At 44.5% G+C, this 105029-nt stretch overlaps 1 protein-coding gene across 8 annotated transcripts; it reads right to left on the reverse strand.

Moving 5' to 3' along the window:
• Nucleotides 1-22271: 22271 nt before the first annotated feature.
• TBC1D30 (TBC1 domain family member 30) lies at nucleotides 22272-101778 on the reverse strand. Of its 8 annotated transcripts, XM_036299963.1 has the most exons (16): nucleotides 101089-101778; nucleotides 95043-95207; nucleotides 55798-55859; nucleotides 55233-55298; nucleotides 53028-53153; nucleotides 51143-51328; nucleotides 46913-47081; nucleotides 46358-46414; nucleotides 44831-44999; nucleotides 41034-41139; nucleotides 32704-32816; nucleotides 31733-31801; nucleotides 30491-30630; nucleotides 26320-26526; nucleotides 26099-26158; nucleotides 22272-23285 (listed from the first exon to the last, which is right to left on the reverse strand). In XM_036299963.1, exons 1-16 carry the CDS (start codon nucleotides 101537-101539, stop codon nucleotides 22519-22521), a joined length of 2913 nt encoding a protein of 970 aa, XP_036155856.1. In that variant the 5' UTR covers nucleotides 101540-101778; the 3' UTR covers nucleotides 22272-22518. The 8 variants fall into 8 exon arrangements, with proteins under 8 accessions (XP_036155856.1, XP_036155857.1, XP_036155858.1 ...); XM_036299964.1 differs by lacking the exon at nucleotides 46358-46414 and having other exon boundaries at nucleotides 101089-101767; XM_036299965.1 differs by lacking the exon at nucleotides 26099-26158 and having other exon boundaries at nucleotides 101089-101767.
• Between the last annotated feature and the right edge of the window lie 3251 nt (nucleotides 101779-105029).

The following is a 105029-nucleotide window of genomic DNA, read 5'->3' on the forward strand; positions in this document are numbered from 1 at the left end:
CCTTCTGTGCATGTGCTATGCTATAGGAGACGAGTCCAGGTCTACAGGTGGGCAGGACAAGAAATTTCCCATAAATGATTTTCTAATTCTCTCGTATCTGGGATGACCTCTAGGCTCCAGGTCACAGCCTGACTCTCACCTCCCACGTAACTGCAGTTAGGAAATGAAATGCAAATATGAGCACTAAATTTTGGATCATAGATATGACCCAAAGTCAGATTAGATGGTTCTTTTAAATACTGAAACGTTAAATACATTAAATATTAGAATGCTAACAGCCAATAACATCTCAATGATTTTGTACAGTGACAGATGGTGAGTTACTAGACTCTTGTGATGATCACTCTGAAAGGTATACAAATGCCAAATTATTATGTCGAACACTTGAAACTAATATAATAGTGTGTGCCAACTATACTTTAAGAAGAGCTGTACATTCCAGAAATAAATTAATTTAATATTAACATAAAAATAAAAATTTAAAACTTCTCACTGAACTCGTGGAATTCCTGGGAATTCGTGGCCGGCAGCTTAAGAAACACCTTCAGAGGTGGAGCTCCCTTTGCCTGTCTCACAGGGGGGCTTTGAGACAGGAGTTGCTGTGTGTGTGCACAGAAAGAGCGAGGGGCCATTATAGCTCACGTTTATTGAGTGCTTACTTTGTACAAGGCTGGTTAAGCATGTTGTCTGTTTCATTTATTTAACCTCTCCAAATCCTATGAGCTAGATACTGTTGTTATCTCTGCTTTTACTAATGAAGCCATTGAGATTTAGAGAGGGGAAATCATTGGCCCAGGATCACATAGTTGTTTATGGCCAAAGCTACAAAGACTGGCTCCTGGGCTGCTTCCCCTCCCCTCCCCTCCCTTCCCCTCTCCTCCCCCATCACCCCTCTAATAAGAGATGGCAGTACTGTCTGCCTTTGTCCTCCCACCTTCTGTCGCCACCTCCCCTGCCTCTCACTGACTCTGGGCATCACACAGAAGCTGTCTTCAGCATTACTCAAGTGCCAGTGCCAGCGTCGAGCACATGATAACTGCTTATTAGATACTTGTTGCCATGTCGTGGAGGGCAAAACCCACTTTAAACAATGGGTGTGTGTGGGGTGTGTGTGTGTGTGTGTGTGTGTGTTAGTTTCAGTGATTTTAGTGTTCTGTTCCCCATTTTATGATAATTGAGTACTGGCTGGAAAAAATCCAAACAAATTAACTCTCTATTACTGACAGCGGAACAAGGAGACCCAAATCAGGACCATATGCCCCCCAAAGGCTCTCACATGCTTTCCCACCTCTCCTGGGACCTGCTCGTCTGTGTGATTCTTGGAGAGACAACGCCCCACGTTTCTGTGATTGGGGTAAATGCTGGAACAAAATTGGGTGGGCTCTGAGCCTGTCTGCTCCGGCTCTTCTCCACCCCGCCCCTTCCTCCTTCACGACTTCAGACAGGCACGGAGGACACCCAGGATATTCCCATTGTCTTCCCTAACAATAGCTTAAGACACGGGGCAGCCGGGATTGAAGTAGCACGGTTCAGTCACAATTAACTTGCTAACGTACGGCTGCACGAAAGGCAGGAATGAGAAAGAGATGAGCCGGGTTTCTTTACCTTCGGGATCCCAGAGAGTATATGTATCCGGCCACCCGGAGCGACAACAGGAAGAGTTGGGCATGGTCTAATCTGCGGGTGTATTTTCTTGTTTTCTGGTCTAGAATCTTCTGCTTGGGGGAGGGGAGGGAGAGGGCTGGGTGCTGCCTGGTGCTAAATGCTTCCAGAGAACATCGAACCTCTCGCTAGAGACACTCCTGAAAAAGTGATTGGGTACGATTCTTCTCTTTCGTTTCACCTCACTGCCATCGCTCATGTTTTTGGTCCCAAGCTAAATACGCCCTTATGTTGGTCGGTTCCACCTTTCAAATTCTTGCTGTCTGTTATCATGTTCCCTGAAGTCATTTCTGGGCCCTGGCTCTGTGTTTTTTTGGTTTCTTTAATCTCTCCTCATAAATCAGTCCCTCTGTTCCCTTCATCATTTTTATTGCTTTTCTCTGAACTCTCTCCAATTTGTCTACATATTTCTACTGCCGAGTGTCTAAATATAATTTGTGGGACTAAAAGCCATCTTTGGAGGGACCCCACCAATGAATCTCCTGTCCTGAATCCTTTCAGAGGGTCTCAGTATAGCTCCAAGCTCACTGACCTGTTTACCCCATTATTGCATAACTAGAGGCCCGTTGCACAAAGAGATTAGTGCAATAGGCCTTCCCTTCCCCTAGCTGCCAGCACCTGGGACCCAGGCCTTCCCTCTGGCTGGAGCCTTCGGTCTTCGCTGCTCCACCGCTTCACGCCTACGTATGCAAATTAACCACCATCTTTGTTAGGTTAATTTGCATACTGTCCTGATTGGCTGGTTGGCATAGTGGAGGGACAGTCAATTTACATGTTTGTCTATTATTAGGTCAGATAGATGCCCCCCGCACAGCGTGCCACTGTGGTCAGGAGGCCGCACGCCGCACGCCTGCTTTCAAGGAGAAGTTACTCTTCTTTGAGGTCCTTTGCTGCACAAACTTTAAGCCAACTTGGAGGGACCCATCTCCTGCAGCAATACCTTTTGTAATGAATGGTGTCAAAGGCAGATTGGGGGTGTTTTCACAGGTCACCCCCCTTGTGGAGGAAGGCTGTCTCTAAGTTGGCCATTTAGGTAGGATGCACTTCCCTGAGAAACTGCTGTCTGTGGTTCAGGCCTGACCCTGGTCCTCAGAGTCCACCCCACCAAGTTTTAAAATATCCATAAACCCCATTGTGGGCAAGATGGGGGAGCAAGGGGAACCCTCCCTCACTGGTAATGTTTATGCAAACTGACGACATTCCTGGAGGGTAATTGGGCAGGATGTATCCAAAATCTTTACACAGCACATGCCCTTTGACCAGTGGGTAACCAGTGAGGCCACTTCCAGGAAGTTATCCTAAGAAAAGAATTGAAAAACAAAGATGTGTGTACAAAGATATTTATCCAAATATTATTTAAGGAAGTAAGAAAATATTGGAAATGACCTGAACATTTTTTAAAGTGATTGGATAAATATAACTGGAAAAGGGCACATAGATGTATTTGCAAGGATATTTAGCCCAGTACTATTTACTGTAGCAGGGAACATTGGGAATAGCCTAAGACCCAAATGTGGAGTGACTGTTTAAACAGGTAACACCAGCCTCATGTTTATTCACACAGAGAGAGGCCTATGGCACACGTTGCTAAAAGACCAAGAAGGAGTCACAGTGTGAGCCCATTTTTATTTAGAAAAATCTCTGCCTCCATGTCCATATATACCTAGCAAAAGGTCGGGATATAAATATCCTAAAATATTCATAGTGGTCGTCTCCATGTGGAGGGCTGAGAGGTGACTTGACTCTTGACTTTACTGTCTGATTCCATCCCAAGGAGCCTGGTTAGCTCTAAACTTGGCAAAACAATAAAGTTTCTTCCTTTACCTTTCTAGATTTAGAAACCTAGTCAGGGTTTATGGAGTGTCTGCTGTGTGCCAGGCACCAAAACGAAGGAGGGGTCTTTCCCTGCCTCCGGTCACGGTGCAGCTCATGCAGGGCCAGCAGGGCCAGGAAAGCCTGGCCACATGCGGAAGGAAACACCATGGGACCTGGAGGACTGGGAGTGGCTCGAGGGAGGAGCTGATATTCTACTCAGACCATGAAAGATGCTCAGACAAAGAAAGGAGAAGAAGTCCAAATCCAGGCGACAGAATGAGCCAAAACACCCAGGGACACACAGAGGGCAGCAAATGCTCTCGATGGCTGGAGTGGCCGGCACAGGAAAGAGGCCAGAGGAAAATAAGGCTGCACATGCAGGCAGAGGCCACATCTACAGGACCTTGCGTGCCACACTCAGGATTGTCCTCTTTATCCTGTGAGCGAATGGAAGCCTTCAGTTTCTAAGTTGGGGTGTAGAAAGACACCTCTGGGGCAGAGAGGAGGACTGGTGGAGTAAGGCAAAGGCTGCAAGCGAGGTCAGTCTGAAGAACATGACGATAACCTAAGTTCGAGAATTGAATGGACATTTTTACCAGAGCAAACATCAGAATACTTTGGTAGTTGACCACAGACTTTGAAGTCCGACTGACCAAGGATTAAATCCTGGTCCTCTCACGTACTGGCTGTGTGACCTTGGGTAACTTACTAAACTTCTCTCTGCCTCAGTTTCCTCGTCTGAAATAGATATGGGGGCAATAATGTTGTTATAAAAATTAAATATGTGTAAAGTGCTCGTAGAATGGAGGCCAGCAGCCAGGAAGAGCTAGTGTGTAGCTATTATGAAGCTTTAGCTCCTATTTGGTAATAGCTAACATGTATCAAGGACCTGTCTGTGGCTGGTGTTGAGCTCTGTGCTTTACATACACTATCTCCACCTCGGTGGCAAGTGGTTTTAACCCTGTTTTCTTCTACAGATAAGGAAACAGACTTGGAAGCGTATGTGTTGTGACCAAGACCATGGAGCTCCCCATGTGTGTGGGAAGGCCAGACAGGGGTCCGAACCTGGTTCTTTCCTCTACACCTGCTTTTTTTTTTTTTTTTCGTACCATTTGATTATCATTGTTTTTATTATTATTTTTTCCTAAATGTATATTGTTTTTCTGTTTTTGTTCATTTTATACATATTTTTGGTTGATTTTTCTTTGTTAAATGGCATCCTATCTAATAATAGACAAACAGGGTAATTGACCGTACCTTTGCTACACCTCCCATTGGCTAATCAGCATGATATGCAAATTAACCGCCAACAAAGATGGCAAAGTGGCTGAGCGAAGACAGAAGGCGGCTCTGGCCCGGAGCAGCAGCGAAGACGGAAGGCGGCTCCAGCCGGAGCAGCAGCGAAGACAGAAGGCGGCTCTGGCCTGGAGCAGCAGCGAAGACCAAAGGCGGCTCCAGACAGAGGGAAGGCCTAGGTCCTGGGTGCCAGAGGAAAACCGGTGCTGGCAGCCAGGGGAAGGGAAAGCTTTGCCTCTTCGTGCAACAGGCCTCTAGTTTAAATATATAAAATAAATATCAAAAATATAAATCTTTTTTTACTATGGTTGCAAATATAAAAAAAAATTATGACTATTTCTATATGTGACGCTGCACCTCTGCGCACTCCTCTCCTGATGGCACTCTTCAGCCTTTACTGACTGTGGACCCAGATCTACAATCCCCTGCGAGGGGGAAAGGGTGCGCCTCTGCGCATTCTTCTGCCGGCACTCCTCAGTACACCTGCTTTTGATTCATGGGAGGTGAGGAAGGGAGACGACTCAAAAACGATTCCCACACTTTCTAGTTGGGGAACTGGAGGGATGGTGATTCCGCCACCCAAACAAGGAAAAGAAAAGGCTTTCGAAATTTTAGAGAAAGCAGGGCTTCTCCAACTTATCTAATTCAACCCACATTTACCATTTTTAAGATGTCCAGATCTGGGGCTTCAGCCATCTCTTACAACACGATGCCCCCTGAGTATCAAATTTACTTTTTAATTTAAAAAAATATTTCCTTCCCAACATTTTGTTGGTCTTGAACTATCTCCTTAGTGTGAATGTTGTTACAATAACTGATTATCTCTGGAGCACACAAGTATTTAATGTTTGTGTTTTATTATCACTGAAGCAGTTAGTCAAGGTATATGACTAGCATTTCATTGATTTTGCTAATAACTTATTAAAACCAAGAAAATTAGGAAAACAAAACAGTTCATTTTAAATCAGGTTCAATCAGACTCCCCTCACCCATAAGGAAATGTCCAGCTTAAAGTTAGCACCACGTGCCCAGCACTGAGTGAGGCACTGAAATAGTCTCCAAAATTCCCCAAGCTCAGCCCTTGTCCTCACTCACACCCTCACACATGTCCCGCCTTCATCATCGTCCCCATTAAGCGGCTGCCTGTTCACTGAGTGTTGATAAGCTCTCTCCAGTGCCGTTGTGAAAGAGTGAACCACATCTGTTGTCCCCACCCACTTCCCAGATTCCTGGCTCCCAGACAGAACAGTCCATTGCATTCCAGATGCCAAGATGCACGAATCATCAAACAGAAACAATTCTCCCTTGAGAGCCCACATGTCCCCCTCCGCAGGTGACCTGGGGAAGCAGGGACATTCCTGCTCACAGGCAGGCACTCACGCCGCGTGCAGCTCCGGTTCTGCATCCTTGGTTTATCTGCACAGCACGTCGATGGCCTGTCTCCAAGACAAAGGTCTTCATCCCCATCAAAGCTAACACCTAAGTCCTGAAGCAGCCCAAGAGGGTAAGACTAGAGAAGCCCCTCAAACCCTTCTTGTGCTCTCCTCCAAATGCAGACTCAAAGTCTGATGTGTTGGTTAAAGCGTGCACACACACACACACACACACACACACACACACACACACCAAATGGAACCAAAGAAATCATCAAGAAATGCTAGGCCTTAGCTGGTTTGGCTCAGTGGATAGAGTGTCGGCCTGTGGACTGAAGGGTCCCAGGTTGATTCCGGTCAAGGGCACGTACCTTGGTTCAGGCTCCATCCCTGGCCCCACTCTGGGCATGTGCGGGAGGCAACTAATCGATGTGTCTCTCTCACATCAATGTTTCTCTCTCTGTCTCTCCCTCTCCTTTCCACTCTGTCTAAAAAAATCAATGGGGAAAATATCCTCAGGGGGAGGATTAACAACAACAAAAGAAATGCTAGAAAAGAATTTTCTTGAATGAAGGAAGGACCAGTGTTTCCAGGAAGAATGTGCCCAAGAACCAAGAGTCACAATGTGAATGTACTAATGTCACAGAACTGTTCCCTTTAAAATAGTTAAAATGATAAATTGTATGTAATGTGTATTTTACCACAATAATAAAAAAGAAGTACCAGGAAAAAATTGTACATAAAGCTGTATCCCAGCGATATAAAATAGATACCATATGTAATTCATCTGAATATACATTGAAAATATACTGGAAAAATATTCCACACTAGGAACAGGTCTTATACTTGATGTTGAAGTTTCTGGTAATTTTTTTTCTAATTTCCTGTATTATTTAAATTTTGTATGAGTATGTATTTCTTTTACAATCACTTCCACTCTGTAGGATTTAAATGCTATGTATATGCCAATGATTCCCAAATTGATATGTCCAGTTCAGACCCCATGAATTCCAGATTAGACTATTCAATTTCCCATTCAAATATTTCACTTCTATATCGAATATCCCAAACTCAACATGTAGTCTTCCACATCTCACTGAAGGTAACTCCTTCCTTCCAGTTACTCAAAATAAAAGTCTTGGAGTCACCCTTGACTTCTCTATTTTTTTTAAAGCACTGCATTTTGCTAAGAAATCCTATTAACTCTACCTTCAAAATACATCCAGCATCTAAGGACTTACCTCACCTCCACTACTCACCATGATCTCACACCTGGGTCATGGCAATGGCCTCCTAACTGGTCTCCCCCGTGATAGCCTTGTGCCCCTACTGTCTGTTCTCAGAAAAACAGCCAGAATAAGCCCTTCAAAATATAAGTCTGATCATTGCATTCCTTGTTCAAAACCCTCCAATGACTTCTCATCTTATTCAGAGGAAACACAAGGCCCCTACAAGTCCTTCTGTGATCGGCCCCTGTTACCTCTCTGAGCTTACAAACTGCTACTCTCAGTTCTCATCGACTGAGAGGAGAAAGCCGAGGGGAGCGGGTCTGGAAGGGATAACGAAGGTCATGTCTGGAGGTTCTTACAACAAGATGTTGTGTGGGGGTTGGGTGTGTACGTCTGGAACTCAGAGGGATTCCGGACTGGAGGTATGCATTTGGGAGTTGTTGGCACACAGTATTTAAAGACACAAGCCTGGAATAGGTCCCCAAGGGAGTAGAAATAGCTAAAGACGACCAAGAGTGGAGGCCCATGGAACCCCAAAATTCAATGAGTGGAAAGAAAAGGAAGAACCAGAAAGCGAGACTGAAAAGTAGCCATCAGCAAGGCGGGAGGGAAACCAACGGGGGGAGGGGAAGGAACCTGCAAGCTAAGTGAAGTAATCTTCCAGTAAACTGAAATCTGTGCATCAAAGGTTTCTCTCTAAACCTAGATTCATCGTAGGGACTGCTCTGGGAAATGTATGTTCTATTGCATAACAAAATGCAGCACACAGTATACGTATTTCTTTCACCGCTGTGCTTAATCGCCCATTAATTTATCACATACAGTTCTTGGTTTTCAGAGTCTTGTCTCCATTTCATTTCCATCTGCCTTCCTATTTATGATGGCATCACCGTTTAAATAATGTAAAAGCTTAGGCATTATATGAATAGGGCATATGTATGTAGAAATACCAAATCAACACATGTGACTAATGCAAGAATTAATTATCTAATTATTAATTTTGTCATTTACCTAAATGAGTAGTGAAGGACCAAGGTGGAGAAAAAGAGCTGCTCCTGACTCTAAACTTCATCATAGCAAAACCCAGGACACAATCTATATATACATAAAAGCCTAAGCAACCTGATGACTGGCCAGTAGCTATGACGCGCACTGACCTCTAGGGGGAAGACACTCAACACAGGAGCTGCCCCCTGGTGGTCAGTGCACTCCCACAGCAGGAGTGCTGATCAGCTGACAGGGGCTCCAGACACTGGGCTTACAGCTGGCAGCGCAACTGCTGTGCAAGCCTCTCCCACGGACACTCCCCCTGCATGCCAGAGCAAGGCCGCAGGCGCAGTGGGGCCGGGATGAGCGGGAACACGGCGCACAGCCCAGGCTCGGGCTCCTCCCCGGCAGCCTGCCGCTTTGCTCACTACTTTGTGCTGCACTGGATCCACCCGGACAGTGGGACGGAGCCCGACGAGCCGGCCAGTGTCTTATCAGAACCGAAACTCAGGGCAATGTCTTTGCTTGGTGTATTTCTAGTCCACACAGATGGTTTCTTAGAAGCAGTTGCTCCCCATGAAGCTAAGGCTGCTGGGTCTTTGCTTCTGGTCACCCTTCTCAATAAAAGCTTGTAGGGCCCTAACCGGTTTGGCTCAGTGGATAGAGCATTGGACTGTGGACTCAAGGGTCCCAGGTTCGATTCCGGTCAAGGGCGTGTGCCTTTGTTGCAGGCACATCCCCAGTAGGGAGTGTGCAGGAAGCAGCTGATCTCCCATTCTCTCTGTAAAAAAAATCAATAAAATATATTTTTTTTAAAAAAAAAAAAAAAAAAAAAAAAGCTCGTAGGGATTGGACTGAAAAAGGCCTTCAAGGTCGTATTTCACCCAAACAATAACCGAGCTCAGACACCATCTGCAGAGCTTCACATGTGTATGGCAGCATATGCTTCCATCGCGTCTGCTCCTGATTTCCCTCATACGCATTATTCTGCGAGCTCCTTGAACGTAATCACACATCTGTATGTAACCCGTGAATGCCACACAGCCAGGCCAATACTCACCTGCAGCACTGCAACAATAGCCACGTCAAAGTAAAAGTCCTGTAAGTGCTGGGCTAAGCTCCTGAAGTGAATTAATTGGCCTATTGTTGGAATAAACACTAGATTGGTTATTAAATACTAGGGTCCCTCGGCCTGGCCTGTGGGGATCAGTGGACCTCTGAGCCCCAGCAGCCTAGCCTTACTGGCCAGCTTGTGGAGCTCCTGGCCATTATTTCTCTAGAGCCCAGCAATAAAGAATCAATAAGGAAAAAGATTTGCCGTTTCCAGACTGTTCTATTGTATCTTCTTCCCACTAATGGAAACTGGTACACCATGGATGATTGGAGCCTGCAGGCCAGGGGAGAGGGACTGAGAGGTGGGCCATTCCCGCCCACTCGCTGGCCCCACCTCCACTGCGAGCCGCCCTCTGTGAGTGGGGTGACTGGGGTCAAGGGGAGCCTTGGCCTGGCATCACCCTCGTCCCCCGCCACCCATCCCCAGTTCCCCTTTTGCCATCAGGCGATCAGAGCCTGATGGCCAGGGGAAGGTACTAAGAGGGGGTCAGTGCACCTCATAGTGACTAGTCGAGTGGTCCTTCTGGTCATTCTGCCATTAGGGTCAATTTGCATATTACCCTTTTATTATATAGGATGATTAAGGGAGATCGAGGGGAGCTGGGTTTTAGCTTAACATGTGCTTTCTAACAGAGCTGCCCCACAACAAAAGGGGTACCCGACAAAGGAACCAGCACCAAGAAATGAGTGACCCTGAGGGCTCTTCTCACTGAGGCGTCTCGTGGATCACCTAGAACTCAGTCTGCTTACTCCTTCTCCTCCCCAGAGTGAGCCCTACTGTGCATCCTAGTCTTCAAAGGAGGATGCTGCTGGGCTACAGGCTGCAACTTTACCCTGTGCACAGCCAAGAGCAATGCCTCTGCCCTAAAGTAGCCTAGCATTTGCTTTCCATTACTATGCTTTACACTCTACTGCTTCTCAAAGAAACTGTTGTTGAAGCCCTTCAAGAAATAATGATCTTTGCCGTAACCGGTTTGGCTCGATGAATAGAGCATCAGCCTGCAGACTGAAAGGTCCCAGGTTCGATTCCGGTCAGGGGCATGTACCTTGGTTGCGGGCACATCCCCAGTGGGGGGTTTGTAGGAGGCAGCTGATTGATGTTTCTCTCTCATCGATGTTTCTGACTCTCTACCCCTCTCCCTTCCATCTCTGTAAAAAATCAGTAAGATCTATTAAAAAAAAAAAAAAAAGGAATAATGATATTTGACTGGGAAATCCGTTCCCTTGGGAAATCTGTATACTTTGAAAAATGTATAAGATGGGAGTATTGGGGGGGGGGGGGAGGGGGCAACAATGGGAGCCTTCCTGCTCCTGTCCCCACAACAAACACCCTGAACACTTAGAGTAAAAGTCCTAGCATATCGCTAGAACCCAGGCAGCTGGTGAGGTTTGCATGAAGCAACAGTGACACCTAGTGGTTACATAAGTTGATCACAACCATGCTCAGGTTCAATGAGAAAAAACAATTTAACCCAACCCTTTCCCCATCCCTTTGTACCTTTTACCTACCCATACCTGATGGGAAGTTGATGAGAAATAGAAAAATCAGTAAAACAGTGAATCATTAAATGAATCATGCACGTATATCTGAACTATGCCTTTATATAACCGTTGATGCACAGTCAGGGTTTCTTTCCCGAATGCGGATCTGCTGAGCTACTGCTAGGGCATGTTGCATAAGTCAAACCATTTACACCATTCACAATGCCCCGTTTTTGTTTATTGAAATGGGTGAGAACCTTAAGACATCTGTGAAACAAGCTTTCCTCCACTAATATTTATGGTGTTTTTTTCTCATAGTTGTCCCACTTTTTAATAATCATGGCCCTTGTGTTCCAAGACTAACTTAAAAGGGGAAAGACCCAGGGAGGGTTTCAGTATTGGGGGATCTAGTGGCCAGACGGTGTCCACCACACCATGGGAGTCCAGCAGCTGGTTCGGGCCAACCCTGACTTGGCAAGGAGAGTTGAGTGTCTTCTAAGTGTCCGTAGTAAGTTTCCAGTTGCCTCCCAGTTCTGCCTCATTCGTCCTAAGATTTTTAACTGGGGGCGGCGGGCCACACAAAAGCAGGTGGAGGCACAGGCTTCTAGAAGGGCCACCACCAAGCAGGTTAGGGTGTAAGGGCTGGAGCCACACTTCCTGAGTTCAATTCCACACTCTGCCACTTTCAAAGTCTATGACCTTGAGAAAGTTATGCATCCCTCGCAGCCTGGTTCCTCACTTGTAACATAAGAAGGAACACTAGTACCACAACTAGGGTGGTTATGAGAACTAAACGAGGTCCGTGTAAGGCCCTTAGCACAGTGCCTGGCAAACAGGAAGCACTCAGTAAATAACTATTATTACCTTGTGTTTATCTTCTTTCATTATCCCATAGCCTGCCGTTCTCAAACCTTTGGGTCTTAGGACCCCTTTACATAAATTTTTAAAAATCATAAGGACCGAGAGAGAAACCAAGATGGCGGCATAGGTAAACACCGGAGTTAGCGGCCTCGAACAACCACTTCAAAAATACAACTAAAAGATGGAACAGACATCGCCCAGAACCACAGGAAGACTGGCTGAGGGGAAATTCTTCAACTAGAAGGAAAGAGAACAGCATACGAGACTCAGAGGAGGCGCAGTGTGGAAAATACAAAGGTGCGGAGGTACGCGCAGAGCGGGCTGGTGGCTGAGGGCGTGGTTGTCCTTTTCAATCGGGAGGGAGTCTCAGATTCTGAGCTCCAGTTCTGGGAGAGTCTCTAGGGACCCAGACTCAAACGGGAGAAGCTGGACTGTCTGGCATCGGTCGGAACGCTTTCTCTCCGAGGTTTGCAGCGGTTGCTGGGACTCTGAGAGGCAGAGCCTCTGGGGATGGAACTGAGAGCAGCCATAACTGCTCCCTCCACTCTCTCTATTGATCCCGTGCGACCCGCCCCGCCCAAGCCCTGCACAGAGCCATTTGCCAGATAGCCTCAGGCAAAGGCTAGATTAGCACCTCCCTAGAGGACAGAAGTTTTCCCACTGCAGACACAGCTGATTCTCACAGCCAGTTGGCCTGGAGGTCAAATCCCCCTAGTATTAACTACAATAATCAAGGCTTAACTACAACAAGACTGCGCACAAAGACCACTAGGGGGTGCACCAAGAAAGCATAAAAAAATGCTGAGACAAAGAAACAGGACAAAACTGTCAATGGAGGATATTGAGTTCAGAACCACACTTTTAAGGTCTCTCAAGAACTGTCTAGAAGCTGCCAATAAAGTTATTGAGATCTACAAGAAATCTAATGAGACCCTCGATGTTATGATAAAGAACCAACTAGAAATTAAGCATACACAGACTGAAATAACGAATATTATACAGACTCCCAACAGCAGACCAGAGGAGCGCAAGAATCAAGGCAAAGATTTGAAATGCGAAGAAGCAAAAAATACCCAACCAGAAAAGCAAAATGAAAAAAGAATCCGAAAATACGAAGATATTGTAAGGAGCCTCTGGGACAGCTTCAAGCGTACCAACATCAGAATTATAGGGGTGCCAGAAGATGAGAGAGACCAAGATATTGAAAACCTATTTGAAGAAATAATGACAGAAAACTTCCCCTACCTGGTGAAAGAAATAGACTTACAAGTCCAGGAAGCGCAGAGAACCCGAAACAAAAGAAATCCAAAGAGGACCACACCAAGACACATCAGAATTAAAATGCCAAGAGCAAAAGACAAAGAGAGAATCTTAAAAGCAGCAAGAGAAAGAAATTCAGTTACCTACAAGGGAATACCCATACGACTGTCAGCTGATTTCTCAACAGAAACTTTGCAGGCCAGAAGGGAGTGGCAAGAAATATTCAAAGTGATGAATACCAAGAACCTACAACCAAGATTACTTTATCCAGCAAAGCTATCATTCAGAATTGAAGATCAGATAAAGAGCTTCACAGATAAGGAAAAGCTAAAGGAGTTCATCACCACCAAACCAGGATTATATGAAATGCTGAAAGGTATCCTTTCAGAAGAGGAAGAAGAAAAAGGTAAAGATACTAATTATGAACAACAAATATGCATCTATCAACAAGTGAATCTAAGAATCAAGTGAATAAATAATCTGATGAACAGAATGAACTGGTGATTATAATAGAATCAGAGACATAGAAAGGGAATGGACTCACTATTCTTGGGGGGGGGGGGGTAAAGGGGTGTGGGAGATGCGGGAAGAGACTGGACAAAAATTGTGCACCTATGGATGAGGACAATGGGGGGGTAAGGGCAGAGGGTGGGGTGGGAACTGGGTGGAGGGGAGCTATGGGGGGAAAAAAAGAGGAACAAATGTAATAATCTGAACAATAAAGATTTAATAAAATAAAAAAAAATCATAAGGACCCTAATGAGCCTTAGCTGATATGTTATATCTTTTGATAGTTACTGTTTTATAAATAAAAAATATTTGAATTTTTTTCTAAATGACAATGAGTCCATTAAAAGGAATAACATTTTATGAAAAATAACTCCACTTTCCAAAACAAAGATATCTGGTAAGAGAGTGGCACTGTCTTCCACCTTTGCAAACCTCTTTCAGGCCTGGCGGTGATGAAGACGGCTGGTTTCTCTCGTCTGCTCTGCACTCACCTGTTCTGCTACCGCACATCAGGTAGCTTCTGAGAAACGCCTTGTGCATCAGGAGAGTGGAAATGGCAAATTAACGCTTTTATCAAAATAGTTTTGACCTCATGGTCTCATGAAAGGACCCCCAGGCATCCACAGGGGTCCCCATTTCAAGGTGGCAGCTCGGCCCACAGCACTAGCCAGATCTTCTGGTATCAAAATCAGTGTGGCAGTCAGCTCACTGTCAGCATCTGGGAGGATGCCCACAGACCACAGGCCAATGGAACTGGACATAAAATACAGCTGCTGGTGAAAGGAGGCAGGAAAACCCTGCATCCCAAGTCTACACAGACCCTCTGAGGCAGAAACTCAGGCCTGGGCCACACAGGCCAGACCCTCCTTCTCTGCTGCATGGGCTGGAGCTCAGTTGTGACCACCATCGTTCCTGGAGTCCACCCATTTCTCTGGGTCGATAGTAGACAATTGTTTTTTCTTATTGTTTTTCTTGTTTTCCCTTTTTATTTGTTTTGGAAGAGAGCAAATTTCAAGGGAGATAAAAGGTTCACTTGATAGAATTCCTTTTCTGAAATTCTTTTTAAAATCTGAAAATCCAATGGTTGTGTGTGATGTAATCATTATTTGCTATTTTTATACTAGAGGCTCGATGCACAAAATCATGCATTGGGGTGTTGGGGGGTCCCTCAGCCTGGCCTGTGCCCTCTCGCTATCTGGAACCCCTCGCTCCTAACCGCCCGCCTGCTCGCTCCTTACTGCTTGGCTTGCCACTCCTTAGCACTGCCGCGGAGGCAGGAGAGGCTCCCGTCACCGCCACTGCGCTCGCCAGCTGTGAGCCCAGCTTCTGGCTGAGCAGCAATCCCGCTGTGGGAGAGCGCTGACCACCAGGGGGCAGCTCCTGCATTGAGCGTCTGCCCCCTAATGGTCAGTGGGCGTCATAGCAACTGGTTCTGGTCATTTCACCATAATGGTTGCTGGGCTTTTAATATATACGTATATAGATCGTTAAAGGTCGGATGGTAGTTGTTTCCTGGCAAGCTTTTATACAAATGTTGTTGCAGATTGAGACTCTCTCAAACTTGTTTCATTTATTCTTTACTTTAGTGACCATTTAAGCTACTTAAGTGTAATCTGTCAGTGACATCATAGTCCCTCCAGGACACTCACACCCATGCACAAGGCAAACTCAAGCGATGGTCCGATTCCTGTATGAGAGATTCCACAGATGGTCTCTGAAAGTTTTCAAAACGAGGCCAGAATTGGCTGCCTGGGACCGACTGCATTGGGTGCAGAGCTATGTTCTTGCCATGGACATCGACCACACAGGCTATCTCCCTCCACCCCACAAGTTCTAGAAACCTGAGAAGTTTCTGTGTCTGTCCAAACCCGAAGTGGCTGGCACCGAAACCTAGATCAAGAGGCTGCAGGGACTTGGGAGGAAATGCTCACTTATTGGAAATGAGCACCTAACGATGATTCGGTTAGCACAGGAGTGCTGTGAAAGCGCACGCAGTATGACGTGTAGGTTACTGACTGTGACAATCATAACATAGGAACTTATTTTTATTAATAAAAACAGGATGCTGAGTGAAAATTTCCCCTCTTAAGTGAAGCTCATGCTAATCTCTAGCCCTCTCTGTGTCTTTATTTTACCTAGACCCGTGGTCGGCAAACTGCGGCCCGCGAGCCACATGCGCTCTTTGGCCCTTGAGTGTGGCTCTTCCACAAAATACCACGTGCGGGCGCGCATATACAGTGCGATTGAAACTTCATGGCCCATGCGCAGAAGTCGGTATTTTGTGGAAGAGCCACACTGAAGGGGCCAAAGAGCCGCATGTGGCTCGCGAGCCACAGCTTGCCAACCACTGACCTAGACCCGTGGTCGGCAAACTGCGGCTCGTGAGCCACATGCAGCTCTTTGGCCCCTTCAGTGTGGCCACGAAGTTTCAATCACACTGTACATGGTATTTTGTGGAAGAGCCACACTCAAGGGGCCACAGTTTGCCAACCACTGACCTAGACTATCCTAGTCCCATTTCCATACCTACACCAATGTCTCTATCTGTACATGTGGGTCCCAGTAACTTCATACTGATGGTTCCCTCTGCTTGGAATATCTTTCCCCCAAAGACCTTCGCGCGGAGCTGAGGCACCATAGTGGTCCCTGACTCGGGCTCTCTGCTCTCTACCCGGCTCCCTGTGACTTTCTCTCAGGTCCCATGTCGGTGGTACATGCTATGCACGCTATGCACGTGGGGCGGGAAGGAAGCCAACCCAACTGGCATGGCTCAGTGGTTGAGCGTCAACTTATGAACCAGGAAGTTGAGGTTTGATTTCCTGTTGGGGCACATGCCCAGGTTGCAGGCTCAATCCTCAGTGGGGGGTGTGCAGGAGGCAGCCGATCAGTGTTTCTCTCTCATCACTGATGTTTCTATTTCTCTCCCCGTCTCCCTTCTTCCCTAAAATAAATTTTTAAAAAAGCTTAAAGTAAAAACAAAACAAACTTGTTGAATTATAAAAAATAAAAATCTTAGCGAGCAAAGAATAAAAAGTTCATCTCCTTAACCTGATAAGATACCTACTAGAAATCTCAGCGAACATCTTAGTGAATGGTTCCTTTAAGAGTCCGGAGTGAGATAGGAATGCCTATTATCACTGCTTCTATCAACACTGCAGGTCTAGAACTAAAGAAAGAAACGTGCTCCCCTCCCAGAGGCATAGAGAAGCAGGCATGCTCGCTCATTGCTTGTGTAAGTCCTATCTTTAAGGATGGCAATGTGGCAATGTATGTAAGTCTTAAAAGACGCACACTCTCTGACCCTGCAATCCTACGTCTATGAGCAAGCCCAGTACTGGGGGATGTAGTGTTAGGGTGCTGTAGGTTGTCTCCACAATCAGAGGAGCCCATGCATGCACAAGGCAGATGGTGGCGCAGATACTGGGCCCTCCCTGGAATTCCTAACAGGCCAGCGGACCTGGTAGATGGTGGCGCAGATACTGGGCCCTCCCTGGAATTCCTAACAGGACAGCGGACCTGGTAGATGGTGGCGCAGATACTGGGCCCTCCCTGGAATTCCTAACAGGACAGCGGACCTGGTAGATGGTGGCGCAGATACTGGGCCCTCCCTGGAATTCCTAACAGGCCAGCGGACCTGGTAGATGGTGGCGCAGATACTGGGCCCTCCCTGGAATTCCTAACAGGACAGCGGACCTGGTAGATGGTGGCGCAGATACTGGGCCCTCCCTGGAATTCCTAACAGGCCAGCGGACCTGGTAGATGGTGGCGCAGATACTGGGCCCTCCCTGGAATTCCTAACAGGCCAGCGGACCTGGTAGATGGTGGCGCAGATACTGGGCCCTCCCTGGAATTCCTAACAGGCCAGCGGACCTGGTAGATGGTGGCGCAGATACTGGGCCCTCCCTGGAATTCCTAACAGGCCAGCGGACCTGGTAGATGGTGGCGCAGATACTGGGCCCTCCCTGGAATTCCTAACAGGCCAGTGGACCTGGCAGATGGTGGCGCAGATACTGGGCCCTCCCTGGAATTCCTAACAGGACAGCGGACCTGGTAGATGGTGGCGCAGATACTGGGCCCTCCCTGGAATTCCTAACAGGCCAGCGGACCTGGTAGATGGTGGCGCAGATACTGGGCCCTCCCTGGAATTCCTAACAGGCCAGCGGACCTGGCAGATGGTGGCGCAGATACTGGGCCCTCCCTGGAATTCCTAACAGGACAGCGGACCTGGTAGATGGTGGCGCAGATACTGGGCCCTCCCTGGAATTCCTACCAGGTCCGCTGACCTGTTAGATGGTGGCGCAGATACTGGGCCCTCCCTGGAATTCCTAACAGGACAGCGGACCTGGTAGATGGTGGCGCAGATACTGGGCCCTCCCTGGAATTCCTAACAGGCCAGCGGACCTGGTAGATGGTGGCGCAGATACTGGGCCCTCCCTGGAATTCCTAACAGGCCAGCGGACCTGGTAGATGGTGGCGCAGATACTGGGCCCTCCCTGGAATTCCTAACAGGTCAGCGGACCTGGTAGATGGTGGCGCAGATACTGGGCCCTCCCTGGAATTCCTAACAGGTCAGCGGACCTGGTAGATGGTGGCGCAGATACTGGGCCCTCCCTGGAATTCCTAACAGGTCAGCGGACCTGGTAGATGGTGGCGCAGATACTGGGCCCTCCCTGGAATTCCTAACAGGTCAGCGGACCTGGTAGATGGTGGCGCAGATACTGGGCCCTCCCTGGAATTCCTAACAGGTCAGCGGACCTGGTAGATGGTGGCGCAGATACTGGGCCCTCCCTGGAATTCCTAACAGGACAGCGGACCTGGTAGATGGTGGCGCAGATACTGGGCCCTTCCTGGAATTCCTAACAGGTCAGCGGACCTGGTAGATGGTGGCGCAGATACTGGGCCCTCCCTGGAATTCCTAACAGGACAGCGGACCTGGTAGATGGTGGCGCAGATACTGGGCCCTCCCTGGAATTCCTAACAGGTCAGCGGACCTGGTAGATGGTGGCGCAGATACTGGGCCCTCCCTGGAATTCCTAACAGGTCAGCGGACCTGGTAGATGGTGGCGCAGATACTGGGCCCTCCCTGGAATTCCTAACAAGACAGCGGACCTGGTAGATGGTGGCGCAGATACTGGGCCCTCCCTGGAATTCCTAACAGGACAGCGGACCTGGTAGATGGTGGCGCAGATACTGGGCCCTCCCTGGAATTCCTAACAGGACAGCGGACCTGGTAGATGGTGGCGCAGATACTGGGCCCTCCCTGGAATTCCTAACAGGACAGCGGACCTGGTAGATGGTGGCGCAGATACTGGGCCCTCCCTGGAATTCCTAACAGGTCAGCGGACCTGGTAGATGGTGGCGCAGATACTGGGCCCTTCCTGGAATTCCTAACAGGTCAGCGGACCTGGTAGATGGTGGCGCAGATACTGGGCCCTTCCTGGAATTCCTAACAGGACAGCGGACCTGGTAGATGGTGGCGCAGATACTGGGCCCTTCCTGGAATTCCTAACAGGTCAGCGTGCCAGACAGATGGCAACAGAGACTCCTTCCTGGAACCCATGATGGGCCTGCCCACGGTGGGAACTCCCACAGCTCATGCCCCCTGCCCTCACTGAACAGCTGTATAAAAAAATGCCTCTACTCCCTCTCGGCGAGATTTCACTGGCCCCGCTCTTTGGGGCCCGTGTAGCTCGCCCGGGAGTGCAGATTAAAGTACCACCTTTGATTTGCCTGACTTTTTAACTCTGACTTTGTCTCCTGTGCCGCGAACCCCTACACTCTCCATTCTGCCAGGGTCTCAGCAGGCCGCGGCCACCATGCAGCCCCACAGATTAGACTGGGGGGACGGAGCTTATTGGGCTGTTCCCCTGGTTCACGTGACCAATGTGGGGGACCTCACAGCAGCGCTCTGTGCACTCGCAGACAGAAAACAGCACCCCAGCCACAACACGGAACATCTTTATGCACAAATCTTCGTAATCGACAGTCTTTAGAACAGCGAGAGAGACCAAAAAGGAACAGAATATTCCAAACCGTTATCGCCCATAGGTCGACATTACAAACCAGGTTTGTTTGGATCCTCTGGGAGGACAGGTGTGGAGGGCCAGGAGGAGCGGCTCCCGGTGCACGTGCGGACGGGTGCAGGCATCTCTGAGGACCAAGGAGCCACTGCCTGGTGAGTGCTTGTGGTGCTTGCAGAGTGTCCAATACCTCGGGAAGAGAACAAGTCCATGGAGGTCTTTGTCCATGCTGTGCAATTGAGGCTACTGCAGATTCTTTATATTCTAAAGTAGGCAAGGCTTAGAAGTTCACCAATTCATAATTGAAAGTGAGTACACGGTACAATGCATGCACAGTATCAGAACAGAGAAAGCTTCCACGGAAATCTGTTGGTTTTAAATCCTGACAAGGTCATTTTTTTTTTTTTTTTTTTTTTTTTTTTTTTTACCTCAGAAGACTATTACGCTTTCAGTTATTCATTCACTCAACAAATACTCATCCCACACCATGTGCTCTCTCATCCATCCCTTTCTCAGACCAGCCCTGGGAAGCAGGCGTGTGCTGGGAACAGAGACAGCTGGGCCACAGCAAGGCGAGATGCTCAGGGCCACAGCCAGGGGCTCCACACCATCACTGCCTTCCTGGGCCCCCACCGCAGGTTGCTGGGAGCTGACTCACAGAGGGAAGAACGATTCTGTGCTGTCAGACATCCCTCAAGGGGAACGAGGTGGCTCTGACTCATTGGGGGCGGGGGAGGAGAAAAGAATCCGAGGTGGAATCATTCTTTTCTGTAAAGTTTAGCAGGTGGAAGAAAATCGTGTCATTTGCTTCACTCTGGGAAACACAGTGGGCCTCCATTCCCGGATGGGTTGCAAAGTCGGCCCCACTCTCCACCTACCCCCTCCCCAAGACACAGGCTGTGGGCTTGGCTGCTTTTTAAGAAGCTACCTGCTAACTTCAGGCGGCACAGGATTCAAGCAAAACTGCAGTATCTTATCAGTCATGTTTTCCATCTTGCATTCATCTGGGAGTCAAAATACCGCAAAGGGGATAAAATGGCTTTTTCTCGCTATATATGTCATTCTTGTGTTTCCTGTTTAAAGAAGCCCACACAACTACATTTTCTATTTTATTATAAAAATGTATACCTCTCCTAGTAAAAGCCTTGTCTAAAACTATAGCTTTGGTTTCAGAATTAGCGACCCAACTAGCCCAGATTACTAGTGGCTGCTTCAGCACTATGCCTGCAAGCACGGCCATGGTCTTCCAGCAATGAGGGTAAGAGGCTGAGTCTATTCTTCTCGTGATGCTGAGAGGACACTGAGGAGTGAGCCTTCGGTTTAGCCAAATGACAGCTGCACGTAGCATGTTTTAAAATGTACTATCTGCCCTGACTGGTGTGGCTCAGTGGATAGAGCGTCGGCCTGTGGACTGAGGAGTCCCAGGTTCGATTCCGGTCAAGGGCAGGTACCATGGTTGCAGGCACATTCCCAGTAGGGGGTGTGCAGGAGGCAGCTGATCGATGTTTCTCTCTCATCGATGTTTCTAACTCTCTATCCCTCTCCTTTCCTCTCTGTAAAAAATCAATAAAATATATAGTTTTTAAAAACTAAAACGTACTATCTGTTTGGGTGAAAAGGGTCGAGCTGGTTTTGTGAAACCACGCAGGACTGTAAAGACCTGGAGGAAGGCCCTTGGAGTCAGGAGGGAGTGCAGTGTATGGCTTCCCAGTCGTGGTCTGTGGAACCTTTGTGGCCGGTGCATCTGCGTACAAAGAGCATGAAACCCGCCTCCTGCACTGGAGGAAATGTGGCTAAGTCACGCTGAAGAGGGGCCGTATTTACCTGCAGTAGCTGAGGGGCTTCACCCCTCTGTGGCTGAGTTCCCATCTGCATAGTGGCATTAGCAGGTCTGTGTCTGACCTGCTGGGACCAGGGGTGAGCGAGAGCTGGAAAGCACTGGGCCTTCTCCAGAGAAAGGCAGTGTTCAAGTAACAAAATATTCAAAGTTCCAATCAAAAGAAGCACAAAATTCAAGTAACAGAGTTGCAGGTGCTATGTTCTGGCTTTTGAGCAGAGCCTCACTGCACCTGCCGTGGAGAGCCGGTAGGTAAGTGAGCTGCAGAGCGGAGGACGTGGGCAAGCTGCCCAGACAGCCCATCATGTCATCCCACCACCGAGGATGGAGGAGCAAATGAGCCTTGGGGAAGGCTCAGGGGAATTCGCAAGCTGTTCTGAGCAGCTGCTGAGTGCCTATCCATTTGTGTTCTCTGCATAAGATCTTCAAGTTAGTGATCGACCTAAATTTCAACAGGTAAGTTTCCTTCACTTTGCAGCTAGAAATAGAAAGGGAGGGAAAGGCTATCTGGAGTTTTCTCCTGCAATTTAACGTAAGAATCAAAAGCAATTTGAGACTGGCTGAAAGAAACGACTGAAGGAAAACTCACACATACAAACATGCCCCCCAGTAGGGCATGAAGCGGGGAATCGGGAAGTTTTTTGCAACTAAGAAACTTCGTTTCTATTTACAGTTCCTGTTCTTGCCAAGCTAGTGGAGCATGCGTGCGCATTAATAACACCCAAAGGACCCTGAAGGCCCCACAGCACAGGAAGAAGGAAGAGGGACTAAGAGTCTAGGGTACATCGTCTTTCCGAAACAGCTGACAATTAAAAATTGGGAAGACTTTACATTTTAAAACCACAATATTTATTTCGCCACCAAGAATCCATGGTACCGGTTATCAGTGGGTGGACAAACACCCCTAATCTAGCTCCCACCGTGAAACCTCCAATCCTTGTGTTTACAGATGCGGCCCACCTCTGGACCCATCCATACGCTTTCCCGGGGCAGCTGCAATTCCTCTGGAGCCATGTGGCTGGAACCCCTGCTCCACCACAAAAAGGTGACTCTCGGGGTGCAGTTTCTGGGAGTCACCGCTTCTTCGTGCTACTGTTTCCACCGGCGGCTTTGCTGAAGCCCCGGCTCATGTGAGGAAAGTGCACGGTCGGGGTCCGCTCCGTGGGGCCGTACAGCCCCAGGTTCCTGGCGGCCGCTGACTTGCGCAGCGGCTTGACGCTGGGAAAGGGGCTGAAGATGGGGGTCTTGGGGCGGCTCCCGTGGGGAGGTCTGCCGGTGGCTCTGTCCTCCCCAGGCGCCTCGGGCAGCTCCGGGAGGTGCCGCTGGCGGGGCGGGTGCCACCTGGGCTCAGGGTCGGCAGCGGCATCCCTTTGGTTCAGTTCCAAGGCTTCTAACTTCACCTGGACCATCGACACATCGGCATCTCCGAAGGCCGGCTCCGGAGACTGGCCCTCGATGGTGCGCCCTGCGCTGCCTTGCGCGCTGCCGCCTCCAGGCGAAGGGCACGCCTCCGCCTCCGCGGGCCCCGGGCGCGCGGCCCTGCAGCCCTCGCCCGGCTCTTCGATGAGCCCCACGGTGTCCCCGCAGCCCGGCTGGCTCCTGGCCCTCGGCATGGTCTTTTTGTGGACTCGGATGTGAGTTCGCCACGGAGAGTTGAGCTTCGACCTGAGGTCTTCGTAGGGGACGGGGGATGCTTTGCCTCCGGAGTGGCCGGGGATGTGAATGACAGCGTTCCTGGCGGCTCGGTTGGACATTTTCATCTTCTTTCCTAAGAGCAAGTGGTTTATAACTGGAGGGTTGTTCACCTGAGACGGGAGGAGGCTGGTCACTGGCCCTTTGTCTGAAAGAAACATCGGAAGGGGGCGTGAGACATACCCTCAAGGCACCAGGTCTGCAGAGAAGTCTCCAGCCCTTCCCACGCACTTCCCAGGCGCTGGGAGTCATGTGACTGCAGGTGCAGAAACTGAATTCCAACCCAGCGGGGGGGGGGGGGGGGGGGGGTAGGTTATTCCCTCCTCTTTAAAAAGGGGGAGAGAAGGGGCCGAGGTCGCAGAAAGGAACAGAGACTGATCCCTCGTGACTAAATAGAGGCCTAATGATTTGGGGGTGGGGGAGCTTTTCTCTGAGACTCAACCTCAGAGGTCTTCTATCCAGAAAATGTTCCATCCTAAACCTTGTCACCTACATCGACCTGACATGGAACACACTCAACTCTAATAGTCTTCTCTTGGGTTCTCTTCCAGCTCTCAGGCTGCCACTGTAACTCTACCTGGTGACAGACACTTCGGTTCCTTGACTCCTCAATCCTCTCCTAACTTCTTGTCTATCTTTGGCCCACGGACACCCCTACTCTGAGAGCTGCACGGCTCATTATCTGGACCGCTGCCTCCCCAGTAACCACACATCCCAGGCATCCCTCTCCCTCTGCCACATGCCTGCAAAACCCCGACCTCAGATCCACAATCCACACTCTCTCTTGTTAGGTCCTCAGTGCCACTGACCAATCTTTTTCTTTTACTCTCCCACTCCTTTCAATAACCTATCCAAGACTTCCTTATTCCCTAAGCTCCCACCCAGGCCCCAACTTACTCCCAGAAAAACTTTTCCCCCAATTCTCCATGAAAACAGAAGCTCTCAGGTCTGAGAGACCTCAACTTCTTGCCCTCTGTAACCTAGGAGGCTGGTACCCCAACCAACTTCCTTCCCTCCTTCCTTTAAGTCTCAGAATCTATGGTCTTTGGTTTCTAGCTCAAGTTCAGTCTCCACCGGTGCTGCTAATCCTGTCCTCCACCACCTCCTCTAAAACCTTCCACTCCATGTGTGAGCCCCACCCAGCAGCACTGGCACCAAAAGCTTGTTGGAAATGCATAACCTGAGCCCCACCCAAACCTACTGAAACACCCTCTTCCTTTTAACAGATCCCCAGGTGATCCCTATGCACAGGAGAGTTTGAGGAGCAATGCTCTAGAACAGTGGTTCTCAACCTTCCTAATGCCGCGACCCTTTCATACAGTTCCTCATGTTGTGGTGACCCCCAACCATAAAATTATTTTCGTTGCTACTTCATAACTGTAATTTTGCTACTGTTATGAATCGTAACGTAAATATCTGATATGCAGGATGTATTTTCATTGTTACAATTAAAGCATAGTGATTAATCACAAAAACAATATGTAATTTATATATTCAATATGCGTTTTCCGATGGTCTTAGGCGACCCCTATGAAAGGGTTGTTCGACCCCCAAAGGGGTCGCGACCCACAGGTTGAGAACTGCTGCTCTAGAACAATCTCTCCCTAAAATAAGCCAAATAAACCATGATCCAGAGTAAGGGTTGGCAAACTTTTACTGTAAAGGGCCAGATTATAAATATTTTAGTCATGGCAGTGTAAAATCAGTCATAGACAGTATGCAAACAATGGTCATGCCTGTATTCCAGTAAAACTTTATTTACACAAACAGGCGGCAAGCAGGGTTTGGCCGGCAGACCATAGTTTGCTGACCCCTGACTAGAGAACGAGGCGCTGGGCTGAGTCAGCACACAATGGTGATGGTTCACTATATCACCCAATGATTTACTAGTATACAGTAGTTGTAGGACTATACACAGAATTAGAACAAATGGATTCCAGCCCTGTCCGGACCACTCACGATCACTATATAATCTCATACGATTGCTAAATCCTCATGAATCACCACTTCCTCATCTTCTAAAAGTATATGAGAATATCTGTTCCTTGCCTTCCTCATAGACCAGTGGTTCTCAACCTTGGCTGCACATTAGAATCACCTGGGAATCTTTTAAAATTCTGATTTCTGGGCCTCATCCTCCGGAAATTCTGTTTCTTTGTTATGGGGTGAGGCCACAACATTAGCAACAAAGAAACAGAATTTCCGGAGGATGAGGCCCAGAAATCAGAATTTTAAAAAGATTCCCAGGTGATTCTAATGTGCAGCCAAGGTTAGAACCACTGTATTAGACTATCCTTAAAGACAACATGAGGATGCATATGTACCAATGCTTTGAAAACTGCAGAGCTGCAGCTGTTCATTTCTTCTGTGATTGATTTATGATTCAGGATAAAGTACGAATCTTCAAGAAATCGCCTACCCTTCCTAAGAAGTAGAAGGTAAATTCAGTTTTTGGGCAAGATCAGTCACATGCTCACAAGCCTCTTAAAAACATGTCAAATCATGGACAGGAATCATTTTCATTCAAATTTCACCGAGAACAAAGCAAACCAATCCCAAAATCAGCATATGTTAAACAACCAAGCAGATTATTGCTCCCTGGGATTTGTGGAACTAAACAGAAAAAGAACAGAAGCCTGACAATCCTTGGGAAAGAGCATTTCCAACTGCATTACACCTGTGTTCTCTGCAGAGGCAGGACACAGTCACCCATGGGCAAGGCGTAGGGACAGCCTTTTCCTTTTTCTCAGGTTACAGGGCCCTTTATGTCACCCCCTAAGTGACCAATGGATAGCTAGATTTATTCGTGCACAGATCGCTAAGTTCTGTGTTCCAGTGCCTGGAATTTCAGAGGCAACAGCTCCAGAATGTCTCAAGTCCAAGGACTGCGCGGCTTTGCAACATGGTGATCGTTTGTAAACCCCTCTCCAGAAGCACACACAGCGAAGATGTGTTCAGTACCATCAACTGCCCGGTCCTTGGGACCTAAGGAGAACCCATGGTCTTTGTCTCCTGGAGAGCCTGATAAAATAAAATTTTAAAAAATGAGATGCTAAGCGTGCTATCACTCGTGCCAGCTGAGTTTCTGGGTGCTGAGCTACATACAGTGAGAGTACAGGAACATGTGCTCTTCCTCTCACAGGCTGACACAGAGTTGAAATGGATTCGAAGAATCCCATTACCTGCTCTGATGTACACCTGGTGAACCTGCTGCTGCTGCTTCCTTTTAATCCGAGAATACTGCCGCTTTAGCGCGTTGATGTCCGTGGTCATGCGCTCCATCATCATGCTGTTGAAAGCGGCGTGGTACTCACTTCGGCAGGAATTGATGGCTCCTGGACTCAGCTCCGCAATGTTATTAGATCTCAGACTCTGCTCTTCGCGGGGCTCTGTACTCACGGCGGCAGAGACAAGGAGAGGTGTCAGTGGAGGAGAACAGGACAAACGGGCAATTGATTCCACTGTAACCCAAAGTGATAGCACAACCTCCAGAAAATTCTAAACCACACACAAAAAAATGTACACTAGGATTTGTCTAGAGCTTGTTTTAATCAGTCCTGAAAATACTTCTGCATTTTCTTATTAGCCTAATTGTGGGTCTGAAATGAGCTGTGTGGATTCATAGTTTTATTTTATTACCACTTTGTTTATTATACAGACATAAGATCAATTTTTCGAGATAAAAATCACTGTTATTTTTGAAAATGCCCTTAGAAAAATATAATTCCAGATGTCAAGTCATTGTACAGAAGTCCACATAAATGAGTGAGAATTTATAAGGGATCGATAGTTTGTAGTGTTTAATCAGCCACTAAAAGTGAGATTTTAGCCCTGGCTGGTGTGGCTCAGTTGGTTGGAACATCATCCCATATACTGAAAGGTTGTGGGTTCGACTCCTGAATAGGACACATACCCAGACTGTGAGTTTGATCCCTGTTTGGGGCGATTGTGAGAGGCCGCTAATCGATGCTTCTCTCTCACATCGATGTTTCTCTCCCTTTTCCCCTCTCTCTCAAATCTATTAGACATATCCGTGGGTAAGGATTTTTTTTTAAGTGAGTTTTTAAATTAAAAATAGATTCTATGAAATTATCAAGACTTCGAATCACTCTACCACTAGAAATGCATGTTTTTATTTGTTTAACAACCATTTCCTGACCATACACTATGTGTGTTATAGTTCCCAGGACACCTACACCCAGCAGGGTTGTCCCTTAAATAAAACTGAGATTACATCCAAGAGAGAGAAACAAGCACTGTGCGAAAGCACGCTTCCAGGCTGCACGGCCGAGGCGGGCAGACCCGGGCTCCTCAGCACCATATGCAAAGCTGGCCGGGGAACCAGCTGAAAGAGAACCCTCAGTAGGGATCCTGACTAACCCAACAGCCACTGAAAGTGTTAGAGGGCTAAACGTCTGGCAAGTTTACTTCCTTTTTTCCCTGAAGACACTTGTGCGAGGAAAAGGAAATTAAAAGGGGACCTGCACACCTGAACTTAAGTAAGCCCAACAAACAGGAATAATAAAACAGGAGAACATGATCAGGTCATCCTGGGCACAGACCTGCACAGAAAGAAAAATGGGGGGGGGAAGGGGAGTACGGGAGGGCAGGGGGAGGGAACACAGACCCAGACTTCAGAAATGCAGATTCAAAAATGTTAGAATTAAAATCCACATTGATCCCATGGCTAGAAGCCAAAAGCTGATATCCAGGCAACAAGAGGGAGGGTGGAAGGCATTACAAAATCAATGGGGATCTTGTTGGGTTCACATTATTAAAAACCTTTTAAAAAGATGAGAGGAAAATGCATACCAAAGACATCACACACACAAAAAGTATGAACCCAAACCACGAAACAGGTCAAAACTCAAAACAAGCCAAGGCTTAGGGAAAATACTCAAAACTAGAACTATGAAAAAGACGAAGAAGATGAAGATGGCGAAGAAAAGACAGCAATGATGAGATGATGATGAAGAAGAGGAGGAAAATAAAAAAAAAGATAAATACTATTAAAAGTTCTGAAAATCATATCTTATGAGAAATGCTTAAAGAAATTCTGAACTTGAGCCAAGGAGAAAACTGTTGGGGACATGATGGCTGTCCTCAAAAAACCGAAGAGCCGTCCAGTCAAAGGGGGGGTGGACTCATTCTGTTTTGTTCCAAAGAAATGAACTATTAATAGAACTTGTAGGCAGAGATTATCTCTCTGCAACTAGAAACCATGGGCTAAGTGGAGGAACTCAAAGAATGCCTTATGAGATAATGAGTTTCTTATCTCTCAAATTCAAGGAGAGGACACCATAATGTTTTAGATTCAGAGGGTACTTCTCTATAAAAGAGAAGCCAGTCTAGAATGAATTCAATTAAACTCAAACACAAGGTAGCAAGCATCTATTACATTCCAGGCTCTATGCTAAGGAACTGAGCATACAAAGTTGAATCGGGCGAGTATGGCGCAAAGTCACCATAAAAAAAGAAGAAATATATATTATGCATGCAACCCATAACACAGAGAAATCCTACTAAATAAGAAAGTAACACAGAAGATACTTTTTCGAATATATATATTTACTAGAGGCCCGGTGCACAAAAATTTGTGCACTCGGGGGGGAGGGGGAGTCCCTCAGCCTGGCCTGTGGCCTCTCGAAGTCTGGGACCCCTCGGGAGATAACGACCTGCTGGCTTAGGCCTGCTCCCGGGTGGCAGGGGGCAGGCCCAATCCCTAGGTGCAGCCCCTGGTCGGGCTCAGAGCAGGGCCAATTGGGGAGTTGGGGCGCCACCCCCAGTCATGCACAGAGCAGGGAGATTGGGAGGTTGTGATGCCACCCTCAGTCACGATCAGGGTAGGGCCGATTGGGGGGTTGGGGCACCGTCCCCTGTCACACTCAAGGCAGGGTTGATGGGGAGGTTGCGGCGCCACCCTCGGTCACGCACAGAGCAGGGCCAATCGGGGGGTTGGGGCTCTGTACCCTGTCATGCACAGAGCAGGGCCAATAAGGGGGTTGGGGTACTGCCCCCATCACACACAGAGCAGGGCCCATCAGGGGGTTGGGGCGCCACCTCTCTCACACTCAGGGCAGGGCCAATGGGGAGGTTATGGCTCTACCCCGTCACACACAGAGCAGGGCCCGTGGGGGGTGGGGGGGCGGTTGGGGAGGTCCCCCCTATCAGGCACAGAGCAGGGCTGATCAGGGGGTTGGGGCGCCTTCCCCTGTCACGAACAGAGCAGGGTGGATAGGGAGGTTGTGACCCTACCCCCTGTCACACACAGAGCCGCAGGGCGATTAGGGGGTTTGGGCGCTGCCCCCTGTCATGCTGATCCCGGTGCCGGGAGGCCTCATGGCTCCGCTGATCCTGGTGCTGGGAGGCATATTACCCTTTTACTATATAGGGTAGAGGCCTGGTGCATGGGTGGGGGCCGGCTGGTTTACCCTGAAGGGTGTCCCGGATCAGGGTGGGGGTCCCCACTGGGGTGCCTGGACAGCCTGGGTGAGGGGATGATGGCTGTTTGCAGCTGGTCACACACCCTTCAGGGTGGGGGTCCCCACTGGGGTGCCTGGCCAGTCTGGGTGAGGGGCTGAGGGCTGTTTTCAGGCTGGCGGGTGACTGAAGCTCCCAACTGCTCCTTTTTTCCTTTTTTTTTTTTTATTCTGGGCCAGCTTTAGCTTTGAGGCTTGGCTCCAGCTCTTAGGCCTCGGCTGAAAGTAGGTTTCTGGCCTTTGCTTACAATGTTGCGAATCTGCTGGCTGGAGTCTGCGGTATTTGTTACAGAGTTTCTTAAACTGCCCGCTCAGAGGCCTGCAGCCGCAGGCGGGGAACGTTGGTTTCCTCCGTCACTGAGGCAAGCAAGCCTCATGTTAGTTTCAAGCTGCCTGGCTGCCGGCCGCCATCTTGGCTGACAGTTAATTTGCATATCGCCCTGATTAGCCAATGGGAAGGGTAGCGGTCGTACGCCAATTACCATGTTTCTCTTTTATTAGTGTAGATATATATATGTATATATATATTTTTTTTTTTTAAATTATTTTTTAATTTCAGGGAGGTCCCTTCAGGGAGGGAGAGAGAGAGAAAACATTGATAGGCTTCTTCCTGCACACCCCACACTGGGGATTGAACCAGCAAAACTGGGCATATGCCCTGACCGGGAATTGAACCTAGACCTCCTGGTTCATAGGTCAACACTCAACCACTGAGCCACGACAGCTGGTCCAGAGAAGATACTTTTAATAAAGACCTTCAATAAGGGTAACCAGTTCAGAAAATAAATAGGCATTTATAGGTTACAATAACAGTACCCCTGCTATAGTGAACCAACACATTGTGATAATCTAAATAGAGAGCCACCTTTTTTACCTTTAATTTGTTTTTGGTACTTCTGTAGTTCAGGTGCCAGGAGCCCACTGAAAGGTCCAAGACACCCCACGGCATTAGCAATAGCATCTTCATCATCTGGGTCATTCTCTTCATCACTGTCTCTGATCTTACCATGTCGTCTTGGAAAACATAACAGAAAAAAAATATTCAAAGAAAATAGTGTCATTTTTAATAAAAATAATTCAGTCACATGGTTTAAATGATATATAATGTATATATATATATAAAAAGTCTCCCATCCCTACCCAACTTCTGCCCAGCTGTTCCACCTAATTCCTACAGGTGATGCAGTGACTAGCTTCTTATTTAGCCTTTAGTTTCTTTATGCATGGATAAGCAGATATGACTATACTAGAGGCTCGATGCACAAAATTCATGCATGGGGTGGGGGAGGGGAGAGGTATCCCTTAGCCCAGCCTGCACCCTCTTGCAATCCAGGACCTTTCGGGGGATGTCTGAGTGCCGGTTTAGGCCTGATCCCACAGGGATCCCTGCGGGTCATGCTTAAACTGGCAGTCGGACATCCCACTGGCAATCTGGGACTGCTGGCTCCTAACTGCTCGCCTGCTTGCCTGATTGCCCCTAACCACTCTCCCTGCCTGCCTGATCACCCCTAACTGCTCACCTGCCTGCCTAATCACCCCTAACCACTCGCCTGCCTGCCTCATTGCCCCTAAGCACCTCTGCCTGCCTGCCTCATCGCCCCTAACAATTTGCCTGCTTTCCTGATTGCCCCTAACCACTCCCTGGGGTGTGGGGCCAGCCAGGGCAAGGGGCCTTGTCCTTCTGGTCTCTGGTCGTTCCACCATTTCTGTTGCTGGGCTTTTATTATATAGGATAGTCTTATTTTTCTCCTCTTTTTACATAAATATTAGCATACTATATACATTCTTCTGCGCCTTGCTTTTATTCACTTAAGAAACCTCACGATATTCTTACAAAGAGCTTCCTCATCGCTTTTTACAGCTGCACTGTATTGTATGCATGTGGTGCACGTTAGGGAACCCTGCGCTAATGAAGCACACTTGAGTGGTTTCAATATTATGCCATTATGAACAATGCTGCAATAAGTAACCTTTATACATCCTGTGTTTTGCATGTGTATAAATATATTTGTGGGATAATTCATAGAGGTAGAATTGCTGGGTCAAAATCCATTACAAATTTTGGACAGTACTTCCCAATGGCCTGCCACAAGTCCTGTAGTAAGCAACCTCTCACCTGCAATGTGCCTGTGTCCCCATGGCCTTGTCAAGAGCGTGCACATCAGCCTTTTGAATTCTTGTTAATCTGATAGGCAAAGTAACAGACTCTCAATCTAGTTACAGGCTACATTTCTCTTGATGCTGCCTTCTATGTAAACTACCTACTCCCATCCTTCCATCATTTTTCAGTTGGGTGGTCATTCCATATTAATTTCTAGGAACTTTATGAGAGCTATCAATTACAAATACTTTTCCATGAATATTTTTGTGTCTGCTTATGAGGGTTCTATTTTGTTCTGTTTTGGTTTTAGTCATACAGAATATTATTTGTAAATACTTAGTGTTTTTTTTTTCCTTTATTGTTTTTTATTTTTTATTTTGAGGCTGTTATTAAGGCCTTCCCAATTCCAAAGAACTAAAGACATTTTTCCACATTTTCTTCTGCTAATGTTATTACTTCATTTTTTCCCATTTAAGTCTCTCATCTATATGAAATGTATCCTACTGTATGATGTAAAGAAAAACTTTAACTTTATTTCCTTCCAGAGTAGGTCTCATTGGCCCAGCACCATTTACTAAATAATACCTCTTTTCACTACTGTTTGATATGCCAAGTTTTCATATACTGTATTCCTGTGTATTTGTCAATGTCTGGTCTTTATAGCATTTTAAATAAGCTCATCTGTTTTTTCATGCTTCAGTTCTACACTATTTTAATTATTGAGATTTTTTTTAATATTTGATATTTTTAAATAAGTTGTGGGGTTGCTACAGGTCCCTTCAGTTTATATTCTAGTCTTCCTTGGAAAGAACAGTTTTAAAAATCACTCTTTTGAATTTACATCAAAACCTTAAAAAACATCCAGATTTTAAGAACCAAACTACTTTGAATATCTTTCTAGGGCTTAACAATCATTAAGTTACAATAACCAGTTAAAGTATCTAGTCTTCTAACACGAAAACAAGAAGGGAAAAAAGAGACCTTACCCAGACACGGAGGTGGGTTTCACTGTAGCGGGGAACGGTGTAATGTTGTAGGTGTACTTCTCCCTCAACTCTGCCAGTTGTGGGAAAGGGAACGGAGCCATGGAGTAAACCGTCTGAAAACCAGAAGCAAAAATGCCGTGCCTGAAACGGAGCCCTTAAGTAACTCTATCAGTCCTGGAAAGGCATTATGATTTGAGTGTGAAAAGGTAAAAACTGCCTCTTACAGAGAGAGTGGAAAGATCCTACTTCAATATCCGCTTTAGAGAAAGACAAAAGAACACTGATAAACACAACGGTGAGTTTTCAAATCAACCTGACTGCAACCAGGCATTCCAACTGGTGAGCAAGGGTGAGCCATGGGGGCGCCCCGTCTGACTTCCTTCTGCTCAGTTCGAGGGTGGGTGAATTCAGCAAGCCACAGCTCCCTTACCTTTTTATCCTCACTTGAGAATATGTTTATGGTTTTAGAGAGAGAGAGAGAAAGGGGGGGGAGGGGAAGGGAGAGGGGGAGGGGGGAGGGGAGGGGGAGGGGGAGGGGGGAGGGGAAGGGGAGGGGGAGGGGGGGGGGAGGGGGAGGGGGAGGGAGAGGGAGAGGAAGAGGGAGAGGGAGAGGAAGAGGGAGAGGGAGAGGGAGAAAGACATGATCGGTTACCTCCCGTACACACCCCGACCGAGGACTGAATCTACAACCTAGGTATGTGCCCTGATGGGGAATCGAACCTGCAACCTTTCGGTGCACAGGACAATGCTCCAACCAACTGAGCTACCCAACCAGGGCAGCTCCCTTACTTCTTTAATAAAGAACCCATCGATGCGCTTCATATCTAGTACTTGTTTTTTAAGCTCTGTTTAATGATTTTTATAGACATTACGCCAGCCTGGATAAAAATAAGTGGACAATCTTGTGATGGACTGAGTGCTTTCTCCAAACACACCTTTTCAAATACCTGTGAATAAAGTCCAAGTGAAAATTGCTGGTTTCGGGGTTTTTTTTAACTGACAGTGTAAAAGCCCAGACTGTTAAAAAATCTAAAAATAAAAATGAGAAAAACACCTGTGCTTCCTCCAGAATTTCAAAATTATATGCCATTCTATTAGCAGGAGGGAAATAATCTTATTTGCTTTCCTAATTTTATCAAAATTTAATTGCTCCAAAATTTTAATTATATCATTTATTCAATCCTTAAGGTTCTTATTCACCAGAAAATGTATCTTTTTCTTTTTTAATCCTCACCCAAGGATATTTTTCCATTGGTTTTTAGAGAGCGTGGAAACATCGATGTGAGAAAGACACATTGATTGGTTGCTTCCCACATGCCCCCAACCAGAGCCAGAAGCCTGCAACCAAGGTGCGTGCCGTTGACCGGAATAGAACCTGGGACCCTTCCGTCCTCGAGCCGACGCTCTATCCACTGAGCCAAACTGGCTAGGGCAGAAAATGTATCTTAATCACACTAGCTTTCTCCCAGGAAGCTTTTTAAATATCCTGATATTTTCTGGGGAAATTTTAAAGTGGTATTTTTCATTTCAGCAGGAGAGTTGTTCTGAAGGCTGAGCGGAGACGTGCACTATCTGCATGGGCAGGAAAGGAGGGCTCTGAAAGGGGCCTGACTGTGCTGCTGTCTGACTTTGTAGCTCAGAGCCACCACTGGGATAGCCCACCGCCATTTGATTCTAAACAGATTGTCCATCAGACCTTTCCCAAACAGATATAAGGTATCCACTTACATCTTACTGTACCACCCAAAGATTCTACACAAGTAAGTGTTGGCTAAAATCCCTTCCCCTCTATTCTCCGTTGCCTATTGTCCAAAGCTACACAGATCATAGGGACCAAAGAGTCATCTCTGAGCCATTCTATATACTACACATTTGATTATACCCACAAGGCTGAGACGCCGTACAAATTTACTAACAGTGAGCTGCTCCCCATGGAGAGAAGCAGGAGGTACCTTGTGGTTCCCATTAGTCTCAGATTGGCCAGTTCCAAACCTCTCTGGGCCTCGTTTCCCTCCTCTGAAAAATGAAGGGTGTGAAAGCTGGGATTGTGATTACCTTTAAAAGGAAAGGGGAGAAGTGGGGTGAGGAGGGGAGGGGAAATCAGAGAGAAGCATATGAGGGTGTCCAAATGTGTTGCTAATGCTTATTTCTTAAGTTGGGTGATGGGTGTGAGTTTTGTAATACTATTTGTAATACGTTTCTGTATGCCAGAAATACTTCCTATCATTTCATTCATAACATGGTCACAGTGACCTCGCACATTCTGTGCTCCCACCAAGGCTGCCAACAGCTCATCCCTCAAGAAGCTGCCTTATTGCCAACACAGAATCCTTTCTTCCTTGCTCTAGGTCCTGTCTTAGCTCCATAAACCCTTTGAGGGAAATGGAGAGAAGGGACATCCTCTCCTCAGCACCCCAACTTTAGGTCCAGGACAGGGCACCTCCATGGGGGCCTCAGTCAAGCAGCACCAGCCTCTGACCACCACACACCAAGTGTGGTCCTACCGCTGCACCAAGAGTCAGCCTGCCCCTCACTCACGGGGCCTTTCTTCCTTAACAATTTAGAAACTTGGTTCAGGTATTTAAGAAACCCATGATGTTTCGATTCAAGCTTAAAAGATGAACTCATTAATGCTATAAATTTCAAATTTTCTTCCAAATGAGGTAAAATGTCTCACTGAAGACAATTAGTGGGGTAAATTAGCTGAAGGTTCACTGTGTTTTATTGTTGCCAGTTTTAGAAAAAGTTATCAGAATTCTTTATCCAGCCTCATGAAGGAAATTTATAAGAAAGGAATGGAGCCCGGCTGGTGTGGCTCAGTGGTTGAGGATCGGCCTATGAACCAGGAGGTCATGGTTTGATTCCCGGTCAGGGCACATGCCCAGGTTGTGGGCTCGATTCCTAGTGTGGGCATGCAGGAGGCAGCTGATCAATGACTCTCTCTCATCATTGATGTTTCTATCTCTTTCTCCCTTTCCCTTCCTCTCTGAAATCAATAAAAATATATTTAAAAAAAAAAAAAGAAAAAGAAATCGACAATACATTTTGCCCCTACTTCGTCCTGTCCTGTCTCGGGGTAGATGGCCTGGGTTCTGAGCCAGCTCCTTCCAAGACCGCGCAACCAAAGACATTCGACCAAAAGAAAACTGGCTCCACTGAGCTTTCATTTTCTATTTTTGCTCTTCCTTTCTCTATCATCTGCTTTTAGTTAATCCTTCAAAGACGAAACCAGCGTGCCTGAAAAACAGTGTATCGTCCTTCTTCGCACACATGCACTCAGTCCTTTGAGGGTCTCATGTGTGGGGGTGCATGTTGATCCCACGAACATAAGCTTCCCTGGCACAGCCCCCCAGTGCTCAGGGTACCTGCGTAGCTCCAGGTTTCTAACGTTGTAAGTCACGGATTTACAACCGACTCCAAGAAAGAAATTTTACTCATCGTCTCAGAGCCCAAGTAAGGGAGACGCATAGAATCCGAGGGTCAGGAGAAACAAACATAATTTCGTTCCACCTCCCTCCCAGGCAGGAGCTGCCTCCCTCCCAGGAGCTCCACAGGTGGCCACAAAGGCGCTGCCGAACTGCCCAGCCCGCACTGTTTTGCACGGCAGACGGTTTCCATTTCTGACAGCACTAATTCATCAACATCATCTTTCTATTGAACAAGCATCCGCATTCTTGTCATTTCCACCCCTTCACTGAGGGAAAACAGCCAACAATCCCACGGCAGATCCCGCCTGTGGCACATGAGAGCTGCCGCAGGAAGCAGTAAATTATTATCCACAAGAACTTTGGCTTCTGTTTTTCCAAGCACCTACGAACCCTTCTAATAGTGACATTTGACTCACTTTTCTTTACATTGCCCTAAAAGAATTCATGAGAGACTCTGTCAAAAGTCATTCTGAAATTTATCTATGCTTTGTCATTGGCATTCCCCCAATCTCTCTCTTCTCTCTCTCTCTCTTCTCTCTCTCTCTCTCTCTCCTCTCTCTCTCTCTCTCTCTCTCATCTTTACCCCAGGATATTTTTCCATTAATTTTTAGAGAGAGTGGAAGAGAGGGGGAAAGACAGAGAGAAACATCAATGTGATAGAAACACATCGATTGGTTGCCTACTGCACTAGCCCTGACCAGGGCCCGGGCAGGGGAGGAGCCGGCAACCAAGGTATGCGCCCTTGACTAGAATTGAACCTGGGACCCTTTGGTCCTCAGGCCGATGCTCTATCTATCCACTGAGCCAAACCGGCTAGGGCTCCCAATCTCCTTTTCTAACACTCTCAATTTTTTTAAATAGCCATTGCTAATAAAAGAAAGTGATGTGATTTACAGGGGAGAAAAACAGTACTTTGTGTCAGGCACTTAGAGCTGGAAGAAATGGAGAAGACCAAGCAGGGAGAACCCTTTCGTCTCCTCTCTGACCTCACACACGGTCCACGTTTCACCCGGAGCCATCTCAGGTTTGCGGACAGACTGAAGGTGCACCATAATTGGGTCCCAGCCATTGACCTAACTGTTTTTAACGAGTAAACACTGAAAAAGAGTGGCTTGAAATGATAGTCAGCATTTCTCTCCTTAATACTCTACGATGCCAAGGAAAACCACCTACCAACACACACTCCCATAGACATTTATATTTAGGCACTGCTGAAAAGAAATTCTTATTTCTTTTTCATTATTGACATGTTTTTATAAGAAACATGAAAACATAAGTTGTATAAAATTAAGCTCAGTTTATCATCACCCAGATGTTTTCTTTGGCAGGAAAAAAAATAATGCTACTAAAAGGGGAACTAATCTATCAAGCCCCAGCCCACATTTTCCCCTCTAGGATTCCCTTTAAGAGGTAATGAAGGGTCCTCTTTCCTAATCCCTCAGGTTGGGAATTCCTAGAGGACAATGACGACAGGTGTAGATCTCAACATATCTCATTCATTCTGGCAATGTTTGGGCTTTAAGTAAAATAAAATGCTGTCTTATTCTTCTAAGGAGGATTTCAGTTTTAGAAAGACATTTTTAAAATAAGGTATAAGCATGTAGGATGCCCAGGGGTCAGGGCCTTGGGTTCCAGTCCTGGGTCTGCCACTAGACAACCTAAGAAACTGGCAGATGCTGGCTCTCCAAGTCTTAGCTTCTTCTCTGTAAAGTGGCAGAATTAGGTTAATCTTTAAGCTTCTCTAAAGCCAGAGTTTCTCTAAGTATTTTTTTTAAGCCATCTGCCTCAGAACCACCCATGGAGCAAACACCTGAGTTTTAATGCATTAAACACAGTCAACTTTCTTATACACAGTCAACTTTGAAAACCACTGCCTCGAGTTCTAATGTTCTGTGATTCTGTGTATTCACTGAGCAACCAGGTGTATTCTCAGAACTCGATAGATGTCATGGAGATACAGAGCAATCTGACGCCCCTAGCATTAAGGAGCTTGCTACCTCATTAGAGAAATAAGATGAACACATACCAAACAGTAGCAAATAATCTGTAATAGCAATTAATCAATTGTTGGAAATGTTAAATACTGAAGGAGTACGGAGGAGGCATAATTAATGAGGGCCGAGGTACAGAGGCTGTGTGGGGGTGGGGAGGAAGGAGACTGGATAGGATCTAGATGGGTGTTTAATATTTTCACAGATAGTGTGAGAGGGCAGCACAAGCCCTCAACTGGCATGAGCATGGACTAAGAGAGCTATGACCAGTGTGATAGGTTCTGGTTGTGAAGGGGTGGGGAATACCTTTGGACAGGTGAGTAACGGGACAGCCAAAGTGCACCTCCATGCAGCCTCTCGGAGAGCTAACTCATCTTCCTGCCCTCCTCTTTCTAAGCCAGAAATGTGTGATTGCCCTTGTCCCCTCCATTTCTTTCTTCACCAGACCACATCGTTTCTGTGGCCAAGTCCTATCAACTTCACCTTCTAAGTATTGTCTCTATTCCATTTTTGTTTCTACCCTTTACTGCTCCTCACAGGCCTCATGTTATCAAACATGACCCGTCAAGTCCACCCTTCACAGAGCCACCCATGTAGTCGACCTAAGAAATAACTCAGACCCTTCCCCTCCTCTCCTTAAAACCTTTCAGCTCCACAGTTGTGCTTCCCTTTCTGAAGGCTCCATAGAAGTCCTAGAACTCCAGCAAGCTCAAGAACTCCATTTCACAACCATCGAACTAAAAGATCAAGGCCAAGCTCCTCAACAAGGGTTGAGGTCTTCTATAACCCTTCCCTGAATACCACACCCCTGGTAGTTTCCTTCACACACAATAGAGGTTTCCTCTCACCCTGCCCCCCTCCACCAGGAACAGCCTCTCTGCTCTGCACCACTGCCTCCAACACATACACACATATACACACTTGCATGTGTGTGCACCCATGTGCACAGGCACACGCATGCACACACATACACATGCACACACAGAGTCTGACCAACTGCTATTAGTATTCAAGGAAGTTTTTTTTTTAATCCTCACCTAAGGATAAATTTTTACTGGTTTTAGAGAGAGAGGAAGAGAGAGGGAAACAGAGAAACATCCATATGAGAAAGATACATCAGTTGCCTCCTGCACACACCCCAATGCAGGTTTGAACCCATAACCTGAGTATGTCCCCTCCCTGGGAATCCAACCCCAGACCTTTTGGTGTATGGAACAATGCTCCAACCAACTGAGCCACACTGGTCAGGGCCAAGGAAGACTTCTGACATGTACAGATGTTCAATAAATCTTTGCAGAGGTTAACTTAGAACCTTGGAAACAAGGCTGGAGCATTTTATTTCCTATAGTTAATAACACGGAAGCACTGAAGGTTTTGTGAATAACAGTGAAATGGCCAAAGCAGTAAGTTTAGACTATTACTCTGGCAGCAAAATGCTGATTGTATTAGAGCAGAGGGAATCTGGGAGGAGGGACATCATCTAAGAATGTCTTAAAAGAAAATGATGTAGCCTAGCCAGCATGGCTCAGTGACTGAGTGTTGACCTATGAATCAGGAGGTACAGTTTGATTCCCAGTCAGGGCACATGCCCGGGTTGTGGGCTCGACCCCAGTGTGGGGCATGCAGAAGGCAACCGATCAATGATTCTCTTTCCTCATTGATGTTTCTATCTCTATCTCTCTCTCTTTCTCTCTCCCTACCTCTCTGAAATCAATAAAAAAAATATTATGTAAAAGAAAATGTCAGGCATGGACCTGGCACACAAAGGGAAGCGCAGTAAAAGGTACTTCCCTCCGAGAGAGTGAGTGAGGAAGCAACGGCAATGTGAGAAGAGTTGGAATCAAGCAAAGATGTCAGTATCAGAACACTTCCTCCTCTGAGACAGACAGGAAGGAAGAAAAGAGATGAGAATGGAAAGAAAAACTGAACTAAAAAATATCAATGTTCAGGGAAGTTATATTAAGTGGTCAATATTCTCAACAAATCAGTAACTGTCTGCTAAACATTAGGAATTCCAAAAAGGAGCTGCAGTACCGGGACAGGAACAAAGGAATGGAAGCTCCATGAGTCTTATGTCCTAAATCAGGGCTTGAGTATTTGTTTTCTAACCTGTTGGCTGGGCCCCAAAATTGACCTCAGGCATGGAACCCAACATAAAAGTAAACGCTGAAAACAAGAAAAAGAGGAGAGGGGGGGAAGTAGCCAAGGCCCGAGGACAACCTTGGAAAGACCTACAGTTGGTCAGTGGGCAAGAGGAAGAACCGGGAGGAAAGAGGTCAGAAGCATCGGAGAATGGAGATCAAGTTATGTTACAGAACCTAGTGGAAGAGAGAGTGTCAACAATTCTGCTCCTTCCGACACTCACTCTTTTCTGTCTGAGTGACTCGGTAAATATGATACTGGGATAGAGCAACATGCCACAAAATAACAAAACCCTTCAAGTCTTTCATGTTGAAATTTATGACCCACATATAACATCAGTTGAAAATGTGGGCAAAACAAACCAAAGTGCTGATTACAACGATCTCCCTCCTATCCTCAGTAATGCCTCCCCCCAAATAATTACCTCACCCCCACAAGTCTCCCCTTAAAAGGCTAAGAATCAGATTGAGAATAAGCATCTGATGATTTGGGGTTTTATTCTTCAGTTTTTTAAATTTATTTTTGTATTGCACCTTGTGATTTTTAAGCAACAAGTTTGAATGAAAGCCACAATAAACATCATTCATTTCTTTTTTCCTCTTGTGACATGGCTAAGATTCTTATCAAATTATATATATAGTATCTTGGTCAATTGAAAAATTAAATCTGAAGGCTGGCCAAATACTTTTCCCAAGACCACTGCTCTGGACCGCCTGTTCCCACGGTGCCCGAGTCCCCGGGCCACGGCGGGGCGGAGCTGCCCACTCACCTGCATGAGTTCGTGGCTTTCTAGAAGATCACACTCTAGCATCTCCTGGGTGAGGCGCCCCATGGTGCTGTAGAATTCATCTGCCGTTTCACAGTTTTCTATCTGCCTAGAAGCAGAAGGACAGGACAAGGAATTGTGTTGGACCCCCATGCTGTCTATCAGGTCCCACAGGGTATGTGGCCTCTGACCATCAAATCAATCACATCAGCAATCAACAAAACTCAAAATACTGGGACACACTCCCTATACAGCCTGCCATACACAGAGAAAAGATAAAAAATACCCACGGCAACTTGGAGGTACTTATTATGGGATGAGTTCCCATCTTTCTTACATGGCTCCCCAGCCTCCCAGCCCTACCGGTGGCACTTTTACTGCTTCCATGTGACACATTTTACACATCAGAATACCCACCACTGATGAGAAATCATAACCATGAAATTAGATCTGAAGAACAATTATCCCCAGGAGGAAATCTGTTGCTGTTAATCTACAAACCGTGATATCACTGATAGACTGAAAACCAAACCACAGTAGAAATAAAAGATGAGAAATACTAGAACTTTATCTGTATATGTCATCAGTCCACAGGATGCTTTCACAGGCAGAATTTTTTCAGTTCTTCTCAGGGCACTGCTGCTAGCTGGAGATCGCACCCTGCTTCTTACATTTGTTTCTACATATAAAGAAGCTGTTACCTGGCAACCTGTGAGGCAGGGTACATGTTAATCCTTCTTCTCGAGGGAAAAAAAGGAGTGGTCCGAAACAAAGAGCACGGTGCATCTGTTTTATCCACCATGACATCCTCTGTGTAGGAGGATGACTCTATTGGCCACCAACCACAAGACACAGTATGATGTACCCTGATGTTGGGGGATTTTCATACAGCCATCCCCCCAAAAATAAGATGCTGGGAAAACTTCAGGCTCTGGAGTGCTGTTCAAATCTCACTGCCACAATCAGGTAAATAAATAAATGAGATGAACTGTTGAGGTGTTATTACAAAAATACAAAGTAGCATGTGGGCATCAATAAAAAAAAGTGGTTACCTTTACCCTGGAGGATGAGGAAGAGAAATAATGCTGAGGATGAATTTTGAAAAATATTCTCCCGGTTGACAAGGAAGAGTAAGTATATTTTTGGCACGGAGGCAGGAGACAGCTGCAGGCCCTACCCAAGAATCTGCAAGTGGCTCCCCAGGGCCAGAACGGAGCCAGGGAGCTGCAGCGGGAGAGCTGCAGGCAAAGGACACCGAAGGCCTCACCCGCCAGCTGAGCCCCTTCAGGCAACGATCACTGGAAGGCTCTGAACAGGGAGTGTGGGAACAGACATGCCCTTGGCAAGGTCAGCCTGGAGGTGGCATGGCAAGTGTGGGTGTGATGGGGAAACCAGGGAAGACACACCAAGACAGGCCAGGCATGAGGGAACGAGGGAGCGAGCCAGAGCAGCAGGGTCAGAGGAGAAAGGACACGGGAAAGAGATGCCAGGGAAGGTGAGCTGATGCTCTACAGCTTGCATATTCTAAAAGTACCCTTGGTGTGAGTGAGAGGGAGGCATTCAAGTTGCAGAAGCAAGGGGAGAGGTCCCATGGATAACCATACACGAGGCACATATGTTACTCAGGCGCACATAGCTGGAGACTACCTATCTGCTATTTAGGATTTTTCCAACGGACAGTTTGTGGGGAACAGCACAGGCACTGGAGTCAGAAAGATCCAGGTTTAAGTCCCACCGACTTCACAGGGCTACGGGCAGGATGAATGAGATCATGTGTTTACACGGTCTAACATAATGATGGCACTATAGGCACTTGATGTATGCTGGTTGCCTTTCCTTCTGCTTAACAAGTTGCACACTCAAAACATGTAGAATTATAATGAACAAAGGCTCTGAAAAATTTAAAATTCTACCAGTCTGATTCATATATCCTCTGAACTGCATCAAAAGGAACCATAGCCCTAACTGGTTTGGCTCAGTGGATAGAGCATCAGCCTGCGGAATGAAGGGTTCTGGGTTCGATTCTGGTCAAGGGCATGTACCTTGGTTGCAGGCACATCCCCAGTAGAGGGTGTGCAGGAGGCAGCTGATTGATGTTTCTCTCTCATCTATGTTTCTAACTCTCTAGCCCTCTCCCTTCCTCTCTGTAAAAAAATCAATAAAATATATTTTTAAAAAAATAGGAGCCATATATTATCAGTATATTCACATTGTTAAAAATCACAGACTCCAGAGCCAAGGGAGCTGGGTTCAAAAACAGGCCCTTCCACTTCTAACTGGGTGACCTTGGGCAATTAACTTCTCTGTGCCTCAGTTCTCACATCTGTAAAATGGGGATAATAAGAGGACCTAACTCATAGGATGATGGTGAGTACCAAAGGAGTTAGTTTTACATGTAGAGTGCTCAGAGCAATGCCTGTCCATTGCAAGCACTCAATGAATATTGGATTTAAAAGTGTAGCCATTACCTTTTCAACAATGTGACATCCTTGGAGTGACAATATGACTAAATTCTAATCCTACAGATAATGAATAGATGGCCTGGGGACTGAAGGGTCCCGGGTTCCATTCCGGTCAAGGGCATGTACCACAGTTGCAGGCTCAGCGCATGCAGGGGACAACCAATAGGTGTGTTTCTCTCACATCGATGCTTCTGCCTTTCCCTCTCTCTTCTACTCTTTCTAAACATCAATGGAAAAATATCCTCAGGTGATGATTTAAAAAAACACACCAAACTTCTGACAGAAAAAAACTACCTCTGTATCTTAGGTTAACTATAACAATTTCATTCTAATACAGGGATTGGCAAAAGTAGGTTTACTGTTGTTCATACGGAAAATAATATAATAATTAATGATAATACAAAAATAAACTATTTCATGTACTTACAACTGTAAACCTACTTTTGCCCACACCTGTATTTCTTCCATTACCAAAAAGGGAGAATTTTAATGTAATAGTCATAATATAGTCAAGATGGGTGAAAACACCCTAGTTTTTTCAGCCCAGCTGCTAGTAAAGAATGTAAGTAAAATCTCTTTAGTGATGTGTTTGGTAGTAATAGATTCCCACACACAGTGTTAATTCTTGATGAAAGGAAAGAAGTTCCCTATATTCTACTGACTATGTACCAAGCACCTTGCTAGACACCTTATATTTATTATCTCATTTAATTTCATCACAGCCCTAAAAGGCTGGACACAATAAGTAATAAAGATTCAACATAATCTAAATTGTGGTATTAACCAACAAATCCACCTACTTCTTTCCAGACCTCATAGTTCCTCATGCACCTAAGTCTCCCTCTTCAAAACTAGTGTCCAGAGAGATGCTGACAAAGAGCAAACCAGCTGGACACACACACTAGGAGGAGGGGGAGAATTCCAGGCCTGAACAAGCCTGCCCCCTTCTCTAAAGCAGATGCCATCTGTCCCCAACAACCAAGAATGTGTCAGCAGGGGAGGGTGAGTGGGAAGCCATCAACCAAAGAATTTGTGTGCATATATGCATAACTCGGACACAGGCAATGGGGTGGTGAGGGCCTGGGGTGGGGAAGGACGGGAGTGGGCGGGAAGAGGTTAATGGGGGAAAAGGAGGGCCTATGTAATACTTTCAACAGTAAAGATTAAAAGAAAAAAAAAATGTGTCAGCTGAGATCCCAGAAGGCTAAAGCCGCTGCACAAAGTTCACAACTTCCTCTTTTCCTCACACTTAATTATCGACACTTTACATGTTAGAGCACAAAAGCTGCTCAAGGCCCCCAACACCACAGAACAGAAGAGAAGGGGGAAGTCACTTACTCTCCCAACTTTGCCCAGATAGCCAGCGACACCCTTAGGATGATTTCCGAACCTTCAAAAAAGACAGAATCCCAAATCTTTAAAACGGTGTGGTTAGGGAGGCACGTGGCGAAGAGAGTCAGGAACCACTGCATCGTGAAGACATTCGTGAGCGGGGGCTCGTATCCACCTGAAATAAAGCAAACACTCCATTTCTTCAGAATTGACAGTTTGCAAGATATAAAGGCACCCTCTTCCAGTCCCCCAAGTCCACCCAACTATGTTACTTTTCCTGACTGATTTGTTTACGGGGCTAAATTATGGTTCTTTCCTCTTTTTTCCTTCCATTTTCTAGACGGACACAGGTGTGTTTAATAAAAATCTCAATAATATGAACTTCACAAATTCTTTATGGTACTTCAGAAATCTTAACCTAACATTTAATTTGGTTCTGCCTATTATGGGATGCTGAAAATGTTTTCCTCACCAAAAATGAAATTAAAAAAAAAAAAAGGATTTTAGTCCCTCAAAAGCAAATGCCGATTTCCAAAATATCCTAAAGCCCACTTTTATTCAAATGCTGCTCAGAAAAGTAAAATTGCTCCTTAGGAATTGCTTGTCTACTTCTTAGAGCATGCATAGTTCTCAGACCACAATGGTATTAAACTACAAACCAATTAGAGAAAGATAGCTGGAAACCTCCCCCCCCCCCCCTCCAAATATCTAGAGATTAAACAACATGAAATTTTAAAATATGTTGAACTAAACTACACAGTTTTAAATATCTGAGATCCGGCTCACTTTGAAGTTTCTAAATTCACTAAAAAACACAGAGCTCCCTCTCATTTCCTGTGATGGCATAAGTATGCATTTTAATGAAGTAAAATTTAGATATGTGGACTGCTTCTCCGTCCTAATTACAGTCAGAATATGCATTTACCCAAGTATAAGCAAAAAGAGATCTGCTCTCCTGCCCTCATTTTCTTCCTTCTTACCTAGGAACAAAGGGAGCATCTCTTCCCAGAGACTAGAATCTGAGGTCACTCACCCCTTGCAGGCCAATGCAGAGCACTAGGGGGAAAACATGGACCCCAGTACAGCGTGTCTGACTATGGGACAGCTTAAGGTTGTTCGACCCAGGAGTCTTATGAAATCCACACAGGTGCATAATTATACTGCACGGCCAAATTAAATGTGAAGATTATTCAAATGATTTAGAAGGAAATGCTTAGAGACACCCAGGTGTCACTAAAATTTCCAGTGTATTTTAATTGAGGACAGATTAGGTCTTCTAAATCATTTAATATTTTCCTAGGTTTAAATGTGTGTCCAGTAACTGGCAACCATTTACAGGAAACACAATACACTCTGACTCTTCTTTCTGGTCTCCTGAGCACAGCCAGGCAAGTGCATGCAGGGGTGTAACCACAGCGCTAGCTTAGGTCATCCGGGTGCCTGCTGGACGGTGGTGACTCTCAGAGCTGTAACAGAGCGGTCTCCATCGCCACCTTACTCAGCCAGCGCCTTCCGTCAGGGTTCAAGTTCTACCTGCAGCTCCTTCTCCAGCAAGAACTGGCCCATTCATCTCAAGTGAATCTGCATGCCCTTAGCATGAATCAAGAAAAGTAACATTAAGCATTTCAACTCAAATTCTCTCCTACAACTTTATGAAAATACGTAGTCCACTCTTCCATAACCTCAGTGCTTCAGGAAAAAAATCACAGCGTGTGCTAAATGGTACCTGCAGCTCATCTTTAAAGATGCCTATAGATTTGGTGCCAGCTTAGAGAAGTTTAACTAGATGGCGAGACATGTACCCCATTCTTCATCTAAAAGACAAGAATGTCTGGTACTGGTGATATATGAGGTTCCTGACCAACTTCTTAACTATGACCATTCAAAGGTTCAGTATGTGGCCCTCTGTTGGTTTTTTGTTTGTTTTGTTTTGTTCCTATTCTCTAAAAATCTATTTCATTGCCTCAAACTCTCACCAAGAGAAATACCTGAAAAGATGTATTTCCATTCAAGGTGTAGGCTCCTACGTATGGTGGGGTCAGAAAAGTAAAAAATTTCGAAGGTACAATAGCATTGAATCATCACTACCTCCACTCTCCTTGTTTGCAGTTCTCTGAAGAGTGTCCAGGTGCTCAGATAATTCAGGGAGCTTCAGTCTTAGGAGGTCTCTGAAGACAGCCATATCCACAGACAACGCCCGGAGATTATTGACAAAATAGCTCTCGGGAAGTACCTTGTCAATAAGGTAAATCATAATCTGAAGAAAAAAAGATTTAAAAAAACCATATTCAAATGGATCAAATGTAGTTAGCCAAAGCACACTGTCATTTAAATGTGTCAGTACCAAATGTTCTGGATCTTCGAGGCTCAACTCCACCCTGGGTGAAGAGCATGTGCCATAATTATCTGGATAATTCATCATTATCTAAGTAAGTTCTCAAAGCAGCTCAGACCCGCAGACTGCTATGGTCTACAGTTTCTACATGGGCTGCTAGACCTGAGGCTACCCATGGGTGGCTCTGAGAAGTACGAGATGGAGCACGTGCTTCCGCAGCAGCCAGCAGGAATCCCAACACTGGCTCCTTGAAGTCAGCAGCTTTCCAACCTTCCTACGAAAACCAAGACTGGCCCATCACAAAACACCCCCTTGAAGCCCATCTCAGGATTCACCTACCATCAACCTCGGTTATCAGAATAACTGATGTGGGCTCTTTGTCCACTTTCCTTTCCTGGGAGAATGCAACAAGGTTTTGTTTGAACAAATGAGACTTTTAAAATCTGGATTCCTTCCATAAGGGTGTCTCATACATACGTTCTTCAAATTACTACTTTCATTCTGACTTTTTTTTATTTGCATTACCTTTTATAAGAAGTCAAGAACCACTAGAACGGCCCAGCAAAACACACACGTTCTAATCTCTGATCCCTTCCCTGTCAGCACACATGCTCTTCATATGCCCTCCCTGCTAGAAGACCTGCTCATTCCCCAGACCACAAGAAAATCAAAATTGAGAACAAAATCATAGCTGGCCCTATATGTTGGTGGAAGGTAGCTGTCTCACATTTTGATTTTCATCATTTTGCAAAACCTAATTTCCCCAAAAAATTATCTCCCAGACCTGCCAATGGCCCATTTTTCCCTCATCCCTGGCTTATAATTTCTACTTTTAAGGTTAGAGTTTTAACTAAGTCAATAGGGGTAGAGACATATTCTCAAGAATAACTGCCCCTCTCCCCAGATCTTTATTCCAGGATTAGGAAGGCCCAGGGAGCTGCTAGAGCCGTCCTATACGTATAGGGACAGAATTTACCAGGTAAATGTACCATCACTCTGAAAATAGGAACTTAGCAATAAAAAGAGTATATTCAATCCGTGTGGAGGGAGGTGGTCCCAGAGTGCCAGGCCAGGTGAGGGGGGCGTGAGTTTCCCCGCAGAGCACAGTGGCCGGTCAGACTTCGCATACCATGGTAAGGGAGGGGGGCGCACAGGATCACTTTTCCTCTAGGATAAGTTATATAAGACTGAGAAAAATATTTAAGTTTTTATGAAGAAATTATGAGCCTCAAGATTACACAAAAACAAGAAAACAACAAAAAAATTACCAATTCTCATAATAATTCTGTGACACAATGAAATTCTCTATCCCATAGCATCTCAAAGTCTGATGTCTTATGTCAGCAATGTCACTCTACCCACTACTGTATTTCAAGGACCAAACATTGCATCAAGAAGAAGAAGAAGGGGGAGGGGGAGAGGGAGAGACGAAGGAAGGAAGGAAGGAAGGAAGGAAGGAAGGAAGGAAGGAAGGAAGGAAGGAAGGAAGGAAGGAAGGGAGGAAGGAAAGATAGTCTCTTCAACAAATGGTGCTGGGACCATCCAAATGCAAAACAAACTGAATCTAGACACAAACCTTACACCCTTCACAAAACCTGTTGTTTCATAGACCTAAATGTAAAATGCAATCCTATAAAATCCCTAGAAGATAGCATAGCCTAGATGACCTTGGGTATGGGAATGACTTTTTAGATATAACACAACACCAAATGCATAATCTATGCAGAAATACTAATAAGCTAGACTACATTAAAATTTAAAACTTCTGCTCTGTGAAAGTGAATTAGAAGACAAGCCACAGTCTGGGAGAAAATACTTTCAAGAGATCCATCTGATAAAGGACTGTGGTCCAAAATACACAACGAACTCTTAAAACTCAATAATAAGAAAACAAGCTTTAAAAACAAACAAAAAAACTCGATTAAAAAATGTCCCAAAAACCTTAACAGACACCTCACCAAAAATAAAAGTTACTAAGTGCAAAAAAGCAAGGAAAATGGTTTGCCTCCATTTAATAAATTATATATTTCCCTACTAATTACAACTCGCAGAGGCCAAAATAGCTGTTGGAAAAACACCAACACCCAATATTTTCCTTTGCATCAGAAGTATTTCTTCATAAACCCAACATTCCTCTGCACATTAAATGCCTAACCAGATTCCTAAATGATGATAATGTCATTTCATCCCACAAAGTTCATTTTCTTAAATATTCAGTTTCTGAGCTTTATTTAATCCCATCTTCTTATGTGACTTTTTACTTTCTCAAGTACCATCACTGAGTCCTTTCATGATTTGATTGGCATTATAACCCTTTCCCAAACCTTCCCACCCCACCCCCAACCTGAATTGTTTATTTCAGCTTTTAAATAGAGCAGTTCCCATACAAGTAAAAGCTGGGGGGAAAAATAACTAAAGCTGATGGACTACTTAAACAAAATTGCTTCTTAATAAAAAATGATTTAAAGTCATGTATTCGATTTGTCACTGCCTCCCCCGTCCACCCCTGCCTATTTGATGAACAAGTAGCTTCAAAGCTGTTTCCTTAAACACATGAATGGAAAAAGTGAGAGGGTGAACACAGAATGAGATCGTGTCAGGCTGGCTTTATAATTAATTCCATGATGTGTATAAAACCAGGAGGAAATTTGCTTATCTTTCCATATCAGAATTAGTCCCTGGTTGAGAATATCACAACGGTGTTTGCCACCGTCAAACAAAGAATGGGAGTGGGGGGAGGTGCTCTTGAATACAAAGACGAAGTAACCATCACAAAGCACTGCAATCAACAGCAGCCTGAGGATTCAGATAAGAAGAAGCAACCCCATATAGCCCCAAGCAAGTAAGGCAGTGGTCATCTTCCAAGTGTAAAATGCTTTCTTCCTCCTGAAGACTTATTTCTGGTGATTCACTGAATCACATTCAGACCGACATGCTTAAACTGCTAGTGTCCCATCTCAAAGTGTTTTCAGAATTTATTTATTTTTACTAATAAAGGCCCTGGGCATCAAAGATTAAAAGATAATTCGCTTCTATAACCTTTCTCCAAGCAATCTGCTTCCATCACAGACATTCACTCTCAGCCTACCTCCTCCATACCTCATCCCAGATATGCAAGAATAAAGCAATCTAATAAGATCCAACCAGAATTTAGGATAACTGGTGGAGTAGGCGGTTTCTACCATGACCCTAAGGATTCCCCATCTCCTGAGAGTCACACTCTTATATAAGCCCTTTCCCTGGAGTATGGGCTGGACCTAGTGCCTGGCTCCTAATGAACAGAATGTGGGGAAAATGATGAAATGTGACTTCTGATATACTGGCTTCAAATCTGTAACCTAATCTCTTCTGTGTTGCTCACTCTCTTTCACTCTCTTGCTCATTGAGGGATACCAACCAGAATGTTGCACAATGGTGAGCCCCACAAAGCGGAACTAAAAAAGGGCTCTGACCAATAAATAGCTAGCAAGGAACTGAGGCCCTCAGTCCAAGACCTGTGAGGAATTATAGCTTTCCAACAACCACCTAAATGAACTTGGAAGTGCATGCTCCCACCTAGTCAGGCCTTCAGATGAGACCACACCCCAGCCAACAGTTTGAATGCCACAATCATGTGACTCTGAGCCAGTTAAGCCACGCCCAGATTCCTAACTCAAAGAAACAGTGAGGTAATACCAAGTTTGCTGTTTTAAGCAGCTCCTTTGTTATGCAACAGTAAGTACTAATATAATTAATAACTTACTTGCTTTAAAAATAGATGTCTTCTAAGTGAATCTAAACACCTAATCATCCTCTTCACATCTGGTAGCTACATGAGTCTGTCACTTGACCTGGCTTTCACCTGGGGGAAACGGTATCACGGGTAATTACGAAGGCATGGCAAACACCTCCGAAGGAAGTGGGCATCAGGGAAGAAAAATTATAGTTCCAATATTTAACTCTCTGAAGAATTTCAGTTGCCTTCTTCAGAGCCTGATACTCACTTTCAGAGCATCCCCTTCATTGCCTTCCACCACTTCCAGAATTAGTGCAGCCAGGATGTTAAAGCCTTGGCAGTACCCAACATTCTTGTTCCATCGGGCATAGGCCAACAGGACCCGCTTCAACACAACCCTGTCTTGCTCAGCCTCCTGGCCACAGTAAGAACTGCAGCCTGTGCGGTGAAGATCCTAAAATAAGAGGAAAACAGTAATTTTTTAAAGTGACTTACTATACTCTCTCTCAAAAACAAAAAAACAAAAACAAAAACGGTAGTTATTTCTTTGCCTCAGCATTAAGTAGATTATCAACATGGACTGTAGTTTTTTAAAATTGTATACGCGACATGGGTCAAAAGAAATTCCTTTCCTTTTTTTCCTAATGTTTTCTAATATGCCTAGACATTTTAAGAGGAATTGCAGTCAGGCAAATTTTCTACTTAAAGTGTTTCCAGAATTAACACAAAGAGGGACTTAGAATTAACAAAATTTCATATAAGTTGACAGTTTATTTAATAATATATCTCAGATAAAACAAGTCATTTCAACATATGTATGATACATGCCAACATTACTTCTTACAGAAAAGGATATAAAGTTTATTTAGCTATCAAAACTCCAAATAGTATTAAGGAGCAAAACCAAAATAGCAAAAAATGCGACCTGGATTGTAGAGGGACAGAAAAATCATTCTGTCTAAAACAGAAAAATTATTCTGTCCACACTGTTTTATAAATTTGTGTAAAACAGACAAAAATTTAACATTTGATCAGGGCAATATCCATAATTGTATTACCAGGCAGAGACTATGATTTTCAGGAGCTGAAGTCATTTTACTGACATAGTATTCACTTCAAAAATAAAATAAAAGACCTTCTTAATAATGTGATCATTATAAAATGTGCATTGCCTTAATTTGCAATTTAAACAGAAAGAAAATATTTAAAATATACAATACTTCATCTGTGAGAAACACATTCTGAAATTCCAAATAAACAGCTGAAATGTTAAAATGTAAAAGCTTTTCAAGCATACCATATAAAATTCCATAATATATTTTTAGGATTTGTCTGAAACAGACCAAATTAGATCAGAAAGGGGCTCCTTTTAGTTAGTACTTTCTCAGGAAAAAAAAAAAAAAAATCTTCAAATCTGCCGAAACATTAGCCATCTTGTGGTGACCAAAATTTAGATGAAACAAGTTTCCTTTTAAAACCTCAGCCTAGTGTCACACTGTGATGTACTCATATAAAATTAAAAGCGACGTTCTACAGGCTTATGTAAGAGAATAATAGTGAGATCAAATCGAATCAGCAGCGTTTGCTTTTGGCACCAGGTTCTAACCAACTGTAATGATCCAGGTAGGCAAACCAGTGCTGACTTCAGGGCTGGCCTGGACCCTTGACCAGCTAGTTTAATTAGACTGACCCACCAGTCATTAGATTGACCCACCAGTCAATCTAATTATATTCATGAATTGTCAGTTAAGAAATTATCAAAGACCCTAATAAGAGCCCAATTATTATAACAGGATTATCCTTAACTTTAAATTTCTTAGTTACTTTTATGTGAAAATCCAGTTAACAGCACTGACCAATGCTAAAAAAAAAAAAAAAAAAAAAAAAAAGAAAGAAAAGAAAAAGAATTCATCTCTTATGTGAACAAATAAGCTGAATATGAATGGAAACATTTTATTCTTACTGGCAACACACAAACTTTTGAAGACAATGTATACAGTCAAAATTCTTCATTAAAAAAGCTATTAACTAAAGAAGAAACAGAAAATATACAGACTTTCAGACCATAAGGCTTGATGCTCGATCCAGGAAAGGTCTGGCTCTTGGAATCTTCCTTCTAAGTTAGGACAACAGGCCACACTCAGGGGCATTACCTTGACTATCTGAATTCCCATTGAGTCATCATCCGGATTACTCCTTTCATTGAAAGTGAAGCGCAAGGTTTTGTCCCAGTCAATGGCTATGCTGTGCAAATAATGATCTGCCAAGGTCAACCAAACCTAAAATATGAATAAAGAAGAATGCTAAAGTCAAATGCATAATTTCACCTTTACTAGGACTAGTGATTGCATCCAACAAGAGAATGGGAACTTCCTAGACCAGAAACAGCCCACATGCAGAAATCCAAAAGAGCCTCCCTGAGATGTGAATTTTACTGAACTGCATCAATTAGGACCTTTCATGTGTTCGAAATTTCAATTAATATTTGTTGAGTTCCACTATGTATCAAGCAATGGTCCTAACATTAGGAATACTGTTAAAACATTTTTTTTCAAGTTTTACTTCAGTTCATTGAATTAGCTATATTATGTTACAAGCTTGTTATACTTGGCTCTGAACTGCTGTCTATGCTTGAGCAATATCCACCTGGTCCTTCATGGAGAATGGGCCTTTTCTCACCATGAGGTGGTCTCTGCTTTTAAATCCTCTCTCTCTCTCTCTCTCTCTCTCTCTCTCTCTCTCTCTTTCTTCCCACACACATACACACACACACACTCACACACACACACATACGACAGATGAGCTCCCATAATGAATAACTTCTAACTGTTTTTAGAGTCAATGGATATTTTTACACATTATCCTGAAAAGCTGTTTCTGAAAGATGTATTTCTTTTTTTTAAATATATTTTATTGATTTTTTACAGAGAGGAAGGGAGAGGGACAGAGAGTTAGAAGCATCAACGAGAGAGAAACATCAATCAGCTGCCTCCTGCACACTCCCCACTGGGTATGTGCCCACAACCAAGGTACATGCCCTTGACCGGAATCGAACCTGGGACCCTTGAGTCCCAGGACTTGGCTCTATCCACTGAGCCAAACCGGCTAGGGCTGAAAGATGTATTTCTTAAGGTCATTTTTAATGTATATTTTGAGGAACCCCTGATATTCAAATTCTAGCAGAATTAGACTAGGTCTATAAACTGATATAGTAAGAGAGCATTTCAAGTTTTGGTATCTGAACATAGTTAGCAGGAATATCACTGATTAATATCTCCACTCAGACTTCTCTCCTAAGCATCAGAATCATATGTCCAAATGCCCACTTGACACCTTCAACATAGATATCTAATAGGCATCTTAACCTTAATAGATACTAAGCCGATCATCTAACCCATCACCACCTCAACTACACATGCACACATATGAACACACACATCTGCTCCTCCCATCTAAGTAAATAGTAAGTCTCCCCTTTCAGTAGCTCAGGTCAAAATCGTGAAGTCATCGTTGACATCCTATTACCTCATATTCAATCTAATAGGAATTCATGTCAACTCAGCCTTGAAAATATATCTAGAATCAGACCCCTTCTCCATCTCTTGCCTAAATTATTACAAGCCTCTACTAGTCTCCCACTTCTGTCCTTGTCCCTCATATTCTCAAGTTAGTAGCCAAAGTGGTCCATTTAAAATATAAGTTGTATCATGTAATTCCCCTGCTCAAAACTACCCAATGCTTCCCATCTCACACCCAGCAAAGTCCTACTATGGCCTATAAGGTCTTACATGATCTGCCATCCTCCTAACCCCATCACACTACCTCTATGACCCTCTCTCCTAGTGCTTTCCCCCTTTTCACCGTGCTTCAGCCACTCCATCCTCTTGCTTTTGCTTGTATATTCCTGAAATGCTCCCACTTGAGTGTTTTCTGGCATACTCTTCCCCCAGGGTAGCTGCATGGCCCACTGCTCACCTCCTGCAAGGCCCCATTTAACTGTCACTTTGCTGTTTAGAATTCCAACTCCTTATCGCCATTTCCCACAGTTTCGCTTATTTTTCTGCTTTATTTTTATCCATGGCACTTATCACCATCTGATATACTTTATATATTTTATTCACTGTAAGCTCCATAAGTACAAACGTTTTGGTCTGGTTTTTCTTTCCACTGCTGTATCCCCAGTACCTAGGACAGTACCTGGTGCAGAATAGATAATCAATAAATATTGAATGAATAAATAATGAAAGGGGACATGTTTCAAATTACTAAACTTAGAATATCCTTTTTTACATTCCAGAGATTTAAAGAGGGACAGAGTGATGGCCCTTTTGTATTTCAGCCCTACAAATCCTCCTTACCTTTCTCCTCCATTCTTTCGGTATTCCTGTGGATAGTCTGGCAACTGCCTTGAGAGCATCATACCACTAGGAACAAAGAAGAAATATTGGCAAAATGCTACTACTGACCTGGGTAAGCACTTTTCAATCTTTTTTTCATCCTGACATCTGTAGAGCATAAACTCTGCACAGTACACTGGGTAACAGTCAACTTCTTTCAGCCAGATATGACTGGTGTGAGGACTATGCCTGCCCCAAGCCCCACCTTGGCACCCTAACACACCTGTGATCCATTTGCAATCCACGAAAAATAATTGGGAAGCAGTAGTTCAGAAACCAAAACATGTATTATGGATTCAGAATAACAGATGTTTGGTTTTGTAAATTTTTTTCACACTTGGCACCATTAACAGAAAGTACAAAAATTTTCATGGTAAGTATAAACCCAAGCATCATCTGTATTTTTAAAAATGATTTGTCTTCTTATGCTTGTCAAAGTTTTCCCATTTTGAGAATGTATCTCAGTATATTATACCCTGTAGATACCCCAAAAGAAGAGTATTATCAAAACCAAAAATAAAGTTACCTGCTGAAAACCATTTTGACCTAAAGACGGCTCAAGAGTGAACTTCAACTTTGTGTCAACTCCTAAAAGAAAAACACATAACTGTTATTTTGGGAGAAAATAAGTTACATTAACTGAACCATCATGAAGTTTTTTAAACTTTTACTAATTTTTAGTCAATTTTGTTAAAGAAAAAGAATACTGGTTGTTACTATAGAAAAAAATATCCTATGGCAATAGAATGGAGCTTTTCCCATAAGATGCTGGTTTCCACAGCTGTCTAGAGTAGTGCCAAACCAAAAAACAAATACATATAAAAAAAAAAAATCAGAGGCTTGGAGTTAGACCTCCATTCAACTTTGGTTTCTAGAGTCAAATAAATAATTTAACCTGCCTCAGTCTCATTTCTTTTTTCCTTTTTTTAATCCTCACCCAAGGATATTTTTCCATTGATTTTTAGAGAGTGGAAGAGAGAGGGAAAGACAGAGAGAAACATCGATGTGAGAGAAACACATCAACTGGTTGCTTCCTGCACACGCTCCAATAAGGGCCCAGGGTGGGGAGGAGCCTGCAACCAAGATATGTGCCCTTGACCAGAATCGAACCTGGGACCCTTTGGTCCACAGGCCAATGCTCTATCCACTGAGCCAAACTGGCTAGGGCAGTCTCAATTCTTTATCTTTAAAAATTAGGATAAATAATACCTATCTCAATAGATAGTTGTGATGATTAACTGTAAATCACCTAGCACTATATCATTAATATTTATAAAACTTAGGAAGAGAATTCTCTACTTACAGAATTTGTTTTCTAGCGCATTTGAGTGGATTATGTCTATTAGGGAAATGTCAGTGGAATATCAAAAGTTATAAAAATAATGTCACTGCCCTCCCACTTATGGAATCCTTAGTAGTCCTATTGGAGATTTCCTGTTTTTAAATTCTGTCTTAATAAACTTAGCTATTGGAGAAAAAAAGTTTGTATGTTTAGTTATAGACTACAAGCTAAAAATATAATTGAACTCTAATGATAAGTTACCTACAACTTAAGATAAAGTTCCAAAGTTTTAACTTTATTTTGGAACTTCTCTGTTCCAAATCCCAAATCTATGGAATTGAAGTACACAAATAGGAGAATACATAAAGACTATATGTTTGATATGTATATTGGGCTTCCTTTAATTCAGAATTCCATGTTAGAAGCATATGTGCTGTCGTTACTGAGGTAAAATTAAATGACAATTTTTATTCCTACTTAAGTTGTGTTTTAAAAAAAATAGTATAATAAAATCTAAAAATGCTGTATTTTCTTTTCCTACAATTTCAAAATCAATGAAATTACATTTTAAGTCACTTTTTAAAAGATATGACTTGAAAGTTCAAGGATGAAGATATACCAAACATTAGCCACAGCATTCAGTTTTAAATGATTGTCATTTATGATGAAATGTTTGCTTCTAAGATGTTGATAGCAGATTAGGTTTTTACTGAAAACCTCTCCACAACTACGTAGGGCTTGTACGCGGGTAAGAACAATCTTCAGAATTTGCAAAATTATAATAATAAAGTAGACCAGTCTTTTTAAAAACATGCTAGTATATATGGAGTCAAGAAGCTGGAAAGAAATGTGTCTGACTTGCCCAAGCCCAGGAGAGCATGCAGATGCACTTCGTGGAGTCCTGGAAGAAGGCTGTGAATACATGAGAGGGATCTCAATTTCTAAAGTCAAGCTGTGGTAGAGAAGCCCAATATATTTCTTTTCAAAGCTTCGGGTTCAAAACCATACTCTGTCTAGGTAGATAGCATTTTCTTCCCCCACTATATATCCAGTACCCCCACAGATTCTCATCTCTGTGAGCTGGTTTAAATGAAGCTCAGGCCTCAGTGCCAAGCAATGATGCAATGGCCACAAGAGTGCCTGCGGCTCCGGCGCAGGATTGAAGGCTAGAAGAAACACACCCGGCGGTGAGGCTGCTGTCCAGACCCTGGGTGCTGAATGGAGAAGGTCTAATCATGACGTTTGCTTTAGTGTAACAAAGACCAGGAAGTTCGGTCCGCACGGAATGATTTCTATGGACCTAAAAGCCCGGATTCCCTGGATGTAGTCCCCAATATGTTCCCAGGACTAGTTCGGAGCACCTGCCGAGAGTCCTGCCGAGTGCCCGGCGGCGCTGAAACCCAGCTGCGTTAGTCAGTCAAAACCACAACTATTTTCTCCTGGTCAGAAATGAGTCACAGGCTTGAACTAGAATTGATCTTTTGCTGCCTGTCTGCAAAAGCTGAAATCAGGTCATTCTCACCGACTCGTCTAACTGAATGAAGCGGGGGGGGGGGGGGGGGGGGGAAGGTTTATGTTTCATCTGATCATCACAGCTGTTCTGGGTTCAGAAACACAAAACACTTCCAATGTGGGAAGGAGATTTTTTTTTTTTTTTTAAGCGTAAAGTAAGACGGTGAATAAACAGTACAGTCTCTGTAACTAGACACTTCCTTGGGGAGAAAAACAAAGGAACCACGAGGTTCGGAAAGGCAGCCACGCTTTCCACCCTTTGGGGGCTCAGTGCCTCGGCAGATTCGCCTCTGCAGCCTCAGGCTAGCAGGTCTCCGAAGGCGTTGGGAGGCAGGGGCTGGGGGAGGTCGAACCCGCCTGGAACCCAGCTGGTGCCCCTCAAGGGGCAGGAGAGCGCCAAGTGCCGGGCTAGCGCAACTGGCTCCCTCTGCGGCCACCCTTGCCAGAAAGCTCTGAGCCCAGGCTCCCGCGCCAGGGCCGGGCTCATGAGCCCCAGGGAGGGAAGCCGGAGGGTGGAGCAGGCGCCGAGTTATGCAGCCTGGAGAAGCAGGGATGTGTAAGCACAGGCTGACAGCAAAAAGGGCCCAGCCTGGCACAGTCAGGTGCGCTCCCAGACTTGATCTGTAAGAAGGGATCTCCAGGCTGCAGAAGTGTTTCCTGCCGGCTCCGAACCCGGACACACACACACACACCCGAGGCTCCAGGCGAGCTGACCCCACACTCACGCCGCGGGACCCTCAGCAAATTCCTCCCCTCACCGCCCATCCCCAACCCCGCCGATTTTCCCTTCGAATCCACTGCCTTCCCCTCAGACCCGAAGTATCAAACCGGTGCTTTTCTCCACCTCTTTCAAATGAGCCTGGCGCACAATTGGTAGCGCGGCCTCAGGCAGCCCGGGCAGGCGCCAGCACTTGCCCAGCTCGGGGCACAGGCAGGACCAGACCACGCACAGGCCGCGGGAGTGGGGGCCCTCGGGCTGCGAGCGAAGCTGCGGGTCCTCCGCGCCTTGGGAGGCCGCTGCCTCCGCCCAGGCCCTGCTTGCTCTTCGATCTCCCCTCCCAGGTTGACCCAACCCCGCCTGCGCCAAGCCGCGGTACCCCGCACTCGGTGGCCCGCGGGCGCTCCCCGGCCTAGGCAGAGCCCAGCTGAGGCAGAGGCGTGAGCAGCACCAGCTCCCGGGGCGCCGCGCTAGTGTCCGGTGCCCCCTCTGCAGCCCGGGGTCCTCACCCGGCTCCAGCGTGCAGAGCAGCCGGGGCGCGGTCCGGGAGATGCAGCTGCGCTTCTTGAGCACATTGCTCAGGATGGTGCCCACGCCGCCACCGCCGCCGCCGCCCTGCCGCTTCAGGCATCTCCCTCCGCGCCTCAGGGAGCCGGGCAGTTTGTCCTGCCGCATCCAGGAGCGTCCCGGGCTCCGGTGCAGCCACAGTCCACCTAGGTACCCGCCTGCCCCGCCACCAGCGCAGAGGCTTCTCGGGAGGCTCCGAGTCTGCTCAGTCGAGGGTCCCTCGGGAATAGCGTGAGTGCCGCCAGTGCTCGGGGCTGGAGGGGACCTGCGGGGCACCGCCGGAGCCGACGAGCGCCAGGCGGCCAGCAGGCATCTGCAGTGCGGAGCCGGAGCCGCACGGCTGAGGCTGGAGAGGGCTTGGGGCGGGGAGGAGGGCGGGAGCGCGCAGGAGAGAAGGCGGCGCTCCCGCCCCCAATGCTGCTGTGCGCGGAAGGGGAGGCTCTAGGGCCCGGGAGCAGCCGAGCTGCGGAGCCCGAAACCCCGAGCGGGCGGGTGAGCAACCGCGCTCAGGAACTAGAAGCGGCAACTGAGATTTCCGAGCTTCTCGCAAAGTCTGGGAGGGGATGGAGTGGGCACCAAAGGGAGCGAGTCTCCGGTGCAGAACACCAGTGAGATGCAAGTCCCCCCTTCATCCGAGCAACGTCGGAACGGAGGTCATCCAGAGGCTGGCACATGGCGAAGCCCGAGCTTCATCCCAAATTGTTTTGAACTCTTTCCTGGTAGCTTAGAGAGGCACAGCGAGCACACTTTAAAAAATGGTAATAATAGCCCTAACTGGTTTGGCTCAGTGGACAGAGCGTCAGCCTGCAGACTGAAGGGTCCTGTTCGATTCTGGTCAGGGGCACATGCCCTGTTTGCGGGCTTGATCCCCAGTAGGGGACGTGCAGGAGGCAGCCAATCAATGATTCCCTCTCATCATTGATGTTACTATCTCTCTCTCCCTCTCCCTTCCTCTCTGAAATCAATAAAAAAATATATATTTTTTTTAAAAAAGAATGAAGAATGAGGAAGGAAAGGATGTGGGGGGAAATACAAATACATTTGTATTTGCTAACATTAAAAAAAGGAACACTAGGTGGATAAACCAAAAACTAATTTAAAGAATATTTATGTGGGATATATCTGATAAAGGGTTAATATCCAAAATTTATAAAGCACTCATACAACTCAACACACACAAAAAACCCCCCACAAATAATGCAAGTTAAAAATGGCTGCAGGACTTGAATAGACACTCTCCAAAGAGGACATACAGATGGCCAATAGACATATGAAAAGATGCTCCAAGTCACTAATCATCAGAGAAATGAAAATTAAAGCCACAATGAGATCTCCTCCCGCCTGTCAGAATGGCAATCATCAATAAATCAACAAACAAGTGTGGAGAGGATGTGGAGAAAAGGGAACCCTGGTGCACTGTTGGTGGGAATGCAGATTGGGAATGCAGCCACTATGGAAAACAGAATGAAGGTTCCTTAAAAAATAAAAAATGGAACTGCCTTATGACCCAGCAATTCCACTTCTTGGTATATATCCAGAGAAACCCAAAACACTAATTTGAAAGACTATCTACACCTCTGTGTTCACTGCAACGTTATTTACAATAGCCAAGATATGGAAGCAACCCGAGTGCCCATCCCTAGACGAGTGGATGAAAAAGCTGTGCTACATACATGCAATGGAATATCACTCAGCCAGAAAAAGAAATGAAATCTTACTATTTGTGCAGCATGAAATGGACCTAGATGGTATCATGCTAAGTGAATTAAGTGAGAGCAAGACAAATACCATATGATTTTACTTGTGTTTATAATCTAAAGAGCAAAATAAATGAACAAAATAGAAACAGACTCATAAATACAGAGAACAGTCTGATGGTTGCCAGAGCATGAATGGGTTAAAAACTACAAATTGGTAGTTACAAAATATTTATGGGGATATAAAATACAGCATAAGGGAATGTAGTCAATAATATTGTAATAACTATACTTGGTGCAAGGTGGATACTTGAAATATCAGGGGACCACTTTGTATAGAATATGATTAACCACTATGCTGTATACCTGAAACTAATACAAAATAATTTTGAATGTAAACTTATTTGAAAAATAAAATTTTTTTTAAAAAACCATTTATGTGGGAGAGAACAGTGTGGTCTGAAGAGACAAGAATGGAAAACTGAGCCTTCTCCGGATGTGCCTTATACAACATAGCTTTGACTCAAGTTATATTAATAAGATAAATAAAAGAAACCCCTAAAAATTGGAAATGAATGAACTCAATGGGATATTTCTTTCATGACATAAGAGCACAGAAAAAATAAGTTGCTTTAGAAGACAATGTTACGACTGAACATGAATGGTGATTCCAAAACAAATAGAACTGCAACAAAGTATTACATTTCATTCAGTAGTATTCTTGTCATTGTTAATACTGGAGTTACTTTTTAATTCTTTTTTTAAATTTTATTTATTTTTTACAGAGAGGAAGGAAGAGGAGAGAGTTAGAAACATAGATGAGAGAAACATCGACCAGCTGCCTCCTGCACACCTCCTACTGGGGATGTGCCCACAACCAAGGTACATGCCCTTGACTGGAATTGAACCTGGGACCTTTCAGTCCGCAGGCTGACGCTCTATCCACTGAGCCAAACAGGTTAGGGCTATTTTTTTAAATTCTTATATATACCATAGACAAAGCAAATAAATAATTATGGTAATGTCAAAATGACCTTAGGAACCAAGATGTTTTCAGTGTAACAGAAAATATAAGCATACCAAAAAAAAAGTTTTTCTTAAATCTTTTCAAAAATACATATGTATCCATGGATAGGTTTAAAAGTAAGGACAACCAAGCAGCTATGAACACCCACAGTACCCAGGTTTTGGTCTCAAAAACAATTCCCCACTAAAAAGAACCAAGGGCTCTTTGGAAGTGTGACTGATCCCAGATCTGGGCCAGAGAAAGTGCAAGATGAGCCTGAAACATCTTGATGAGCTCAGAAAGGAAGCAAGTGCTCCAAAACTAATGGGGTCATCTCAAAAGGACACAGGAGCCACATGCATAGGCTTCTGTTGGCCAAGGATGGAACAATTTAAGCATCAAAACCAATGGTTGTTATTGATTGAAAAGTGTTGAATATTTTTTAAATGTATTCCTAATGATACTCTGAAAGAGCTAAAAAAAAAAAAAATTAATAAATAAAGAAGTCATTCTAATAACACTGGCACACTTATTTTATAATCAGTACATTCTGGGTTTTGTGAAGTGACCCCAGAATTTAAGGACAACATCAGAAATGGTACAACCCTAAGCATGGAATATACATTTCATATATAAGAATCTGTTAAAATGAGATTAGTCATCTGCAGAAATAAATCAGGTGGATAAGGGATGTGTAAACTACTTAGTTCTGCCTGCTCGAGGTAAAGATGCTTTGAAAAAGGCAGCGCTCTGCCTCATCGTTTCAGAAGATGAAGTCATCGTTTAACTTGGTCGTGACTAACTGGTATAGGTTCCACACCACACTCACATGGAGAAATCTATCCTTCATCAGCATGATTATTTTTTTAAATACATTTTTATTGATTTCAGAGAGGAAGAGAGAGGGAGAGAGATAGAAACATCAATGATGAGAGAGAATCATTGATCAGCCACCTCCTGCATGCCCCCTACTGAGGATTCAGCCCACCACCCAGGCATGTGCCCTGACCTGGAATCAAACCGTGACCTCCTAGTTCATAGGTCGATGCTCTCAACCACTGAACCATACTGGCCGGCCAGGTTTGGTACATGTTTGTTTCCCATTAGCTTTCTCCTCATTTTAATAAGATGTCCATTCATTCTTCTGGTCCATCTCAATAATAGAAAGAGGTCTGGTGCTTGGCTTTGGCCAATTTTTTACAAGGCACAACAGGCCCCTGGGGTGAAGAGCGTGATGAACACCCAGAATCAGACAGAAAACTGGAAGGAGAGGTGGAATTCTGGGAAACAAGCTGGTAACTGCATGCAGTCTCGTCTTCCCGAGTTCTCATCTGCTCAAACCTCAGAGGGTTTGTGTTCTATTTTAACAAGAGAGGCTACTCACGCCCAGCTGCCTGCACTGGGCCAGCAGGAAAGACAGCCTTGCCCGCCAAGAGGAGGAGCCAGGCCCTCTGCTCTCCAACACTGCCTCTGGGGAGCAGGCGCGGACATCCGGCTCCCAAGGCTGGCTGACATGCCACTCAGACCATCTGGTCCCTTTGGCTCTGACTCCAAGCTCATCGTGCAGACTTTTGATTGTCACTTCACTTCCCATAGAAACGTTGCCACAGAGGAGGGAAACATACTCACCAGTTAACAGTAGTCAATGCCCCTGAGTTCACTCACTCTCAATGAGCTGAGGAAATCGAATTCCGGGACGGCCAAAGCCAAAGTCCTGGGCCTACCCTGCTAGCCCACTCAGACGTCATGACTGACAGCAGGGCCTCTCCCCCAAATCCTTCTTCAGCTCCACTTTTTACTAGTAGTCACAAGCTTGTTTACTTTCAAGATGAAAATTCTATTTCACCTCTCTTAGATTTATTATAAGCAAAAACTGACTCGTTTTTCTTTTAAAAAAATAAATAAAGCTTCCTTAAAAATGTCCCATTCTAAACTTACACAGAAGTTGAAACTAGGAAATAAAGTCTTAAAGAGTTTCTATTATTATAGCAATAACTAGCCGGGGAATTACATAATATTATTTTGTTTACATTAGAGAGGAAAACCAAGACTGCCAACATTTATAGCAAACATAATTAAATGGGCACTAAAATACAATACTCTAAAAGCAGCCGTGGCACAAGCCTGCTATTATAGTTACTGTGTGAGTCATGGTTTCTTAATCATGTCTGGAATATTGTTTTTCAAATAGCAAAAGATGTCACCGGCTGTCAGCCTGCAGAGGAAACAAGGCCGGCATGGACTCTGCTTGAGGGCCACAGCGGGTGAGATTGCCCCCCAATCCACCTTACCATCACTCTTTACTGATCAAGTGATTGTAACTCATCAAATAGTATCAGTAAGTTCGCATTTGGGCAAAACGGTACCTTGGTCTGGCCCCAAACAATTATGTTTTAAGCTGAATTTGGGGAAAAGAAGGCTCAGTGAAAACTTCACATGGGGTGTGAATGACTCGGATTGCTAAAGAAAATGAATGTTTTGAGAAAATGCCCTGAATATCTCAGAGATTCCACTTCCCAGGGAACATCCCTGGAGACAGGAGCTCCCAGGAACAAGGGAGCAGGGCTCTCCAGGCCTACGTGCTGGGAGCAAGGCTTTCTGAAAAGCAAACCATCCCTTTAATGGGAAAAGGGGGAAGAAGCCAGAAGAAAAAGGAAGCCCCACATAAGAAATGAAAGCTGTGTCCCAGGGGCTTCCGGAAGGGAATCAGGTCTGGGACTTCTGTGATTTCCTAATGCTGCTATTTTTGTATAACAGTAAAGTCTTAAAATAAAAAAGGCCTACGTGCCTATCTTCAGGGACTGAGCAGAGCTAGTGGAGACAATTACCAAGAGAAAAGGCCCCCAGGAAGCCTGCTGTGAGGAGAGAGAAAAGGCATAGGGAGCCAGCATGGGGGGGGGGGGGGGGGCCTGGAACCCATCCCTGCAGCCACAGCTCCAGCTTTTAGGGAGCGGCTCACCTGCACAGAGCCTCTGAGGGTCAGAGCACCTAACCAAGTATCGGGTCTGGTGCTGTCGCCCACTGGCAGAATGGGTACATCCTTGCACTCCTGCTAACAGAAAGAGTGGGGGTCTGGTGACAGAAAAGCCACTGTTCTCCTCTCTGCTCTTGAAGGTCTGTGAGCCACTACTGAGCACGACAGTAACTGGCCGGCTCTGTACGACGTTAACACGCTCCTCAGACCTAAACATGGGGCCTTAATAAGCGGTTCTTTCTGCTCCTCCTCCATGATGGAGCCCACACACTATGAGCTCATGGTGACAAGCATCAGAAAAGTCTCTCATGAGAGACACTCAGAGTCAGGGCCGCAGAAAGAAATGGAGGGGGAAGGAAAAAACCTTACAGTGATCTGACACGTCGCATTTTATACAAGACATTTTATTTTCTTACTGCATGATTTTCTCTTCTTAGTCATAAAAACCGATTTCTCTTTTTAAACACAGGCATCCTTGAAGACAATCAGGTGTGCCTTTTGTATTTTGTTTATTTCGGAGACAGGATTCTGTCAAGCATGGCACAGAGAGGCTTTAAAATTCCCACACCAAATCTTACTCAGCACCATCTCTACCTCCTGAGGGTCCCTGCTTATGTTTTCTCAGACCATCCCCTTTCATCGGATATTTCCAAACACAAAGTCACCCCTAACACTCCCCCCAAACACACTCAAATATTTGGGGTGACATATTTTAAGATTAACTAGTTTTATTTACAGACCAGAAATATGTGTAAGTTAAAAACTTATATAGTTATTTAATTCACAGCTGGAGTGGAAGTCCCATTTTAAAGTACATACCAGAAATGTACTTAACTGTACTTTAGTTGGAAATATCCAATCAAAGGTCCTCGTAACCAGAAACTCATAGATAACCCAAGATTGTAGAAATCATCCTAGTAGTCTTCTTGGCTTGTAAAATACTGTAAAGTATTTTCTTGCCTCAAAATAACTGAAATTGATTCAATATCACTTGAGGTAGGTTCATGTTGACCATATAAAGACATCTTTGTATTTCTTTTATTGATTGATTTCATTCATAAACATGTCTTCATCAACTGCTGCAGAAAAGGCATTATGCTATGTATGGCCAAAGAGAGTATGAATTCAATACATTCTCTACCCTCAAGAAGCTTACCTTTTACCGAGGGAGAGACAAATGGGTAGTGGAAGGCAGTGTGAAAAGTTCACTTTCATCCTATGCGAGTACTTGTAGGGATACCATTCTCTCTGCCTCCTCCCAAGTATCGTATATTCCAATGCTTTCCCAGAGCTTTATTTCACTGAACTATTAAATTTCACCTGAAAGGAGGCCAAGGACAAAGCTCATCTGTGTGCTTTGAATTATGATATTCACAATTACGTCCACATCAGGATGAATGTAACTGGAAGACCCATAACTTTGGGAGATGAAAGCATTGTTTAACCTGGTCATGATTAACTAGTTAGCTTAGATTTCCCCACCTTTTGCACCCAGCCATTCTAAGATTCCTTTGACCCCGTCAAGGAATATGAAAGAAGATGTTTCTTATAAATTGATGCAGATTAATTTAGCTTGGAAATATATGTTCCTTGAGAAGAAGGGTAATGCCTTTGATAAGGGAATATGCTTAATTTTGATGGGGAGAAGAGAAAAGCATCAGGAAGAGGAAAGCGATTAGAATCAACATTAATACTGGCCTGGGAGCCTGACATCTCCCAGCCGGGTTCATTGAAAAGAGAAGACAGAACGTGTGGGCTGCTGAGGGAGTGTGTGACAGCACAGTCACTGCACCTAATGAGGCCCTCCAGTAGACAATCTGGTGGGTTAGAAAAGTGCCGGCCACAGAGGCAGGCACACCAGGGCTGGAATTCTAATGCCCATATTTATCACTGTATGTGCTTGGGCAAGCTACTTAATTTCTGGGTTTCAGATGCCTCACCTTTAGAACTAACACCTAGCACCGTGCTGCTACAAAACAGGCACTCAACGCATTTATATTGGGTGTCCGCCTTGTCTTAGTGTTTGCTGTTACTGTCCAAGATGAAGGTTAAGGTGGCCCTGTTAGCAGTTTACCCAGAAGTCTGCCCTCCAGAGGACCCAGGGCCTGAACAGCCCCCTGAGGTCCTCACCACACACTCCTCTTCTATTCTCTTACCCTGGTGCCCTCAGTCACTGGAAGGAATATTGAGACTAGCTTCATGTTTACTCCAAAGGGCTAAATCCGAACTGGTGAATTGGAGTTAGAGAGAGGCGGATACAGCAACATTTAAGAATGCAGTGAAATATGCAGCCTTAGGAGACCTTAAAGGTCCTGTCCCTTGGACTTCTCAGGTGAAACCTGCAAGCCCCGCAGTCGGGAGCGCTGAGAAAGGACATTTGAGATGAGGTGAGGGTTAACTACCAGTACCAGTACAATAGCTTCCAACACTGATTCTCTGAGATCAACTTAACTGATACTCAGAGTCGATTACTCTATAAGAATTCCTCAATCCAATATAAATGTTGGCCAACTTCAATGCTTGGAGAAAATAGTTTGGATTGTTATATTTTCAGATAAAATGAAGTTTAAGCCAAAAAAGAGATCCTTAATTTTCTTAAGAATTTTTTAATGTATCATTATACTTCGTTGACTTCAAAAGAATAGCCCTTCCAGGTAACTCAGTTGGTTGGAGTGTTGTCCCGATACACCAAGGTTGTAGGTTCAATCCCTGATTAGGGTACATACAGGAGTCAACCAACAAATGCATAAATAAATGGAACAATAAATTGATGTTTCTCTCTCCCTCCCTCCCGTCCTCTCTCTCTAAAATCAATAAATACATTTTAAAACTTTTTTCAAAGAATATTTTGAAAAAAATTGAATTTTTATGTATTTATTAAGAACCTGACATTATTTTTCCATCATCATTCTCACTGTATAAGACTCCAAGACAGGTAATCGACAGGAATTTCAAATCATGGTAGGAACTATATAAAAAGGAAAATGCATGTCTTCTGAATTATACTGGTGACAGACTTGGGATAAGAGAAATTGTATGGTATGTTAGTCAATACAGGCCTCGACATTCTAAAGGGTAGCATATCTGGTGACTTACATTCTTTTTTATCTTTACCTACACAGACATACAGGAGTCCACCAGTGTATTCTTGGGAATAATCCTGTATGTGTCCTAGTTTTTGAAAGTCAACCTAAAGTTTTGGTAATAGAGAAAAACGCCTAAGGAAGAAGACAGTTCTTAATAAATACACTTTCTATGTGCTCCTACTCTTCTAGAAGCAATATGAATGTGGCCTAGTATTCCCATGTCCATATATAGCAACGCTGGCACCTTTAATTACCACTGTGTTTAGTCCAAGTTCACCAGAATGTCACTGGCAGTATGTCGGTCTGGCCTAATGCCAGTATCAATCAGCTATGGCAGCTCCTAGGGAGGAAATAGATGATTACCTCTGTTTTCTCTAAATTTTAAACCTTCCTAATACTTAAAAACTAAGTACCCGCCCTCAGCAGTTTGGCTCAGTGGGTAGAGTGTCTGCCCACTGACTGAAGGTCCCATGTTCAATTCAGCTCAAGGGCAGGCTCGCTCCCCAGCCCTGGGGTCGCAACACAAGTGGGAAGCAACCAATCGATGTGTCTGTTTCTTTCTCTCTCTCTCCCCCTCCCTCCCACTCCCTCTAAATATCAATGAAAAAGTATCAGATGAGGATAAACAAACAAAATAAGTCCCACAGCATATTTTAGGAAAATTCAAAACAATTTTCTAGCACAGGGCCTGATATACAGTAGGCACTAGTAAATGTGGTTTTCAGTGGCACGTCTGACACACAAGGAATAGCAGATTGGGATCCTGCTGACTTGACATTTCAAAATGGCATCTGCCTTCACACCTGTCCTCCACATGCCAGACTTCGCCCACTCCCCCACCTGATTCATCCATGCCTTTGAATTATTTACAGACTGAGCTTTTCCTCTCAATGGATCATTGACACAGGGACTGAGGCTTATTCATTGTTGTATCTCTCTCCTCCCCTGCCTGCAGCTAACATGGAGCTCCACACATATCGGACACTCAGCACATGAACATTAAAAATAAAGAACATCAGCCCTAGCTGGTCTGGCTCAGTGAATAGCACGTCAGCCTGTGGAATAAAGGGTTCCAGGTTTGATTCTGGTCAAAGGCACATGCCCAGGTTGCAGGCTCAATCCCCAGTAGGGGGCATGCAGGAGGCATCCAGTCAACAATTTTCTCATCACTGATGTTTCTATCTTTCTCCCTCTCCCTTTTTCTCTGAAATAAAAATATCTATAATGCCATAACCAGTTTGGCTCAGTGGATAGAGCGTCGGTCTGCAGACTGAAAGGTCCCAGGTTCGATTCCGATCAAGGGCATGTACCTTGGATGCGGGCACATCTCCAGTAGGAGGTATGCAGGAGACAGCTGATCGATGTTTCTCTCTCATCGATGTTTCTAACTCTCTATCCCTCTCCCTTCCTCTCTGTAAAAAATCAATAAAATATATTTTTAAAAAAATCTATAATAATAAAAGCATAATATGCAAATCGACCGAACAGGCAAATAGCAGAACAACCAGCCGGAAGACCATGCCTATGACACCCGCTGGCACCAAGCCAGCCAAGTGCCAAGGCAGGTCGAGGCCCAGCCATCACCCCATGATCGCCCTGCAGAGGGAGGCCCAGGCCACTGGCTGGCGGGGTGATCGGTCAATCACGGGGCTCCATGATCACCCCAAAGAGGGAGGCCCAGGCCACCTACTGATGGGCTGCGGCGGGTGGGCAGGGCCTCTCTCTGCCAGGCGCAATCCATCACAGAGCCCCGGCTGGGTGGGCAAGGCCTACCTCTTTGGGGCAATCAATCGTGGTGATGGCTCCAAAGAGGGAGGCCCAGGCTATCCAGCAGTGGCACCGCGGCAGGTGGGTGGGGCCTCCCTCTTTGGGGTGATTGATCACAGGGCTACCGGACTGTGAGAGGGCACAGGCTAGGCCAGGGGTGGGCAAACTTTTTGACTCGAGGGCCACAATGGGTTCTTAAACTGGACCAGAGGGCCAGAACAAAAGCATGGATGGAGTGTTTGTGTGAACTAATATAAATTCAAAGTAAACATCATTACATAAAAGGGTACGGTCTTTTTTTTTTTTTTTAGTTTTATTCATTTCAAACGGGCCGGATCCAGCCCACGGTCCGTAGTTTGCCCACAGCTGGGCTAGGATGAGGGCCCCCCCCCAGTGCACGAATTTTGTGCACTGGGCCTCTAGTCCTATATAATAAAAGCCTAATATGCTAAGTGTCTGGTCATCCATTCAACCAATCAAAGCATAATATGCTAATAATATGTTAAGGCCACTCAACCACTTGCTATGATGTGCACTGACCACCAGGGGAAAGACAGTCAACAGGTCGACCAGTCGCTATGATGTGCACTGACCACCAGGGGGCAGATGCTCTGACCAGTAGGTTAGCTTGTGCTGGGTCCAGTGGATCGAGACTGAGCCAGACCAGCCTGGAGCCCTCCCACAGTCCCTCCCCGGCTGGTCAACCTCCCATGTCCCTCTCTGGCCCCAAGCGTGCACTGGTGGGGTCCCTCGGCCTGGCCTGCGCCCTTTCACAATCCGGGACCCCTCGGGGGATGTTGGAGAGCCGGTTTCGGCCCCATCCTGCAGGCCAGGCCGAGGGACCCCAGTGGTGCATGAATTCATGCACCGGGCCTGTAGTTAATAAAATAAAGAACATCATAGCCTCAGCCTGTCAAGAAGAGAGGCATGCCTTCCCACTCACTAAGGAAGGGCTTTTTATCCAACCACAAGAGAAGGGAGTAGATGTGTTTGTGAACAGTTATTTTGACTGGCATTTGTGCTGTGTACCAAAAAAAAATCCACAAACACTATTTTTAGTTTCCCCGTCAAGTTTCCAAAATATACAAGGCTCCAAGATCACATATTTGCTCTACTTATCAGGTAAGAGGTGCTCTTGAAATTCTAGATATAATGGCAGTCAGCAAAGTATAGTAGTTGAAAATCACAGACCCTAGAACCAGCTGCAAGATTTGAAACCTGGCTCCTCCAGGTTAGCTACGTAAATTCGGGTAAGTTCCGTTGTCTCAGTTTCCTCGTTCATAATGGGACCATCAAATAGCCTACTGCAGAGGATTATCATAAGGATCAGATTATACCAGGTAACAAACTCATCACACTGCCTGGACATACCCTCTACGCAGACATACCTCACTTTACTGAGCTTCACAGATGTTTTTTGCATATTGAAGGCAAGACCCTCTACCAGCAAAAAGGTTACAACTCACTTGTTGTGGTGGTCTGGAAGCCAACCTGTAATATCTCTGAGGTATGCCTATGTAAGTATTACCTATTATATCCTTTATAGTATTAAAGGCACTTAGAGTATTTTTAAAAGGGAAGACATTATTAACACTGTCATAGATTACAAACTATGCTATCTGCTCACTCTAACTTCCATGCTCTTTAATTATGCTACCACTCATTTTGGCATAGAGATTTAGTGCAAAGACAATCTAAGAAGCCCATAAAGAGGAACACTCATTTAAATTGACAAGTTGCTCACATTTTTCATCACCTAGATTTTTTTAACATGTCACTCGGAGAGAATTTGCTTCAATAAAGACAAACTAGTCCTTCCCTGCTCTTCATAAATTAATAAAACCTCAGCATTAATTACCTGACAGAAGCTTGCTCTCTGAGGTCACCACAAGCATGATATAAATCAATCTTCCGCGGCAGAGTTTAAGTAAGCAATGTTTCTCTCCAGCTTTCTGTCCCCCCACTATTATAGCTTTTTAAGTAATGTGTGAAATATTTTATAATTGGGTTCAATCACTTTATTTTAAAGAGTTTCACAAATGTAGCCTATCATTTGTATTAGTAAGTTCTGCTTTTTCAATACATTTTCATTATTTGCTCTATAAATAAGTTTTATGGTGCATTCTACATTCCTCCATGTAGTGACAACAATTCCTCAAGTTGGGGGTTGCAAATACTTCCTAGAAGGAGAAATAATGCATCAAAAGAAAACGTTTGCATATGTTCGTCAATTTGCCAGGACTATATTTTCTAATGGAGATGTGCAACGAAAGAAGCAAGCATAGGAGAAGGGGAGCAATAACTAATAACACAATGGCCACACACCAATCACCTACTGTGGACGAGGCACTGGCCAGGTGCTTTAATTTTTTTTATCTCATTTTAATGGAACAAGGTAAATATTGTTTTCCAAGCAATGGGGAGTAAAAGGAAAGTGTACACATATATTATTGGGGTAATTTTTAACTAGGGATAGGGAAAAATGACTAAGAGAAAATATAATCAAATATAGTTAATTCTCAGTGGTGGGACTATGGGAATTTATTGTATTTTTCCTTGTTCTTCTCTGATGATTTTATTCACGAAGGAAGGAAATAAGGAAACAGCAAATGAATGAATGAATGCTCAAACAAACAAACCAAGAGGTTAAGCAACTTTCCCAATTTCTTACAACGAATTAGCAGTGGAGTTGGGATTTGAACCCAGGACTGTCTCACTCTAAAGCCACACTATCCATTAAGTCGAAAAAATATAACCAGATATTTTTTATCTGAACAGGTTCAAAAACATTTTGGGCCCTGGACAGTGTGGGTCAGTGGTTAGAGCGCCAGCCCACGCTCTAAAGGATCAAGGTTCGATTCCCAGTCAAGGGCACGTACCTGAGTTGCAGGTTGGATCCCTGGTCCTGGTTGGGGCTAGTTCAGGAGGCAACCAATGTGTCTCTCTCACATCAGTGTTTCTCACTTTTTCTCTTTCTCAAAATCAATGGAAAAACTATCCTCGGATGAGGACAAACAAAACAAAACAAAAAAACATTTTGGAAGCTCTGAATGTTGACTTGTTCACAGCCCCATTTATGTTACCAAGTAAATGAAATGTCCACAATTTCCTCAAATTACGTATATTTCTTCCCTTATATTATTTACCTATTAACACAAATAAGATACGGGGAGAGATAACAAAGAAGTATCTTCAACAAGGTCAGCTTAACACAGCCAATTAACAAAAAAATCCGATGGTGCCACAGCAAACGAGTGAAGTTCTTAGGTGAGGACTACGGAAGACCAGCTGTCACCTTCTAAGATCCGTGGCGGGGCATGCAGGAGCTCATTGGGGCCCACAGGGAGACCTCACAGCGCCTGTCTTTCTCCATCAGCCCTCCCTATAACGCACCCAGGAAATATCTGAGCCACCTTGAAGCTCCCCAAGAAACTACAGATATGATTTGTCTCTAAACATAATTTGCCAAATGTGAAATGGGAAACAGGAAGCTTGTTAATTAGCTGAGAAAGCAACAAACCAAAACTCTCTCCGTAGACAGAAAATGTTAAATGACACAAACTCGAGGGATAATCAGTTTTGAGTAATTTTTGTGCCATTGTCGTGTACTCTCTTGGGCAGAGAGCAGCTGTCGTAATCACTGTCTCAAAGTGAGGAGAGCATCTGAGATGATTCAAACCAAATTGCCCAGACTTTTAAAAACGTGTTTGAAATTTTGCACAAGATCACACACAGAAGAAAAATTTCATTAACCGCTTAGAGACGCTGAAGCTCTGATGCAGGGAGTCAGACACTTGCATCACAAAATGTGGTGAACGATCTGATTGGCAATGAATTTTAGTCAAAGAGATGTTTCGAATGCATTCACCCTCCTGCCTGACCTTGTCCGCGTGAGTTGGAACTACAGGGAAGGGATGCTACAGGCAGCAACTATACCTACACCTGACTCTTCCATGAGAGAAAAGCAGGGGCAGGGCAATGATGCAGGTTACCCTCCTCGCTCCTAAGCCTCCAGGGTTCCTCACAGTAAGGACAGCTGAGCTCTAAAACAGATCACTGCAGCCTAAAGGAAAAGACTGTCCGGAGAAATTCCAAGGGGAAGAATTTCCAAAGAACACTTTGAAAGTCCAAAGACCAATACTGTCTGAGACTCAGTTCACCAGTCGTCCATCTCTTATTTCCCTCCAGGCCGCAACTTCCCTCCAGGCGACCCGAAACCTGCAGTGAAGTGTGTCACTCACAGTCGGCCTCCTGCCAGTGGCACTCTGGGGAATGACAGAGAAGGAACAAGTTTAGAGTGAAGTGAAGGAATGAGAAAAAGAGCATGTGGAAACTGAGAACCAGGATGGCCCCAGTCAGAACAGAAGTGAAAGAAACTGCTCTCACCCCCTCTCCCGCCCAGAGCGCTAACAAGGGCTGTTGGGAGTGGGCGTTATAGTGTGCTGTTGGTCATCTCTAGTACAGGAGGTCCCTTTTCATTTCTCCAAGGCCTTGCCATTATGGGGGGCAGGGCAAGGATGAGAGGCTTCATGATAGACAGAGCCTGGGAGGGCTGCGGCCAGTGAATCCTCCCTTCTCTGATGGGAATAGCTAGAAACATGGGAGATAAAGACTGGGGCGGGGGGGGGGGGGGGGCAGATGGAAAAAGGAAAAGGAAAAGGGAAGGGAATGATGACGGTCTATCAAGAACTCCCAAACACCAATAGGTATAGAAGCACATCCTCAGACTGGACCTGTAGCATCAGTGATCTGAAATCATGAACACCAAACACAGGGTAGGCATGCATCCCGTGCAGAGGGAAGCCTTAGGAGCAGGTTTGGGTGAGGAAAACAAGTCGCAAGACCAAAGCTGGGGAGACTGGAACAGGACGGAAAGCAGCTGGAGAGAAATGGTTCAGGATAGAGGCTGTAAAGAATCCGGTACTAAAGGCGTAATCTTATGTGGTGCTGTATGGAAGGAATAGGGGCAGGTGTGCCTTGTCTGAAAAGTCAGGGCCACCACATGTTCACAGCAGCATTGTTCACAATAGCCAAGTGTTCACTGAGGGATAAGTGGATAAACAAAATGTGGCCTATACACACAGTGAAATACTATTCAGCCTTAAAAAGGAAGAACATTCTGACCATTCTGACAACATGGATGAACCCTGAAGACATTCTGTCAAGGAAAATAAGCCAGTCACACAAGGACAATTACTAAATGGTGGTTGCCAGGAGCTGGGGGGAGAGAAGAATGGGGAGCTATTGTTTAATGGGTTTCAGTTTTACAAAAATGGAAAGAACTCTAAAGATGCATGGGAGTGATGACTGCACACCATGAATGTACTTAATACCACTGAATTGTATACTTAAAAATGGTTACAATGTCAAAGTTTGTTATGTGTATTTTACTCCAATAAAAAATAAGAGATACCTTTAAAAAAAAAAAAAGGCAGGTTTTGCAGATCAGCAATTGGTGTCCGTTGTTTGTTTTTAAAGAGGAATATATTTTAGAAAAAAAAACCAAGAAGGCGGCATAAGTAAACACCGGAAATTGCTGCCTCGCACAACCACTTCAAAAATACAACTAAAAGACAAAACGGACATCATCCAGAACCACAGGAAGGCTGGCTGAGTGGAAATTCCACAACTAGAAGGAAAGAGAAAAGCACACTGAGACTCAGAGGAGGTGTGGTGTGGACGTAAAGTGCAGAGGGACAGAGACGCACGCGGAAAGGGCTGGCAGCTGAGGAAACGGTTGTCTTTTTCAATCGGGAGGGAGTCTCAAGCTCCTAACTGCTCTGAACTCCAGTTCCAGGCGAGTCTCTGGGGACCCAGACTCATACAGGAGAAATTGGACTGTCTGGCATTGGTCGGAACTCGAGGGCAGCTTTCTCTCAGAGGTACTTGCAGCGATTACCGGGACACTGAGAAGCGGGGCCTCTTAGGGTAGGACTGAGGAGCAGCCATAGCTGCTTGCTCCGCCCTGTTGATCCCCAGAGACCCTGCCCCACCCAAGCTGTGCACAGAGGCTTTTGCATATGAAAGGCCTGGCCCTTTGCAATCTGAAAATTACCTAACAAACTGCAACTGGGTCAGAGAGACCCAGAACTTCCAAAAGAAGGCCCAAGGCCCCACAGCAGCTTGCATTGCTTCACAGCTGGGCTCCTGCTGGGTAGCCTCAGGCAGAGGCTAAATTAGCACCTCCTTAGAGATCCAAGAGCCAGTGTATCCAGTGGTCAGAGTGGGACCATCCAGATTACAACTCCTCAGATCCATAAGGGACACACTCAGGGGGCAGACTCAGTGAGCACCAAAACCCCACGGAAACAAGTCTTGCCCCAGAAGGGTGTCTCCAGCACAGAAGTTCTCCTCCCACTGCAGACACAGCTGATTCTCACAGCCAACTGGCCTGGAGGTCAATTCCTCCCAGTGATACCTACAACAATCAAGGCTTAACTACAACAAGACTGTGCACACAGCCCACAAAGGGGTGCACCAAAAGTGTCCACCTCAGGTAATTGGGGAGGCTGAGCCACTAGGCCCTACAGGACACCTAGCACACAAAGCCACTCTATCAACACAGGGAAGCAGCCAAAATGCAGAGACAAAGAAACAGGTCACAAATGACAGAAATGGAGGAAAGCAAACTACTGGATATAGAGTTCAAAACCATACTTTTAAGGTTTTTCAAGAATTCTCTAGAAACCACTGATAAACTTAGTGAGACCCTGAAGAAATCTAGTGAAAAAGGACCAACTAGAAATTAAGCATACACGGACTGAAATAACAAATATTATACAGAGTTCCAACAGCAGTCTAGAAGATCGCAAGAATCAAGTCAAAGATTTGAAATGCGAAGAAGCAAAAAACACCCAACCGGAAAAACAAAAAGAAAAAAGAATCCAAAAATATGAAGATAGTGTAAGGAGCCTCTGGGACAACTTCAAACGTACCAACATCCGAATTATGGGGGTGCCAGAAGAAGAGAGAGAGCAAGATATTGAAAACCTATTTGAAGAAATAATGACAGAAAACTTCCCCTACCTGGTGAAAGAAATAGACTTACAAGTCCAGGAAGCGCAGAGAACCCCAAACAAAAGGAATCCAAAGAGGACCACACCAAGACACATCATAACTAAAATGCCAAGAGCAAAAGACAAAGAGAATCTTAAAAGCAGCAAGAGAAAAATGTCAGTTACCTACAAGGGAGTACCCATACAACTGTCAGCTGATTTCTCAATAGAAACTATGCAGGCTAGAAGGGAGTGGCAAGAAATATTCAAAGTGATGAATACCAAGAACCTACAACCAAGATTACTTTACCCAGCAAAGCTATCATTCAATTGAAGGTCAGATAAAGGGCTTCACAGATAAGAAAAAGCTAAAGGAGTTCATCACCACCAAACCAGTATTATATGAAATGCTGAAAGGTATCCTTTAAGAAGAGGAAGAAGAAGAAAAAGGTAAAGATACAAATCATGAACAACAAATACACATCTATCAACAAGTAAATCTAAAAATCAAGTGAATAAGTAATCTGATGAACAGAATAAACTGGTGATTATAATAGAATCAGGGGCATAGAAAGGGAGTGGACTGACTATTCTTGGCGGGGAAAGGAGTGTGGGGGGTGCGGGAAGAGACTGGACAAAAATCGTACACCTATGGATGAGGACAGTGGGGGGGGGGGGCGGGGGTAAGGGCAGAGGGTGGGGTGGGAACCGGGTGGAGGGGAGCTATGGGGGGAAAAAAGAGGAACAACTGTAATAATCTGAACAATAAAGATTTAATTTAAAAAAAAAGAGGAATATATTTTAAATGTTTTTATTGATTTCAGAGAGAAAGGGAGATGGAAAGATAGAAACATCAATGATGAGAGAGAATCATTGATTGGTTGCCTCCTGCATGCTCCACACTGGGGATCAAGCCCACAACCAGGGCATGTGCCTTGACTGGGAATTGAACCGTGACCTCCTGGTTCATTGGCTGATGCTCAACCACTGAGCCATGCCAGCCTGGCTGGTGTCAGTTTTGAATGTCTCTTACAGCAGTATCTTCCAAGATACAGTTCATCTTTCAGCAAATATTTTCGACCATTTACTTTTGAGAGTAATGTGCTAGACACTGCGAATATCAAGACTGTCTGAGAACAGTCCAGCATGAGATGCAGACCAGGAAAAAGAGTTATGACAGTTCCATGTTGCCAGGATGACCCTGAAAAGAGTAAGCACCTAATTCAGACTATGTGGTCAAAAGTGCTTTCCAGAACAGATCATGCCCCAGCCGCGTCCTAACACAGAAGCTACCATTTAGAGATAGAGGAGAAAAGAAGCCCGGGCAAGAGGGCCCAGCACATGGCAAGAGAGAATGTGGCATGTGTTCAGCACCGCGTGTAACTGCTCCTGCCCAGAGCACAGCGGGGGAGGAGCAATGTGAAGAAGAGAGGAAGGTGAGTTCAACAGCATCTGAGCAGCAACAATGAACATCATTTTTCTGGATGGTGATAAACCAGTTGGGGAAGGAAGCTTTTTAGCTTTTGATCCGTGATCACTTTTTTCTGAAAGGATGCTATGAATGGCATATTAGGACAAAAACAGAGTAGGGAGTTGAGAGGGAATGCAATGCCAACTGCCCATGAGGCCATAAGCGTGTTGTGTGTGTGTGCATGTGTGTGTGGTAAAGTACACTTAAAATGTACCATATTAAAAATGTTCAAGTGTACAGTTCAGTAGTGTGAAGTATTCAAACTGTTGTGCAACCATCTCCAGGACACTTTTCATCTTCCCAAATAAAAACTCACCACCCAATAAAGAATATCCCTATTCCTCTCCCTCCCCCCAATCCTTGTCTCTCAATGTGACTACTCTGCGTACATCACATATGTGAAATTGTACTACACTTGTCTTTTTGTGACTGGATTGTTACACTTAGCATAATGTCTTCTAGGTTCATCCACGTTGTAGCATGTGTCAGAAGGTCCTTCCTTTTTAAGACTGAATAATATTCTACTGTATGTGTAAGACTACATCTTGCTGATCCATTCATCTGTGAGGGACAGTTGGGTTGCTGGTTCCACCCATGGCTATTGTGAATAATGCTGCCATGAATGTGGGGGTATCAATATCTCTTCAAGACCTTGCTTTCAATCCTTTGGGGTATAGACCCAGAAAAAGAATTGCTAGATCATATGGTAATCCTATTTTTTATTTTTGAGGAACTGTTATAACATTTCCTTAGCAACAGCACCATTTTACTCCCCCACCAACAGTGGACGAGGGTTTCAGGTGTGTTTTTTTTCTTTTCACATTCTGGCCAACACTTGTTAATTTGTTTTGTTTTGTTATGTTATAGCAGCCACCCTAATGTGTGTGACAGTTGTAAACATCTACTTAACCCTTCTGGGCCTTCAATTTCCTCATATGTAAAATGAGCGCACTGGACTAGAGGATCCCCAAGGATCTCAAATTTCATCGTGCTATAAACTGAGTGGAGAATCGGGTTGATTTACTGGAAAAACTCAGGTCATTTAATCACTGTGAGGCTCACATTCCCTAACTGTATTCACAGCACTGACACATACTCTGGATATGGTTTCAAGGAAAACACAGACTGAAATTCAAGTGCAAGGAGCATGAACTTAACGCGGAAGTTTCAGAGAGCCTGGTCCCAGCCATCCATGGAGAAGACGCGAATACCACTGGATACTGAAGAGGTACACCCAGGTGGCACAGATTTTAACTGCAAACCACCCCCCACAGGTGAGGCTGATTGTTACTGTAGTAGAGACTCCTAGTCATTGTTCAACTTTCACTCATAGAAAAGGGTAAAACTGCAACTAAATAAAAACATGGGCAGGCTGGGATGGCAGAGAGAAGTGGTCAGTTCCCCAGAGATTGTTATGTTTTCTTATGTGACCGAAACTTTGAAAAAGGAAATGCATTTTCTTAATGAGATGCCCTGAAGAAGTGTCACCAGTATGTCCTTGGGAAGAATGCTGTGCTCACAAACAGGTAAACAAAGGCAAAGAATGACCTGCAGGAAAACCAGGAGTATTAAAACAGGATCCAGGACCCCTGAACTCACAGCCCAACACTGCTCCCAAACAAAGCTCCTCCTCTAAAAGGGAGGATTGTTATTATCACAGCTTTCCAAGAACAACAACAGAAACCTATTACTATGGATGTGTACAGACAGTTTAGCTCCATAAAAGCCCGTGTCTTTTGTAGGAGTGCTGCAGCACTGTGGGCCTTCATGGGGGAATCAAACATGAAACACGAAAGCCTCTTTCATGTTGTACGAAGAATCACCTTGAATTGCCCTGACTGGTTTGGCTCAGTGGATAGAGCATCGGCCTGCGGACTGAAGGGTCCCAGGTTCGATTCTGGTCAAGGGCATGTGCCTTGGTTGCGGACACATCCCCAGTAGGGGGTGTGCAGGAGGCAGCTGATTGGTGTTTCTCTCTCATCAATGTTTCTGACTCTCTATCCCTCTCCCTTCCTCTCTGTAAAAAATCAATAAAATATTAAAAAAAAAAAAAGAATCATCTTGAATTGTGTGCTGATGGATATTAATTAACTTATTGTTGTAATCATTTTGCAATATATACAAACATCACCTGAAACTAATATTATATGTTAATTATCTCAAAAAAACAACAACCCATCATCCAACACCTGAGGACTACAAACCGCCCCATATTACAAGGGGTGCAGGCTGGGTCACTTTACCTTCGTGGGTGATTTTAGGAGAATTAGGGCAAAAAAAAGCTCAAAGAGGGCCAGCACTGTGGGCTAAAAGAGACCTGCCCCCAAAGAGGCAATATGTGTGGAGAAAACAAGAAATTACTTTGTGGCCCTTTTCCACCCGTTTTTAAATATCCTGTATAATAAAGAGGTAATATGCAAATTGACCCTCACACCTTCGCATCATCACAAGATGGCCACCCCACATTGTCACAAGATGGCCAGCAGGTGAGGGCAGTTGGGAGCAACCAGGCCTGCAGGGGAGGGCAGTTGGGGGCGATCGGACTGGCAGGGGAGCAATTAGGTGTCAATCAGGCTGGCAGGGGAGCGGTTAGGGGGTGATCAGGCTGGCAGGCAGGCAAGTGGTTAGGAGCCAGCAGTCCCGGATTGTGAGAGGGATGGGATTGGGCCTAAACTGGCAGTTGGGCATCTCCCAAGGGGTCCCAGATTGGAGAGGGTGCAGGCTGGGCTGAGGGACACACCCTCCCCAGTGCACAAATTTCGTGCACTAGGCCTCTAGTATTACATAACTGATTCTAGAAACTATGTCATCTAACAAATCAGAAAACTGCTGAATATCAGAGCCAGGAAGTAGAGTCCAATCCCAGATCAGAGGAAGCAGCAAGCCTGTCCTCTGCTGGCCCCTGGGTAGTGGCATTAAATGTGAAAAGGAGACCCTTTCTGTCTTCCACCTTCAGCTGGAGGACCCAGACATGCAAACAACCAACGTGTGCAGCTGCAGCACTTTTAGTGCATGTGAAACCTTCCAGGAGAGATTGCAGGCCAAACGACAAACTTTGATGTTCCCTTAGTGACCAGGTCCTGGTACACACCTTTTTGCAAATGGTGTTTAAAAGGCAATATTGGACGGAACTAAAAGAGATCTGTCTAAAACGCTAGGCAATGGGCTATGACAGGGGTGGGCAAACTTTTTGACTCGAGGGCCACAATGGGTTCTTAAACTGGACCGGAGGGCCGGAACAAAAGCATGGATGGAGTGTTTGTGTGAACTAATATAAATTCAAAGTAAACATCATTACATAAAAGGGTACGGTCTTTTTTTTTTTAGTTTTATTCATTTCAAACAGGCCGGATCCGGCCCGCGGGCCGTAGTTTGCCCACGGCTGGGCTATGATGTGCATCCATTAGAAACTATTACTTTCCAACATAAGATATCAAAATATATTTCTATACAGAGTTCATTACAAACACCTACTTGTTCATGCACTCACCAGAAAAAAAAAGTGGCATTACATTATTGCTCAAAGGTATGTAATCCTTTGAAAGTAAAAACGATGACAAAAATGCCAAGGAGCCAGTAGGAAAAAACCTCCTGCAATGTGGGGAGGGAGACAGAGTCAGATGCATATTTGGAATTGGATAGGTAACTTTTACAATGCTGTTAAAGAGATACTCTATAAAGACAACACAGCTGAATTATCTGCCTTAGCTATGCTCCTGCTGCCTGATACATACATTTTTGAATAATTTTTCAGACTTTCAAACTAGAATGATGCAACCTAATTTTCTCTACTCACTCTACCCTCATGTATAGGTAAGAGTGTATTAACATTATCAATGAATAAATGTGTACTTGCCAATGGCCAGACTCTCACACGGCTCTCCATCTAGCTAGGAAGGCAGTGCACATACCCCAGAGTCCTGTGTTCAACAGGCGGGTTACACTGGATTCATTCTGAGGTTCCCTCTAGCTCCAAAAGCCAAAGATATTGTAACTTCACAAAATCAATGCACATTCACTGTCCACAAAGTTCCAATCTCAGCAATCCTGAGGCTGCTCCTTCCTTATCAGTCCCTTTCCCGTTTACTGAAGTGCTAATTCCAAACACGCACTGTTGTTCCCAAGCGCCGAGCCTGTTCTAGCCTGTCTCTTGCTCTCATGGCCAAGTCACCTGCTTCACACGTGCGCACTCATGGTAACTTTGAGTCAACCTCAATTTATCCAGCCAGCCAGCTATCCATCCATCCATCCATCCAACCAACATTCAATGAGCCTGACAATGATGCCAGTGTCTACTGTAATAGATACTGAAATAAAAAGATTTAGTCCATCCCCCAGAAGATCTACGTCTAATGGTATAAAGAGAAAAATTACCATAATAAAAAAGGAAGCAAATATAATAAAATATTATGTGTGCTCTTATAGAGTCAGGATAGGAAATGGTGGGGTTCAGAGGGAGGAAAGGTGCATTGGTTCTAACCAAAGGTGGGGTGGGGGTCGAAAAGTCTCTATACAAGGAAGGCAGAAGAAGCCTAGTCCTCATCCCATCTCACCACCAAACACCTTGGGAAAGAATAGCACGCCCTTGCTATGGAAACCGAGTGTTATGTGGCTTCTGTCTCCATCACTTGACTAAACAGAAATTCCTCTCACGTCGTTTTAAAATGGCAAAAATCCAATGCCCTTTACAATTCTTTTCCTATTTGACTTATCTGTGGTAATTATAGATGCACGCATATGTGCATCTATAATTATATAGTTCTGGATAATTGCTCTATAGACGAAAAATCTGCACCTCTGAAACTCTCCTCTGTCCCCCAGCAGCTTCCTAGGCACTGCTCTCCTTCGTGGCGCTCCTACTCCAATGACTCTTTCTTCCCTAGCAGGCCTGTGTAGGTCCCCTGAGCAAGGAGTTCAGCTGCAAGCACTTACTGGTCCCTCCCACACCTTCTCCAGCTCTTAGATTCCTCCTCTTCCCACACCTCCCTCCCAGTCCAATCCAATCTCCCTCCTAAATACCTCTTTGCCTTCTCTCCATTCCCAGAGCTCCTTGGCCCAGGGCCCATCGATTCTACTGGTTTACTGCATCAGCCTCTTCCCGATACTCCTCACATCCACTCACCCTCCGGCCTGCAGCCAAAATGACCAGTGAAACATGCAAATCCAATTGTGCCACTCTTGCGCTCAGTAATGGTGCTACAAGACACAATATAAACTCCAGCCTCAACTTCTTCCACTTCCCTCAGGCCTCCAAAGTTATATGCAACAATGCTAGATAAGTACCTGACACACCCGACCCTCTCACAGCCTCTGCACCATTATCTCGGCCTGGAAGGTCTCTCCAGCCCTCCTACCCTCATCCCCACGGCACATTTCAATCATTCTTCTAACCCTAGTTCTTCTTTGAAATGCCTCCAGGTGCTTCAAGGAGGATTTGGCTGGCTCTTACCTTTGCTCCTATTGCCCTGTGCACATATAGGCAGTTGCCTACTATAATATATAACATTAGTGCCTGAAAAACATGTTTACATATTATCATCTCAAAAGAAACACGGAAAGGAGCAGCAATCTCCATGTATGTTATTGAAGAAAAGTGAGCCATCCTTTCCCAAAGAGCTAATTATGAAATCCCTACTTATGATTATTCACTATCTCCTCCTCAAATAATCCCATCCCACTGATTTCTTTTACTGTGAGGAGCCCCAGCAACCTTCACAGTTGCCTTAAACAGGCAAGGATGCACATGCTGGTGGGAAAGGCAGCCCCTAACCTCCCCGCTGCAGGAATAATGGCAGTAACAGTAAATAATAGAGCCAGACACAGTTCTAAGCATTTTATATACTTCAACTCACTCAGTTCTCATAATGACCCTATGAAGCGGTTACTATCATCATCATCATCCCCTTTTTACTGATGAGAAAATTGAAGCTCAGAGGTATTAAGGAACTTGCACGAAATGGCACATCTAGAAAGTGGATGAACCAGGATTCAAGCTCTGATAACACAGAGAACATAAATGTACAGTTCTTGGGAAAGCATAACAGAGAAAAAGAGCTCCCCCTACTGGCCATAGATTGAATTTTCTTTTGTCATAACTGATAAGGGCACCTACCAACCAGGGGAGCCTTGCCTGAGTCACCGACCCCCTGAGTGAGTTTCAGCCACACTAGTTACTCTTCCACGCGTCACGCTGCTCAGGCATAGGTTCGGAGAAAACAGAAATCAGGTGTAAGTTTTCTTCTAGCTCTAAACTATTACGACTTTGAGATTCAGATTTTCCCCCTAAAAAACAGTTTTCTTTGCAATAACAAAGAAACATCTGTTTATTTCAAAGCCACACTAATTTCTCAGAAGTTGGAGGTTCAAAAACTATTGTTGTACTTTCAAATATTACACAAATTTACAGTACATATAAGAATAAGCAAATTATGACAAAATAGAAAAATGACCCAGTGACAAGACACTTAAGAGTTCTGAGAGAATGAGAGGAAACTGTTGCTAAAATGTATTGTAAGCAATTTATAATTCAGTTTCTTTCATCTAATCATATTCTTACTACGTTACTTCAGGGCACACCAGAATTCTATATGTTAAAAACATACCTAAATCTGTTTATCAACAATAACAAATTTGTGCACAAAATTCACAAATTCACCAACGTCCCATTTTAAGGCAAATCTACCTTAACCTAAATGCTAATTACTTTATATAGTAAGTATCTCAATAAAGCTGTAAAAAAAGCAAACATCTATCAAAACAAATGAACTTATGTAAAAGGAACATGCACATCTGAGGTAAGAAGAAAAATTGAAAAAAAATTGCACCTAATATTGGTTTCCCACCAAAACCACAAAAAATACAGGGAAGAGGTTTTTGTTTATCATCACCCACAAAGACCAGGGGGTTGGGGAAAGAAGAAGCAGAGACACCAGCAATAGAATTTTGAAGCTGAGAAACCTACAGACAGTAGAAATTGACTTAGCAGACCCTAGAAAGCTAAATCCCAATTGGCATGGGAAAGCCAAAACCCAACCTCTATTACACCACACAGTCCACAAAAGACTCAAAACAGGCAGCAAGGCTTGAAGAGGCTTAATAAGGAGACTCGGAGATAACTGTTGAAAGCATGTGACTCCCTAGATCTCCTCCTCAACTTCATGAGGCTGAGCAATCACGTCCTCCTCTCTCATCCCTGAAAAAGTTTGAAGGTTTCATCTTTTTTTTTTTAATTTTTAATTTATTGATGAGAGAGAGAGAGAAACATCAATTTGTTGTTCCACTTATTCATGCATTCATTGTTTGCTTCTTGTATATGTCCTGATTATAGATCAAACCCGCAATGTTGGTATATCGGGACGATGCTCCAACCAAATGAGCTACCCAGCCAGGGCTGAAGGTTTCATTTTTGAAGAGGGTTGAAACAGAGAGTTGCTGAAAAAACCGCTTACCTAAAACAGAAGGATTCAGTGGCCATATGCATACCGTATTCTGAGACCCCGGTCTTACCGCAGACCTTCACCATCCAAGCAGATGAGAAGACCCTTCCCCGAGCAGTTTTGAAAGTTTCTTCCCTCCCCGTATAATCTATTTCCTCTAAATTGTTCTTTTCTGTTTGTCTTAGTCTCTATCATTCATATCCTTAGCACAAATATATATATATATATCATCTTTGAAACAAGAAGAGGATACAACTGTATAGAGAAAAACATCCAGCCCTGGCCAGTTTTTCTCAGTGGTTATAGCGTTAGCCAGGGTTTGATTCCAGTCAAGGACACGTACTTCATTCTTGCAGGTTTGATCCCTGGCCCTGGGGGGACATGTGTCTCTCTCACATCGATGTTTCTCTCTCCCATTCTCTTCCCCTCCCTTCCATTCTCTCTAAAAATCAATGGAAAAAAATATCCTTGGATGAGGATTAACAAAAATCCAAATAACAATCCCCAAAATGGTCTTAATAACAGGATTGAAAAATAAAGTTGAGATAATCTCTGAAAAAGTAAAGAGAAAAAGAAAAGAGGGGGTAGAAAATAAGAAACAATAATATTACAGAACTAGTCCACATGTTCTGACAGCCAAACAAAAGAATCACAGCAATGGGGGGCAGGGAGAGGAAGGAGAGTATCAAAGAAATAATTCATGTGCATTCTGCAGAACTGAATGATATAAATTGTCTGTTTAGGCCCAGCACAATGGGTGAAAACACACCCATTCCAAGCAAGGTGATCGTGAATTTTAGGACACCAAGAAAAGAGATTCCATAAGCTTTCAAAGAGGAAAAACAAACAGTTTAGGACAAAGGATGAAGAATCAGAACTCTGATTCTGACTTCTCCCCAGTAAGAGTGGAAGCAAGAAGTCAATAGCACAGTTATTGTCAATCAAAGTGAGGATCTAATAAAGACATTTTCATTCCTACACAAGCCCTAAAAACTTGTGATGAGCAACAATATAAAACAATAATCAAGAAAGAAGAAAACGCGAGAAGACAGGAAGCAAGAGATCCAACAGAGGAAAGAGACAAAGACAGCCTCCAGGATGAGAGGGAAGGGAGATCCCAGACACAGCACGGCCAGCCCAGACGGAGCAGAGTGGCTCAAGCGACACTTGTACTGAGAACAGTCACCCTGAGGTGCTTCCTGCTATTGCACCATCTTCCTCACATGAGGACACAATGCCCAGGACTCTCATCTGTGCTCATCTCATGGCATGCTGATGACGTAAGTGCTTGCTCGCCTTCCCCTCCATGTCCACAGAAGTGTTCGGCTCTGACCTACTTTTGAGAGCAACAGCAAGGTCATGGTGAGCTTTGAATCAAAAATAAAAAGCAGGCCACTCCCCTAGCCTAGCCGCTCATTCAGCAACTAGCCCTGGCAGATGCCACAGGATTAATTTATAACCTTGCCCCTGGCTCTCCCAGAAGGGGGTCCCTGTGCATTCTCAGGGGAACTCAACTTCAGACTGTGTGACCCGAGACTGTTTATCTTTTGAGAGCTTTTATTAAACAGAGGTAACATTATCCTTCCCCTACAAACTAGGCTTGGGCTTGCTACTCAGTTTTTCAAAACTACATGTTGCTTAGGAATACACACCGGAGATGGAAGAATGATAGAGAAGAGCAAGGGAATCCTATATAATAAAAGCCTAATATGCAAATTGTCCCCTCAACCGGGAGTTCGACCAGGAGACTGGGAGTTCAACCACTCGCTATGATGTGTGCTGACCACCAGAGGGTGGCGCGGAACAAGGCAGGCATCAGCGACATGCTGCGACCTCTCACCGGCTACCTGGGGGCGGGACTGATGGGGACAGAGGTGCAGTGAGAATGCGGGTGTCCACCAAGCTCGCTCTCACTCCCCCTGCTACCCCACTTCAGGATGCCAGGGCTCGAAAGCTGGGGAAGCCCCCCCTCCCCTCCCCTCTCCCCTCCCCTCCCGGCCCCCCATGCTCAGGTGCCGGGTGAGGAGCCTGTCCCACACCCGTGCGGCCTCTTCCAGGTGAGCCAGGCCGCAGCCACCGGGACCACAGGGCCGGTCAGGCTCCCTGTGGGTTTGCACAGGAGCCAGTCTGCGAGGCCAGCCGGGAGAGAGCACGCTCCCCACCTGGCTTCCGTGCAGCGCCACTGGGTGGTCCAGTGGCCCACACTGCTCCCTGGCCCATGGCATCTGGCTGCGCTCACCGCATCTCCGTGTGGGGACTCAGGTGCCATGACTCAGGCAGAGGGGGATGCCTGGGGGCCCAGGTGCTGCTCAGGTCCCAGAGGTCAGCTGGGACCTGCCCTTCCACACCAGACTCTCACACTTCAATCGCTGGCCAGGCCTAGAGAACGTACCTGTGCATGAATTTCATGCACTGGGCCTCTAGTAATTAACATAAATGGGGAGAGAGATTTCAACCAGGAAAGCACACACAGGGGCTTCTAATGTGACAGTAATATCTACTATTCAATCTTGATAAGTAGATATCCACATACATAGATCTTTGTTTAATTACTTTTAAAATAGATATACATGTATTAGAATATTCTTTATGAGGATACACTCAATGATAAAAATATTTTAAGTAGTAAGTGAATTCCTATTTAAATCAGTGAAATTGTTTTAGTATCTTAAAACACTAAAGGATCCCAAGAATATTATGCCCATAAACGTGAAAAATTATGTGAAATGGGCAAATTCTATATAATTTCCCAAAGCTAATACAAGAAGAAATAGAAAATACAAATGATCCTATAATTATTTTGTTTAAAGTTGAATCCATCATTTCAGCCCTTCCTACAAAGAAAACATCAGACCAATGTTTTGCTAGTGAATTCTATCAAACATGAAGGAAATAATAATCCAGTCTAGCACAATGTCTTCCAAAGAATGGAAAAGGAGGGCACACTTTGTAACTTCGTTATGAGGCTCCCAAGCCCTGAAAAGAGCGTTACAAGAAAGGAAAATTATAGGTTAATCTCACGCATAACATAGCCATAAATCATAAACAAAATATTAGCAGACCAAATCCAGATTATATAAATATATATGTTGCTTAGAATTTTCCAAGAATGCAAAGAGGTTTTAACATTCAATAAAATATATAAAATTCATCATATTATCTCAATACAGTAATAAAGTATATGATAAAAATTCATCATCTTAGCAAATTGGACAAGGAGATTCCTTAATTTCTAAAAAAATATAGTTTTACTGATTTTAGAGAGGAAGGGAGAGGAAAGAGAGAAAGAAACATCAATGATAAGAAAGAATCATTGATTGGCAGCCCCCTGCATACCCCACACTGGGGATTGAGCCTGCATGTGCCCTGACCAGGAATCGAACCTCCTGGTTCCTAGGTCCATGCTCAACCCCTGAACCACAATGGCCAGGGCGAAATTCCTTAATTTATTACAGGATTTCTACAGAAAACTTTTAGGAAGCATTGAATTTAACGGTGAAACATGAAAAGAAAACTTTCCCTCTTACGTTGAACATAAACAAAAATTTTCATCCCATTGTCTCTACTCCTATTCAACATTATTCTAGAGATCCTAGCCAGTGCACAGACTGAGAAAAAGACATCAAAGAATGGTAAAGAAATCAGCCCTGGCCTGTGTGGCTCAATTGGTTAGAGCGCCATCCCGTGCACCAGAAAGTCAAGGGTTGGCTCCTGGTCAGAGCACATACCTAGGTTTGGAATTTGATCCCTGGTCAGGCGTATATGTTTCTCTCTCTCTCTCTCTCTCTCCATATATATATATATCGCTTGTTCTTTCTCCTTTCCTTCCTCTCTGAAGTCAATTAAAATTAATCTGTAAATCCATGAAACTAATAGTACTCACAGATGCTAAAGGTTATATACTTAGAAACATACAAAATAATTTACAGATAATTAGAATTAAAAAGAGAAAAAGTAAGATTACTAGATATAAGGTCAATGTGTAAAAACAACCATATTTAAATGTACTAGAAACAAACAGAACATTAATTTTTAAAAAGATACCAATTTAAAAGAGCATCAAGAAATCTGAGCTACTTAAGAATGAATCTAGTAAAACCTATACGAAAGGCCTCTACATAGAAAACTGTAAAACATTCAAATAAATTTTAAAACACCATATTTATAAATTGGAAGACTCCACATTGTAAAGATGTCAATCCACCCTCCAATGAGCCAATCATAACCAAAAGAATCTTGAAGAAGAACAAGAGGTAAGAACCTACACTATCAGATATTAGGAGTTATCAGAAAGTGCAGTAAGTAAGACAGTGTTGTATTGGCCCAGGATAAACAAATAAGGCAAAACAGAATAAGAGTGTAAAAAGAGACTCAGACACACTGGACACCTGATGTTATACAAGTAGAGGCCCGGTGCATGAATTCATGCACAGGTGGGGTCCCTCAGCCTGGCTGGTGATCGGGCAGATTGGGGCTGGCGGGGGGGGGGGGGGGGGGGGGGGGGGGGGGACTGCGGGAGTTTGGCTGTGGGAGCACACTGACCACCAGGGGGCAGCTCCTGCATTGAGCATCTGCCCCCTGGTGGTCAGTGTGCGTGATAGCAACCGGTTGACCAGACGTTCAGTCAACAGGTCGTAACAGTCACTTAGGCTCTTATATTTATAGATGGCTCCCCAGAGCAATGATAAAAGGATGATCTCTTCAATAAACAGGGCTGAGTCAATTAGATATCCATGTGGACAAAATGACTCCTATTTCATGTTACACAGCATAATGAATCAATTCCAGGTGGATCTAGATCTAGAAATGAAAACAAAATAATAAAGCTTCTAGGAAATAATGTGGGAGAAATTCTTCATGAGTTTGCTACTGAAAGATTTCTTAAACAGGATAGAAAAAGAACCAGCCATAAAGGCAAAACTGGTTACCTAATTTGTGGACCCCTTGTTCAAAAATTATTAAGAAATTTGAGAAAGCAACAGCAGAGCCCTAGCCAGTTTGGCCAATGGATAGAGCATCGGCCTGCAGACCAAAGGTCCCGGGTTCAATTCTGGTCAAGGTCACGTACGTGGTTGCAGGCTCGTCCCCAGCCTGGGCCCTGGTCAGGGGATGCAGGAGGCTACCAATAGATGTGTTTCTCTCACATCGATATTTCTCTCTGTCTTTACCTCTCTCTTCCACTCTCTCTAAAAAAAAAAAAAAAAAAATCAATGGAAAAGGTATTTGCAGCACATATATCTGAAAAAGACTCATATTCAGAATACATAAACCTGAAAATTGTATTATGTCCTATGCATGTTACAAATTTCTTATTGTTCCACCCATCTATAATAATAAAAGTGTAATATGCTAATTAGACCGGACGTCCTTCCAGACAAAGCCTGAGCTACGAAGGAAGCCCAGGTCCCGGGTGACTGTCGGCAGCCAGAGGGAAGCCCGGGTCCCATGTGCCAGCAGCCGGAGGGAAGCCAGTACTGGCAGACGGGGGAAGGAAGGCCTACTCTTGCATGAATTTCATGCTTTGGGCCTCTAGTCCTATACAATACAAGCCTAATATGCTAAGCATCCAGTTGTCTGGTCGTCCATTCAACCAATCAAAGTGTAATATGCTAATGATATGCTAAGGCCGCTCAACCGCTTGCTATGGCATGCACTGACCACCAGGAGGCAGACACTAACTGTTAGGTTAGCTTGCTGCTGGGGTCCAGCCGATCAGGACTGAGTGAGACGAGGCTGGACACGCCCTGGAGCCCTCCCAAGATCCCTCCCTGGTTGGCCAACCTCCCACATCCCACCCCAGCCTTTATCATGCACTGTTGGGGTCCCTCAGCCTGGCCTGTGCCCTCTCGCAATCCAGGAACCCTCCAGGGATGTCAGAGAGCCGGTTTCAGCCCAATCCCACAGGCCAGGCCAAGGGACCCCACTGGTGCATGAATCCATGCACCAGGCCTCTAGTATTCTAATACTATTACAGAAGTATCAATTAATTGCTAAGAAATAGAACCCTCTTGTCACAATTTATGGTAGAGTGGACTTTTGAGATATCTATCTTCAAATTCCATCTCAACCACTTACTTATGAGACTTTAGCAAATTAAACTTTCTGAATCTCAGCTTCCTAACACAATGTGCCTAAAGATACATACTTTATTTGAATCACTATGAGAAACAAAACCAACATTTTGGCAGAAAGCAGGTATATAATGAATGGTTACAGCTGCTGCCATTCTTATTATTATTAATTTTATTTTTTTAATGATTTCAGAGAGGAAGAGAGAGGGACAGAGAGATAGAAACATCAATGGTGAGAGAGAATCATTGATCGGCTGCTTCCTGCATGCTCCCTACTGGGGGTTGAGCCCGCAACTCCGGCATGTGCCCCTGATCGGAATAGAACCAGAACCTTTCAGTCCACAGGCCAACGCTCTATCTACTGAGCCAAACCAGCTAGGGCATTGATTTTATTATTAATATTAAACTGGTTATACCATGATTATCCTTAGATGAATGGATAAACATAAGGGGGAAATCTGCTCTTCTATGAGGCAAGTTTTGATCCTGCTTTTCTTATTCCCACCTGTTTTAAAATAAATGTTTTCTACCATAAGGCTTAGTGTAGGAAACTATAAAGTCTACATAGTTACATCATCTGTGTTAGAAATAAAAATGACCTAGTCATTTTGGTTCATAATCCACACTTACTTATGATTCTTATTTCAAAATTACTATACCCCTTTAATTTATCAACAGGAAATAACCCATTTTAATAAACATTAAAATAGTTTTATTCCACAGCAAGTTATGGAAGGAGAAAAGTCACTCATGGAAAGAACTATAAGCACTGAATCCATGTGGGGGAAAAAAGGTTATCCAGATTTTTGCAACTACTGGAAGAAGGCATTTACTCACAAAACATCTAACCTCTGGAGATCTAAAAGGGATTTAAAAGAACCACCTAATCAAATTTCTAACACCGTCTATCTACATCATAAAATAGTATCATATGATGAAAATGATCATTTTGATGCACCGTTATTCCTTAAGTCAACAAAAAATATTCTGTTCCATTTAACAGTCTTATTACCAAGGTGAGACTTGAACTCCCAAGGAAAAGAGCCATTAAGCCTATATTGTCTGAAACGCAAAACCCTGTCTAGAATTAAAGAGACAAACCCTAAAGTACATGGGAAGTGTGCATTCACCAATTTACGAGTTCCACTGATGCTTATGGAGACATTTTTCTACAAGACATAAATGCTGGTCCTTTCATCAGGCAAGTAGGTTCAAATCCTAAATGACTCAGTCCCTGGGATTCATCAGCCCATGGTCCTGTGCCAGCCTGACATTCCTCTCGGTCTCCTGACACCGGCTGCATCTCCCCGATGCTTTCCCACACATCCACACTCCGCTTACCACAAAGTGCACTTACCATTTAGTGCTTTTAACTTCTGATACAAGCAACAACAATGGGTACGTGAAAACACAATTGTGAAAAGAGAAATATCAGAATCAAAACTTTCATCTTAAAATAAAAGAGGAAAATAACATATTTACTGGGCACTTGTGAATCAATCAGAATCCATGGAAAAACAACAGATACCTTTAATGCTTGCCAATGTTTTATAGATTAACATACATATAAACACATCTACACTGAGTGGCCAGATTATTATGACTGGCCAGATTATTATGACCACCCCATCAGTACAATGAAGTGAATCAGTTATGCAAATAATAACAATAATAAAACCGTGAAAGTATTTGGTTAGGAAGTTTTCAATATTCAGTATTTTTGGAAGTGTCAATGAAGTACTGATGGGGTGGTCATAATAATCTGGCTGCTCGGTGTATATATCTATACCCTCCTCCTTCACTAGCTACTTCAGATAAGTGCCTGGCTCTGGAGAAAACTCTATTCAAAAACAGTCTACTCAACACCCAGCCCATGTGGCTCAGTGGTTGATCACTGACCCACAAACCAGGAGGTCACGCTTCAATTCCCAGTCAGGGCACATGCCTGGGTTGTGGGCTCCATCCCCAGTGGCAGTTGTGCAGGAGGCAGCCAAGCCGATGATTCTCTCTCATCATTGATGTTTCTATCTCTCTCTCTCCCTCGCCCTTCCTCTCTCTGAAATCAATTAAAATATATATAACTTAAAAAAAAAGACTACTCAACTACATTCCTGGTTCTCAGATGGACCATTATATCATTATGATAGCTGAGCAGCATTGTATTTAATACACATTAGGTTGAAACCTTCTTTAGTAAACAGCAAGAAGAAGAATTTAGGGATAACAAACAGTGATATAATAAAAGAGGAGGAAGAAAACATAGAACTGTCTTTTAATAATAAACATAAGAATAGAATGTAGCCATTAATGTAATCTGAAACTAACCACACCCTGAAAATTGTTTTATGAAAAGAAACACATCTTAATTTGGAATAAAAAAAAAAATCTAGGAAGTGTCACTTTACATATAAAATGTGACAGAGTAAAGGAACAGGAAAAGGCAACTTTCACATGCACCTAAAAAGTTGCCACAGGTGTTTTAGCAAAACACTTCGTTGGTGCCTATATTTACCATACCTGAACATACTGTTCTGCCATGCTGCATGTTAATAAAGAATACAAAACAAAAATAGGGAAATGTTAGCAGAATAAAACATAAAACGATTGCATGGAGAATTACAAAATTAATTCACAAGCTTTTATCTGGTATTTGACATGCATTAGCAATTTAACAATTTTTAACTCAATTAAGAAACCATGAATCTCTTAGTTATGACCGGATTACCTACTAAATGGGTTTGTTAAAATATTTTGTCCTTTTTAGGACTCAGAGCAAGCTGTAAGATCCTGTTACAGGAGTCTCCTTTTAAATCAGTTTTTAATTCACTTATTAAACACAAAGAGAACACGAAAACAAAGATATGCCTTTTACGTTGTATCTATTGGGTGCTGTTTTTAGAATAAAGATTTTCGTCATTGCTTAGCATCATGTAAAAATAACCAATGTCACAGTGAAGTGCTGCTGCAAATAGAGAATAAGAAAACTAAGTTTGTAACCTCAGACATGCAACATACATTTTAACTGAAAAAAACTGGAAGCTGTACAAGTTGTTCGTAGTTCTTAGTTCTGAGGGGATAAATTTCCATTTAAAACTTTTCAACAGATTCAAAAACACAACGACTATTGGCTCAGCTCACTACCATTCCAGTCGCATGTGGCAAAAGGGCTAACCCCACTCCAGCACTTACTTCTCTTCTGTGACACAGCCTGCAAGCACGCAGTCACAATATCGCAGTTCTTCTGGACTTTATGCAGAAGCCGATCTTTCTGCTTCAGCTGCCGGAGTAACTTCGCCGACTGAATGCCAATTCTGTACTTAAGCTCTCGGAGGATCGTCTTCAGTTCATTAGCGTCTATTAGAAAAGAAGATTTAAAATAGAACAATAAAAACCCTGAGAGGAATACAAATGCCAACATGATGCTAATTGTAAGATAATTATCTAGATTCTAGAACATCCATGCAGGTAATTCTGGGTTCTCACTCAGTACTCAGTTAAGATATTCTGATCAAATAAGTCACTCATCCATTTCTTGCCCTGTCAATGAGACAAATACAGTGAGGCCTTGACTTACGAGTGTCCCGACTAACGAGTTTTTTGAGATACCAGCTGTCTCTCCGCGGATTTTTTGCATTGAGTTGACAGAGTAATTTGAGTTAACGAGCTCCTTAACGAGCTCGGTCTCGGAACGAATTAAACTCGTAATCAAGGCCCCACTGTACTATAAAATAAATTTTATCCACCTGTAATATGTAAGCAAGACTCTTAACTTTTACCATATTTAGCTCTGGTTGCATATTTGCCTTTTATAGCTTGAAAACTAGCATGTATATTTGGTATCATCAATGTACTTACAGACTAAGCTGCAAGAAAATAATCTTTTCAAGTCTGTTGCATCAATGATAAACCTGATAAATATTTTGTTGTTGTTGTTAGTCCTAACTGAAGGATATTTTTCCATTGAATTTTAAAGAGAGTGGAAGGGAGGGAGGATGGGGAGAGACAGAGAGAGAGAAACATCAATGTGAGAGAGACACATCGATTGTTTGCCTCCCGCACCGGCCCCAACCACGACCTGGGATCAAGCCTGCAACCAAGGCTCCTGCCCTTGACCGGAATCGAACCAGAGACCCTTCAGTCCGCTCTATCCACTGAGCAAAACCAGCTAGGGCCTGATAAATATTTTTTAAAGTATTCACCTTTGTTTGTAAATAATCAGTCAAAAGTAAATAATACTACCATTTTCTAATGCAGATAAATGTGAAAATACTGTTTTTGTTTTAAATATACAGTCTTCGAATAGCTTGAATATTAGGTACAATATCTCATCTTCGAAACTCAGTAATTTTTCAAATGTGCAGAAAGTACATTTCCTTTAAGTGAATAAATTAAAAATAATTCTATATTCATAAAGCTAATATTCTCAACAGCAGTTTTCTACAAGTGAAAAAAAGACTTGGGAATCAGAAATGTCAACAATCTTTATGTGAATGACCATAACAATTTGGGAGTGTTGTTTGTCACTCCTGACATTACCGTCAGTCATTACAGTGTGAACAGCAGGCAGGAAAGCTTTCTGCTCAGCTTGGCATTGGCTAGGCCCTCAGTAGAGGTCCTGTGTGGGGGTTGGATCTACTCCTGTTGAAAATGATTAGGAGAAACTAGGCAGGATCAGAAGAGAACAAAAGAAATGTTCAAAAGTAAGAAAAGTACTTCGGAGGTCAGAGGAAGTGAACTTTTTGAGTCAGTATAAGAGAAGTGCAGGGCGTTGCTTTAACCTCTGTCATAGCTGACCCCATCATTTGGAAAATGCTAATTGACCTTGAGTGAACAAGAACTTCCTTTGGACCAACCAACTATCTGTGTGATCTTAGGCAAGGTCGTGCTCAAAGACTCAAATTATGCTTAGAATACTAGATTATTCTGAGAAACAAATGTGAACACTCTTTATGAACACTAACATAAATAGCCCTAAAATAAGAAGAAGGAATGTCTATGAAGAAGAGAACACAGAGCAGTTATTTCTCTCACCCTGAGTTCCAACACGGTGGCATGTCATGGGAAATCAGAGCTCACTTAGGTTAAATGAAACTACCTGGGTTCTAAGAACGGTCAACTATGAGAATCAGCTACCAGAGGAGATCAGAGGCTCTTCATTCTTAGATTCCTTCAGAGAGAGCAGGTAGCCTTTCTTTGAATGTTTAAAATTTTTCCTTTCACAGGGGTTGCCTAAGACCATTCTGCATATCAGATATTTACATTACGATTCATAACAGTAGCAAAATTACAGTTATGAAGTAGCAACGAAAATAATTTTATGGTTGGGGGCACAACATGAGGAACTGTATTTAAAGGGCCAGAAGGTTGAGAACCACTGTTCTAGGGGTAGGACTATCATCTTGCATTTAAATTATACTTTCTTCCACAAAAGAGTCATTTTTCAGCAACTCTTAAAGGTACCTACAGCTCTGTGGGTCTCTGAATTATATGTGTTGTCCAATATGGGAAAATCTTCAGAGTTCAGTTTGGAAACCTACAGCATGATTTGCTGGTATACAAGCATCCCAAAGACAGGAATAAAGTCTTCTTTACCTTTGCATGCCCCATGGCATCAGCTACAGCTCCTCACACAGTTTTAAATAAATAGGAAAAATGAGATCATCAAGTGACAAACAATGGACAATTATCTTTCTAAGGAATCCCAGTGTATATAACAAATATTATTATTATATCTAACACTTATTGAGCATGTTATACACATTAACTTATATAATTCTCAGTACAGTCCTGTGAAGTAGGTATTATTATCCCTACTTATAAGTGAGAGAAATGAGACAGAGAGGTTAAGTAGCTTGCGTGAGGTCCCACTGTTAGTAAGGAACAGCAGCAGGATATCAGCTCAAGCATTTGACTCCAAAGTTCATCCCGTAATGAAAACTCTGAGAAGAGTGTAGATTTCCTGAGAAACCATTTTGGTGCCTCAAATAAATAAAGGACCCACACATGCGAAATATGTAAAAATAGGTGCTACATCGATGCTACAGCAAAATCTCTGACAGAAAAAAAGAGAGAATACACAGGTTATCTGCATTATATGAGACTCCTACTAGGTACTATGTTGATTTTTTTTTTTTACCCTGGAAAAAAAACAAAAACAGGTAACCTAATAAGCTGTAAAATTAAGCAGACAGCTGTTTCCATCACCTGATTTTTTTTCTTAGTACTCTAATGATGTTTATTGATAAAGGTGGAGGTGGCATGGCTATTAGAATATGGTATCTTTTTTTAAATATATATTTTTTTATTGATTTTTTACAGAGAGGAAGGGAGAGGGATAGAGAGTTAGAAACATCAATGAGAGAGAAACATCGATCAGCTGCCTCCTGCACACTCCCTACTGGGTATGTGCCCGCAACCAAGGTACATGCCCTTGACCAGAATCGAACCTGAGACCCTTGAGTCCGCAGGCCAATGTTCTATCCACTGAGCCAAACCAGTCAGGGCTAGAATATGGTATCTTGTTCATCCTAACAGGGTTGACTGCAAGAAAAGATTAACAAGCAACTAACCATGCAATAAGACTGAGACCTGGGCAAAGCAGACTATTATATATCTTAAGAATGATTACTATAGAAAACTGTGGTACATCTACACAATGGAATACTACGCTGCTGTAAAAGAGAACTCTTAACATTTGCAACAGCATGTATGGAACTGGAGAGCATTATGCTAAGTCAGTGGTTCTCAACCTTCCTAATGCCTCAACCCTTTAATACAGTTCCTCATGTTGTGGTGACCCCCAAACATTAAATTATTTTCGTTGCTACTTCATAACTGTAATTTTGCTACTGTTATGAATCGTAATGTAAATATCTGATACGCAGTATGTATTTTCATTGTTACAAATTGAACATAATTAAAGCATAGTGATTAATCACAAAAACAATATGTAATTATATATTCAATATGTGTTTTCCGATGGTCTTAGGCGACCCCTGTGAAAGGGTCATTCAACCCCCAAAGGGGTCGCGACCCACAGGTTGAGAACCACTGTGCTAAGTGAAATAAGCCAGTCAGAGAAAGATAAATATCACAGATCTCACTCATTTGTGGAATATAATGAACAACATAAACAGATGAACAAAAACAGATCCAGAGTCATAGAAGCATTGAACAAGACTGTCCAGCCTATGAGGGAAGGCAGGGGGTGAGCGGGTAAGAAATCAACCAAAGGACTTGCATGGGTGCATATGAGCATGACCAATGGACACAGACAGTAGGGGGGTGAGGGCATGTGCTAGGGGGTGGGGGCGGCCGGGGAGAGGTCAATGGGGGAAAAAGGAGACTTACATAATACTTTAAACAATAAAGAATTTAAATTTTTTTTAAAAAAGAATGATTACTATAGTGGTCACTTCTTTGAAATCCACTTGCAAAGCTGTACTGTTACTTCTTTAAAAACTAGCTTGCCATATTTCTTCTTCCAAAAGGAAATTACTAATCCTCCAAATTTGCTCGGTAATGAAAAGCTAAATCATAATTCTTCAAAATTGATTTTGTTGGATTCTAAAAGAACTATTGCCCTGCAGAACTTGAAGCATAAACAGACGCCCGGTGAACAGCCAAATAATTGTATCAAATGAAATGGCACAACTCCAGCAAAGTCCCAGGCAGGGGGAGGAAGGTGGAAGTCGTTTGTAACAATCAGCTGGGGGGAAAAAATCTTCACTGGGAAGCCAAAAGAGGAAGCTGAAAGCTGTTTACATAGATTTGAGAAAGCAGACAGATTTATTCCTTTTCTGGTTAGTTAGTTTTGTTTTCTTTTCTTTTGTTTTCTAGCAACAGCTAGTCTGATTTTTCAATTAGAGGAGACAGGATATTATTATCGTAGGCATCCTCTCTTTCCCCTCTCCCCTGGTAGTTTAGCACCAGGACATGAATTCAAGAACTGTTGTGGTTTAGCATGTTTTCCACACCTCACTTCATTTTGTAAATTGAAGTCATGGCATATCTATTTAAAAAAAGACAACTGTAATAATTGTGTTAGTGCCTGAAGGGCAAACTACTTATTAGCAGTTGAGGGGGAGGGGGATCTCAATTAGGACACAGCATCAGAGTCTGGTAACAAAAGAAACAACAAATTCTCCTCTCCCCCTGAAAACCAAGGCCATTTTCAGATGGCCTCTCCAACTGATAATGTCAACATTCTCCAAGTGCTAATGCCAACACTCTAGGGCCCTCCACTAATGAAAAGTCCACCTAGTGAGCTTCTTGAAACCAGACGTTCTGGCAGAAATGGAACGCACACGTTCTGCTTAGAAACCGAATTATGGAATTATTCTGCCTCGCTAGTTAAACACTATCCCAGTAGTGTGGCCAGGGAGGGGCATTATTTAAACCAGTGGTTCTCAACCTTCCTAATGCTGCTACCCTTTAATACAGTTCCTCATGTTGTGGTGACCCACAACCATAAAATTATTTTCGTTGCTACTTCATAACTGTCATTTTGCTACTATTATGAATCGTAATGTAAATGTCTGATATGCAGGATGTATTTTCATTGTTACAAAATGAACATAATTAAAGCATAGTGATTAATCACAAAAACAATATGTAATTATATATGTGTTTTCCGATGGTCTTAGGCGACCCCTGTGAAAGGGTCATTCGACCCCCAAAGGGGTCGCGACCTAAAGGTTGAGAACCGCTAATTTAAACTAAAAAAAAAAAAAAAGCCCCCAGATGCCTCACTGCTCCCAGCGCCCGAAGTCACTTCACGTGAACTTATCAGAAACTCCAAACCTGTCCTAACAGCTGTTCTGGCGACATTAGAGCCTGGACAGCCTCTCCCCCTGGAGCCTCCACAAACACACGGGGCGGGTGGAGACCGCAGCTGCCACGCCAACAACGGAGGCTCCACTCCACGGCTCGAAGGGGATGCGGGTCGGGGAGACGATAAGAAATACGTCTAGTCGTGTTTCCGTGACACTGTGGACGCCAGCGACCCATCAATGGAGACACCCCGAACTTAACAATCTGTGCGCTAGACGGCTCAGTCCCGGTGCGCACAGGCGGGCGCGGGGGCCCGGGCGCGCAGGGCTGGGGGGTTGCGGCGCTCCCTCTCCGGCAGGCCCGCCCTCGGGCAGGTCCCCCCACCGGCAGCCCTCCCCCCACTCCCCACCCCCCACCCCCGGCAGGAACCCCCTCCGGCAGCCCCCTCCCCTCCCACCCTCACCTTTCTGCCGCAGGTACAGGCGCTGGTGCTGCTCGCTCGGCCGCTCCCGCAGCTCCTGCAGCTCCCGGGAGTCGCCGCGCCCGCCCAGGACCACGTCGGAGCCCGAGGCCTCGGTGGAGCTGTCGAGGCTGTCGCGGCGCCGACGGAGGCCCCCGGGCCCGCGGCCCCCGCCGGCCGCCTCCTCCTCCTCGGTGCAGCTGTACAGCTCGGTGAGCAGCCCGCTCACCAGGGACGCCGTGCGGCTGGTCCGCCCGCCCCGCCGCTCGCCGGGCTCCGCGTCCTCCTCGCCCTCCCAGGGATCCTGGGGGTCCGGCGGCAGCCCCGCCGCGGGCGCGCCCCGCAGGGGTGGAGCCGGGGGCACGGCAGGAACCGCTTCCTCCACGACGTCCTCCGGCCTGGCCTCAGGCTCCGGCCGCCGGGTCGGGCCCCCGCCCGTGGGAAGGACCTCCATAGCCCGCGGCGTGGTGCGCGGCGCGCGGCGCGCGGCGCCCGGCGCCCAGCTCCCGCCGCTCCCCGCCGGCCGCCTGCCAGTTCCGGGAGGAGGCGCGGCCTTTCCCCGGCGGGGTGCCCTCGGCCGGGCGCCAAGCCAGCGAGCTCCGGATCCCCAAGGCGGCTAACCTCCCCCCACTGCCCCCTCCCCTCTCCGGGCCGGCATCGGCCCTGGGCTCCAGCGGGAGGAGAGCCGGCGGCCACGCCGTTGGGCTACCTGGGGACACCTGCAGCAGGTGAGGCCCGGCTCCGGCCGGAGGGGGCAGGGCGCTCTGGCGCTGCCACCTTCACCTTCAAGCACGTGACTTAACTCCAACGGGGAGCAACTCCTACATCCTATTCAGCCGCGGGTTGGAAATAATGCCGGGAGCATCCTCAACGCCAGCCGGTAGGCAGAGGCGGGGAGCTCCCTTCTCCACATCCCGGGGGCACAGTGCCCAGCCCCTCTCACCTTCCCGCCAGGCTTGGGTGCCTTTCAAGGTGTTCTTAGCTAGATTCTGATAACCTTCCTGAAGCGCTGGCATATACTTCAGATTTAATAGCGCTGTGAACTTTTTCCTCCAGCGATAAAGTACTGGGTTAAGGGCAACTAATTCCCTGGCACCAGACCTAACAGAATGAGGGTTTAATACATGCCCAGGAGATAACCACACTAATAATAAATTGATGTCGCTGATTTTGACAGTAAACAAACATTTACATGATATCCTGAGAGATGTATGTGTATGGTAGGCCTCAATAGAATGCTGAGGTACCCTTCCACTGCAGATATTTTCACAAATCTATATATATAAAAGCCTAAGCTACTGGCCGACTGGCTGACTGGCCGGCCATCCTGTAGCTATGATGCGCACTGACCACCTGGGGGCAGACTCTCAATGCAGGAGGGGAACCACAGGCATGGAAACATGGAACAGAATGATGAATCTCAGAGGGAAGGGGGCAGACTGGAAGAGATTAACCAATGATCTTATATGCATACTAGCGGCCTGGTGCACAGATGCACCAGTAGAGTCCCTCAACCTGGCCTGTGCTCTGCTCTCTTGCAATCTAGGACCCCTCGGGGGATGTTGGAGAGCCAGTTTCGGCCCAATCCCCGCAGGCCAGGCTGAGGGACCCCACCAGTGCAAGAATCCATGCACTGGTTTAATAATCGTCAGCTTCTTTGAGAGCTTTATTTGTGCCAGGCACTGTTTTGTTTTGTTTTTAAATGGAGTCCCAGGCACTATCTCACTTTAATACTATAAAGCAGGTAAGTACTATTTGTTTGGGTACAACTGACCACATAACATTATATTAGTTTCAAGTGTATAACAATCCTCCTCCTCCTGTAGAATAAAAGCATAGTATGCAAATTGTCCCCTCCACCAGGAGTTTGTCTGGGAGTTCGACCAGGGCGCAGGGCTGGCTGGGGGAAGGGAGAGAGGCCCCAGCTGGTGGCAGCAGCAGGCAGTTGGGGGAAGGGAGGGAGTACCTGGCCAGCAGCCTCTAAGGACCCTACCAGTGCACAAATTTCATGCACGGAGTCTCTAGTAATTCAATCCTATATAATAAAAGGCTAATATGCAAATCGACTGAATGGTAGAACGACCAGTTGTTATGATACATACTGACCACCAGGAGGCAGATGCTCAATGCAGGAGCTGCCCCCTGGTGATCAGTGCGCTCCCACAGGGGGATCGCCGCTCAGCCAGAAGCCGGGCTCACTGACATCCATGAGGACTTCTGGACTATGAGAGGATGCAGGCCAGGCTGAGGGACCCCACACCCCCAAGTGCATGAATTTTGTGCAACCGGGCCTCCAGTATTTGTATATATTATTAAATAATCATAATCAAAATAAACATTATGCATAGCTACAAAGGTAAGTACTATTTTATCCTCACTTTTCAGATGAGGGAACTGAGGCATGGAGCGTCTAAATAACTGCCCATTCACAAAGTATAAAGTGAACTTTTCTTAAAGCCAAAATCTGGCTTTCATTATGGATGAACACATTTTTCTTTATGGATGAATATATGTCCATCTCCTAATGCTATTAAATTGTTGCCATATTTCTAAAAGAAGCAACAGTGCACCTAGTGAACAGTGGTGATGCTTGATGTTTGATCAACACACTTTTTACTTTTCAAGGCACTTTCATAATAGAGCTTTGCCCTACAGGTCCCTTGGCACTACCACCACGATACATGTAAACATAGAGTGAGAACAATAGGACCCTTTTTGAAATTGGAGTTAATAGAAGGAAAGTAGAAATTTTATAACTTTTCTCTTAGGTATCCATAATTTAAAATTATACTAGAACCTGGCTGTCATGGCTCAGTGGTTGAGCATCCACCTATAAACCACCTATGAGGGATCAAGGTCACAGGGCATATGCCTAAGTTGCAGGCTCAATCCCCAGTGCAGGGCATGCAGGAGGCAGCCAATCAATGGTTCTCTCTCATCATTGATGTTTCTACCTCTCTCCATCTCCCTTCCTCTCTGAATTCTTTTAAAATATATTTTTAAAAATTATACTAGAAATATTATTTTATGTTAAATTGTATCAACTACTATGTAATCTATTTAATTTTAAAATGTATGAAATAGAATGGGATTATTTATTTATAACTAGTGGCCTGGTGCACGAATTCATGGACATTGAAAGGAAATTAATTAGAATATTTTAACATCACTATTCGCCCTTTCTCTATAATAGAAATGTCAACCAAATTCACGATCGGCAATGACAGAAGGAAACACGTGTGCAATTGGCGCCAGTGAGAGTTTTTATGTATTGAGCATGCAGGAGTCAACTTAGTCTTTTATAGATATAGAATAAACTTGCTTAATTACACCTGCTTTCTGATTTAGCTAAACTTTTCCCAGCCCAGTGAAACACCCCAACTTCTCTCTCAGGTAATTGTCAGCAACACAGCAGTAAATATCAATACAAAGCAGATTATTATTGTAGATCATGCAGGGAGAACAAAGGGTAAAATATTTAACTGCAGCAGTGTTTGACTATATTCTATGCCAGTGGTCCTCAACCTTCCTAAGGCCGCTACCCTTTAATACAGTTTCTCATGTTGTGGTGACCCTCAGCCATAAAATTATTTTCGTTGCTACTTCATAACTGTAATTTTGCTACTGTTATGAATCATAACGTAAATATCTGATATGCAGGATGTATTTTCATTGTTACAAATTGAGCATAATTAAAGCATAGTGATTAATCACAAAAACAATATGTAATTATATATGTGTTTTCCGATGGTCTTAGGCGACCCCTGTGAAAGGGTCATTTGACCCTCAAAGGGTCTCGACCCTGCAGTGAGAAAACCTGAAGTCATTGTCAAGGTCCACCATTTCTTCTTTTCGGGTCAAGTTTCTAAGCTTTCTAAATCTTTTTTTTTCTGGCTAATGAAGAGAAAATAGGATTCTACCGAGTCTCCTATCTACCTACTCCA

Source organism: Myotis myotis, unplaced genomic scaffold, assembly GCF_014108235.1.
Source record: "Myotis myotis isolate mMyoMyo1 unplaced genomic scaffold, mMyoMyo1.p scaffold_m19_p_3, whole genome shotgun sequence".
NCBI classification, from domain to species: domain Eukaryota; kingdom Metazoa; phylum Chordata; class Mammalia; order Chiroptera; family Vespertilionidae; genus Myotis; species Myotis myotis.

What these genes read in the sequence shown, in the direction of transcription:
- TBC1D30 (XM_036299963.1), bottom strand. Translation starts at nt 101,539, where the DNA reads ATGGAGGTCCTTCCCACGGGCGGGGGCCCGACCCGGCGGCCGGAGCCT. An exon ending in CCTGTACCTGCGGCAGAAAG is followed by an intron (nt 95,208 to 101,088) that starts GTGAGGGTGGGA and finishes CTTTTCTAATAG; the next exon opens with ACGCTAATGAACTGAAGACG. An exon ending in GGGACACAGGCACATTGCAG is followed by an intron (nt 30,631 to 31,732) that starts GTGAGAGGTTGC and finishes ATGTTTTCCAAG; the next exon opens with ACGACATGGTAAGATCAGAG.